General features: G+C 46.3%; 1 protein-coding gene and 1 long non-coding RNA gene across 2 annotated transcripts; one reads left to right on the forward strand and one right to left on the reverse strand.

The window, feature by feature from the left end:
- Positions 1 to 56,068: 56,068 nt before the first annotated feature.
- Positions 56,069 to 116,695, forward strand: ADRA1D (adrenoceptor alpha 1D). Its single transcript, XM_081876993.1, has 2 exons — positions 56,069 to 58,336; positions 112,598 to 116,695. The coding sequence occupies exons 1-2, from the start codon at positions 57,376 to 57,378 to the stop codon at positions 113,170 to 113,172; spliced, it is 1,536 nt and encodes a 511-aa protein (XP_081733119.1). The 5' UTR covers positions 56,069 to 57,375; the 3' UTR covers positions 113,173 to 116,695.
- A 12-nt stretch (positions 116,696 to 116,707) lies between these two features.
- On the reverse strand, positions 116,708 to 120,389 carry LOC309350428. The gene is made up of 2 exons (XR_014160358.1): positions 118,895 to 120,389; positions 116,708 to 118,516 (listed from the first exon to the last, which is right to left on the reverse strand). It is a non-coding gene; the product is annotated as an uncharacterized lncRNA (long non-coding RNA).
- Positions 120,390 to 121,896: the final 1,507 nt, after the last annotated feature.

The following is a 121,896-nucleotide window of genomic DNA, read 5'->3' on the forward strand; positions in this document are numbered from 1 at the left end:
AGAGGGAGACTGCTCAAGACCAGGTGTGACAGGTAGTCCTCCAGGTCAAAGCAACATTCCCCTGTGTCTCCATTCTAGGCAAACAGGAAATGTTGTATCTGACTTCTTATGTCACATCCCACAAGAGCCTTGCATGTGAAAGGTCCCAGGCTTAGATTCCTGGCACCTCCAGGAAGAGTTGTGGATGTTCCCTGCCTGAACTCCTGGAGAATGAACCAGCGTTCATTGTTTATGTGTAAGAATACTGTAAACAGGTTGACACATCGGCAGGATTTTAAGTAAATGCTTGCAACTAGTAGAAAGTTGGGGGGGGGGGAATAAGGGAAATAATAACTGGGAAAGTATAAGTATGGAAATGCAGAAGAATTTTGTTAATATAAGGAACCAGAAGAGGGTATGGGGGGAAATCCAGAGATTCAAAGAGAAGGTTCGTGAAAATGTATTTATATAAATCTAATCTGGTAGAAATGTGAAATGATTTTTGTTTTTAATTGTGAAAACGTAACTGTGGGAAATTAATTAAAAATTATTCACAAAGAAAAAAGAACTCCTGGAGAGCCACAGCCAGCCAGAGAAGACAATTCATAGCACTCGAGTGAGAGCCTGGGTGAGTTGCAGAATGAGGGCAAGGGGGGATTAAGTGGCTCAAAAGTCACAGAATGAGCTGGCCCAGGGTGGGGCCCTCTTTATGTAAGAGACAAAGAGGAAGTAAGCAGTCTGTCCTATAATGAAAATGGACTGCAAACTGTTGCAAAGACCACTGATTGGCGCATGCTTGCTTTTATCTGTGTATTTGGTGGAAATCTTCAATCTGTCCTCATTGCTGTTTGCCTTATGACAGAATTGTTAATTTGCTGTTTATTGGATTTGTTGATGTGATTTTGGAACCTTTGTATATTTACCCACACACCCCTCTGTTTATTTGTATTACTTTGTTCCCCACTCCAGGACTGAAAATATTCAATGAAGAACGGGCTATAAATACTGTAAGCAAATAAATATTTTTGCGTGGAGTGAGTCTTTATCAACAGAGTTGCTCAGATGAGAAGAATCTGGGAAGGGCAGTAGCTCAGAAGGAGAGCATCTGCCTTGCACACGGAAGGTCGCAAGTTCAATCTTTGGCATCTCTAGGTGTGGCTGGAGAGACTCCTGCCTGAAAACCTGGGGGGTTGCTGCCAGTCCGTGTAGACAATACTGAGCTGGATTGACCAATGGTCTGACTCAGTAGAAGTCAGCTCCCTATGTGCCTAGATGCTGAAAAGGGAGAAGTGTGTAAATGATGAAAGCTAGAGGTGGTTTCAGATGCTTCCGTGAGGAGATTACCCCACAAAGACTTTGGACAGTGATGGAGAATATCTCCATCACCATCATCCTCTTGAAATCCTTCTGCTTTTGCTATTCTTCCTTCCTTGTCATCTTCCAAGGATTTAGAGGCTTAAGTCTGTGATTCGTTTTCTAGTGCTATCTCAAACCCAGCTCTGTTATGTTCATCTTCTGTTCATTTTCCCACTGGTTTGTTGAGTTAAAATTCTTGGAGGGCCTGGTTGAAGGAACTGATGTCATGAATGAATTGACTGACGTCAGTGAGTCACTTTGCATTAGCTAATGAATTAGCTGAGCAGCACCGTAGATGATTCCAAAAAGAACAGCTCATGAGCTTAGCTGTAAACCGATTGAGACTGCAATCAAATGATTTCAAGGGGAATAAGTCCAAATGAAAACAGAGGGCTTTTACTCCCAAGGAAACTTGGTTAAGGTGGTTCTGCACAGTGTCTTAGTTCATAATTCTTTAATTGTATTCTTTGTCCGTGGAGGATGCCGTCATTTGTAGAACTTCTTCCAACCAAGAGGCAGCCCATATATGCAAAGAAACTTATTGTTTCCGTATCACTGGTGTCATAATCAAGAAAGTATATTGTGGCCTAACACGCAGAGGGCATCCTGGTAGCATCCAATAGAATATTTGCATTTCTTATGCAAAATATGGTCATTATTGTGATTCCTGCATTGCAGGGAGCCAGACTATATGACAATTCGGGTCCTTTCCAACTCTACAATTCTGTGATATTACTATTTTTTTTTTTTTTTTAAGAGCAGTTTCACTTTAATGTATCATTATCATTCCATTTCTTTTTATTTCTTTTAAAATAATTTTTATTAATTTTACAACATAAACAAAAAACAAACAAACATAACACGACTTCCCCATACCTCCCCTTCACTGCATCCTTGTTTTAAAATTTTTTAGCAATCCTTCATCCATTTTTATATTTAATTCTCTTTAAAATTTTCTTAAGCTTAAATTTTTTCAGCTGTAATTCTTTATATCAAATCCCTTGACATCTTAACATTCCGAAATTTTACAACAATTTTTAAGATAGATTTTAAATTTTTTCCAGTCCTCTTCCACTGTCTCTCTCCTCTGGTCACGAATTCTGCCGGTCATCTCTGCCAGTCCCATAAATTCAGTCACCTTGGTCTGCCATTCTTCCAGAGTAGGTAGTTCTTTAGTCTTCCAATACTTTGCCAAAAGAATTCTTGCTGCTGTTGTTGCGTACATAAAAAATGTTCTATCTTTCTTTGGAACCATTTGGCCTACCATGCCCAAGAGAAAAGCCTCCGGTTTCTTTGCAAATGTCCACTTAAGGATTTTTTTAATTTCATTATATATATATTTTTTATATAAATATTTATTAAGGTTTTTAAATATAAATGCACACATAATAAACGATCTTACTTCTTTTACAACAATTTCATCACTTCTTTGGACTCCCTCACGTCTCCCGCTCCCATTTACATCGTTAAAAATTTTTTCCAAACAAATTATCAACTTGTTTACAATCTCATGTCCACTCATTCAAATATAATCTAGCACTTCTTCCAAAAAAATTTTATATTTTCTTTAGTCTCACTTATCATCAAATTTAAATCTAGTTTAGTGGTGGCCAGTTTTTTATAATCTAGCATCCTTAATTTCATTATAGATCATTTCCCAGTAGGCCTTAATCTTCGGGCAGGTCCACCAAAGATGATAAAAAGTTCCTTCGCATTCATTACACTTCCAGCAGTTGTTATTGGGCAAATGATATATCTTTGCAAGCTTGACTGGGGTCATGTACCACCTATAGATCATTTTCATTATATTCTCTTTTAAGGCACTACATGCCGTAAATTTAATACCTGTGGTCCATAACTGCTCCCAGTCAGCAAACATAATATCATGACCAATATCTTGTGCCCACTTAATCATGGCTGATTTAACCGTTTCATCCTGTGTGTTCCATTTTAGCAGCAAATTATACATTCTAGACAAATTCTTAGTATTGGGTTCTAACAATTCTGTTTCTAACTTTGACCTCTCCTTCTGGAATCCTAGTTTCCTGTCCTGCTTAAAGGTCTCATTAATCTGGTAATAATGTAACCAGTCTCGGACTTTAGGTTTTAATTTCTCAAAACTCTGTAGTTTCAACTTTTCACCATCATATTCTATAATTTCACAATATTTTGGCCAGTCTGAATCCATGTTCAGTCTTTTTACCGCCTTAGCTTCCATTGGTGACAACCACCTGGGGGTTTTACTCTCTAACAAATCTTTATATCGGTTCCATACATTATACAGTGCTTTCCTGACAATATGGTTTTTAAAGTTTCTATGAACCTTTACCTTGTCATACCATAAGTATGCATGCCAACCAAAGTTGTTATCGTAGCCTTCCAGATCCAAGATATCTGTATTCTCAAGAAGTAGCCATTGTTTCAGCCAGCAAAAAGCTGCTGCTTCATAGTAAAGTCTTAAGTCCGGCAGGGCGAAGCCCCCTCTATCCTTTGCATCAGTCAAAATCTTAAATTTTATTCTGGGTTTTTTGCCCTGCCAGACAAATTTAGATATATCTTTCTGCCACTTCTTGAAACAGTCCATCTTGTCTAAAATTTGCAATGTCTGGAACAAAAATAACAATCTCAGCAATACATTCATCTTGATAACAGCAATTCGGCCTAACAAGGAAAGTCTCAGCCTAGACCATATATCAAAATCTTTCTTCACTTCCAACCAACATTTCTCATAATTATCTTTAAATAGGTTCACGTTCTTAGATGTTAAATTCACCCCCAGATATTTTACTCTTTTTGCAATTTCCAAACCGGTTTCTCTTTGGAAACTATCTTTTTCTCCCATCGTTAGATTTTTTTCCAACACCTTTGTCTTATGCTTATTTAATTTAAAACCTGCTACTTGACCAAATATTTCAATTAATTCCAGAACTCTTTTTGTACTGGCTTCTGGCTGTTGCAATGTCAAAACTAGGTCATCTGCAAATGCTCTTAACTTATAATGTTTAGTTCCGACCTGTATTCCTTTAACCAGCTGGTCCCTTCTAATCATATTCAGGAGAACCTCCAGTACCGATATAAACAATAGGGGGGATATTGGGCATCCCTGTCGTGTCCCTTTCTCTATTGGAATCTCGTCCATGACCATACCATTTACAATTAGTTTAGCCTTTTGCTCAGAATATATTGCACCTATACCGTTTTCAAAATTTTGGCCTACCCCCATCCCTTGGAGATTCCTCTTCATAAAACTCCAGCAAATATTGTCAAAGGCTTTCTCTGCATCCACAAAAATCAACACAGCTTTTCTATTTATGTCAGTTTCCAGAAGTTCCAAAATGTCTATAATGTTCCTCACATTGTCTGACATTTGTCTACCTGGTAGAAAGCCTGTTTGGTCCCTGTGAATCTCCTCTAACAAAACTTTTTTAAATCTTTTTGCTAAAATGTCTGCAAAAATTTTATAATCCACATTCAAAAGTGATATAGGGCGGTAGTTCTTAACTTGATGTTTCTCAGTTTCTGTCTTCGGTATAAGTGAGATGAATGCTTCCTTCCACGATTCGGGAGCCTTTTTCCCCTCCAAGATTTGGTTACAAACTTCTTTCAATGGTTGTACTAACCATTCCTTCAATGCTTTGTAGTATCTCGCGGTTAGCCCATCTGGTCCTGGTGATTTCCCTAGTTGCATATCCTGAATGGCACCCTCTATTTCTTGATCTGTAATTTTCTCATTCAAACTCCTTCTGTTTTTTTCCGAAATTTTTGGCAGGCCGTGTTTTTCAATAAATTCTTCTATCTCTTGTTCATTCTTTGGCCCTTGTTTATACAGTTTCTTGAAAAAACTTTGAAAACAATTACTTATCTCATTTGGTTTATTAATAAACTTCCCATCTACTTCGAGTGATGTCACCGTATTCAGCTTTTGTCTCTTTTTCAATTGCCATGACAGTAGCTTCCCACATTTATCTGCTGACTCGAAGGTCTTTTGCCTCATTTGTTTTATTTTCCATTCTATTTCCTGATTCATCAGTTCCATATATTGTGTTTGATGAAACTTTATTTCTCTTAAAATCTCATGAGACTTAGGTTTAGATCTCAGTTTCTTCTCCCCTTCTTTTATTAGGTTCCAAATTTTCTCTTTCCTCTCATTCTGTTTTTTCCTCTTTATTGAATTCTGTTGTATTAGGAAGCCACGCATCACGGCTTTGCTTGCGTCCCAAATTACTCTTTTTTCGACATCTGATCTCAGATTTATCTCGAAGTAGTCTTTAAGTGTCTTTTGGGCCTTTTTACAAATTTCTTCATCTCCAAAAAGGGTGTCATTCATTCTCCATCTAAAGGTTCCAGCTGTTGTCAGTCTCATTTCCATCTTCACAGCATTATGGTCGGAGCAGGTTTTTGGGCAAATTTCTGTTTTTTTAACCCTTGATGCCAGATTACTAGAAATCCATATTTGGTCGATTCTAGTCCATGTCATTTTTGCTTCAGAGAAAAAAGTCCCCTCCCTTTCCAGAGGGTTCCTAGTTCTCCAAATGTCAATCAAGTCCATAGTGTCAGTCAGTTCAAAGAAAGTCTTTGGTAGTCTTCCATCCTTAGATATTACTTGTCTTTGGGCCTTGTCCATGTTTGTGGAAACAACTCCATTCATATCGCCAATCATTATAATTTTAAGGTCCAAAAAGTCCATTAAAGTCTCATGCAACTTCTTGAAGAATTCAGCCTTCCCCTCATTTGGTGCATAAACTCCAACAATCAAAATCTTTTCTCCTTGAATTTGAATTTCCACTGCCAGGTATCTTCCTTGCTCGTCCTTAAAGATCATTTTTGGCTCCAATTTTTCCTTGACATAAATCACTACTCCTCTTTTCTTGACTCTATCTGATGAGATAAATTCTAATCCTAGTCTCTTGTTTGTTAGAAGTTTTCTATGTGTCCTGGCAATGTGGGTTTCTTGTAAGCAAATTACATCTAAGTGTTCTTTCTTTAATATATGAAACACTTGGCCCCTTTTTCGGGGATGGTTTAGACCATTACAATTCCAGCTCAGGAGTTGCAGAGACATTTTTATTGCTGGGTACCTCTTCCACCGACTGCACCAAGTTCTTGCTCCTCCTCGGTCGGTGCTTGGTTCAATCCAAATGATAGGTTTGAAATGTCCGGTATTTCCCTCTCACTAACAGTTCCTTTCTGAAGATCCTCTAAATTTCTTTCCAGAAAAAGTTCTTTATCCTGATTTGTTTTTATTTTAATTTTCTTCCCTTTAAAGTTGAAGGACAACCCTTGTGGGAATTCCCACCTGAATGGAATGTTGTTCTGTTTGAGTAAATCAACTAAGTCTTTAAATTGAATTCTGACCTCCAAAAAGTGTTTAGGAATATCCTTGAAGATCTGTATCTGGGAGTTTTTAATGACCAAGGCCTTCTGGAAATGTAAATTCAATATTTTATCTCTTTGTTCCTTTGATCTCAAAGTGATTAAGCAATCTCTTGGTTTCTTGCCTTGCTTCCTGCCAATCCGAAAGGCTGTAGTTATTACAAATTCATCTTCCTCTCCATCTAGCTCATCATTCCAAAAGTCTTGAAATTTATCTGTAAGGAATTCCCCAAGCTTGTCCTCTTCCTCTTCTGGTACCAATCTCAGTTTCAGATTCTTACTTTTCCTCTCCAATTCCAAAAGGGCTAAAGCTGCACCATGTTCATGTACTTTCTTTGCAATAGGCGCAAATTTTCCCTTGGTTTCTTCAGCAGTGCTCCTGGCGCTCTCAGCTATTTTCCTTGTTTCCATGCTCTCTTGAATTAAACGATTGATAGAGTCTGTATTAGATGATATTGTCGTTGTGTTCAAGTCTAATCTTGTTGTCAGCTCCGTCAGTTTCTTAGAGTTCTCTGTAGACTGTTTAGTAAGCTCTGCAGACTGCTTAGTAAGTACTTCTAAAGATTGATTTATTCTGAGTAGAGCCTGTGTCATAGAATCCATTGATGCTGCTGTTGTTTTCTCCTGTGCAGCTGCTGCTCCTGATATGGAACCTCTTTTTTGAGCTTGTTTTTGAGCCTGCTTTGTTTTACTTCTTGTTGAAATTTCTTCCAGCGGGTTGCTCATAACTCAAGGTCGTTCACACAGGAAAGTTGCAAGTGGAAAATCCCGCTGAATCCACCGTAATGCAACTGAAGCCCTCTAGAGGGAGAAATTGTATCCAAACAGAGGTAACAGATATACAAAGAAACGGAAAGTTCCAAAAGCACAAGTCCAACCAAAAGTCCGACCAAAGTCCCTACTTTGTAGCACTTTATGGTATTGAAACTTTAATCCACCAAAGTCCCGTTATTATGTTTCAAGTAGGTCTTATTTTGTAACCGCTATCTTTTGACAGCTCATTTGACAGTTCCTTCTCTAGGCGATCGCTGCTCCGGCAGTCTGGCCAGAGGTGTCGGCAGCGGAAGCTTCCCCGTTCATAACTCTTTCTTTCTTTTAGCAGGTTAAATTAATTCTGTTCCCCCCCCCTTCCCCTGCTCTACAGGGGGGAGATCCTTTCGATGTCTGGTCTGATAAAGTTTAAAGTAACTTTCCTTTTAAGTACAGCTCAGTCTTTTCATTGCTCCGTTACTCATGCAGTTCCGGGAGGCTGACTTCCTTAATTTTGCCTTTCCCGTTTTCAGCCAAATCTTCTAAATTTTTAAAGTCCCGTTTCCTTAATTTTCCGTTCTTACTCACGGGTATTGTTGTTGCCAATCAGTAGTTTCAGAAAGGAATCGGCGCTCTCCGTCAATGGCGACGCGGCTTCACTCCGCAAGCTGGGTAGCGATCCTCAGCACCGCGCTCACCCCGATGCCGCTCCGGAGCCTTTAAAAAGGCTCTTTCACGATACCGGGGGGCGCAAAGGTGCCCACCGAATCTCCTTGTTCACAGGCTTCAGCGCCTGTGATTTTAGGGGTCCCCCGCTTGCCGTAGCGGGTAAGACCCGAACTCGCGGAGCAGTCCTGCCTCGGAGCTCGAGGCAAGGACCGCCATTAAACGCTGGCGCCGACCGGAAGTCCCAATTCTGTGATATTACTAGTTGGTTGGACTGTCTGCCACTGACCTGACGATAGTCTATTTTCGGGTGCATTGCACAGTTTTATGAACAAGATACCAGTTAGCATCTGCATTGGATTTGAACTGATGTTATGCATGTGCTGCCATTGTTTCATAGACACCTAGGTAGGTAGGTAGGTAGGTAGATAGGAAGATAAACTGTTTTATACATATTGTTATCATACTGTAAATTGGTTTGGGTTGCCTCCTGAGAGGTTATGTATGAGGGAAATAAACAACAACAACAGCACAGGTGTTAAGTCCCCATGTGGAATTGTGCCTAACAATTTTCCCCCAACTATTCCTTGGGGATAGAAATTTCTCTGAAATTTTGAGAGGTTGCAACTTGCCGTCCTAAACTTTACAAGGTGGCTGGGGAAGCAGGGAGGGTTCCATTTGCTTTCTTGCTTTTTACCATTTGTGTTCACAAAGCCTCAGGCTGCAGAGTTCCCTCCACAGTTTCCTGCCATCCTTCCACATTTCCTGGGGAGCCTTGGGGCAACGCCACCTCATGCCATATTGCAGTGCTCCCAAAGCCTTCTGGGAAGTTTTTTTTTTCAATAGACTTTTATTGAGATTTTAAAGGTTACAAATAGAAAAAATAAAGAACATATTTAAACAGAAAATAAAAATACAGAACAATACAAGAACAAAGGGGAAAAAACAGAAAAAAGAGAAAAAGCAGATAATTAAAGGGGGGAAAAAACACAAATCAATCCTTTACATAACTTTCTTTCCTTTGCTTATTTCCTTGACCTCCTCACACCTCCCTTTTTTGTATCCTAATTCAATTAGATATTTCAGCAAATCCTTTCCATCTTTATTTCTATCCTAATGATTTATCTTAATATACTATAATTTTACATTCTGTTTTTTACCAATTAACAATCCATTTTTACTTAATCCTTTATATCATTTCTGCTAAAACCACATTACTTCATTCCAACATCCTTCTAACATTCCTTAATTTTACAATGTTTCTGTAGATAAACTTTAAATTTTTTCCAGTCTTCTTCCGCCACTCTTCTCCTTGGTCTCGGATTCTGCCAGTCATTTCCGCCAGTTCCATATAGTCCATCACCTTCATCTGCCATTCTTCCCGGGTGGGTAAATCTTGTGTCTTCCAGTACTTTGCAATAAGTATTCTTGCTGCTGTTGTGGCATACATAAAGAAAGTTCTATCCTTCTTTGACACCAATTGGCCGACCATGCCCAGGAGAAAGGCCTCTGGTTTCTTCTGAAAGGTATATTTAAATACCTTTTTCATTTCATTATAAATCATCTCCCAGAAAGTCTTAATCCTTGGGCATGTCCACCAAAGGTGAAAGAATGTACCTTCAATCTCTTTACACTTCCAACATTTATTATCGGGCAAATGATAAATTTTTGCAAGCTTGACTGGCGTCATGTACCACCTGTAGATCATTTTCATTATATTCTCTCTTAAGGCATTACATGCTGTAAACTTCATACCTGTGGTCCATAATTGTTCCCAGTCAGCCATCATAATGTTATGTCCAACATCTTGTGTCCATTTAATCATAGCAGATTTCACCGTTTCATCCTGTGTATTCCATTTCAACAGCAAGTTATACATTCTTGACAAATTCTTAGTTTTAGGGTCTAACAGTTCTATTTCCAATTTTGATTTTTCCACCTGAAAGCCAATTTTCTTATCCAAATTGTAAGCCTCCATTATTTGGTAATAATGAAGCCAATCTTGCACTTTGTTTTTTAGTTTTTCAAAACTCTGCAGTTTTAATCTGTCTCCTTCTTGTTCCAAAATTTCCCAATATTTCGGCCAGTTTGCCTCCATATTGAGCTTTTTCTGAGCCTTTGCTTCCATTGGTGACAACCACCTTGGAGTTTTGTTTTCAAGCAAATCCTTATATCTTATGCCTTCTGAGAAGTTTAGTCAACAAAGAAACAGCTCAAGGCTCTCTCTACCACTTCCCACGTTCCTGGCAAGACTCAGTACGGCAAGTGGTGAAGCGCTCAGGGGGGAAATATCCCACTCAGCAAAATACCAGAAAATTGGCTGCTGTTTATGCAGGACACAAATATTTGCAGGGTGTTTTGGCCCAGGCGTCGCCCCACCTAAGGCAACAATTATTATGTATTACCCTACTCCAGTAGTTCTCAAAGGGTGTGGCAGGAGACAATGGCAACTGTGGCAGGAAGATTCGATGATAATCAAAGAAACATTTAAACATTTCAGTTTAATATAGTACAGTATCATATTTATATTTGTTTGCAGAACATGGATAGATATCTTTTCAAAATGAAAGGAAGAGCATCAAGTGAGACTGAAGACAACTTTAGTTGTGTTTTCCAATGTATTTCTTACCAAATATATATATATGGTGTAGTGCAATAATTTTTTTATTCTGAAAGTGTGGCCTGGAAGAAAATATTTGAGAACCACTGTTCTATCCTTTCTTCCACACTGCTCAGAGCAGCATACAAGGTTCAACCTCTGAACATTGTCTGCTCATAACAACCCTATGAGACCCCAGACTTATAGCTCAGTTGGTAGAGCATGAGACTCTTAATCTCAGAGTCAGGGGTTCAAGCCCCACGTTTGGGCAAAAGATCGTTGCATCGCGGGAGGTTGGACTAGATGCCCCTTGTGGTCCCTTCTGACCCTACAGTTCTATGATTCTGTGATGTGGGTTACAATCAATTGAGGGAGATCGATTGGCTAAAGGCTATCCGGGGAGCTTTATAGCTAAGTCAGGATTCGAACCTGGGTCTCCTCAATTTGAACCCAACTCTCTGACCACAGCACTAGCTCTCTGGCAGAACTCTCCTGCTCCAGGCTAAAGTCATCCTACGATGCCTTTCGTTAAAACGTATAGCAAGGGATAAAAAAAAATTAAAAACCACAAGCAGCTTCTCTGCATCGTGGCTACGTTTGAAATTCAAGGAATTTCACTCCTCAAGTATTTAGGAAAACCTCATCCATATGCTGTTTCTTTTCTTAAAGAAAAGGGATGTCTAGCATGAGAAGAGAGCTCTTTCGCCCAACCAGCTATGCCTAGAATCGCAAGGATACAATTTTAAGCTGCAGCATACGGCCAGGAACCACCTGCTAAGTTTTCATGTATGCTGTTTACTGTTATTAGGAAGAAAGTGCTGCATTTTGCTACCATCCACACTCCTTAGAATTACCTCATCCTTCCTACAGCCTTCTGTTGCCTTTGCATTTCCAACACACACACACACACACACACACACACACACCCTACCATCAAGCTATAACACCTTCCCAAATACTGCTAGGCCTCAGAAACTCCAGGATCTTAAATTCTGCAGGCATCGCTGAACACCAGCCTTCCCCAGCTGAGTACCTTCCAGATGTTGGAGTAAATGTATAAGAAAACTCACGCCCCAAGGCTTAAAGCATAACACTGTGGCCGATCCCAACACCAGCCTGTAGAGAAGGGTGGCAGGAGGGTGCCCAAGAGAGCCTCTCACACAAAAACATTCCTTGCCCAACTGCTGCGCAATAGCCTTGCCATGTTGCCATTTGTGCCTTACCATCTGGTAGTTTTTATTATATTGTTATTATATATTTATTTTTACACACACACCACTCTTTTTTCCTGGTCAGAACTGAAGGTGGCTCACAGATCAAAATAAGAACAGCTAAAAACGGATAGCTAGCTAGGTAGGTAGGTACAGTGCTTTTTTCGGGGGGGGGGCGAAGGGGTACACATACCCCTAAACATTTTGTGAATCTTTGTACCTTTGTCCATTTACTGTATTTATTTTCCCTGATCTGAATTATAAAATTGTGATTTTCTTGAGTCAAAATGAGAGTACCCCTAACCTTTTTTTTAGGGGAAAAATACACTGGGTAGGTAGGTAGATTAGATAGATAGATAATTGATTGATTGATTGATTGATTGATTGATTGATTGATGATAGATAGATAGATAGATAGATAGATGATAGATATAGATAGATACATGATAGATAGATAGATAGATAGATAGATAGATAGATAGATAGATAGATGATAGATAGATGATAGATAGATAGATAGATAGATAGATAGAGATAGATGATAGAGATAGATAGATAGATAGATAAATAGATAGATAGATAGATAGATAGATAGATGATAGATAGATTTTTTTGGAGGGGTATGCTCAATACTTCTAATTCCTGGATCCATCACAGATTCTGGATTCATCACAGATTGCTGGAATAGCCAACCCAGACTGGTAAGCACCTGGGAGAGGAGCCATTAAGAAGACAAAAGGAAGGTAGCGACCCATTAAGAAACCTATGGAGAGGGCCTTTGTGCCAGATGGCAAGTGAGTAGGGTCTACCCAGAGTTAGTTAGAATAACAAAAGCCAGGGTTTAGGGTTTAGAGTTTGCAGGAATGTGAGCTTCATGGAGGAGGTTGCAGTCTGTTAAAGTCAGCAAGCTACAGAAAGTCAGAGCCATTGCTGGGGCCAGTTTGAATCCAGGGCTGCAGCTATGGGAGAAACAAGACCCTCTTGGGGTGACAATGCTGTGAAGCCGTCCACTGTAGGATCAGGTTGCATATATGTATAAATAAACTATATAGCATAAAGACACCAGAGTCTCTGATTCAGACCCTGAATAGAGATATTGGATTCTCGTCTCATTACATATGCTAAAGCTTTTTGGTCATCTGCATACTACCCCTTGCTTTTTCCTGTAGGACTAATTGCAGCCGTTAACTGTCATCAACAGGTTTACCATACCCATTGAGTCAATCACCCATCTCCAACTACCCTTCTGAGAAAATCCCCATCCCACCCTCCCGCTATAGAGTGACTAGTGGGATGCCACAGGGTTCTGTCTTGGGCCCGGTCTTATTCAACATCTTTATCAACGACTTGGATGATGGACTCAAGGGCATCCTGATCAAATTTGCAGATAACACCAAACTGGGAGGGGTGGCTAACACCCCAGAGGACAGGATCACACTTCAAAATGATATTGACAGATTAGAGAACTGGGCCAAAACAAACAAGATGAATTTTATCAGGGAGAAATGTAAAGTATTGTACTTGGGCAAAAAAAATGAGAGGCACAAATACAAGATGGGTGACACCTGGCTTGAGAGCAGTACATGTGAAAAGGATCTAGGAGTCTTGGTTGACCACAAACTTGACATGAGCCAACAGTGTGACGCGGCAGCTAAAAAAGCCAATGCAATTCTGGGCTGCATCAATAGGAGTATAGCATCTAGATCAAGGGAAGTAATAGTGCCACTGTATTCTGCTCTGGTCAGACCTCACCTGGAGTACTGTGTCCAGTTCTGGGCACCACAGTTCAAGAAGGACACTGAGAAACTGGAACGTGTCCAGAGGAGGGCAACCAAAATGGTCCAAGGCCTGGAAACGATGCCTTATGAGGAACGGCTAAGGGAGCTGGGCATGTTTAGCCTGGAGAAGAGGAGGTTAAGGGGTGATATGATAGCCATGTTCAAATATATAAAAGGATGTCACATAGAGGAGGGAGAAAGGTTGTTTTCTGCTGCTCCAGAGAAGCGGACACGGAGCAATGGTTCCATACTAGAAGAAAGAAGATTCCACCTAAACATTAGGAAGAACTTCCTGACAGTAAGAGCTGTTTGACAGTGGAATTTGCTGCCAAGGAGTGTGGTGGAGTCTCCTTCTTTGGAGGTCTTTAAGCAGAGGCTTGACAACCATATGTCAGGAGTGCTCTGATGGTGTTTCCTGCTTGGCAGGGGGTTGGACTCGATGGCCCTTGTGGTCTCTTCCAACTCTATGATTCTATGATTCTATATATAAGGGTCTGGTGACTTCTGTTTCAGTGTATCTGAAGAAGTGTGCATGCACACGAAAGCTTATGCCCAGAACAAACTTAGCTGATCTATAAGGTGCTACTGGACAATTTTTTATTTTATTTTTTATTTCAAGAAGAGATGACCATTCAAGGAGACTTTGCCTGTTTAATTGGCATTCGGGACACCCTGGGAGTGAAGAGGGCTTTCCTGCAAAGTCAATGGGAACAGAAGTCACACACACAGAGAGAGAGAGCCAACTTCCATTAGGGTAGCCACTGCCAAAAAGAGGACAAGAGGGAGATGTAGATTTACATAACATTTGAATGTGCTGATTTAGATGCATAGGTGTCAATTAAGGAATGAGTATGATGGTTTAAATAGAAACACAGTACATCTCACCATGGCAGAGACTGGGTGACCAGTGTAATGGTTTGATCTGCTGTCCAGGTGCTCACTGGGTCTGACTCTGAATCTGTGAGAGTCAGGGGAAGAGTCTGTGAGTTTTACACAGCAGCATGTGTAGAGGGGATCTGTATTTCCCCTTCCCATTGCAAGAGGGACAGTCTTGGCAGAAGCAAGCAGAGAAGGGATGGAATGAATCTTCTCAACCGAAGGCCAGGATAAAAATCCGGGACTATATAGAGCTCTTCTTCAGGGAAAGAGCCATGGTGGCAAATGTCTCTGCTTACTCCCCAGTCCCTGTTTATCTCCCAGCCCACATTTTAGGGACGTGGTGCCTTGTGATCTCTTGTGCTTTGCCTGGCTCTATCCCCCACCCGGCTCCAGCCTTTGCCAGCCCAAAGAACTTCAGAGGAGCAACAAGATGAAAACTCTCCTGCCGGGAGATGACGCTCAGAGGGATGAAAGGCTCCTAAATTGACACCTCTGAACATTAACAGTTAGTTGGACAATGGCGGATTTGCTTAAGCCAGGCAATGCACACTTGCGGGGTCTGACGTACTAAGGGGAAACTTTCAGTCACGTAAGAGCATAAGAACATAAGAAGAGCCTGATGGAGACACAGGCCACCCAGAGCCAGGAGACCCTGGTGGGCAGACAGAGCTTACCTGTCAGGGAACTGCCATCAGAGCCAGAGGTGGAGGGAAGGCTCCAGAGGGATGCCGGAGAGGGTCCCAGCAGGGAGAGAGGCAGCCCAGCTGCTGGGGAAGGAAATCAACGTAACACCAGGAGAGAAGGGGGGCAGATGGGGGAATCAGAGAAAAGGCTCCAGGACTCTTCAACAGAGACTAGGAGGACACCCTAGTCCGCTGCCCACACCCTCCCTGTGCAGAAGACTTCCGCGCAGGGAGAGTAGGAGGAGACTTGGCGTCAAAGAACTTTTTTGCTGGAAGAAGTTTAAGAGACGCCCACTGACGGATTCTGCCAGCGACTGAGACAGCCACGCAGTGAAGGGCTGTCCAGACAGAAAGGGTTCAACCAGACAACCAAGCCAAGAGTGGCGGCAACTTACGCATGAGCAACCCCCTAGAACCATTACATTACCCAACACAAGAAACAGAAGAAGCTGTCTTACACCTTGCGAGACCATTGATCCATCTAGCTCAGTATTGTCTACACGGACTGGTAGCAGATCTCCAGGGTTTTAGACAGGGGGCATTTCTGGGCCTACCAGGGGATGCTGGAGATTGAAGAAGGGATCTTCGTCATTATGGACTCAAAGCTGTCCATGGAGGCGCAGGTCAATTCTGTGTCCAGGGCAGCTGTCTGCCAGCTCCACCTGGTACACAGGCTGAGGCCCTTCCTGCCCGCAGACTGTCTCTCCAGAGTGGTGCATGCCCTGGCTATCTCCTGCTTAGACTACTGCAATGTACTCTACGTGGGGCTACCTCTGAAGGTGACCCAGAAACTACAATTAATCCAGAATGCGGCAGCTAGACTGGTGACTGGGAGCGGCCGCTGAGACTGAAAGTCCTACATTGGCTCAGAGTATGTTTTCAAGTGCAATTCAAAACATCGTTCCAAAACAAAATTATTGATATGCATAGACCAAGTTCATAAAGGAGTGGAAAAATTATTGTAAGATTGATCGGGGAAGGGCAAAGTAACTAATATATATAACACAATGACAAGTTCAAAATATATTAAAGGACGTCGCGTTGTGGTGTAGGGAAGCCACAAAAATAGAATGAGATAGACTCAGAATGGAAAACGGGAATTTTATCAATGTAATAATCTACACTGTATATTCTGTATACCTTAGAGCACATATTCCATGTTATAAAATTAAATGAAATAAAGATAAAAAAAGAAAATATAGTCCCATCAAACTTAGTACTCATGAATATGAATAATAGCTCTATACATCCTTATCCTATCCTAATACATTATAAATATTGTATTGCATATAGTCCGTTCTGTTTCCTAAAATTTTTAGTTCTTTTTACATACTCTCTTTAGCCTCCATTTTTCAGCTGCATCTACCTGTCTTTCTCTATCTTTGATCAGCACTGCTAAGTTTGCGTAATGAAAAAATTGCAAAAGCAATTCAGATGCAAATCATCACCATCAAGTTTATTTATACATTGCTTCCCCTCAAAATTATGTTCAAAGCAACACACAAGAATGGCAAGCAAATCATCAATATATGGGTACCAGAAAAGTTTCAGAATATCAAACACATTTCTTAAATATAAATTTTATACCCACATTAGTGAGCTAGAAAAAACAAAAACAAAAAAACCATTAATCCAGACCTTTGAAAATGCTTAAAACAGTGTTCTTTTCTGCTACAAACTACGTTTTAATACATTTTGGGGTACCAATGATGGTGCCTGCATCCCTAAATCAGTTTTTGTTTGGAAAAGCCATGGAGAAAATCTCTCTCCCCCCCCCCCCAGCATTTTACATTGGCAGAGACAAAAAGGCCCCCAAGGGCAGAAATCAATAGACAGAAACCTGCTTTCCTATCTGTATGTAGTGTTTCTTTATATTTAAGATTGAGGTTGATTCAACAAAAATTGATGTTCCAGGCATATTTGACTCCATGGTACTTTTAAAAGAGAGAATTGGCTAGATGCTGATAACATCTCCAAGAAGAGTATGATGTGACACGCCCTGCGGTGTTTTCTCTATGGTCAGAAACTGTTCACATTAACTTTGTTTTGGAAAAAGCTTTGTTGTCCGCAGATGTTCACGTACTTTTAAATTATATCCCTGCAGAGACTTGGATGGTGAAGGTGGATCCTGCAAGCTCTTAGGGCTGCAAACAGCCTTAAGGCTTTGGTCAACTAACTTTTGCTCAGAGTAGACCCCTAGAAATGAATGGCCATGGCGAATTTAGACCTATTAATTTCAGTGGGTCCACTGGGTAATTTCTCCTTCCCACCTCAAAATACACTCAGAGTAGACCCACTAACATTGTTACTAGCTCTTAATTCACACTCATTGCCTTGTCTATATTTGAATGTGGCACCATGGTTAAAACATCTGCAGTGGCTGCCCATTTGCTACCAAGCCTGGTTCAAGATCCTTGTATTACTTTACAAAACCCTGAACAACCTAGGCCCAGAGGACTTTAAGGACCACCTAAACCATTATACCCCAGCTCTATCACTGCGATCATCTGCAAGAGCATTGTTGATGGTCCCCTAAGTTGGCAAGGCTCTTCTGTGATTTAGTTGTGATTCCTGAATTGCAGGGGTTTGGACTGAATGGTCAACACTACAGTTCTATGATTCTATGATCTAACAGTAACAAGAAGCTGATTCTTTAGTGGCATCATCCTGCACCTACAGCAATAGAAATTCCGCAGCTGCCTTCTGCTTGAACCTTTAAATATCTGCTTTTTAAAAAATTATATGCCGGATGTCAGGGTTTTAGGGAGAGAGGAGACAGAGAGCGAGGGCGAGGAGGAAGAGGACGACAACGAGCCGAGGTTGTCCCAAAGTCCGTCTAGCGAATCAGAGGATTCCCAGAAGGGAGCCCCCCTGGTCAGGCCAAGGGGCAATAGAGAGGGAATCAGTCAGAAAGAGGGGAACGAAGAGGGAATCCCCAGTGGGAGTGGCAAAGCGGGACCAGCTCCCCCGTCGGAACGGAGTGGAGGGGGGGGAGTTGCCAGTGTGTCAGAAAGAGCAGGACAGGAAGGAGGAAGGGGGAGGAGTTCGGAGCAAGACGTCCTGCCTGAAAGGGAGGAGTGTAGTACCGAGAGCAGCGTAACTGTAGAAAGGAAGGTCAGAGGCAACGTACGCGCGCCAAGTTCAAATATAGAGGCGCGCGGAAATGAGGAGAGCTCTGAGGAGGAGCCTGGTGCCAAAGCACGAAGGAGGGGGGAGCAGGCGGGAGAAGACTCAGCCTCTGGGGAGTCCCGGAAAGAGGGAAGACAGGGGGGCAGGAAGACCCTGCGGAAAAGGAAAGAGAGGAAAAGGTGGAGCAGTACAAGCCTCTTAAATTGGTGCAGGGGAGGGACGGACTCAGAGGGGACTTCTAACATCTAAGGGTAACAGATGCGGAGCCACGGAGTTTGGATGTAATGACGACAATGATCTTCAATAAAACCTTTTGTATATAGCTTGGACTGGACTTTGGTCTCTTGTGAGCTGGGACCCAGGGTGGCTCTGACAGAAAGTCCCCTCCAAAGAACGCAAAATTTTTTTTTTGCAAAGCTCACGAACGGTGACAGCCATGACTGCGGAGGAGCAGTTGACAGCGCTGCGAACTACAGTTTCCGAACTCACTGCTGCAGTCCTTGCGTCTCAGAAGAAGCATGACGAAATGGAGAAGCGCTGCCAGGACCTGCAAACAAGGTGGGAACGTGCAAGCAGGGAAGGGTTCCCAGGGTCCAGATCAGAGGGGATTGGACTTGGACGGAGGGGGGGCAGCCTAGTCACCCACTTCGATGGGAACCTGAAGCACTACCCCAGTTTCAGAGCAGACGTTTTGTATGCATTGCACTTGCTTCGTCATGACTTTAAAGATGAGGAGGAGAAAGTGGGGTTTATTGTTTCTCACTTGCATGGGCCGGCCAGAGACTGGTTGCGCAATTTGTGGCGTGAAGATGGCCCTGCCCGCCGCGATGCAGATGAATTCATTAAAGCGATGGATGCCTGCTTCCAGTCTACTGTAGATGTGGATCTTGCACGCAGGGAAATTTTTGGATTGCGGCAAGGCAAAGCCACTGTGCGTCAGTACCATTCTAGATTTTTTGCTTTACTGACTGCGCTAAGCTGGGAGAAGGATTGTGCACCTGTGAGGGATTTGTTCTGGGAGGGGCTCAGCGGTCCCATTAAGGATGAACTTGCCAGGGGAGACAGACCCCAGACCCTGGAGGAGCTTGTGCAGAGGGCTTTGGCGATTGGGATACGGCACGAGGGACGTCCTTGGCACACTGAGGAAGAACGTCAGGTGCGTCCACCAGCGAGGACGTCTTCTTTCATCCCCAGGGAGTTCAGTCAGTCACATCCTTCGCCACTGGGAAGGCAGGGGGAGGAGCCCATGGAACTTGGTGGTGCTAAGGCTCAAGCAACAGCCAGAGCCCCAGCTTCCGGTGCAGTGAAGGCAAAGCCTCCTAGAGGGACCAGGAAGTGTTACATTTGCGACAGTGCACAGCACATGGCGAAAGAGTGTCCCCAGAGGCTGCAGAAACACACTGCAGCTTTAGCAACTGTTGCAGCAGAAATGATGCAAGCAGAGCAACCTCAGGGAAACGACAGTGCCTGGCTGGAAGCAGAGCTGCTGGGGCTCAGCCAGGCGAATCTGTAGAGCAGTCCCCAGCGCTTTTGCAACGCACAGACCCTTTACCACCCAAGCCAGCGGTGCAGCTCACTGCAACGCTTCAGTTGCCGAATGGAACCACCCTGGAAGTCCCCATCACGATTGATTCTGGGAGCAACGCAGATTTTGTGGGGACGCACTTTGTCAAGCAGCATCGCATAGCGCTTCTGCCAGCGACAACACCTCTGAACGTAGTCACGGTGGATGGCAGGAAATTGCTAGGAGGACAAGTTGTGCAACAGACGCCTCCCATGGTGATGAGGATTGGAAATCATCGAGAAGTCATCAGCTTCAATGTCACCCGCCTTTCAGACACGCCTATAGTATTAGGCATGAGTTGGCTGGAGAGACACAGTCCTGCTGTAGCGTGGTACCAACGGCAGATCACCTTTTGCTCATCGTACTGTGCTCAACATTGCATCCAGTCCAGCCAGGAGGAGGGAGCTGAGCAGCAGTTGCAACTTGGCATGGTGCAGGCAGTACCCCGCAAGTACGAGGGGTTCCTGGAGGTTTTCTGCGAGAAGGAAGCTGACCAGTTGCCGCCCCACAGGCCTTATGATTGTGCCATCGACCTGGTGCCAGGGGCGCAGTTGCCGACTGCAAAGCTGTATTCCATGTCTGAGGACGAGATGCAAGAACTCAGGGAGTTCATAGAGCACAATTTGAAGCGCGGATTCATCCGAGAATCGAAAGCGGTGGGGGGCAGTCCTGTTTTCTTTGTAAAGAAAAAGGACACGCCCCAAAAAAGACTCATTGTGGACTATCGATTCATAAACAGTAAGACCAAACCCAAGGCCTTCCCCATGCCCAAGATAGATGATCTCCTGGCAACCGTAAGGAAGGGGAAGATCTTCACCAAATTGGATCTGCGTGGAGCGTATAACCTCATACGCATCCGGGAGGGCGATGAGTGGAAGACGGCCATGTTCACGCCTCTGGGCACGTACGAATACAGAGTTATGCCATTTGGTCTCCAAAATGGATCTCACGTCTTCCAAGCATTTATGCATCACGTGCTAGCGGGACTTCTCTACAAGAAATGCGTGTGTTTCCTCGACGACATCCTGATCTTTTCGGAAACGGAGGAGGCCCATGAGAAGGACGTAAAGGAAGTCCTGCAAAGACTACGGGAGAACAGGCTCTACGCCAAGTTAGAGAAGTGCCAGTTTGATGTGACGGAGGTGGATTTCCTAGGCTACAAGCTGTCTGACAAGGGGCTGGCCATGGACAGCGCCAAGGTCCGCGCGGTGTTGGACTGGAAGAGCCCCCGCAATCGGAAGGAAGTCCAGAGATTCATCGGCTTCGCCAACTTCTACCGCAAATTCATCAGAGGTTTTGCAAAGGAGACGGCAGCGATCACGGACACTCTGAGTTCCAAGAAGAAGAGGTTCGTGTGGACGGAACAGGCAGAGCGCTCTTTTCGGAAGCTTAAAAGCCTTTTCGCCTCCGAGGAGCAGCTGCTGCACGTGAATCCAGGCAAGCCCATGCGAGTAGAGACCGACGCGTCAGACAGAGCAGTTGGAGCCGTACTCCTGCAAGAAGATCCACATGGAAACTGGAGACCCGGTGCCTTTTACTCCAGAAAGCTCAGCAAAGCGGAGCAAAACTACACCATATGGGACAGGGAGCTGTTAGCCATTCACGCAGCTTTCAAAGCGTGGCGACACTTCCTCATAGGAGCCAAGCACACAGTACAGGTCCGCACGGATCACAAGAACCTAGAGTATTGGCGCACGGCGAAGCTCCAAAGCCAGAGGCACATGCGCTGGGCGGAATTCTTCGCGGATTTCGACTTTCGGATAGAGTACGTCCCAGGAGATTCCAACGTTATAGCCGATGCGCTATCCAGGAAACCGCAATATCTCGATGAAGCGGCGCCTGTAGCAGCCAAGCACATTTTCGCACCGCAGGCGTGGTCGTGCGCTGCCGCCACAGTAGATCTGGACGCGGTGCGACGCGCGTTGCAAGTGGATCAGTTCGCACAGTCCAAGATGGAGGAATTGCACAGAGGTGTGCAGAGTGGCGAAGAGTTCCAACTACGCGACGGGCTGCTAACTCGCAAAGGTGCCCTCTACGTGCCAAGCGACGAGCTTCGCGCAAAGGTTCTGCAGCAGTTGCACGACGCCCCCAGTGCGGGCCACTTCGGTAAGGAGAAGACAATAGAACTGGTGGCAAGAGACTTTTGGTGGCCCCGGATGCGTGGAGAGGTAGCGGATTACGTCGCCAGGTGTGACACTTGTCAGAGGTTCAAGCCAGTACACCAGAAGCCAGCGGGGCTGTTGGAACCGCTGGAAACGCCACAGCAACCGTGGGAGAGGGTAGCTCTGGACTTCGTTACTGACCTGCCCAGCTCCAGGGGGAAGACGGCGGTACTGGTGGTTGTGGACCTGTTCACCAAGATGGCGCACTTCATTCCATGCGCAAAGGTGGCGACGGCGGAACAGACTGCCAAACTCTTCATCGATCACGTGTTCAAGGTGCATGGGCTGCCGCAGTCCATCCTGTCCGACAGGGGGCGCCAGTTTGTTTCCAATTTTTGGCAGAAGCTTTTAGGTATCCTGAACGTCAAGATCAACCTCACGTCGGCGAGACACCCACAAACCAATGGCCAAGCTGAGAGGGTCAACGCGATCATGCAGCAGTACCTGAGATGTTACGCCAACCAGCGACCAGCAGTTTGGGTGGACTACCTGCCGATGGCAGAGTTTGCCTATAACAACACGAAGCACGCGTCCACGGGGGTGACGCCGTTTTTCGCGAACAATGGTCGTCATCCCAGAACCTTCCCGGGGTTCGTGGCACCGGGAGAGGGGGTGCCGCAAGGAGCCGACCAGTTTGCAGCGGAGCTGCAGGAGGTGCACGAAGAGTTGCGGAGACATTTAGAGCTGGCCAAGCAAGCATATAAGGTGCAGGCTGACAAAAACAGGAGAGAGGGAGAGGAGATCCAGGTGGGGGACTGGGTGTGGTTAGCGGCCCAAGCGATGCCAGCCAAGTCGTTGGCCAAGAAGAAGCTGGGGCACAGGCAGTTAGGGCCGTACCAGGTGGAGGCTAAAATCAACCCTGTAGCCTTTCGACTAGCCCTCCCCGAAGGTTCCAGAGTGCACCCGGTCTTTCATAGATCGGTGCTCACTCCCTACAAGGCACCGCACAGGTTTCAGGAGTCTGACACAGTCACGCAACAACACACTAAGTCACAGGAGAGGGAGAGGGCGCCTAGGGCCGAACCACTCAACGAGGTCACAGAGATCCTGGACTCGAGATGGGGGCAAGAGGGAGTAGAATATTTTCTAGTCAGAGAGGGTGCCCCAGTCAGTGCCAATGGTTGGGTGCCGGGCTACGCCTTAGACGAACCTCTTTTAAAAGACGAGTTCCATGCCCTTTTCCCTCATAGACCCATGCCAGCCGAGTACTTTGATGACTGGCTCTTTACGCCCACATGTTCAGGCAGCACTTTCCACGGCTTTTCTTCAGCTGAAGAAAGGTCGCCGGACTCCAACTCGCCCAGGGGATCGTGTTCGGGGGTGGACACAGAACCCTCTTATTGGTGGGACGAGCAACCAGAGGAGGACTGGCGCAGGAAATGGCTGACGGGACCTTGGCAGGCAGCACCGGACCAGGTACCAATGGAGGAGGGAGAAGAGAACACCTTGGGTCAAGAACCCGAATTCGAACACTCGTACAACGAACTGCAAACAGAGGAGATGGAGGTGCAGAATCTGTATCCTGCGTCCGCCTCCGAAGAGCGGCAGCTTCCACAACCTGCACCCGATGAGCGGAAGGGGGGAAGGGGGGGCTTCGAGGGGGGGATGGATGTCAGGGTTTTAGGGAGAGAGGAGACAGAGAGCGAGGGCGAGGAGGAAGAGGACGACAACGAGCCGAGGTTGTCCCAAAGTCCGTCTAGCGAATCAGAGGATTCCCAGAAGGGAGCCCCCCTGGTCAGGCCAAGGGGCAATAGAGAGGGAATCAGTCAGAAAGAGGGGAACGAAGAGGGAATCCCCAGTGGGAGTGGCAAAGCGGGACCAGCTCCCCCGTCGGAACGGAGTGGAGGGGGGGGAGTTGCCAGTGTGTCAGAAAGAGCAGGACAGGAAGGAGGAAGGGGGAGGAGTTCGGAGCAAGACGTCCTGCCTGAAAGGGAGGAGTGTAGTACCGAGAGCAGCGTAACTGTAGAAAGGAAGGTCAGAGGCAACGTACGCGCGCCAAGTTCAAATATAGAGGCGCGCGGAAATGAGGAGAGCTCTGAGGAGGAGCCTGGTGCCAAAGCACGAAGGAGGGGGGAGCAGGCGGGAGAAGACTCAGCCTCTGGGGAGTCCCGGAAAGAGGGAAGACAGGGGGGCAGGAAGACCCTGCGGAAAAGGAAAGAGAGGAAAAGGTGGAGCAGTACAAGCCTCTTAAATTGGTGCAGGGGAGGGACGGACTCAGAGGGGACTTCTAACATCTAAGGGTAACAGATGCGGAGCCACGGAGTTTGGATGTAATGACGACAATGATCTTCAATAAAACCTTTTGTATATAGCTTGGACTGGACTTTGGTCTCTTGTGAGCTGGGACCCAGGGTGGCTCTGACACCACCAAACTTAGGCAGCAATTAAGAAAACCTATTTCCATATTCATTTATGATCTCTGAGTCTAAATTTTCTCATGGTCTTTATTGTATATACAGTGGTACCTCGGGTTACATACGCTTCAGGTTACATACGCTTCAGGTTACAGATTCTGCTAACCCAGAAATAGTACCTCGGGTTAAGAACTTTGCTTCAGGAAGAGAACAGAAATCGTGCTCTGGCTAAAGTGGTGCTTCAGGTTAAGAACAGTTTCAGGTTAAGTACAAACCTCCAGAATGAATTAAGTACTTAGCCTGAGGTACCACTGTAGATGCTGTTGTTAAAAAAAAATCATGAATAGCAGTATACAAATATTTTTAGAAATAAATAATAATTTGACCACAGGATAAGGTGAAATAAGACATATGAAATATAATGCACCATTTGATGTTGAAACCATCCATTTACACATCAGAGAAGTACTCTTGACAGGACTCAACTGAGGACATAGAGGACTTTTTCTCAGCAATCCGGGTGAGACACATTTTCTTTAGCAAAGCAGGATTTTCTTTGGAGACAAGTGATTATCCATAAAAGTTGGCCATGTGGAAATATCCTGACCTCAGAAGCTGGAGGTTAAGCTGTCCTCTCGGTCAGACTGACACAAGTTACTGGGGGGGAATTCAGACTCAGTGCTTTGCCTTGGGCAGCAGAAAATTCATCTCAGGTCTTGACAGACACTTAAATAAGTCTTGTTATCAACTGGAGACGCAGCTTGGGAGTAAAGGAAAGCTCACAGCCTACCTGCAGTTTCTCCTCTTCCCTCGCCCATTATTCCTTTTTAAAAACGCTTTATTCCCATCTAGAGATGGGCGCGTGTGGAGAGAGATAAGCTGAATCTCACTGAATGGACATGTCGTTCCAAGGGCTAGAGAAGACCAGGAGCCTTCATCAGCCTTGATCAGCTTTCAGTGGTTGCCGCCGTCAGCCCTTAGAAGAATCAGCAGGGCTGAAAATGGCCTTCACCTTTCCAGATGAGTGCAGATTAGACCACCTGGCCTCAAGCTTTCAAATATCTTCCTCTGCTTCTCAGTAAGCTTTTATACGCCCGTTTTGTCAAACAGTGTGTTAATCTGTACTCTTTTTCCACAAATGAAAAGAGGAGAGGACCAGGCAGGTCAAGCATTTTCATACATCAGGCAACACATGATCTGTATGGTTTGGCAACAGGATTTTCTCCTTTGGGGGGTGGGAACTAGACACAACCATTTTTCTCCCAGTTTCTTTTCTTCAGAAATTAAAGAAAGGATCAAGTGCATCCAGTTTATACACCAATTTTTGCAAAATAGGTAGGACAACAGGTGTCATCATTTGGGCGACCTCCCAAAGTTTTAACATCCATATTTCAATTATCAGCAGTGTGTGTGTGTGTGTGTGTGTGTGTGTGTGTAAGAGAGAGAGAGAGAGAGAGAGAAAGCACTTAGGAAACTTGCAGCTTCTTTTTTAAAAAACTTTTTTTATTCAAAATTAAAACAAAACATATTATCCAGAAACATATCATCCTTATTTTCCCCCTCCCCATTTTTCCTCCCTCCCCCCACCCTCCCACACAAAACCCACCCACCCCCCGGCTTCCCTCAGTTCCAATCTTTGATTTCTCTAAGAATGCTGTTTTCTGCATGTTACACAGTTGTATAGATCCTCAGACTATTTAGCTGATTATCATCAATAAAAAAGTTTGTGAAAGTTTATTCAAAGCCAGCCAAGGAGTCCAGTTCACTTTGTTGCGTCTTCAAATACTTTGTAAAGGGTTCCCGTTCATCTTTAAAGTCACAGGTATCCTTGTCCCATAGCTTATATGTCAGTTTTGCCAGTTCTGCATAGTCCATGAATCTTGCCATGATTCTTTAGTTGGGGTTTCTTCAGTCTTCCATCCTTGTGCTATTAGAACTGCAAGTTGGAAACTTGCAGCTTTTGATACATCTGGGGAACTATTTTATCGAAGAACTTCAATAAAACAATTGACACTCCTAAAGACAGCCCCACTCAAAGTATCAGCTTGAGTCTGGCTTGAACACCTTTCTAGAATTATTTCCTAGTTAGGCAAGACTATCCCATACAGTCACATGTCTCAAAGAACAGTTGCAGGTGCAAATAACTGTTTTATAATTTGTGTGTGTGTTGTGTGTGTGTCATCGTCCCTCAATAATCCTGGGAACTGTAGTTTGATGAGATTGCTGATCATTTTGCTAGAGTTCCCAGCCATCCTACAGTTCCCTTTAGGGAAGAAAGGGCAATAGCAAATACACCACTTTTGTTCTGCAGTGTGACTATGTCCATATACATCTAACTTTTTCATTTCTCTTTTCGCTGTGAGCATTTCATTCATGGTATGTGTGTGTGTGCCTTTAGCCATTCACAAAAAATCAGGCTCACAGGAAGGGCAAAGTCCCCAAGCACAACTTGAACTCATTTAGAATGCAAAGTTTCACTGTGCTTTCTCTCTCTCTTCCCTTTTTTTTTTTTTTTTTATCCCTCTGGACTTCCTTTCCCTCTGTCTTCCAGCTATTCATTACAATGGCTGACACAATTGCTTTCTTACTAGGATGCCTAGTGTGTGTAAATGAAATAAACAACTGTCGGCATGGCAGAGAACTCTCTCTTCAGCTTTTCTTTTCTTTTTTAAGCCGGAATAAAAACTTCCAAAGCTACAACCCAATTTTGGAATTTGCTAGGAAAAGAAAAGAGTTGGTGGGAGGCGAAGCAAGGATAAGACCAGGGCATTCTTTCAATCTCCCAGGTGGGCACCATTTCCATTATAAGGGAGCAAGGAAGGTGTTCATGGTGAGTTCCGGTACCTCTTTTTCTAGAAAAATAGCACAGGATAAGATCCGAAAAATGTCCTTATTTTATTTACAATAACTTGGGGTGGTTTACAAGAGTAACACTGCTACACACAGACACACACAGAGAGAGAGAGAGAGAGAGAGAGAGAGAGAGAGAGAGGAAAATATAAACCAGCAAAGAAAACCAATGTATTAAAAAAGACAAAATGAAAAACCTTGCCAGCAGCACCAGGAAATAATTTCAACAGAGTTTGGACATTAAATTTAAAACAGGCTTCCTCAACCTGGGCCCTCCAGATGTTTTTTTGGCCTACAACTCCCATGATCCCTAGCTAGCAGGACCAGTGGTCAGGGATGATGGGAATTGTAGTCTCAAAACATCTGGAGGGCCCAGGTTGAGGGAGCCTGGTTTGAAAGGTCTGGGAGGAGGAGGTTTTTACCTGACACTGCAAAGATCATATGTTGGGTAACTCTCTGTAGAGGATATTGTTAAACTGTGGAACTCTCTCCCACAGGAGGCAACCTAGATGGCTTCAGAAGAAGGTTAGACTACTCGCCACGAAGCCTGTGCTGTCTCTCTACACTTGGAGACAGCAGTGCTTCTGGATACCAGTTGCTGGAAACCACAGAAAGGGGAGAGGGCTCCTGTGAAAATAACTTACAAAAATGTATCATACTAAAAGGAACTAGTTGCCAAAATAAATGCAATATGTCAAAACAGCAAACAAACAAAAATGCATTTGGGGGGAGAAAATCACGCTAAAATGCTCACTAATTTTCATCCGTATTTCTTAAACGCAAATTTCTGCAGAAATGTGGAGAAGTGGATTTAGGATTTGAAAATAGAGAACCAAAATGGGCCTATGTATTTCAATAACTGACCTTCAGTTTCATTTTCTTCCCTGTCATCCTTAATTTTCCATCACTCCAAGTTGAAATCGGTACATAAGACTCCCCTAATTACTATTTGCAGTTCCCTCTCTTTTCTCTCTCTCGCTCTCTTTAATTATATCTCGTTGCTTCCTGGTTCCATCTTGGAAGCAGCAATGGGATTATCCAACCACCCTGGGAGAGAAAAGGCAGAGGGGAAACATGATTCTAACTGCCTTTGCCAGCTAATTTATGGACTTAAAAAAAGCAGAAGCAGCAAAAACTTTTGGACGCTTAACTAAATTGAAGCATTTCAGGTTCATTTAACCCTAATCCACCAGAAAAGAAAGCCAGACCTCTCAATTTTCCGCTGGGTAGTGGCTGTTAAGTGGTGTTTAGAGAATTTATTGCTGAACTAAGCATTTCTCCCAGGCTGTAACTCAGAGGGAAGCAGCATTAAAGGGTGCCCCAAAGGGCCCAAACCCCAACTCTTTGGGGCGGGGTCTGAGATCTTCAGAAAGTTCCATGTATATAGATACAGAGGCATTAATTTGTTCACATGAAGTTGGCAGGTAGTCTACAACTAACAGGACAATCCTGACCAGCATAGTGTAGGGTGCTGGACTAGGAAATAATAGGAGACCAGAATTCAAATTCCCACTTGGCCATGGGCTCTTCACTGTCTCTCAGCCTAACCTACCTCACAGGGTTGTTGCAAGGATTCAGGGAAAGAGCCATGCATGTCACCTCAAGATCTTCGGAGAAAAGGTGGGATCTAAATATAAATAATAATAATAATAATAATAATAATAATAATAATAATAATAATAATAGATTTTATTTATATCCCGCCCTCCCCAGCCGAAGCTGGGCTCAGGGCGGCTAACAACAATCAAAATAATCCAACGATTCTAAAAACATTTCATTATAAAAATTAATTAAAATCAAATTGATGGCAACCAATAAGCAAAATTCTGTGCAGATTGCCAGAGGAGGGGGGTCAGGCTGTGCCCTGACCAAAGGCCTGGTGGAACAGCTCTGTCTTGCAGGCCCTGTGGAAAGCTGTCAAGTCCCGCAGGGCCCTAGTCTCTTGTGACAGAGTGTTCCATCAGATTGGAGCTGTGGCCAAAAAGGCCCTGGCTCTAGTTGAGGCCAGCCTAACCTCTCTGTGGCCTGGGATCTTCAAGATGTTTTTATTTGCAAACAAGCATAAAAACAAATAAGCATAAATAAAACACTATAAATAAATAAAAAGGAAGTCTTATTGAATTCAGTGGGGCTTATTCCCAGTTTAGTGTTAGAATTGAAGCCTATATCATTCAGAGTAGACCCATTGAGATCCATGGGTTTGAGTTAGTCATCACCATGAATCCCAGTGGGTTGACTCTGATTTAGTTGGATACAGCCCCACGTTTATGCAAATTCATGTTGTAGGCTTCATATACCTATCAATGCCCCTGTCTGGGAGCACTGAATTCAATGTGACCTACTTCTGAGTAGACACTGCTACCCATGTGCTGTTCATCGGTTACCAATCCTGTCCTATCTTCCCTCAGGTCAAGACTGGGGCATGCAAAGTCTGCACAGAGGTGTTGGGTCTTGAAGAGCATGGGTCAAGCAAGATTAGTGCAGAAGTCCAGTCTAAGGGCTCGTCCACAGTTCTGTTTGTCCCATGGCTGGAAAGCCATGGGACTGAGAAGTTTTGCCTTTACCCTGCCACTTCCCCCATGGAAACCCATTTAATGCTAAATCAGAACAAACAGCAATTTGTGGAAAACCCAACTGCCATTTGTTCCGATTCCCTGGGGAAAAGCAGCTGGGTATTTGGAAGTGTGGATGAGCTCTAGGGTTATTCCAGAAGTCCCATCTAAATAGCGGTCAGCCTGGCAAAGGAGTGCTGAACAGGACCCTGGAGAGCTCCCTGTGAGCCAGATTAACCAAAACTCTCCAAACGACAGGTAGGGCCTCAACACATCTTTCTTCTTGGGTTTTGATAGCACCGCAAGGCCAAATGGAGAGGCCTCATCACTGCATACTACAATGTAATACTTCTCAATTACAATCATTCATAAAGTCCTGGGAGTACTTCCACAAAATGGACAGCATTTAACCCCTGAAAGACAGCCCCTCAAAGGCACAAGGCATTCAGTTTGTGGAATATATGTTCCTTCTCATCTGTGTATCTCAAACCACACCACATTATCAACTGCTACTTTCGCAACAAAGGCCCTCCTCTATCTGTCCAATCCATATTGAATGAATTACTCCAAAGAACACAGTGCCCCGTTAAATCTCAAAAAGATCAACTGCTTTCATCCATCCCTGCTCATGAAAAGTCTGGAAGTCTCTCAGAAAAATACTCAGGCTATGTATTAGATCCAACTAAATCCCGGATCCTGAACTGAATTGGGCTGGTGCCTGTTGACATATTATAATAATATATGTCTGTGGAAATGGGGTTATTGGTTTGTTTTGCTTTTGCTTTCTTTTATAACGTATTTTGTGTTTTCATTTTGTATCTTATGTTGTGAACCGCTTTGTGATTTTTGGATGAAGGGTGGTATACAAATTTAATACCTGATGGTGATGATTTGGCCAAATTAGGTTGAAGCAGCCCCTTCCGCCCCGCCCCCTTTACCTAAGAGTAAGCCCTGTTGCACTCAATGATCTTACTCAGTGCTATTTTTTCCTGGGGGTACTCAAGGGTACACAGTAATGGCACCCTTTTTCTAGAAGGAAAACACTGGTTAAAAGTGCGGCACACAGTGTAACAACTTCATGGTGAGTATCCGCACCCTTTTTTTCTAGAAAAAAGCACTGATCATACTTCTGAGTAGACCTGCACAGGATTGCTTTGTTTGCAAATGGGAGAGAGGACCACACTTTCTGCCCTTGCAATTGTTGAATAATTGGGAGACAGGAAGCCTTGCAGAATTACAAACCATCTGTGGCATTTGCTCATTCTTTGGGAATACGTTTATATTGGGGGAGGGAAAGTGTTAATAGATTGACCAATAAGAAAGCCCGGAGGCGGAGCCCACCTGATTTTAAGGCTCAGCCCAGAAGTTTTGACAGTTAGTTCAGTTGTTTCTTGTGTGGGGGGGAGATAGAGGAGTCAGAGTGAGTTAGAGACAGGGACAAGACTGAACAGAGTGACAGTGTTTTGAATATATTTTAAAACTTGTTTCTGTTTGAAATAAACTTTATCTTCATTGTTAACTCTACCTGACTAAGACTCAGTACTTCACTGAGGAGCCCTGGCTTTTCCCCCCACAAAATTGGTGGCAGCGGAAGAATAAAGTAGTGGTGTGCAAGTCAATAGTCTGTGAAACGACCGGGGGCTCTGTACGAACACCACACCATCCAACAATTTGACAATTTTTCAGTGGCTCCCTCCTCCCACCCACCCTCCTGCTTCATACCTGCATCAGGATGAGCCTTTTTGACAGCTCAGGTGCTTGCTTGAAATTCAGCTCTTTGCTTGGCAGACTCCTGTAAAAATCCCCAGCTAATCCCATTTCCCCTTCTGCCCTGATGCAGAAGTACCACATAGGAGGGCATGTCTTGGGGGTGGGATGAAGAGTAAATGGTCTCACGGCTCATTGACAGATACTATAAAAACATGGAAATTTCACCTGGAGACTTTAGAAAGGAAGACACCGTCTGATGAGAAAATAAAAGACGATTGTACAGCAGGTGCATTTTTTTAAAAAAGCAGGAAACTCTGTTTCTGTAGCCATGTCCAGATTTTGTCTCTGTCCATAATAATGAAATAAGTTTGCAAATACAATTTTTTTAAAGGCTCCGCGGGCGGCTTCTTTTTTTAATGCTTTTGTAAAGTATTATCAGAGGTCACTACAGTGGTACCTCGGGTTAAGAACTTAATTCATTCTGGAGGTCCGTTCTTAAGCTGAAACTGTTCTTAACCTGAGGTACCACTTTAGCTAATGGGGCCTCCTGCTGCTGCCGCGCCGCTGGAGCATGATTTCTGTTCTCATCCTGAAGCAAAGTTCTTAACCCGAGGTACTATTTCTGGGTTAGCAGAGTCTGTAACCAGAAGCATCTGTAACCCAAGGTACCACTGCACTGCTTTCCACTAGGAGCCTGTTCATGTATAGCTGGTGTGAGGGATTTCAGGCCTAGGGGATTAAGATGGACCTCCATGCCTCTCTGTCTGGCCCTCTGAACTCTTCCCAGACCAGCCCCTCCACTGCCCTTGCATTGCATTCTGAGTGTTTTTGCCAGGCTGGAAGGTGTCCTTGAGGTCATGGCTTTTGCTTCTTAGGATGGAGGGTGGTTAGAGGTGTGTGACAGTAGAAACTCACCCACTGTGCAAAGCCAACATTTGTACCTGTTGCTCTTCCCATGTTTGCTTCTGGCCCTGTGCACCACAGATAGGTGGACTTTGGAAAGCTGCCCAGAAGAGAATATGAACCTGCCCCTCCCTTTATGGGGGACAGGCAGAGAAACAGAAGTGCTGGCGAGTTTTGTTTTTTAAAATCCCCACTCCCAGAGCTGAAGTTTTCTGTGGATGTTCAGAAGACCCAAATGCCTTTTTTCTTGGGGGAGGGGATCCCCTAAGGATAATGTGTTTGAGTGTGTGCAATGTATTTTCCCTTTTCAAAGAAGACATTTAAATGTTCCAGAAAGTGCAGGGCCTCTGAGAATGGACTCTGCATTTCAAAACCCCAAGCCAGCATGACCAATGGTCAGGGATGATGGAAATTGTAGTCCAGCAATATCTGGCAAGCTCCACTTTGGCTCCACCCTGTTCTAACCACTACACCCCAGTACTACTCCAGGCAAGTCAACCGTATTCCTGCTTCCTGATGGCTGGGTTTCCTTACCCATGCAAGCAGCTACATAGAAATTAATATATGCCACTCATGTTGGCAGGATCCATTCCTTTGGCTTCCATGATCATTTGTTTTAATCCTGCATGGCGCTGTCTAGACGCCCTTGGCACAGGCCTGATTCCTTCCAGCGTGTGTTTGGTTTGGGTCACGCCAGTTAAAATAAAAGCGGTTACCTTATTATCCAAACAACTCTTAATTGTTAAAGTGCAGCGGTGATAGCAAGCCTGAAAAATATTGACTTGAATTCTTTTCCCTGTTTTTAAAAGGATTAAAAGGCTCAGATGAACTTGACCGCTCATCCATTTTAAGAATAAGAGACTTAGCACCAAGCTTAAACCTTATTTTCAAACCCTCCAGGTGGATTAGACAAACCCCCCAAACCAGGGCATCTGTTCGCCAACTCAGGACCCTGAAAACTGGCAGCTTTCCCCCATTGGCTAGGGGCTTTGTGGCCCGGTCAAAAAAACAAAAGCTGTGCTTCTAGATCTGACCAATCCCAAGGCTTTATACTGCAAACCAATCACAGGGGCTCAAGGAGGCCATCCCTCTTTTCTGCAGCAACTTCCATTAAACAAATGTCCCCCAACAGTGGCAGGGATGTGTTTCCTTTCCAAAACGCTGCCAAATATTCAAATGTCATTGGATGGCTCTGTGCCGAAACACCTGAGGGGAAAAGGTTTAACACGGCAAGCCCAGAATTTTGCATTATTGGTGCTAAGCTTTATGAGATGATGGACCTTCGGGCTGTGTAGCAACAGAGGCTGCTCTCCTTTAGTTCCTCCCCAGCTGCAACAAATGTCATAGCCTTAAAAAAAAACTCCAAATGAGGCTCCTTGTCACTGCAGGCTGCTGTTAAGTTCAAGGCCAAACTAAATTTTAGAGACTCTGCTAGTCCTGGCAGGCTTCTTTTTCATTGCATCTTTATCTATTGACTCCCAACCCACCCCCCGGGGCTTATTAGCTCATTAGTGGCTGTAAACTTTAACGGTTACCTATATTTGTTTTAGCGGAGTTCTAATGTAGTATACTGCCTTGGTGTTTTATGCTTTAGGGTAGATAAAAAGAAAGCACTTCTTCAATCAGTGCATAGTCAAGTTATGGATCTTGCTCCCACAGCAGACCATGATATCCACCCACTTGGAGGCTTTTAGAAGAGGGTTAGATAAATTTATGGGAGAGAGGGCCATCACTGGGTACTAGCCACAATGGCTCTGCTCTGCTCCACAGCTGGGGGAAGAAATGCTTCTGAATACCAGTTGCTGGAAAGCACAGTAGGAAAGAGGGCTCTGGTGCTCATGTTCTGCTTCTTGGGTTCCTGTGGGTATCTTGTTGGCCACTGTGAGAACAGGATGCTAGATATGTTTGTATATAAAATAAATATGTGCTCTGAGAGAGCATCTGCGAGAACAGGATGCTAGATTAGATGGGCCCTTGGCATGATCCAGCTGGTTATTCTATGATGGTATAGACATATGCTCATGAATAAAATAAATACAGTGGTACCTCGGGTTACAGACGCTTCAGGTTACAGACTCCGCTAACCCAGAAAGAGTACCTCAGGTAAAGAACTTTGCTTCAGGATGAGAACAGAAATCATGTGGTGGCAGCGGGAGGCCCCACTAGCTAAAGTGGTACCTCAGGTTAAGAACAGTTTCAGGATAAGAACGGACCTCCAGAACGAATTAAGTTCTTAACCCGAGGTACCACTGTATGTGCTCTGAGAGAAAATCACAGAGCCTCATTGGATCAAACCAAAGGTCTATCTAGTCCAGATTTCTGTTTCTGCTCGGCCAGTCAGGTGCCTCTGGGAAGTCCACAAGCAGCTCATGAGCACCACAGCCTTTTCCCACTATCATTCCCCAGCAACTGCTAATTCAGAGGTACATAGCCTTGGGGTGGCATACAGCCATCATAATTTGTAGCCAATGGAAGCCTTATCCGCCAGTTACTGAAGAGATCTGTCTGTTAAGCTCCAGGCTGACAGCCCCCTTCCAGGAGAGAGAACAACCATTATGCCTTGCTTCATGGCTGAATAGTTAAGAACATAAGAAGAGACTGCTGGGTCAGGCCAGTGGTCCATCTAGTCCGGCATCATCCTGTTCTCACAGTGGCTGACCAGATGCCTGTGGAGAAACCCACAAGCAGGATTCGACCACACGTGCATTCTCCCCTCCTGCAGTTTCAAGACACCAGCATTCAGAATCACTGTGGCATTTGTCTGAAGCCTCCAAGTTGGCGGGCATCACACTCCTGTGGAAGAGAGTTCCAGGGATTCTGAAGTTAGTCAAATTCCATAATTTAAATTAGGGGTGTGGAACCATTTCCAGGCTGAGGGCCCAATGTAACCCAGAAGCCTACCATCCAAAGACTTCAGCGCACCTCTAGCCTTTGTCATAGCAAGTTGCTGACACTGTGGGATCCTCTGCAAGACTGGAATAGGCCATCACCCATGACACTCACTGGGGGATCCTAGTTGAGGATGCTCCTAGCTTAGGATGGGAGGTGATTGCCATTGTGGGAATAAAACATAGGACCCTGTCTCCAGCAGAAGGGCAGAATAAAAAGGTAACCAAACAATAAAATCTGAGAGAGAAGGATCATTAAAAAGAAAGCACAGAAATCTCTTTTAAAAAAAGTCATATCCTGATTAAGATGGGTAGGCTTCCAGGGGACAGATGCAAGAACTTCTGGAGCCAGATCATCCAGGGACCATGATGCCTACTTTGGAAGAGAATGGCTTGGAGTTGGCCGCTGCTAGAACAAGGTACAGTGGTACCTCGGGTTAAGAACTTAATTCGTTCTGGAGGTCCATTCTTAACCTGAAACTGTTTTTAACCTGAGGTACCACTTTAGCTGAAGGAGCGTCTCCACCCCCATCGTTCTACCCGGACACTGAGGTCCAGCACTGAGGGCCTTCCGGCAGTTCCCTCCCTGCAAGAAGCCAAGTTACAGGGAACCAGGCAGAGGGCCTTCTCGGTAGTGGTACCTGCCCTGTGTAACACTCTCCCACCAGATGTCAAAGAGAACAACAACTACCTGACGTTTAGATGACATCTGAAGGCAGCCCTCTTTAGGGAAGTTTTTAATGTTTGATGCATTACTGTATTTTAATATTGTGTTGGAAGCTGCCCAGAGTGGCTGCGGAAATCCAGCCAGATGGGTGGGGTATAAATATATTATTATTATTATTATTATTATTATTATTATTATTATTATTATTGCTAATGGGGCCTCCCACTGCCATGCGATTTCTGTTCTCACCCTGAAACAAAGTTCTTAACCCAAGGTACTACTTCCAGGTTAGCGGAGTCTGTAACCTGAAGCGTCTGTAAACCCAAGGTACCACTGTATTGGATTAAGATGGACTGTTCTTATGCACTTAGTATTGTTGTGTTGATGTGAGCTTCTTGCAAGAGCTTTTGCTCGTACGGCTGAGCTCTTTTCTTCCTTTCCCTCCATCCTGCCAATGCTGTATGTTGTTACCTGTCTTCTTGCCAGTGCTTTCTATGACTCATTTGGAGGGTAAGGCTTTGTCAGGTTGACTCATTAGCTCTCAGGATCCTTATCGGTTGGAGATTAAAAAGATTGATTCAAATAACGGGTATGGTGGGGGGGGGATGACTCGCTAATGACTTCACACGTCAACTCGGGTAACGGATAGTAAACAACACAGGCAAGCAATTCCAGCCGCACACTTGGGTACAGAACATCTGCCAAAGCGCGCGTTTCTCCATCGATGCATTTTGGCTGGCAGAGTCCTGCCTCTCTTCTCTCTTGAATGGTGTATCGATCAATCAGATAACTTTGGAAAAAGCTTAAACATAAGAAGAACTTGCTGGATGGCAACTGGCATTCAGAAGCATTGTTGTCTCTAACTGGAGGCAGAGCACAGACATCCTGGCTAGTAGCCATCCATAGGAGGAGGAGGAGGAGGAGGAGGAGGAGGAGGAGGAGGAGGAGGAGGAGGAGGAGGAGTTTGGATTTGATATCCCGCCTTTCACTCCCCTTCAGGAGTCTCAAAGCGGCTAACATTCTTCTTTCCCTTCCTCCCCCACAACAAACACTCTGTGAGGTGAGTGGGGCTGAGAGATTTCAGAGAAGTGTGACTAGCCCAAGGTCACCCAGCAGCTGCATGTGGAGGAGCGGAGACGCGAACCCGGTTCCCCAGATTACGAGACTACCGCTCTTAACCACTATACCACACTGGCTCTTCTCCTTCCTTCTCCTCCTCCATGAATTTGTCTATTCCTCTTTTAAAGCCACCCAAGTTGATGGCCATCACAGCCACCTGTTGGAATGAGTTCATAGAGCAAATGGAGGATTCTTTTTTTACTATTACATTTTCTATTTTACAACTTAAAATACTCCTTTTACATCCTTAAGGGATCAAGGCAAGGACTTCCCTTCTTCTCTTTCCATGGTTCATTTTGCATATCACGAATCTGTGCATATTTTACAAAAACTATACCATTCAGTATTCCATTATTGCATCCATCAAAACCTATTTACACTGTTGAACTTATCTTAACGCTGCCAACATTTTCAACTGTACACAGTTATTTCCCATATATTCAATAAACGTTTTCCAGTCTTCTCTAAATGTATGTTCTTCTTGTTCTCTTATTCTATATGGGGTTTTTTTTTTTAAAAAAAATACAATTTATTAATTTTATAATGACAAAAAAAAAACAACCACAAACAAAAATTCAAATCATAAATCTTAACTCAATTGACTTCCCTCCACTCCCCCTCTTGGTTTCACTCTATGCTTATTCATGCTCGTCCATAAAACCTTATAATCTTAACAATCCCATTTTAAAGCCTTATTCATCTTAATACAAGTGACTTTTACAAGTTCTGCTAATGTAGAAGTCTATACACAACACTTGAAAAATAAGCATTAAACATTTCCATTTTAAAAAACACACACACATGCTCACGCATGGATTTTAGCCTGAGCAAGGCTCCGTGGGGAACAGCACATTCTGCCCCAAACCAGAGCTAGAGAGACCATGGCTTCCAGTCTGACAGGTCCTTTGGCATAGAGACCCTTTCTAACTTTGCACACTGTCGATTGACTATGTCTTTGCTGCCACGAAACCGACCCCTGGGTACCTGGCCTGCAGATGTAAACATGCCACCACCCTTGGCTTAAAATAATGAACAGAGTCTGCTGCCTTTGATCCTGCTGATTTTCGAAGCAAGCAGTTGGATTGGCATTCAGGCCCAATGATGCCTTTGAAACTGGGGCAATGAAGCCGCTGGGGAGAGGACTCCGCTGTCATGGGGGGCAGAGGTGGGCAGGCCTTGTTGATGCTGCCTCTCGCACCTGCAGGCACGTCTGGCTCTCATCGGAGCAAGCTGCCTGTCGGTGGGGCTGCCAGGCATGCTAGAGGAGAGGGCAGAATCTGAGCCCTGCCGGTGATTTTGAGTCAAACTGCCAGCAGCTGTGGGAGGCTGATTGCCAGCTGATACATTTGATTGCTCAGAAGGGGAAGAAAGCCACGGTTTGAAAGGAGACTGTAGCAGTGGACGAGCCCCTTGCTCCGCCATTCTGCCACTGTTTACCTTCATGTGGCGCTGTCCATTATTTCCCTTCAGGTGGCTAATCACTCTGATCAAGAAGCCGAGAGATTCTCTCTTCCCGATTTGTCAATTCCACTCTGCTGGAAGCGATGTGCGAGGCTTTTTAAACATTGTCTTGGCTCACAGGTTCTGTGCAGCTTCCCTTATCAGAGGGCCTCCAGCTGAGTGAGCTCTTCATCTGGGTAGGAACATCAGAAGAGCTCTAATGCCAGTGTGGTGTAGTGGTTAAGAGCGGTAGACTCGTAATCTGGGGAACCGGGTTCGCGTCTCCGCTCCTCCACATGCAGCTTCTGGGTGACCTTGGGCCAGTCACACTTCTTTGAAGTCTCTCAGCCCCACTCACCTCACAGAGTGTTTGTTGTGGGGGAGGAAGGGAAAGGAGAATGTTAGCTGCTTTGAGACTCCCTAGGGTAGTGATAAAGCGGGATATCAAATCCAAACTCTCCTTCTTCTTCTTCTAATGGTCCCTGGTCTAGGAAGGGCTATGGCTCAGTGGCAGAGCAGAAGGTCCCAGGTTCAATCCCCGAGGAATCTCCAGGTAGGACTGGGAAGATTCCCAGCCTGAAAAGCTGGAGAGATTCTGCCAGTCAGGGTGGACAACACTGAGTTAGTGTGATGGCCTGGGATTCCGATTCAGAGGATGAACCAGAGGAATCCCAGCCTGCACAGGAGTCCCCGCCTCCAGGGCCGGCTGAACTGGGGCAAGGCCTAGATGCTGAAGAGCCTGCACCTGTGACAGAGCATCAGGAGCTGGCCCCAGGTGAAGCCCTTCTGGCCCCAGAGGGGCTTGACGACTCAGTGGCCACAGGTGAGCCCCCTCCAGGGCCCAGTAACCCTTCGGCCTCTCCTGATCTGCAGAGGCTTAGGGCAGAGAGGCGAAGGGAACTGGTTGCCCCCAGGAGGAGTGCTCGCCTTAAGGCCAGAGGAGGCGGGGCTCCTGGGGGCCGGGACCGCCCCCGGCCTTAGAAGAGGATAAAAGCCCAGTCAGCCTGGCCCCAGGTTGCGGGAGCAACGTCGTTGTTGGCTTTGGACCTTCCTGTGTTCCTGATCCCTGCTTGGCCTCCTGTTCCTGACTATCCGGTGTTCCAGTTCCCAGCTCGGCCTCCTGTTCCAGCGTACCTGTTCCCCGCCCGGCTCCCCGTCTTGGACCTCGCCCCTCTTCGTGTGGACTCTGCTTACACCCACGGTACCTTCCCCCGGGACCAGCACAGTGTTGGTTCAGGGAGAGCCTGAGTATGAGGTGGAACGCATCCTGGACTCCCGATACCGCAGGGGAAAGCTGCAGTATCTCATTGACTGGAAGGGGTATGGACCGGAGGACCGTTCCTGGGAACCAGCGGCCAACGTCCACGCACCTGCCTGCCTCCGAGAGTTCCATGCGACGTACCCCGGCAAGCCGGGTCCGGACCCTCGGTTGAGGGGGGGGCCTGGGAGGGGGGATGGTGTGATGGCCTGGGATTCCGATTCAGAGGATGAACCAGAGGAATCCCAGCCTGCACAGGAGTCCCCGCCTCCAGGGCCGGCTGAACTGGGGCAAGGCCTAGATGCTGAAGAGCCTGCACCTGTGACAGAGCATCAGGAGCTGGCCCCAGGTGAAGCCCTTCTGGCCCCAGAGGGGCTTGACGACTCAGTGGCCACAGGTGAGCCCCCTCCAGGGCCCAGTAACCCTTCGGCCTCTCCTGATCTGCAGAGGCTTAGGGCAGAGAGGCGAAGGGAACTGGTTGCCCCCAGGAGGAGTGCTCGCCTTAAGGCCAGAGGAGGCGGGGCTCCTGGGGGCCGGGACCGCCCCCGGCCTTAGAAGAGGATAAAAGCCCAGTCAGCCTGGCCCCAGGTTGCGGGAGCAACGTCGTTGTTGGCTTTGGACCTTCCTGTGTTCCTGATCCCTGCTTGGCCTCCTGTTCCTGACTATCCGGTGTTCCAGTTCCCAGCTCGGCCTCCTGTTCCAGCGTACCTGTTCCCCGCCCGGCTCCCCGTCTTGGACCTCGCCCCTCTTCGTGTGGACTCTGCTTACACCCACGGTACCTTCCCCCGGGACCAGCACAGTTAGCTTCCTACTCCACCAACAGGAAAGGCACTTGTGAATCAAGGACCTACCACCTGCTTGGGGATAAATAAGACACAAGGACACATGTATTTTAGGTTAATGGGCTAAATGAGGCCACAACTTTATTGATTACAGCATGTGAGTGGTATTAGCTTAGGCATTAGATCATATGATCTATACATGACTCAACCCCGTCCAGCAGCAAGTCATTTTAAGGGTTAACGACCAGTGGGAGGAGCCTGTTGATGCAAATAAAACTGAAAGCTTCCCCCTGATGTCACCGGGGGACGTGCCATAGCCCTAGCCACCAGCAGGGCTTCGGACAGGATCCACGACCGCCAGATCCCTTTAATGGAATACCCAAAATGTGAGGGATAGGTTATGATCATGACCTGCCCTCCAACACAGCACACATATTCCAATGCCTAACTGCCAATACCCAAAAAGTTGTGGTGGTTTGCTACGAGGTAGGTGAAAAACCAAGGTCCATATAGTTAAAGGTATGGTTTTCCCAGTAGTGATGTATGGAAGTGAGAGCTGCACCATAAAGAAGGCTGATCGCCGAAGAATTTATGCTTTTGAATTATGGTGCTGGAGGAGACTCTTGAGAGTCTCATGGACTGCAAGAAGATCAAACCTACCCATTCTGAAGGAAATCAGCCCTGAGTGCTCACTGAAAGGACAGATCCTGAAGTTGAAGCTCAGAGCCTGATGTTGGGAAGGATGGAGGGCACAAGGAGAAGGGACGACAGAGGACGAGATGGTGGGACAGTGTTCTCGAAGCTACCAGCATGAGTTTCACTAAACTGTGGGAGGCAGTGGAAGACAGGAGTGCCTGGCGTGCTCTGGTCCATGGGGTCACGAAGAGTCGGACACGACTAAACGACTAAACAACAACAGGCGAAAAACCAAGAGGCCGAAGCCAATTAGCCAAATGTATAAAAATTCCTACCAGGCTCCTTGGACAACCAAGGCAACCAACCAAGGTCCATAGCAATGTCAACCATAACGATAAAGGGAGGGTTGGGTGGGTGCCCCAACAAAAATCCAGAGGAAAGTGAGGGCGCAGTGCTGCCATGGCCGCTTAGGTGTGGCTAAACCTCGCCCCCGAGCCAGGCCGATTGGCTGGCGGTGGGGGCACAGTGCGGTAGCTGGAATGGCTGGTGTAGGGGGCTAGGAATGCTCCCCTGCCAACACGGGATCCAGCTCCCACTCACAACGCTTCCCCTCTGGAAGGGGGAGAAGTCTTGATAAAACGAGAAGGAGCATCTCCACCCCTATTGTTCAGCCCGGACACTGAGGTCCAGCTCCGAGGGCCTTCTGATAGTTCCCTCATTGTGAGAAGTAAAGTTACAGGGAACCAGGCAGAGGGCCTTCTCAGTAGTGGCGCCCTCCCTGTGGAATGCCCTCCCATCAGATGTCAAGGAAATGAACAACTATCAGACTTTTAGAAGACAGTTTTAGGGAAGTTTTTAATGTTGGATGTTTTACTGTGCTTAATGTTTTTAGCTTGTTGGAAGCCACCCAGAGTGCCTGGAGCAACACATTCAGATGGGCGGCATATAAATATATTATTATCATAGAACTAGAGAGTGGGAAGGGACCTGGCGGTCATCTATTCCTACCCCCTACTGGTGGGATGGAGGATGTGTGTGTTGAAACTAGTCTACTGTACAAGGGTGAAACTCACACTCATTGAAGGATCAACATCAGAAATGCCTTATTTGGACTATTTATTATTTAAGAAATGCAGTAATTGTATTAAATCATCACTCCCCGAACTTCAGAGCATGGGAAGTCACCCAAGAGATATATAATTTGGCATTGAATAATTGGCTTTTTTTGATTGTATGATAATTTGGAATGTTTTCTTGTGGTTTTTATTGGATTGTTAAAATGGAAATTTAATTAAAAAATTATAGAAAAAGAAAAAGAAACTTACACTCATTGTTCCACCCACTTCTTTCTTCTGGTACTGCCCACTACTGGCCCCTGGCCCCTAGAAGGTTGCCCAGAAGGAAATGTGGCCCTCGGGCAGAATAAGTTCCCCCAGCCCTCCTGTAACCCTTTCCTCCCCATTGTTACCCTGACAAAAATCCCCTCCCGCAAAATGCCCATAGCCCAAAGAATGTGTTGGGACTAATAGCAGCTGGCAGGGAAGGGTTAAGCCCTCCCTCCTCGCTCGCTGTGATCCCAATGAGAATCTTCTCCCTGTAGCTGTTTGATTTTTATTTTATTGCGTGTATTGAAATTGCTCTCCCATCATTCAGGCCATACGCAGTATGGCCTTTCAAAATGCTAAGCTGGGTCTCTGCTGGCACATGGATTGGGGAACTGCTTTGCCCCAACCACACCATCTCCATGGCAAAGCTCCTTCTTTCACTCCCTGACACTCCCACATAGGGCTGGGAATGCACCTTGTCTGTCTGAAACTCTGGAGAGCTGCTGCCAGCCTGAGTTGACAGTACTGAGTTACATGGACCCAACAGTCTCACTTAGCAGAAGGCAACTGCCGATGTTCCACGGCTGCTTCATAGGCTCAGAAGGTGAAGACAGCAAATTGCAATCCAGTTAAAGCAGAAAACCTCAGATTTAAGCTGCTCTAATCCATTCCGCGGTGTTGGGAGAAGTAAATTCCTGAGCTGACATCATGTTTGATGGCGTTTGATGACAAAGTACAAATTGCCTAAAAAACAATCATTCCTGTTGACATCCCGCAGTTCTGTGTTCCGTTCCTTACATGAAGCATATGGAGACTTCAGATGGTGGCCATTTGATCAAATGCATATGAGATGCAAATACAAACATAAAGCAATGGGCTGGAAAAGGGAAGGAACAGACCCAGCCTAAAATTAAACCAAGCAATCACTCACTATACATTTGCACTTCCGTCTCAAGAGCAAAACAGGATGGAATACCCCAGAAATACTTTTAATGAAGGTAAACTAGAACATGTTTTTTTAAACAAAGAAGAAGAAAAATCCTGCATATGAATTTGTGCAAAAGATTGTTTCAAGGCTAGTCTTTTGAGGTGTCTAAAAATATAAATGCAAATTTACATAGGCAGGTGGTTTATAGCAAGTCTGACACCCGATCCATCTTTATGCCAAGTCAGACCTTGAGCCATCTTTAATCCAGGTTAGACCCCCTGCTCCATCTTGATGCTGAGTCAGACTAGCTGAAACTTTTCTGGGTGAGCTTGCGTCAGCACCTGGAGGCTGAGAGGGAGGGTGTGTCAGAAGGAAAATGAAATGATATTGATTCATATTTTTTAGTAACTTTGTATTAATGCAACTCTCAAGTTCCCCAGAGGGAGGGGGAGGCCTGGGAGTGGAAGATGTGGACGAGGTGCCCGAGGGGGAGGGAGGCAATGAGGAGAGAGCGGTTGGAGTAAGCGCAGAAAGGGCTGGGAAGATGGAAAGTTCACAGGGAACGCAGGGGTTAAGCTCAGGCTCAGAATCAGGGGGGAAATTCGAGAGGCGTGTGGTAAAGGGACGGCGCCATTTTATGAGCTGTTGAAGGGGCAAATGCAGGCCTCAGCAGAGATCTGAACTCAGTGACTCTGGTGGATGAACGATGTGCTAATGACCCATTGTAAATATTGTAAATAAAGACTATAAAAATTGCTCCCTTGGCATCTGTGGTGAAGACATCTGTGGTGAAGAGAGACGCCCACATCTCTGATAGGTACCTTGGCTGTCGAAAGGCTTGGCTCCCGAACAAATCAGCTCCTGAACGCTGCAAACCTGAAAGTGAGTGTTCTGGTTTGTGAACGTTTTTGGGAAGCCAAATGTCTGGTGTGGCTTCTGTGGCTTCCGACTGAGTGCAAGAAGCTCCTGCAGCCAATCGGAAGCCACGCCTTGGTTTTTGAACAGTTCCAGGAGTCAAACAGACTCCCAGAACGGATTAAGTTTGACAACCAAACTACCACTGTATTTTGTTTAAGTTGCCTGTTGTGGCTTCTTTTGCGTACTCCGCTTCGAGATTTGTAAAAATATATTTAGCGGTATAGAAATTCAGTCATCAGCCATCAATAATCAGGACCAATGAGGTTAAGGAATGCAGGTAATGGGTTAATTCCATTAGAGAAGAAAGAGCTGACTCATTCTGACTCATTCCTGAGATGCACCTGGCTGAATCTCATGACTTTCCTATCAGTCTTGCGGAGCAGATGAGGCAGGTAACTTTGGGTATAAAAGGGCTCAGATTACAGCATTGGTTGTGGGTTGTTGGAAGTGGGTCACTGGTCATTAGCAGGAAGGAGCTGATCATTGCAGAACTGTGGAGTTGCCTGAACACTTTGAGAAGAGCTCATCTTTGAAGAAGAATCCAAGAATTGCCAGCCTTCAGGACTCGGAGAATTCTAAGCTGCTGCCGGACTCCGTGCAAATTGACTTAAAACTTGTGTGTGGACTTTGTTCAGCAAGGACTCTGAAGTACAGAAATTCCTCTAGAACCTACATAAAGTGTGTAAATACAGTGGTACCTTGGGTTACGTACACTTCAGGTTACACACTTCGCTAACCTAGAAATAGTACTTCAGGTTAAGAACTTTGCTTCAGGATAAGAACAGAAATCAGGCTCTGGCGGCGTGGCAGCAGCAGGAGGCCCCATTAGCTAAAGTGGTGCTTCACATTAAGAACAGTTTCAGGTTAAGTACAGACCTCCGGAACGAATTAAGTACTTAACCCGAGGTACCACTGTATAGAGTTTGTGTTCTATATGTGCTAAGTAAAGCAACTCTGCTTTAAAAAACTGTTTCGTGTTGGTGAGCTTAACAGCTTTACTGATTTACAGGGTGAAGATTAACACACTCCCCAACAAATTATCCATTTAATTACTGAATTTGGAGGGGCCATCAGTCTACCTCTGCATAAAGCAATTTCCTACAGCAGGCGTAACCAATGTGGTGCCCTCCTGATGTTGCTGAACTCCTCCTCCTCAGCCCCAGCCAGCATGGCCATTAGTCAACAGCAAACACCTTCCTGCTTAGAAGGATCTAGTGGGCAGGGCAGGCCAAGAAGTTTCTTCACAGAGAAGCTGCCTGCAGTTCAGAGGCTCACCACACAGGGCAGCCATACACAGACCCCATACACATTATACTTTTGTTAAAAAAGGGTTCAGCACTGGCTGCTGTTGGAAGAACCTCTGCTGTCCTTAGGAGCTCTCCGTGGTCCTGCAGAACAAGTATCCACTGAACAAGCAAAAGGGAAGGTTCAATCCACAGCATTGCTGGGGAAGCCTCTCTATTGGAAGCCTCCCAATCAGTAATGGGAGGCAGTGGGTATGGATGAAAGTATGCAAATATAAAACTTTTTTTCTATTTTCATTGTCCTTTCTGTTAGAATAATATAGTTTCTGTTAAAGCTATTTAAAAAAAAAAGGTAAAGGACCCCTGACAGTTAAGTCCAGTTGCAGACGACTCTGGGGTTGTGGCACTCATCTTGCTTTACAGGCTGAGAGAACCGGCGTTTGTCCACAGTTTTTCCAGGTCACGTGCCCAGAATGACTGAGCCGCTTCTGGCAAAACCAGAGCAGCACACAGAAACGCTGTTTGCCTTCCCTCCAGAGCGGTACCTATTTATCTACTTGCACTTTGACAGGATTTCGAACTGCTAGGTGGGCAGGAGCAGGGACCGAGCAATGGGAGCTCACCCCGTCACGGGGATTCGAACCGCCAGCCTTCTGATCGGCACGCCCAAGAGGCTCAGTGGTTTAGCCCACAGCTATTAAAGCTATTGAGCCCCAAATATGATGTAGCTTAAGTCCCTTCAGTTGGTGTTTATCCAACCCAGGTTGACAACAACACCTGTAATCCTTAGCTATAAGCCATGATGATTGGGGCTCATAGGAATTTAACATCTGGGGGCCCACAGCTTCCCTACCCCTGCTAGAAGCCCCCAGGACAACTGTGTTCTGGGCTAGGTTATTCTCCCTCGCCTCTTTCCTTCCAGCAAGGCATCCCTTGAGGCATTTGTCACTCGGTGCTGACCAAGTCATTCGTCCTTCCCTGCCTCTCACCAGCTGGGGTTGAAAAGGCCCTTGGGAAAGCATTGCACTCCCAACATCCTGGTGTCAATGGTCCTCCGTGGCTTTTGGACCAGTTCCATTTGCATCCAGCTGGGCCAGGCACACCGCAGAGCCATCGCAGGCCGGGTGACTCTGACCTGGCATGCCATTCAGACTTCTGTTCTCCTGCCCCCTCAAAAATGTCACTTCTGCAAAAACCCAAGTTTCAGATTCTGAAATCCCACCACCACCCCACACACAAAGAAAACCCACAAAAGTTTATGCAAAGTAAATGTGCATAATTATTTTGGATTTGCATTGTGTCTTTTAGAGATGGCAGTCAAGAATATCTCGGCTCGCACACAAGGTTTAGCAGGGGCGCATGATTCATGGTGCGGGTACCCTCTGGCAAGAAGCATTAATATGAGTACTTAAAATTCTTTAAGTGGGCTGGTGCTAAATGCAACCCCAAGGGGACAGTCCTGGAGCCCCAGGCAAAAAAATAATAAAGATGCCGTAGAAGAAGAAGAAGAAGAAGAAGAAGAAGAAGAAGAAGAAGAAGAAGAAGAAGAAGAAGAAGGGGGAGCTCTGTTAGTTGGTTCAGCCTCAATCTGTGGGAAAAGCAGCTGTTTGTGTAAACAAGGCTCAAGATTAAATGCCTAGCCATTTTCATTGCAATCTGTTGTTATGAAGACTTGCAGCCAGATATAAACTGTCAGGGGCTTGAGATGCAAAAGAGACGGGAAGGTGGTGCCTGGTGTCTGAAGACAGAAGGCACTCCTAGAAACATGGAGATAGGCAGTGTGCAACACACACACACACACACACACACACACACATTAAAGGCTTCCCTTGATGTTGGATGGGTAAGGGATGGTGGCAAATTCTGCCCCACTTGGAATCTGGGTCAAACTGGGTCCCAATTGGGGGAGGGCAAAATGATTCCAAACCCAACTCTGAGATCAGACCTAGCACGGTTTGAGCATATCCCTTATATTTATAATATAAGGTCTTTAATGGTTGAGCTTGCACTCCCTCTGAAGGGCTTCTCTGGATAGAGCTGGACTATCTCTGAAGTGTGGGAGGAGGAGGAGGAGGAGTTTGGATTTGATCCCCACTTTATCACTACCCTAAGGAGTCTCAAAGCGGCTAACATTCTCCTTTCCCTTCCTCCCCCACAACAAACACTCTGTGAGGTGAGTGGGGCTGAGAGACTTCAGAGAAGTGTGACTGGCCCAAGGTCACCCAGCAGCTGCATGTGGAGGAGTGGAGACGCGAACCGGGTTCACCAGATTACGAGTCTACCACTCTTAACCACTACACCACACTGGGAATGTTCAGGGAGGCAGGAGAAGATATATTGTTTACTTATCCTTCCTAACTTGCGTTAGCAAGTTCTATGTCTTAGCAGAGTTTAAACATTCCCCTTTAAACGTACAGCGGTTTGCTTGTTGCAGGTTCATCTGAACCTCTCTATATAAGATTCCTGGTAAGATCCCTTCTTGTCCCTCTGAAAAAGAATATACACCACAACCTTATTCAAGTGAATATAAAAGTAGTGTACTCACATTCATTCAGTTCACAGTTAGATCACTGAAGGCAGACTTAGGTTACAAAAGTATATATACATGTGGAACTATCCCATAAGGGAGTTAGTCCCAAGTGACTTCAGACAGATAATAATAATAATAATAATAATAATAATAATAATAATAATTTATTATTTATACCCCGCCCATCTGGCTGGGCCTCCCCAGCCACTCTGGGCGGCTTCCATAAAAACCAAAAATACAGTAAAATATCACACGTTAAAAACTTCCCTAAACAGGGCTGCCTTAAGATGTCTTCTGAATGTCAGGTAGTTGTTTATCGCTTTGACATCTCCTGGAAGGGCGTTCCACAGGGCGGGCACCACTACCAAGAAGGCCCTCTGCCTGGTTCCCTGTAGCTTTGCTTCTCGCAATGAGGGAACCGCCAGAAGGCCCTCGGCGCTGGACCACCCCAAAGAAGTGACAGACAGTCACTTCTGCTCACACATAGAGAAAAACAAAATGGAGAAGAGAGGAGAGCAAAAGAACATGTGCTCGCCTACCAAGATCAGGCCACACCCACATCAAGTCACATGCAGAGTGAGTCTCTGTCCCAGCTCAGGAGGAGACAGGAAGTTCTCTCCTGGCTGCTACAAAGTATCCCCTAGCATGTCCATTTTGGGAATCTTGTACTTGACTGCTGTGTTTTACATCCCATGTGAAGGATCAGGAACATCACTTGGGGGTGCACCTGTTGCCCTCTTTGTCACTGGTGGCGCAAGTGGCTTCAGTGGTTAGGAGTCCCTTCTGGCAGTTGACATGACAGCTTTGGCCATTCCTGGATTGGGATAGTCTAGCTACAGCAGTCCAGGCATTAGTAATCTCCAGAACTGGATTACTACAATGTAGTCTAACTGTGGCTTCCCTGAACATTGGTTTGGGAGATGTAGCTAATGCAGAATGTCACAGTGATGCTTCTGAAGTGGACACCCTGTTGATAGGAGACAGCTAAAAGACCTGCACTGGCTGCTGATAAGCTACTGGGCCAAGTTTAAGGACTTGAATGAGACCTTGGGGTCATAGTGGATAGTTTGATGGGCATGCCATCCCAGTGTACAGCAAGTGTGAAAATAGCAAATTCGGAAAGGAATGGAAAACAAAACTGCCAACATCATACAGTAATGTCGTCGTACAAATCGATGGCACAACTGTATTCAGAGTACCCAGTTCTGGGTACCTCAGCTCAAAAAGGATATTGTCAAGTTGCAAAAGGTTCAATAAAAGGCAACCTTTTCTGATCATGGGAATGGACGAAAGGCTGCAGCATTTGGGACTTTTCCATATACAGAAAAGTTTTTTCCCCCTATAAGTCTAGGACTTGTGGATGTCCAATGAAGCTGAATGTTGGAAGATTCAAGACAGATAAGAGAAAGTACTTTTTCACACAGTGCATAGTTGAACTATGGAACTCACTTCTGCAGGAAGCAGTGATGGCCATCAACTTGGATGGCTTTTGTCAGGTGCTGATGGTGGTTGCTCATGAGTAACCAGGCAGCACTCCGACCTGTCTTTTACAGGTTTATTGGTGTAAACTATTTGCAGTGCAGAACCACAAAGTTCATGTCCATCTAGTCACTTGCAGAGTCCGGGAGTGGCCCCTTCTGGCTTTCCCCCCAACATAAGAACTTCAGCATCCCAAGCCTCCGCCTCCCATCTGCGTTTCACCCCTGTGCGCAAGGTGGGTGACGGAAGTGGCGTGGGTCCCTCCTGGCCAGCCTGGCTGGGTGAGGTGTTGGTGCTCTCCACAGCATCCTCGAGCCCTTTCCTCACTCGGCTGGTCCCTTCCCTCTCTTCTCCACTGGAGGTGTGGCTTTCCCCACCACTGGAAGAGGAACTGCTCCTCAGGATTTTTGGAGGCTCTCGCTATCCCAACGGCCTCCCTGCCTCCCTCCCCTGTTCTGATGGCAATCCCCTGACAGCTTTAAAAAAGGATTAGGCAAATTTGTGGAGGAGAAGACTATCAAGGGCTACTAGCCACACTGGCTGTTCTCTGCCTCCATCGTCAGAGGCAGCAGTGCTTCCAAATGCCAGTTGCTGGAAAACACAGAAGGGGAGAGGGCTCTTGTGCTTGGATCCTGCTTGCAGGTTCCCCCTGGGCATCTGGCTGTGAGAAAAGGATGCTGGACTAGATGGGCATGAGTCTGACCCATAAGGCTCTTCTTATGTTCTTATGCCCCTGACTTTGATCCATGTGGGAGACACTCCTTGTAGTGTCATATGTTCCTGAGGTCTGCCTTATGTCCACTGAGACCAGGGCCTTCAGTGTGGTGGCACCTGCCATGTGGAATATGTTCCAATGAACTTCAGATAGGTGCCTGCAGTATTTGCATTGTGGTGCCTGCTTAAAACTCACCCTTTGCATGAAGGGTGACCCAGCTATTGTTGTTGTTGTTGTTTAGTCGTTTAGTCATGTCCGACTCTTTGTGACCCCATGGACCAGAGCACACCAGGCACTCTTGTCTTCCACTGCCTCCTGCAGTTTGGTCAAACTCATGTTCTTAACTTCAAGAACACTGTCCAACCATCTCGTCCTCTGTCATCCCCTTCTCCCCAGCATCAGGGTCCTTTCCACCTTCTCATGAGGTGGCCAAAGTATTGCAGCCTCAGCTTCAGGATCTGTCCTTCCAGTGAGCACTCAGGGCTGATTTCCTTCAGAATGGAGAGGTTTGATCTTCTTGCAGTCCATTGGATTCTCAAGAGCCTCCTCCAGCACCAGAATTCAAAAGCATCAATTCTTCGGCGATCAGCCTTCTTTATGGTCCAGCTCTCACTTCCATACATCACTACTGGGGAAACCATAGCTTTAACTATACGGGCCTTTGTTGGCAAGGTGATGCCTCTGCTTTTTAAGATGCTGTCTAGGTTTGTCATTGCTTTCCTCCCAAGAAGCAGGGACCCAGCTATATTGATGTATAAATCCAATCTACTGATTTATGGTGTCTTTTGTACTTGTTTTATTAAGGAAATTTTATTATTGAATCTACACTATTCACAGCCATGATACTTTTTCTTAATCCTAGCACACCAGGCCCAGAGACCATTCCAAGTTCTGTTTCCACTGAAGCCCAGATTAGACTGTGGATCTTAGTCTGGAATTCAGGCTAAGTGGAATTAGTGTATTCTGGGATCCAAAAAGTCTTTCCAGAAGGGAACCCAGCAATACTTAGCATGGGGGCTCTGGGGAGAGAGAAGGATGGAGGTTTTGCTAGCTGGAAAGAAAAACCTCACTAGATGCCAGGGTTTAAAACTGAGGCTGTCTTGTTGCAAAACAGCATGTGCAAGCCACAATATTGTCATAAAATGCCAGGCCCAAGCCACAGCAAAGCTAAAACGCAACATGGAGGGTTGCTCACAGCAAAGCAGTATCAAATGTGGCTTTTAATATTTTGTTGACAAAAAAACATTCTGAAATGACAAAAAAACATTCTGAAATCCTCAACATTCTGAAAGTCACATGAATTCTTTGTCAGGGCTTAAAGCGACTGGAACAGTCCCAAGGGCTTTGTTCACCCCACCACTCCCACCCCCAGGGACGCGGACTTATAAAAAATATTGGGGGGGCCCGGGAAAGCTCATGAATAATAAATAAGCTCATGAATATGCAAATAAAGTGGCGCCGCCTCCTCGTGAGCGAATAGGGGAGAGCGTGCTGCGCCTATTAATCAGCTCCAAAGGAAATTGGGTGGAGCTTTTGCTCGGGAGGGAGGGCAGGAGGCATGCAGCCCGCCCCTCCCTGTGCATTTTGGGCTGGGGGAGGGGCGGCGATGGCGCTCTGCTGGAGGGGCGCCGGAGATTATTGGGGGGGCGGAGCCCCCCCAAACGAATTTTTGAGGGGGCTCGGGCCCCCTCAAGCCCCATGGAGTCGGCGCCTATGCCCACCCCACCCCAGCAGATTTGAAAAGAAAAGATACACAAATCATTAATCTACTTCTAAATGGTTTACAAGACATGCTGCAAAACCAGGCTTTTGAGTTTCCATGCAGCTTCCTTCTTAAGCAAAAACACACATAAACACACTATTTAAAAAACCACCCTGGTGTTTGATAGAACCAGCTCTCATCTCTTTGCCAGCGGGTGCCTATGAGAATTGACTTCAGGAAAGGGAGAATGGAGGCCACAGTCCCTTCTGGACTACCTTCCAAAGACCACATGACACTGGTGGGTGGGGCCAGGAGCAAAAGTGGGTGCAGCAATTGATGTATTGCAGGCTGATTTCTACACACACACACCCTCTGTATCAAAGGAAACAAGAAGCATTACCAGCATCCCAGGCAGCCAAAGCCTTCAGAGAGGCTGCAAAGCAGAGCCACTAGCTGATGTGGCTGGGGAGAGTCCCAAGAGCCAGGTGGTGAGGCTTGGGGGGCCACATTGATTTCCCCCAGGCTTAAGGTTTCCCACCACCATGTTGGAGCATGAAGACATCAGACACTGAAAGTTTGCAAAGTGCCCAAAATATTTAGATTGCTGGTTAGATTGGTCTAAACTAGGGCCAGGGCCTTTTCAGTACTGGCCCCAACTTGGTAGAACGCTCTGTCACAAGAGACCAGGGCCCTGCGGGACTTGACATCTTTCCGCAGGGCCTGCAAGACAGAGCTGTTCCGCCTGGCCTTTGGTTTGGACTCAGTCTGACTCTTATGTCTTCCCTCCCCTTACGGTTTTGATCTATGGGCTACCGTATTTTTCGCCCCATAGGACACACTTTTTCCCCTCCAAAAATGAAGGGGAAATGTGTGTGTGTCCTATGGGGCGAATGCAGGCTTTCGCTGAAGCGTGGAGAGCGAGAGGTATCGGTGCGCACCGACCCCTCTCGCTCTCCGGGCTTCAGGAAGCTATCTGCAAGCCTTGCAAGCCCGGCGAGAGTTCCCGCAGGCTCACAAGGCTTGCGGCAGCAGCCTGCAGCCCAAAGCACGGGGAGCCCTCCGGAGGGATCCCTGTGCTTTGGGCGGGTGTCCGCAAGCCTCGCGCGCCTGGCGGGAGGTCCCACCAGGCGCGCAAGGCTTGCGGACACCCACCCAAAGCACGGGGAGCGCGAGGCTTGGGGCGGCAGCCTGCAGCCCAAAGCACGGGGAGCCCTCCGGAGGGCGCCCCGTGCTTCGGGCAGGTGTGCGCAAGGGTTGGGGCGGCAGCCACGGCTGGGGGGGGAAATAATTTTTTTATTCATTTCCCCCCCCAAAAAAAAACGAGGTGCGTCCTATGGGCAGGTGCGCCCTATAGGACGAAAAATACGGTACTTTTAAAATGAAGCTGCATTTTAAATTGAATTTTAACCTGTATTTTAAATTGCGCCCCCCCCCCATTATGTTTCTATTGAAATTTTATTGGTGTTCGATGCCTTGAGCCTGGCTCTGGCTGGGGAGGGTGGGGTATAATAAAATTTATTATTATTTCATCACCTGCTGCAATATGTGGGCTATTAGGTACAGTGGTACCTCGGGTTAAGTACTTAATTTGTTCTGGAGGTCCATTCTTAACCTGAAACTGTTCTTAACCTGAAGCACCACTTTAGCTAATGGGGCCTCTTGCTGCCGCCGTGCAATTTCTGTTCTCATCCTGAAGCTAAGTTCTTAACCTGGGGTACTATTTCTGGGTTAGCGGAGTCTGTAACCTGAAGCGTATGTAACCTGAAGCATATGTAACCCGAGGTACCACTGTAATGTTAACAGTGCATAGAGGTGTAACGCTTAACTGGTTGTCCGAGTGCAAAACTGATGCTGGTGGTGACTGATGGGACTTGGGAGTCCAACAAGCGGAGAACCACAAATGTTCTCCAACCCTTCAGCAGTGAGAGAAGAGTGGGTGACCAGGCAGAGGAGTGCTCCCTTCCTTCCCATGAAATCTCGCAAGCAGTTGTCTGATCCATGGAAATGTATGTTGCACTGGTTCGTTGGTCGGCATCCGTCTGTCTTTGGAGGCAATGGAGGAGTGAAGTCAAACTGTTGGAAGGTTGCAGAGCCTGCCAAGGCTGCAGAGACCAATGCAGGAGAGACATGTTTTGTTGCAGCTGGGGCAGAGGAAGGCATCCGGTTGTGCTGCTGCAGGTGCACATGGTGTTTCTTCTCTCTGCGGTGTTCACAGCGGTCATTCCTCCTCCGGCCACTGCTATGGATGCACAACCTGACTGTCTGTCTCCAGGCACTGTGGTCGTCTGCAAGAGATTCCCACATGGTGGGGTTGATGCTGCCAGCCTTCATGTCATGTTCACAAACATCTTTGTAGCTGGTGTGCCACGATTTGATTCCCCACCCCACCCCCATATACAATTTAACATATGCTTTTCTAGCCTTTCCTGTGCAACTGCACTAATTATTGAGGGGGAATATTGCTTTCGTGCAGCGTCACAGCTGACATTAAGCATATGACAAAATTTATATCAATTAGCAAGAAAAAAAAAGAATGCCTTTTAGCAAAGCACAGCTCTCATTTGTTTAAATTTGCAGCACCAAACTGAGAGAGTGTTCCACCATTTGGTCTGATGCACAGAAAAACAAGTTGAGAAACTTATCAAACTGATGGGAACCTGGGTTCAAATCTCCACTTAAGCCATGGAACTCACTTGGGTGACCTCAGCCACATTCTCTCCCCCTAACCTACCTCACAGGGTTGGTGTGAGCATAAAATGGGGAGGAAGAAAACCACGTACACATACCACCTTCAGTTCCTTGGAGGAAAGGTGGGATCTAAATAAAATAAATAAAAGGAAGTGCCAAAAATTTGAAAAGTGTCTAGTTCTGAGGCATCCTTTGAGCTTGAGCCAAATGGCCCTTCTGGCCTCCCTAACCCAGAATGGTCTTGGGACTAGATGACTTGGGTCTCCAAGCACCCCATCCGACTCTAGGGATCCTTCAAGTGGAGGAAGGGCAAGATATAAATAAAATAAAATATGTTTACATGGAAATAAGATCCATTGATCACAGTCAGTGGCGTAGCGTGGGGGGTGCAGGGGGGGCCGGCCGCACCGGGCGCAACATCTGGGGTTAGGGCAAATCCACGGGTTAGGGGGCGCAAATCCACGGGTTGGGGGCGCAAATCCATAGGTTAGGGGGCGTAAATTACTTGCCTTGCCCCGGGTGCTGACAACCCACGCTACGCCACTGATCACAGTGAGTCATTGCACAGGGTAAAAGAAAATGTTGGGGCGATGTGGGGCGCAGACCTCTGTGTGGTCACCATCATACTGCAATCCTTTGTCACATTGAAATCTGAATTGCAGGCTGAAGTCAGTCGAAGGAGAGGATCAGAAACTCCTAGGTAAACAAGCAAACCAGCCGTTCGTGACTCTCCAGCGCATGTTCACACGACCATCTGGATGCCCCGGGAACAGCCTGCAATGGTGGGTTTGGCGTCAACCAGAACCCACGTACAAGATCTGCCTTTGGACATGCACTTACGCCTTTAAAAATATATATATATTGTAAGCACAGGAGCTGCAAGGCTTAAATCGGCCGGCTTCCTCCCTCGTAAAGCAAATCAAACAGGTTGCAGGGAGCCCCGCCGAGGTGATCATCCCAGAATAACGGCTTCTCTAATAAACACCGAGGGCTTTGCAAGGGACCAGAAGCGCATTAGCCTTAGCGGCAGCGCAGTCGACGACCAGCCCTTTGCTGCTCTCTAGCGTCTCTCGGTCGCCTCGCCCAGGAAATGGAAATCCTTCAATGAAGCTATTTTCGGTATATAAATATATATATATATCTTTAAGGGCCTCCCTCCCACCCACCCACCCCCACGACCCAGCGCGTTATCCCACCGCCCCCCGCGCGCTCCGTCCCTCTTTTTAAAAAATTAAGAGGAGTCTTTCCTTTGCCTCCCTCCCGCCTCTCCTGCGCGCGGTTGGCCACCCACCCTCGCTGCCAAACTTGCAGAGCCAAGCCCTCCGGCCACCCTACGCCGGCAGAAGGATGCCACAAGCCCTCTAGGAGGAGTTGAGGAAGGCGACTTGCTGGATTTCGCTGCTGCTGCTGTGCCGTAGATCTCGCTGCAGAGAGAGAGGGAGAGGGAGAGAGATTGACAACCCGGGAGACGCCGAGCGCGCAAAGCTCCCCAGCGCAAAGTTTGCGCGCCCGGACGCAGCCTACTTTTGCTCCTCTGGCTCCCCAACCGTCACTTCTCTCCCGCTCCGATTGGAGGGGGCTCGGATTTAGCTGCAGAGGCACCGGCGGCGTCTTCCCCGCCGTTCCCTTTTTCTCTCCCTCCGCGCTCCTGCGTCGCATCCTCTGGACCGACAAGCTGGAAGGATGTCCGGGAAACTGTCAAGCAGCCGGCTCTGGACACTGACGACGCGACGCTTGCGCCCAGCTCGGTCCTTCTTCCCGAAGCCTACACAGCCAACGCATCTTCCTGGATGAAGGACCCTCGATGGGGGAAACAAGCGGGGGGCCGAAAGGAGTTATTTAAAGGCGTGATTTGCTGCCTTCTCACCCCCGGTCCCAATTTTCTGTTTTATTTTTTATTCCCACCCCCGCAGCCCCGCGTACAGGGGTTGTTGCTGCTCAGCCTTTTTACAAGGGACTTTTGCAAACGCGCGCGCGCTTTGGAGAGGTGCAAGGAGCAACGTCAAATACTTTTTTATCTTATTACTGAGTGGAGGAGGTGGCTGAGGACGAAGGGGACAGCTCAGGGGCCACACACATACACAAACACACCTGATGGACAGAGAGGTGAGAGGGGGAAAGGAGGGAGGGAGGTGAAAGGGGTAGCCCGCGCAGCATTGCCGGGGGAGGAGAGAGAGAGAAAGCGGGTTCCTTGAGTTCCAGCACCTTTGCAAGATGATTTTGCTGCTCATGTGTGTGTGCAAGAAGTGAGAAGAGTAGGGACACAACAGCATCCCTGGTGGCGTGCAGTGACGTGGATAGAGGTCCACCTTTGCAGGAAACGATGGTGTAGAAAAAAAAAGGATTGCAGAGGAGGAGAGATATAAACGGGAGGAAACTCCTCGTGTGCAAAAAGAGAGACTTTTTTCTCTCTCTTGGGAGTGTGGAGTTCAAAATCATTATAGGTGATTCTGGGGATGGTACCAGGGAGAGAGTGAGCCATGCCTGTTGCTCATCTCCTAGGCACCTCCATCACGCTCAACTCATCTCCCATGGAGACCGGCCCCTTTTGAAAAAGAATGACTTTCCCTGACCGGATTAATGCCAGCTTGAATGGGAACCACACGGGAGAAGAAGCCGAGGGGGTCAACGGGTCCTGGGCAGGGGGGGATGTTGACCCCGACAACAGCACCTCCTTGGCACTGAGGTTGACCTTGCAGTCGGTGGGCGTGGGGGTCTTCCTCGCCCTCTTCATCCTCTCGGCCATTGTGGGCAATATCCTGGTCATCCTCTCGGTGGCCTGCAACCGTCAGTTGCAGACAGTGACCAACTACTTCATCATCAACTTGGCCATCGCTGACCTGCTGCTCAGCACCACTGTCCTGCCCTTCTCAGCCACCTTGGAAGTTCTGGACCTGTGGATCTTTGGCCGCATCTTCTGCGACATCTGGGCGGCGGTAGACGTCCTCTGCTGTACCGCCTCCATCATGAGCCTGTGCATCATCTCTGTGGATCGGTACATCGGGGTCAAATACTCGCTCAAGTACCCCACCATTATGACTGAGAAGAAGGCGGTCATCATCCTAGTGGTGGTCTGGCTCTCTTCCATGGTCATCTCCATTGGGCCCCTCTTGGGCTGGAAGGAGGAGCCGCCCGAAAACGACGAAACCTGCAGCATCACGATGGAGCCGGGCTACGCCATCTTCTCTTCGCTCTTCTCCTTCTACTTGCCACTCATGGTCATCCTGGTGATGTACTTCAACATCTACGTGGTGGCAAGGAGGACCACCAAGAGCTTGGAGGCCGGGGTCAAGAAAGAGCGTGGGAAGTCCATGGAAGTGGTGCTCAGGATCCACTGCCGCAGTGTCCTCGAGGACTCCCTGGCCGCCAGCACCAAGGGCAAAGGGCACACCTTCAGGAGCTCTCTCTCAGTGCGCCTCTTGAAGTTCTCCAGGGAGAAGAAAGCGGCCAAAACTCTTGCGATCGTTGTCGGGGTTTTCATCCTCTGCTGGCTGCCTTTCTTTTTCGTGCTGTCTTTCGGTAAGTCAGGCACCTTGACTTCTCTTGTGCGATGTTCACGTGATGCGAGTTCTCTTTTACATGACATCTGTCTTCACTTTTATATTTTTATATGTGGTGTGTTTCAATGGTCCTGACTTTATAGATTGATATTTTAAAGTATGTTGCTTACCATTATGTCTTAGTTATGATACTTTTTTTAAAAAATGTTTTATTGTACATTTCTCTGAGCTCCTTTAGAGGAAGGGTGATCCAGCAATGTGATTAATAAATTGTGATTTCTAGCTGCTCCTCAAGGGTGAACTTTACAACCTTTTTAGTCTATTTTTCTAGGTTCCCTTAGAAATAAAATAGGCTGGCAGTGGGGATAACTATCAGCCAATGTGGGCCATCCAGTAAACCTTGAATCCCATTAGATAGCTCTGGATAGCTTCTTATTATCATTAAGTTTTGGCCTTGCCACTCCACCTGTCCAATTAAGCCAGCAGCGGCCTCCCTTTCAGGGCTGTTGTTGTTTTGACCCCACAGAATATAGTTGCTCAGAGGCTAGATGAGAAGAGGACAATTCTTTATTTGATTTCCTTATTTGAAACGGTTCTGTCCACCTGCAAGTGAGAAAACACAATCATCACCAAGACCCAAATGCTTGTATATAAAAAAAGTATGTTGATATCCCAGAGTAACAATGTCCCACACGGACATAAATAATTGTACAAAGTTATATAGAATTTTCTCATGTTGCAATGAGCCATACAAGCAGAAAAGTACTACGGAATACTGGTACTTGTCAACTAATTGACTGAAAATGCAAATTTTAAACCATGCTTATCATATGACTTGAGTGCCGTCCAAACACTCACTGCCAATCTGCCAATCTCATCCTAGGCACTTTGTAGGAGAATCAGACCCATTAGTCCACTGAGCTCAGCAATGTCTATATTAGAAAGAAGAGGTTCTTTGGGGTTTCAGGTAGGCAGCCTTTGCCAGTCCTGCCTGGAGATGCCAGGGACTGAATCTGGCTCTGCCACTGAGCCACAGTCAGTCCCAAACGAAAGCAGCTGCCTTACCCCATGTCAGACCATTGGTACCCCTAGCTGGCTGGCAGTGGCTCCCCAAGGCTTCCCACCAGGAGATGCTGGGAACTGAACCAGGGACCTTCTGCATGCAAAGCACCGAACTACCACCCTTCCCCTAATCTGCATGGCAGGGTCATGCTACAGATAGGAGGTGGTCTCTTTTTCAAAGCACCGCTCAGCATCCAGTGATTCATGCTCATTTGGATGCAAGAAGCACCCATCAAATTTGCACGGGAGCTGAAGCCCCTTGATGTTGACTACTCCAAGGACTGTGGTGGAATGGGGAGTGGAGAATACCCAGCAGTTTGCTGTCCCATGTGGCTGCACTGCACATCGGAAGGCGCGTCTCCCAAGATCCTTTGCGGCCATGCAAAGGATGCCGGGACACCAGGCACTCAGCTGCATGGAAATCCAAGAGAGGTGCCCAGGTATCTTCTTTGCAAAGGCAGGCATCACTCAGATTGCAACCAGATTCCTGGTACCCTCAACCAATATCACTGCCTCCCCTCTGAAATATGACAATGAGACTTTCCCTCTTCGTTCTGACTCAGAGCAGTCTTTCCAAAGTCACCTGGTACAGACAGGCTGTTGATTTGTTAGTCTTACCCATGCTACACAGCTAAAACAGTTGGTTTTCACCATCAGGCGAATGCCTCCCCAAAGTGTGATGGGGAGCCACAGACCCTGCCAGGCAAAGCCTACCTATTACACCCCTGCCCCACCCAAGGCAGCCCATTGGTAGCTAAACGGAATCTCTCTGCTCAAAGTCAACAGTGGAAAACAACATTAGCCTTTGCTAATATGTTTCCCAGTGGCATTTGCCTGGGTTTGGACTCAGAACTCCTCCAAGCAACCTGCTTACTGAGCCATCATCCTTCATGCAGAGATGAGACTCTCTCTACTCTTTATTGCACATTGGTTCTGATATGTTAGTGGGGACGTTATATGACAAGTGTCCATTCTGTATTCATCCCACTTTGCTTTTGAAGTGGTGGTTTCTATTAATCATTTGTTTAGCTCACACATTTCCTTGTCTCTTTCCTCACTGCAAAAAAAGAAAAGTCTGCTTTTGTTTTGTTTTCAAAGTGGATTTCTTGAGCCAGGGTAACAGAGCACTTCAATCCAATCTACCAATTGAGAATTATTTTGCTCATAGAATTATGGCATTCTGAAGGCAGCCTAGATAGAGGACTGGACCAGAGAGAGAGACAAGGGACTTTCCCAAGGCCACGAAGTGAATGTGAGGCAAAGGTGGAGTCTGACTCAAACACAAGCAAATCTCCCCTTCAGAAAAGAGACATGCCTATCCCAATATTTTCTGTAATCGCACAGTATGACATGCTAAAAATGCTCCTCTTCTCTCCACCATCAGAAAGTCAATCACTGCAGATCCAAAAATAAATTTAGGAGGCTGGCAGGATCATTACCTTATTCCATCCCACTGACTGCTATGATGCTAATAGGGAGCTTCCATGCTTAGAAGCAGTCTACCCTAGAATGCTTTTATTTATCTCTTTGCTTTCAAGCATATACAACACCTTTTCATATCAGTTTCAAAAGGATCTTGCAAACTAAAGCTGTGTGCACACTCCTGTTTGCTTTGTATCCAGTATGCTGCCACTGCTGGTTTAGGAACAATAGCCACAATCCATATCTATTCTGTATATATCCTACTGTTTCTTAGGAAATGCTGTTCTTTGATGCATTTTTTTCTGTGCAAATGGAGGGAAAGAGCAAGCTAGCTGGGGAAGAGCTGTAGCTCAGTAGCTTTCTCTGTTGCAAGGAAACCTGTAAGAACTGTAGAAGCAGAATGCAAGAAACTCTCTCTTCATTTTTTTTCACTTTTTTGTATGCTAAATTCTAACCCTCGTGATTCATGGATAAGCAAAGAGGAAGCAATTATTCATCGTGTCCATAGATGATACAAAAATATGCAATGGTTTTAAAATTATAAAAAGGGGATGATTGGATTAAACTAGAGAGGAGACGACTGTCTAGCCCGTCAATCCACTGCTCCCTGTGTCCGGTTTGGCAGAGATGGATTTAGGACAGCGCAGCCGGTTCTGCCACGCTGGGCGCCAAGCCTAGGGGGCACTGCAGGAGATCACAACTATGACATAGTGAATGGAGCAGAACAGAAGGTGAGAGGCATGGAGGGGCTCCAAATTTTGGGCTTTTACAGGGCGCTGCTGAAATTTGAAGTCCAAAGTCCACCCCTCATGGGGAACCAATGGCTCTTCCCATGTTGCTCAACTCCAGCTCCCATCAACCCCAGCCAGCATGGCCAAGCATGATGGCAGCTGTAGTCCAACAGTATCGGGAGGACCACTGATTCCCCATCCCTGGTCTAGGCTGACCAGGGTCTCCTTACTGGAAGTCTTTCCAGTAAGCCCAGGATCAAACCTGTGACCTTCTACATGGAAAGCAGATGCACCGCCACAGAGCTATGGCCTCTCCCCGTTGTTGGTAGCAGTGGATAATTGCCTCCAATCTAAGCATGGTTTGCAAAATTTACCCACGGCTGCACTTTAGACATAGGAATCTGCTTCATACCAAGGAAGGTTGTTCGTTTATCTTGCCCAGTGTTAGCTGAACTGACTGGCAGCATCTTCCCAGGGTTCTCTTCCATGAATTTGTCCAATCCTCTTTTAAAAGCCATCTGGATTGGGGGTCATCACTACCTCCTGGAGAATTGGGTTCTATAGTTTAATTATGTGCTGCATAGCTGCGGTGCTCTGTCCTTTCCTGCTCAAGGTCTGTCCTGCAGCAAGTTGTTCCTGGGCACCAACCCAGCCTAGATGGCCATTGAGGTCCCTTCCACCTCTACAATTTTATGATTCGATGAATCCCAGCGTGCGGAGGAGCCACAGTGCGCAGCTCCCCCCACCTGATGAGTCCACCCGATGAGTTTCATGAGACCAGGGCCCTGCAGGATCTGATTTATTTCTGCAGGTCCTGTAACACAGAGTTGTTCCGCCTGGCCTTTGGTTTGGAATCAACTTGATCCCCTTCCCCTCTTTCCTTTTTCCTTTCTCTTTCTGTGATGGAACTCCTATTTGGGGACTTCCCTGGCTTTTTTCTGGCCCACGTAGGACCAGTCTGGATAGTTGGCCTTGGTGAAGATTTGACATTTTCATCCCCCAAAAGCTTTTGATTTGAGTTTCTACTGAAAGGAGGCTGCATTTTAATGTTGTCTTTAAATCAGTTGTTTTTATATCTGGTGTTAGCTGCCCTGAGCCCGGTCTTGGCTGGGAAGGACGGGGTAGAAATTATTATTATTATTATTATTATTATTATTATTATTATTATTATTATTATTACTGGCATGTGTTATCCCCAGGAAAGGAGCTGGCTTGCAAAATCTCCTACATATCACCGTCCTCGTCAACAACTAGGCTGAGCTATTTGGAGAGCTTGCAGAATCTTTTTCTGGTGCCTTCTGCGGAAAGTTTGAAATGCCACCTGTGAAGGTTGCTTTTTGCTTTGATGGGTATCTGTAACAGGAGCCGCTTCCCTCCCAACCCCACAGATTCTCTGCTCCCCAGAGTAATGATGCAGTCATCAAGAAGTACCTGTGCAATTAATCAAGACAAGTTTGCCTGGCTAATGAGGCAATTTGGAAAAGCTGTTTGTTCAACAAGGGAGAAATGGCTGATTAGTTGGTGGTCTCCTTTTCCTCCCTGCCTTGGGGGTTAAAGACTTCTGCCTTTGCACCGCCGTAAGGGGCACTCAGTATTCCTGTGAAATGACATACTGTATGCAAAAATTATCATTTAGATTTACCCTGATTTTAGTCCCATAATGAGCAGGTTGCCTATGCTTGTGGACTTTGTGCAGATCTCATTCTCACACTTCTGTCTGATTCCACTTATTGCTATCAACCTTCCAAGAAGTCTGCTAGCCTCTAAAAGGGGCATATTTTTAGCCCAGCTTCTTATAAGCTATTTGGAAAGGCTAAAGAAAGAGTGAATCTATACTTAACTCAGATGATGGGGGGATAGAATTTTGGAACATGCCATATCAAATGGCAGGTGGGTACTGATTGATTGATTGATTGATTGATTGATTGATTGATTGATTGATTTTTAAAGAACTTGGCTTCTAAAAAGCTAGCACCTAAACCTTTATCCTTGGTGTTCTAGTTGTCTGCATGCAGGGAGTTTTCTGCATTCAGAAATGGAACTCAGCTGCATTCTGAACTGGCATAGTCCACAGAATTCATCCACTTCAGTCGGCTACCTAATGTGAAGAAGGACCATGACTCAGTGGTGGAACCTGTACCATAAATGCAGAATGCACTGATTCAATCCCCAACATCACTCTCCTCTTTTCCAGGATAAACATACCCAGATCCTTCAACCACTCCTCATAAGGCTCGTTTTCCAGGCCCTCCTCTGCACACAACCCAGCTTGTCTACATCCTTCTTAAATTGTGGCGCCCAGATCTGGACACAGTATTCCAGGTGTGGTCTGATCAAAGCAGAATAGAGCTGGACTATTACTTCCTTGATCTGGACACTAGACTTTGGTTGATGCAGCCTAGAATAGCATGAGCTTTTTCTGCTGCTGCATTTGGTTCTTCCTGCCTAAGTGCAGAACTTCACATTTGTCCCTATGTATAATGTATAGTTAGGGATGGGGGTGGTGCTGTGGGCATAGGACTTGCCAATCAGAAGGTCAGCGGTTCGAATCCCCTTGACAGGGTGAGCTACCGTTGCTCAGTCCCTGCTGCTGCCAACCTAGTAGTTGGTCTGCAGCATCCATCTCTCCTGACACTCTGGCACTTGTCACGGCTCTGCTGCTATTCAAGATTAAAAATAACTACAACTTAATCGCTGCTGAGTTGGCGGTTCGAATCTCCATGATGAGGTGAGCTCCCGTTGCTCGGTCCCAGCTCCTGCCAACCTAGCAGTTCGAAACATGTCAAAGTGCAAGTAGATAAATAGGTACCGCTCCAGCGAGAAGGTAAACTGTGTTTCCGTGTGCTGCTCTGGTTCACCAGAAGCAGCTTAGTCATGCTGGCCACATGACCTGGAAGCTGTACACCGGCTCCCTCAGACAGTAAAGCGAGATGAGCGCCGCAACCCCAGAGTCGGCCACGACTGGACCTAATGGTCAGGGATCCCTTTACCTTTATAATGTATAGTTGACCTATTTTGTTGTTTAGTCGTTTAGTCGTGTCCGACTCTTCGTGACCCCATGGACTAGAGCACGCCAGGCACTCCTGTCTTCCACTGCCTCCTGCAGTTTGGTCAAACTCATGTTCGTAGCTTCGAGAACACTGTCCAACTGTCTTGTCCTCTGACGTCCCCTTCTCCTTGTGCCCTCCATCTGTCCCAACACCAGGGTCATTTCCAGGGGGTCTTCTCTTCTCATGAGATGGCCCAAATATTGGAGCCTCAGCTTCAGGATCTGTCCTTCCAGTGAGCACTCGGGGCTGATTTCCTTCAGAATGGATACGTTTGATCTTCTTGCAGTCCTATACGTTACAAAGAAAAGGTGGCAAAATGAGTTGCTCGAATTCTGGACTGTGTGATTTCAGAATGCAAAAGGGATGATGATGATGATACAGTGGTACCTCTGGTTACATACTTAATTCGTTCCGGAGCTCCGTTCTTAACGTGAAACTATTCTTAACCTGAAGCACCACTTTAGCTAATGGGGCCTCCTGCTGCCGCCGTGCCGCCAGAGCACGATTTCCATTTTCATCCTGAAGCAAATTTCTTAACCCAAGGTAATATTTCTGGGTTAGCAGAGTCTGTAACCTGAAGCATCTGTAACCTGAAGCGTCTGTAACCCAAGGTACCACTGTACTGCCCTATACCCGCAGGTCTCAGGGCAGTTCATAAGATAAAATGACACAGGATGGTTCATAATATTGCATCACCCGCTGCCTGTTGCACAGTTTTTCTAAATGCAAGGGAGCTTCTTTTTCCATTTGAGGAGTCAGGGGGTGGATGGAGGAGACAGATGACAACATTTATATGGCAGGCGCATCTTAAGCAGATGTCAGTGTCAATGGGATGCTCCTTAATTATGCAGATGGGCGTACTTAAATTCCTAGAAACCCTTGTAAATCTCTGATGAAGCCATAAGGTAGCCCGTTCCCTTCTCTCAAAAGGGGCAGAGTGTCCTATCAGGGCATGGACCAGGAGCGAGTGCAGCAAGCCAAACATCTGGTAACTTGCAAGCTTTTAATTGAAAAGGAAAGAAAGAAGCTGGGGAAGCAAGGTTGTCCGGAATCTTTATTGCTCCATTTCACGTTCCCTGGGATATATTTAACGGGGACATTTTTATCAGATAGAATAAGAGATAAAAAGTGACTAGGCTATTTTTATACAGTCCGGCAGAGCGGACATGACTCAGCGTTTACCTATCTGGAATAAGGATTAAAGGATCTGAGTAGGTGGAAATGAAGAGGCCACAGTTGGCTGGAAAACCAAACAGCGAGAGAATTGGAAGTGGTCCAGTCGCTTGTGCCCCAGGTTCTCTCGGGATTTTCTGTCTCTGCATCAGCCTGATAGCTGGATGGCCAGGAAATGCCAGCTCAGCAAGGATCAGATGATGCAAGCGGCCCAATAAGATTCTTCCTGGTCCTATAAAACATCTGGCATTGGCATGGTTGCTCTGATCTCTGGGTGCATGTGTGGAGGTTTAAATTAAGGCCAGCAGATATGGTCCCCGATCCATGTATTCTTCATGTGCCTTCTCCATGGGAGGTCTGGAGGGTGGCAATATGAGAATGGGGCCTTATCTGCAGTGGCTCCCCACTTGTGGAATGCTCTGCCCAGGGAGGTTCAGTTGGCGCCTTCATTATACACCTTTAGGCGCCAGGCGAAAACGTTCCTCTTTAACCAGATCTTTGGCAGATTGATATACAATGCCCTCAGAAGGCAGGGTTTCCTGGGTTGTTTTTGTTTTTATCATGTATTTTGTGATTTTATGCTGTAGCCAACTGGAGACCTTCAGGTTAGGGCTGTATACAAATTTAAATATAGTGGACCCTCGGCTTACCCGAGGGTAACATAAACTTCGGGTTGTGAAAGCGGCAAACCCGGAAGTATTTTTCCGGGTTTCGCCGCTCGTGCATGTGCAGGAGTGCTAAACCGCACCGTGCGCGTGCGCAGCAATGATCCTCCAGTTGCGAATTCCTCGGGATGCGGCCAGACCTCTGGAACGAATCCTCTTCACAACCGGAGGTACCACTGTAACAATAACAACAATAACAGCATTCAGTGAACATGTCAGCAAAAACATGGGTTTTTTTCTCATTCTCTCTCTCTCTCTCATTCACTCTCTCTGCAATGAACTAGCCAGGCCGTCAGCTTACTGTTCAGGATTAATGCTGCTTATCTTTTCTAATATTACTTGTGGATGGCTTAGAGAAGGGGTTAAGGGCCATGACTCAGCGACAGAACATCTGCCTTGCATGCAGAAGCCCCAGGGCCAATCTCTGGCATCCCCAAGCATGGCTGAGAGCGAACGCCGCCAGACACCATGGAGAGCTGCTGCTGGCCAGTGTTGACAATGCTAAGGTAGATGGACCTGTGATCTGACTTGCTGTGATGCAGCTTCTTGTGTTGCAGGAGATCTCACTGTCGTTGAGTGTTCTAGATGCATGTTAAGAAAAGATGCCTGATAGGGCATCGTAGGGGAGGGTGCAAGTTCTCCTCCCCACCCCAGATCACTGTACTAAGTGTCTTCCACGAGTCTTCTGTGCAGGGAGCCACCTGTACACATAGAAGCTTCAAAGCATGGGACTGCTTTGAAAGAGGGTTCGACAAGCTCTTGGAGGAGCTAATGGCTATTGACCCTGATCGATAAGTTCTGCCTCCACTGTCGGAAGTAGCTTCTTCTTCTTTAGCGATCACTCGTAGCTGAGGAAGATTGTCTTCCATGAACACAGTCTTAACAGTGATTCCGTAAGTGACTGTGGAGGCCAATTCTGGATCCACACGTCCTTCCACAGTGGGGACATAGGTTTCCGGGTGGGAGTTGATCACGGTGTGGATTTGCCAAGCATGCCTTCCTCTTAGTACGTTTCTCCCTTTTATCCTGAGTTCAAGTGTCTTCAAAGCCCATGACACCTTTGGTAAAGGCTGTTCTCCAACTGGAGCACTCGCAGGCCAGTGTTTCCCAGTTGTCGGTGTTTATACTACATGTTATGTACTGAAATTCTCACCCTGGGCCAGCAGGGGGATACTGTAGATAGTTTTCACTCAGGTCCACATGTGCAAATAAGGAATTGAAAGTGACGTTCAGTGATTGGATAGTTACAGAAAGTTGTTACTGTTGCCTTGTAGTTGAGCTCTATATAAGCAAGTTGGCTGAACCCTTCCAATTCAGTCCATTTCTGGCCTGTGAATAAACAAGAGCTGTCTGAAGAATCGCTGTGTCGTCTGATATGTTCACCCACAACTTAACACTTTGGGCTGTACCGGTCCACCCTGATTTCCTGATTTTTTTTTTAGATTTGCCTTGAGAGAGTCTTTAAACCTCTTTTGTTGACCACCAGCATTACACTTTCCAATTTTAAGTTTGGAATAGAGTAGTTGCTTTGGAAGACGATGATCCACACAACATGACCAGTCCAACGAAGTTGATGTTGAAGTTTGAGGTATCATGCTCCTGAGCACCAGTGGCTGGAAACTACAGGGGGCGGGAGAGCTTCTGTTGCAGTCGGGTCCTGTTTGCAGACTTCCCATAACAGGTATCTGGTTGGCCACTGTGAGAACAGAATGCTGGACTAGATGGGCTATTGGTCTGATCCAGCAGCTGTCGTCTTGTGCTCTGATTACGTCACCCCATGAAGCCAGGGAGCAAAGACTGTCTGTGCTTAAAACAACAAAAGCATCATGGCACTTTTGAAAATAAACAGAATTTATTTGTTGTTCTGCCGGCAGCTGAAGACCTCCTTATTGCAATAGACTTTGAGGAACTGACTGTTTTTAATGAAAGGGCTGGGGCTGTCCTTTTTTTATTGTAATTATCCGCAATATCGCATAGACTAATAGAATCATAGAGCTGGAAGTGACCACGAGGGTCATCTAGTCCAGCCCCCTGCAATGCAGGAATCTTTTTGCCCAATGCGGGGCTCCAGTGGCGTAGCGTGGGTTGTCAGCACCCGGGGCAAGGCAAGTAATTTGCGCCCCCTAACCTGTGGATTTGCGCCCCCTAACCCGTGGATTTGCCCTAACCCCAGATGTTGCGCCCGGTGCGGCCGGCACCCCTTGCACCCCCCACGCTACGCCACTGCGGGGCTCAAACCTGCAACCCTGGGGTTAAGAGTCTCCAGCTCTACCAACTGAACCATCCCTGATGCACTGACCCAACACAAGGTGGGTTAATGTTCTTTTAGGTGGGGAGGTGCAGCTGGTGAAATCCAGCTTCTGATTCCGCCATTGTTTACCTGTCCAGTATTCCCTTTGTGTGTGTTTTTAATTGACTCTGCTGGAACAAATAGAATTATCCAACACACTAATTTATTCCCACCACCTTCAGGAATGAAAAGAAAAGGGGCCGGGATGATAAACAGGAAAGCTTCTGAGCCACTCAAGTGATGGTGCCTGTAGAGTTTTAATTGTGAAGCTGTTCCCCGGAGTGGATATATATTCTCTCTCTTAAAGCCCAGCATTGTTGCAGAAATAGATGGACTCCGAAGGGCTAAGCAGCCTGAATTTACAGCCTGCCAGCTGAAAGGGGACTTTTATTTGATGGAGGTATTGTGCCCAAAGAAATATAGCTTGCCATCAAAGCCATTTGTTGTCCTGCGCTTTGGAAACGGAATGTCCCCCTTTAAAATGTTTTAACACTGAGCCATCCACTCTGGAAGGGAGTAATTAAATTAAATTTGGGGACTATTGCATGGTATATTAATTCCTGATTATACCCCGGCGAGCCGAGAAATAGCAAAAGTTGGTTGGAAAGCTTTGGAACAGAAGGAAGTTGCTTAAGGCACATATGATAAGGAAGGCTTATTTATACATGCCTTTTCCTAAGCATGGAAAGCTTCCCCAACCCAGTGCCCTCTGGTCTGAGACAGCACAGCCTCATTGCAGTCAAAAACATCTGGAGGGTACCTGATTAGAGATCTTTAGCCTTTTGGTTTAAATCATTGAGGATGCTCTAAGGCAGACTGGATTTTCTTGGTAAAGGTAAAGGGACCCCTGACCATTAGGTCCAGTCGTGACCAACTCTGGGGTTGCAGCGCTCATCTCGCTTTACTGGCCGAGGGAGCCGCGTACAGCTTCCAGGTCATGTGGCCAGCATAACTAAGCCACTTCTGGCGAACCAGAGCAGCACACAGAAACGCCGTTTACCTTCCCACTGGAGTGGTACCTATTTATCTACTTGCACTTTGACATGCTTTCGAACTGCTAGGTTGGCAGGAGCAGGGACTGAGCAACGGGAGTTCACCCCATCGCGGGGATTTGAACCATCAACCTTCTGATTGGCAAGTCCTAGGCTCTGTGGTTTAACCCACAGCACCACCCGTGTCCCAATATCTTCTTGGTATTTCCCCCCTTTTTCTCCCCCTTAAAATGACAACCACACAAACAGTCTTGTAAAAAGAAAAACAGGATAACATTTACTCAGAATACTTGCTGAAGAGAAACAGATACAGCACATTTGTTCAGGCAGCCTTAAAATGGTAATTCGGTTGCAAAGACATACTGTACTTAAGTCTAGTTAGAAATGGTGTCTGAGCTTGGAACTCAAATATGTAGATATTCTCATGTTGCTTGCAGAAGAGGAAGAGGGTGTTCCCAAGCAGGTTGGACCTAACAGGGCTGGATTTAGGTTTAATGAGGCCCTGAGCTACTGAAGGTAATGGGGCCCTTTATATGTCCAGTGCTGTCCTTTGTCAACAACAAATTGTCGCTGTTTTTTTGTGTTGAATATATGCTATATGGTAATTTATGGACCTAATAGGTATCTAAAGCCATTTGCACACGCAGAATGTAGACACCCTGTATATAGAAATGAGCAAACCAGTGATATTTTAGGGAGCAGGCTAGCAGGCGGGGCCCATGACTTACATCACAGGATCTTACAGGTAGGTAGGTAGGTTTTATTTTATTTGTTTTTTATCTTATATTTCGGAAATGTACATCCAGTTTTTTTCTCCTTTAAATTTTTTGGGGTTCCCCAAGAGAGTGAGGCCCTAAGCTATAGCTTGTTTAGCTTATACCTAAATCCGGCACTGGACCTACACCCTCCCTCTGTAAGGGCACAGCGGGAGTGTTTCTCACAGAAACTGTGAGTTTCAGTTCCTGTCATGTGTCTACCTAGCAATACATGAATTTGGCTGTGCTTTTAATATCCCGCAACTGTGACACTAGGATGTTGGATAGTTTGGGGCCCCTTTGGCTTGCTCCAGCAGCTGGGATCATCATCTGCTCTTGAATTCTTGATTATGGTGTGCGTGCACCTACTATTTTTTTGCAACCTTCCTGCAAAGGCCACCACACACACACAGTATGCAACAAATCTAAATGATTAAAATAGCATCATACAAACCAGGACCAGCCCAAGACATGTTATGGGCCTGGGGATCATTCAGATGGAAATCCCCAGGTGTCAAAAAAGGCTGTTTATATATGCCACTACTGCGGCCCGTGTTTTGTTAGCCCCAAAATGGAAAACGAGTGAGGTCCCAGCCAAAGAAGAATGGCAACTTAAACTGATGGAATATGTGCAGCTTGCTGATCTTTTTTATAGAATACAGTGGTGCCTCGCAAGACGAAATTAATCCGTTCCGTGAGGCTCTTCGTATAGCAGTTTTTTCGTCTTGCGAAGCAAGCCCATTGACAGCTTAGCGGATTAGCGCTATTAGCGGTTTAGCGGCTTTTAGCAGATCAGCTGATAAGCGGCTTAGGGCTTAGGAAAGAGGGGGGAGGGAAAAAACCCCGCAGGAACTCGCAAGACATTTTCGTCTTGCGAAGCAAGCCCATAGGGAAATTCGTTTTGTGAAGCACCTCCAAAACGGAAAACCCTTTCGTCTAGCGGGTTTTCCGTCTTGCGAGGCGTTCGTCTTGCGGGGCACCACTGTAAGAGGAAAAGGAGAGTATACGTTTAAAGAAGATTGGGAATACATGGGTGAAAATTGTGTACATTTGAAAACGTTGGCAGCTTTAAGATAAATTCAACAGTGTAAATAAGTTTTGATGGATGTAAAATGGAATACTGAATGATTTAGTTTATGTAAAATATGCAGGGATTTATGACATGCAAACTGAACCATGGAAAGGGAAGAAGGGAAGTCGCTGATATTTTTAGGTTGTTTAAATGAATATTCTAAATTGTAAAATAGAAAAACTTAATAAAAAATATGAGCTGAAAATGATGCTCGTTCCTTCCCCATTCCATGCAGTCCAGCTGACCAGACTAGCAGCTGCTCTGCATGTAGTAGATCCCAGTTTCGGTTCCTGGCATCTCCAGGTACAGCTAAAAGTGACCCTGCTCTAAAACCCTGGAGAGCCTCTGCCAGTCAGTGCAGACAATGCTTGGCTACAAGGAACAAGGCTCTGACTTGTACTAAGGCAGCTTTCTGCTTTCCAGTGCACCCGATTTCAATCCTGGTGACAGGACAGCATTTCCCACCACACCTGACGGCAAGTCGCTTGCTTAGAGGCCATGCAGTGCATGCAAAGCTCTGGCTCTCCAGTTCCTCCCTACCGTTTCCCCCCAGCATCTCCCACCTGAGGCAAGCATCTCATTCTGTCTAATGGTAGGGCCGGCCCTTCCAATGATTTTATGATTCTATGGTGCTTCCACGGGTAGGGAAGATTGAGGGCGGTCCACGGACACCAATAACATCCCCCTCATCCACATGCTCAGCCAAAACTTGGGAAAGAGGGAGATACACGATAATCATTTGCCGCACTTCCCAGTTGTTACAATTTTATTCCATCTTTCCTAATAAACGCCCTGTGAGAAAGGTCAGGTCGCAAAAGATGATGACCGCCTCATGAACATGCTTTAAGCTTTGTGGCTGAGTGCCGATTTAAATTTGGGGATAATCCGGCACTCTCCAACCGCCCCCAGCAGCTGGCAGCCCCCCTAGAAGGTTCCTGTCCTTTGCCCCCTGTTCCCCAGATCGCAGTTCTACCAATCCAAAGGCTGCCACTGCGAAACAGAGAAAGCTGCATTTCATAATGCCCAGTAATTTATTGGCACAGCAAAGGGCAGGCATGACTCGACTGGAGGAAACGGTTCTTTAATGCTAATCCTTATGGATAGCTCTCTCTGTTGATGCCGTCTTTCACTAATACGTTTGGTCGAAAGCCAGAGAGCTGTAGGCTCCAACAGTAACACCCACATGCCTGCGCACACAATATCCCGCTGGCAGGTAGCAAAATAGAAAAAGGCATTTCTTCTGTCTTCCGTGCCCTTCTCAGCTTTGCAACAGACACAAGCGGACTCTTGGAATAATGCATCTTGCAGAGCATTCTGATTATTAGGATGAGGAAATCCAGGGAGCCAGAAGGTTTCCTGGAATGGGACTTGGGAAGCCAAGATGGTTAATGACCCCATCTTCCTTTTCTCCACTGCAAGCGGGCGGAGACGTTGGTTCTCTTCACTGGGCCTCAGTTTTCCCCATCTGTAAAATGGCAAAAACGTTGCATGCTCCTTGGTGCACGGTGTAGGAATCCCGGTGAGAAAAATCCAAAGCTGGCACATTAGGGCCACCTCACCGCTATGCCCTCTCCCCACACCAATTCACATCGCTCACAGTGTGTTAGATGTGTGCCAGGTCAGACCTTTGGACTTGAGCACGGGGGAAACTTCGAGTCAAATGTCTCCTTCAGGCAACCTGCCCAAGATGGAGCTCTCCTTTTATTTCCTCCCTTCTTCCCAGTCTTTCTTCCTCCTCCTCCTTCCCAGCACAGCTTGCTCAAGACTTTCTTTTCCTGTCACCTGGCAACCTTCCAAATTCCCAGTCCCTGCCCACATCTCAGTACTCTCCCACTGCCAATGGCCCTCAATGTCCCTTTATTGTTTCTTAATAGCTTGGCCAAGTCATTTTGCATAGGCTATCTCAGGAATTCCTCTGCAGCTTGTATTTCACATCTCAAATGATCAAAATCCTACCATTTATTAATTTCTAGGGCTTGGGGGCAGGGGTTCCTCTTCAAATCTATAACATCATATATGCACACACATATACAAAGATTACACTGCCAACCGCCCTGTGATGCTCAGATGAAGGGCCAAATATAAAATTGATAAACCAAGTTTTAAAATAATACATATACACAGACAGGTGACAGTCACATATCCCTCTGTCTTTCTTTTATATATATATAATTTTTTATTAACAATTTCCACATAACAAATCAAATCATCTCCATTATTTCCCTGCTTTTTCCCTCCCCCCTCCCTGACGAACCCTCCCTCCCCCGCCCAAGACTTCCCTCAGCTCCTCTCTCTGATTTCTCAACTCATGTTGTTCTCTGCATACTGTAAAATTGTATACATCCTTTTATTATCTATCTACTATATTAACCCTTAATAAATGTGTGTACGTTTATTCGAAACCTGCCAAGGAGTCCAGTTCATTTTGTTGTCTTTTTAAATAATTTGTAAAAAGTTCCCATTCTTCTTTAAAGTCACAGTTGTCCTTATCTCGCAGTTTGTATGTCAGTTTCACCAGTTCTGCATAGTTCATCAATTTCTCTTGCCACTGTTCTTTTGGTGGGGTTTCCTCATTTTTCCATCCTTGAGCTATCAAGACTCTTGTTGCTGTCACAGCATACATAAATGAATTCTTTGTTTTCCTTGGCAGGTCTTGTCCTACAATCCCTAACAAAAATGATTCTGGTTTTTTTACAAATGTCATTTTAAACATTTTCTTCAATTCATTATATATCATTTCCCAGATTTTTTTTTAATTTTTCTGCTTTCTACCACATATGGTAAAAGGTCCCTTCCTTTTCTTTACCTTTCCAACATATGTTTGACCCGGTTTTATACATTCCTTCTATCTGTACTGGTGTTATATACCACCTGTACATCATTTTCATGTAGTTTTCTTTCAAAAGAGAAGAGTCTGTACATTTTAAATCTATTTTCCACATTTTTTCCCAATCTTCAAGCAAGCAAGAGCCATTATTGCAGTTTGGGGACATATTCCAGGCAGGCAAAAGCACCCAGGGATGTCACAGAGCAGGGCAGGGGGGTGGCAGAGGATGGCCTAGGGAGGCTCTGGGGGGTGTTGATAATGACCGCTCCCCACATTAAATGGGGGCACCCTTTGCGTGGCCACGCACAGCCCCCTGGACCCTGTGTGGCACCATTAGCACAGGCTTGGCTTCACCTTCCCCAGGTGGGATACCTGGAGGTCTCTGCCTACCTCAGCCAGTTGCCCAATTCCCGCCAAGGTGATCAGGCCAGGTAGGGGGAGGGACCATCCTGCCCACACAATAGGGGGAGGATCTCACCTGGGAATCGTCAGTTGGCCCCCACCCTACCCACCCTCAGTTAAGACTTCTTTTGCAGGTTAACCTCTTCTCCACAGGTACGTGGGCGCTGCTACGTCAAGGGCGCTGTTGAAGGGCCAGAAAGGAATTCTCCTGCATTGGCAGGTTTGCCTTTCCCGTAGCAAAACGTCACAACTTTGCCGGTATCAGGCCTTGGGTGGAATCCTTTAGTCTATCTTCCTTATATGGGGGTGGCTGTGTAGCGGTTACCCACACACCCCTCCTCTTTGTAGCGGTGATACCAGTGTTCCCCATTAAAGGGGTTGTTTTATGGAGAGGCTTTGGCCGTACGCCTAGAGGTTGTCATTGCTCTCCCCTGCAACGGCGGCAAAACGGGGGTGGGCTCTCTCTGATTGAACATATGTTCTCCAGAGCCAGCCCGTTCCCCACACACACTCTGGATAACCCTGATGTTCCTCAGATCCCCGGCGGGGAACTGGGAGGGATAAACGCCCAATGCCTGAGCCAAGGTCTACCCACATCTGAAACATTATACAGTCATACCTCATGTTACGTTTGCTTCAGGTTGTGCGTTTTCAGGTTGCGTCCCACGGCGACCCGGAAGTACCGGAAAGCGTTACCTCCGGGTTTCGCCGTGCACATGCGCAGACGTGCAAAATGACGTCACGCGCATGCGCAGATGCAGGTTGCCTTCTTTGCAGGTTGCAAATGGGCCTCCGGAACGGATCCCGTTCGCAACCAGAGGTACCACTGTAAAGTTGTGGCCAATTTTAATCCAATAGCCCGTTGTCTTGAGTTGTTATTCCACACGGGGGCCGCCCAGGGTTTTCGGGGACTCTGCCTGTCCACGCAAATAGGCCTGGAGAGCTGCATTTGGACCCGGGGTTCTGCTCCACTGCGCTGGGACAATCTGCTTTAGCCAGGTTCCCCGAGCTCTTTGGTATTTCTGCTCACGGGGTCTTTTTCCGAGAGAATTATCGTACAGCTTAAGAGGGTGGCTGGCAAGCGGTGCAGGCACAGCGCCAGCCCACTTCGATAACAAGACCGGACGGGATGTTTTGGAAAGTGCCTCCTTTGCATTACCGTTTTTAGCCTTTGATCTGCTTTCCCATTGGAAATATGATGCGGTTTCGGAGGGAGGGTTGCTGGCTTTGGGTCAGAATGCGGAGACAAAGGAGAGTCGTTCCTTTCAGCCGTATGGGGCATCGCTCGTCGTTCAAGAGTTGTGAGTCAGAAATAAGAATAGAAACGTCTTTAATTTTTGAAGGCTTTTCTAAAAAGAAAAAGGGATTGACCGACCCAATATGTTTTATTCAAGTGCACATCATGGGAGGTCAGCGTTTAATTGCACAGAGCAGCTAGTGGTTCTGAGCATGTGGAAAGAGCCATTCAGAACTAGGTGGGCACAGAGCAGGAACGGTGAAATGGATTGGACCACCTTATTACTGGTGCTTGCAAAGACCCCGCACTGTCTTTTGAAGCCCTGGCAATCACCAAAGAATCGGGGCTTCAAAGCACCTTTGCAGGCTCCACTTATCAGCTGATCTGCAAGGTCTGCAACTCCCTCTGGGGCCCAGCTGTGACTTTACTTGCCCCATATATGACATCAGGCATAGGGCAGGTGGGCGGGGCTGGGCCAAAATGGCCTGGTGACCCTGATTTGGCCAGAGGTTCCCCACCCCTGGCACAGCACAGCACAGATACTCTCCCCCAACCAATCACCCCACGAGCTATGGGGTGGCTCTAAAGGTTTGACTATACTGGGGTTGACATATTTCAAAAAGTAATAACCAGCACACCCCAAAAGTTGTTGAGCTTTTACATAAATGCCAAAAATCGCTTTGAAATCCCATATGGCAGCCCTAACTGTGCATGGCTTTCATGTTTGTGTGTGACCCCTTGGACTCATGTAAGATGATGGATTTCTGCATATTCTTTCTTGTACACGTTACTTAGCTAGAGAATCGCAAAATTTGTGCAGATTTCAAAGGGCGGCTGTGTTTCAGTTTGCATTTTCTTTTGAATTGTTACGTTCACCTTCAAACGTGAACTGCACCAAATTTTTCCTCCATCCTCCTGATCTGGGAATGGGCGAGGGTGTCGGTTTCATTTTCTCTGAGTTTCTCCTTTTTCCTGTCCGTATGCCACATTTCCATAACAGTTTGCAGGAGGCCTCTTCCATCAGCAACCCGATCCTTTCAGCTTAGGTTTTGAGTTAGATGCCTATAGTCTAGTTCTCATTTGGGCTGGTCTATCCTGCTTCAGACTGCAGCTGATGTGACTGGATGCTTGTGTGTGTGTGTGTGTGTGTGCTCACGTGCAAATAGAATTCTAGCATTTTACAGAAGAGAGTTCTAATCTCGCCTTCTCCTTGACCTGCTAGCTTTCTACTTGCAAGGAATTACAGAATCTACCATAAGCGCCACAAGTACACATGCACACTCAGGGCAAGAGATGTGCATGCATGTGCAAAGCCCCCATACAGTCTGACTGAGTTCAGAAACAGGAGATAGTGCAGTGCTTGATCCTGAGCCTTTCACAGTCCTGTGGAAGGGAGTAGAAGCAGCTGCTGACATTTGCAGACCAAACATGCCCAATTAGAGTGTCAAGGAAAGTTCTCAAAACTTGTAATTACAATTGCCCAGGTGCGACTGGCCCCAATCAAAATACGCTTTATGTTTTCCAACCTTTCAAATGTCAAGACCAGCGATCAAGGTCAAAAAATCTTCTGGTTTGGGGTTTTGAAATTGCTTCAGATTTTTTCTCAAAGATAGCATTCTCCCCGAAGCCCTTTCTTATGCCAGAATTGAGGAGAGGAAGAATGTGCCGATAGGAGACTCGTATCTAAGGATAACTGGCAGGCAAAAGTCAATCTTAGCCCACGGCTGTGTGCAATCCTTGCATAGCTAGGAGAGGTGAGATAAGCTGACTCAGTCTCTTAGACTGGTGTGGTCAGCTGTCCGGACTAGATGATAGCAGCAGAATCCAAAGCCCAGGTCTTAGCAAAAGAGGAGAGCTCTGAATCTTCTTAGAAAACGTAGCTTCGTTTGCTTTCGTAAGCAAACTTTGCTGGCCGTTTTTCTCCTGGGTCAAATTTCAGTTCCTCATTTGTTAAGTTCAATGTGCTCAATTTCTGCATCCGTTTGCAATGTTTTTATACGAGAAGAACTTTCACGAAAATGCGTGCATTTTCTTGTCTATTTCTCTCAACTGAAAATGCACTTTGGATACACTTTTGACCGGTGCTTTTTTTCCTGGGGGGGACACAGGGGGACGCATGCCCCTAAACATTTTGTGAATCTTCCTACTTTTGTCCATTTACTGTATTTATTTTTCCTGATTTGAACTATAAAATGGTGATTTTCTTGAGTCAAAATGAGAGTACCCCATAAGTGTTTGGTTTTTTTAGAAAAGAAAAGAAAAAGCACTGCTTTTGATTAACACATGTATTTTTGCACACTTTCTTTGGTTGGATAACTGCACCGCAAAATTCAGAGAAGGGTGAACTTCACATATTGATTTGGGAAGTGTGGGTCTTTCTCCCTAATTCTCCCTCTGCCCTGAGCCAACTTCAGAGGGGTGAAGGGAGTGCAGGAGAAGGAACAAAGCCTAAGGAAAGGAGCTGAAAATCTGATCTGATGACTCAAAATGGTTCCCTACCTGCTGTTCTAAGAACATAAGAAGAACACCACTGGTTGAGATACAAGGTCTACCTCAGGGGTCAGCAGACTTTTTCAGCAGTGGGCCAGTCCACTGTCCCTCAGACCTTGTCAGGGGCTGGACTATATTTTTTGGGGAGAGGAACGAATTCCAATGCCCCACAAATAACCCAGAGATGCATTCTAAATAAAAGGACACATTCTACTCATGTAAAAACATGCTGATTCCCAGTCCATCCACGGGCCGGATTTAGAAGGCGATTGGGCCAGATCTGGCCCCCGGGCCTTAGTTTGCCTGCCCATGAGATACAAGGTCTACCTCAGGAGTCAGCAAACCTTTTCAGCAGGGGGCCGGTCCACTGTCCCTCAGACCTTGTGGGGGGCCGGACTATATTTTGGGGGAAGAAATGAATGAATTCTTATGCCCCACAAATAACCCAGAGATGGATTTTAAATAAAAGCACACATTCTACTCATGTAAAAACATCCGCGGGCCAGATTTAGAAGGCGATTGGGCCAGATCCGGCCCCAGGGCCTTAGTTTGCCTACCCTTGTCTACCTAGTCCTGCATCCTGGATCAAGGCAGATGCCACCAGAAAGTTCACATGCAAGAAATGAAAAGAACAGAGACCTCACCATGAACCTCACCCTGGCTCTCTTAGAATGGCAATGGTGCCCAACAGAGATGTGCCAGAGCTGAGCTCCAGTGAGCTCCAGCTGAAAAAGGAAAAGCCCTGGGAGAGGGTATTCGACCCCCTGTGACCCCAGGCAACTACACTACAGGGTATATTGCATGCAAAGACAGATTGCACAGAACGGTGATCTACTCCCCCACCACAGATTTATCGAGTCATTTAAAAAGCTGCCCCCATAGCAAGCATCACAACATTTTGCAGCCTTGATGTCTACAAACTAAAGCTTAGTTGAATCGATAAGTGTCCTTGTAGAAACAGAGGAATTTGCATTAGACCGAGTCCATCTAGTTTCCCAAAAGTGAAAATCTGGACAGAGTTGTTGAGCTTTTTTTGGGGGGGGGACATCTTTTCATTTGATTTAATCTGTTTTATTTTTCCAGAAATATTATATAATAAAAAAATAGCCCTGCTTCTTGTTGTTCAGCAAAATCTGCCCGGACGCCATTTGTCTGAGTGATTCCAAGACGTATCTGGATATATGGCAGCCCTAATCTAGTTGAGCATTGCTTTCTACTAGTTGACCTTCAGGTGTTGTTGAACTGGACCATTGGGCTGGAGGGAGGATGTGGTGTCCACAGCATCTGGGGGGGGGGCAGGTTGCTGCAGGTTACATACCATGAGCTTCACCACAGCCTTCCCTAACCTTTATATGGTCCTTTGCACCACAACTCCCATCAGCCCCATCAAATCCAGCCATTGTAGCCCAAAGCAGCTGGAGAAGAAGGCTAATCCATGCTGAATGGCAGCTGTTCTGCAGGCACTTATTTATTTTTTGCATTATATATCCCATCTTTTCCTCCACGGAGTTCTAGGCAGCATACATGATATATTCCTCCACCCTCCTCATTTAATCACCACAGCAAACAATCCTGTGAGGTAGGTTAGGCTGAAAGGCAGTGAGCGGCTGAAGGACACCTAGTGAGCTTCTTTGCCGAGTGGGGATTTGAACCCTTGGCCTCCCAGGGTCCTAGCATGACACTCTAACCACTGTGCTTCTTAATGCTATACTTTCCTAGCAAAATGTGATGTGAGCAATGGCCCTCCCTTTGACTGTCCCGATTCGCTTTCCCGTCCTACTTTGTGGAGCAAATGGAATATTTCCTTTGAGCCACACTCTGCCCTGATTCACAGAGTGTGACCCCACACTTCTCTTTTCTTTACACTCCCCCCACCTCCAAATGCAAATCCCTTTTTGCCGTTCCCTATTAGGAAACGTGTACCAAAAGCTCTCTCTCCTTTCCTCTGCCCTTTCCGGAACCTCTTCCAACATCCTTTTTCGAGAGCCTTTTGCAACCAGAACTGCTCGTGGCATCCGCGTGTGGGCTGTGTCATAAATTTATATAATGGCATCAGATCTGCTGCTTCGCATTCAGTCCTTTTTGCTAACAATATGCTTGCCTTTTCCATTGCTGTAGCAGATGGCTTTGATGTCGTGCTCCCCCCCACCCACCCACCAGCCTCTTCAACCCTTTCCTTGGCAGCTATTCAGGAAAAGGACTTAGAATGGAAGCCCATTCTTACACTGGCGCTGCCCGCCGGATCCAACTGAAACGCTTAAGCTCTGCAGTTGGAGTTGATATTCCTCCACAGGCCCAAAGTTGCTTTCATACCCTCTTGGTGAATAGATCCCCTGGCCAGTTCTCCTGGCCCTTGATCACAAGCTCAACATGAGTCAACAGGGTGATGCAGCAGGAAAAGGAAATGCTATTCTAGGCTGCATCAACAGAAGTCTAGCGTCCAGATCAAGGGAAGTAATAACAGTCCCACTCTATTCTGCCTTGGTCAGAACACACCTGGAATACTTTGTCCAATTCTGGGTACCACAATTGCAGAAGTGTGCAGAGGAAGGTGATCAAGGTGATCAAGGGGCTGGAAGCCAAGCCATATGAGGAATGGTTGAAGGAGTTGTGTATGTTTAGCCTGGATAAGAGGAGACTCCCATGGACTGCAAGAAGATCAAACCTATCCATTCTTAAGGAAATCAGCCCTGAGTGATCACTGGAAGGACAGATCCTGAAGCTGAGGCTCCAATACTTGGGCCACCTCATGAGAAGAGAAGAATCCCTGGAAAAGACCCTGATGTTGGGAAAGATGGAGGGCACAAGGAGGAGGGGACGACAGAGGACGAGATGGTTGGACAGTGTTCCTGAAGCTACCAGCATGCGTTTGACCAAACTGCGGGAGGCAGTTGGACACGACTAAACGACTAAACAGCAAACAACAACAAGAGGAGACTGAGAGGAGATATGATAGCCATCTTCAAATATCTCAAGGGCTGTCACGAGGAAGACGGAATAAGCTTGTTTTTCCTGCTCTGGAAGGTAGGACTTGAACTCAAGTTACAAGAAAGGAGATTCCGTCTCAACATCAGGATTAATTTTCTGATGGTAAGAGCTGTTTGACAGTGGAATTCCGAGCGAAGAATCAGACCTGACTGGTGTCACAATTGACTGCCTAGTGTCCTGAGCTATGCTATTCTATTCTATTCTATTCTATTCTATTCTATTCTATTCTATTCTATTCTATTCTATTCTATTCTGAGCTACCGATTGACTATGAAATCAAGGAAGCTGTAGCTTCAGGGCCCCAATCCCACCTAGTCCACATTGCTTAAAAAAATTGGGTCTAGCCAATCTGATTTGAGTCAAATGGATCAATTTTTTCTCATCTTCATTTCTACTACCCCAACCTTAGAGCATCTGTTGCACAGCTGCTGCCAAGACTATCAGTTGGCCAGTCTGCAGAAGAGTGTCTAAATTCTTCCTGCACCTTGTCTCTTGGTAGGAAGTGAATAAGTCTCTGGAAATGAATAAGTTGCTCCAAAACCAGAAAAAAAATGGTATTGTGTAAAATTTTCTTTGTGCAGTATGTAGTAGCTTCTCATACAACTTACCTTCTTTGGGCATGAACTTCATTTGCTCAGAAGTGATGCCATTGTCCAGACAGACAATTTGTACCTTTAAGAATGATTGACAGTGATCTTCTTATGGGGAAAAAATGGAATTTTGGAACACATTGAAGTATAAAGCAATCTCCCCCCAACCTGGTGCCTGCTTTTGGATTTCATCTCCCATCAGCTTCCAGTCAGCACAGGGTTGGCATAGGCTTTCATGAACTAGAGTCAAATGAAGGCCACAAAAGCTTTTGCCATGATTAAAACACCAGTCTATTAGTATTAGTATTCGTATTTGTATTACAGTGGTACCTCGGGTTACAGACGCTTCAGGTTACAGACTCCGCTAACCCAAAAATAGTACCTCGGGTTAAGAACTTTGCTTCAGGATGAGAACAGAAATTGTGCTCCGGCGGTGCGGCAGCCGCAGGAGGCCCATTAGCTAAAGTGGTGCTTTAAGTTAAGAACAGTTTCAGGTTAAGAACAGACCTCCGGAACAAATTAAGTTCTTAACCCGAGGTACCACTGTATTATTAATTGGCTATCCATCTGACTGGGTTGCCTATTTTCACCAGAGAAAAGTTGGAGGGGATGGAATAGGGTGTCCCTATTTACACCAGAGAAATGTTGGAGGGTATGCAGTCTGCTATCTGGGAGTCCGCTGTTCAAAGGAACCTCTGTTTCAGAGCTTTCCGTTCCAAGTTGAGCTTAAAAATGAAGTAGGAGAGGAAGCGGAGACCTTGATGCTGCTTTTCAGCAGTTGGCAGGCGGAGACAGACTGCATGTCTATTTAAATTATAGTCATTATTGCACCTATACACATAAATGCAAATTTTAATCAAATCTGTGTTCTCATTTTGGATCATCTTCTTCTCTCTTGCATAACGCATTGGCCCATCCAATGTTCTGTGCGCTGGAAAAATTAGGACAGGTAAAAGAACGTGGGGCTTGTTTTGTTTTTTGCCCGCACATAGGATTTGCCATCATAAATGTAGCGGTGATCTCTTACTGGAACAGCTTTAAATTCTTGGAGCATGATTCACGCAACAAGCTTGCTGCTTGCTGGTGAATACCGGCACATTTTTCCTGGGGAAAAAAGGCACTGGGTATGGGAATTATGCCACACGGGCACACATACGCACATTTGCTGTTTACTTGAGGACCCCAAATTGCTCACTTTGTGTGGGTGCCTCATTCCTTTGAGTCAAGTTCCTTAATAGGGCCTAACGTTTTTTTCTGATGAGTGGCCTTCTCTGAGTTCAGCCTTATTAAAATAGCCCTGTCAATCAAGGGAAGAAATATGAAAACACAAGGCGCAGAGGCCTTTTAAAGCTGTCGACGTCTCCATAGGAAAACTCCCGATTTCTACTTTTGGGGGCAGACGGAAGATTTAAAGATCGCTCTGTTTTGATGTTGTGGCTCCAAGAAGCCATTTAGGGTGAGTCATCGCCTCGCCTTTCCCCAATGGATGCGATTGCCATGGTGACTGGGTCAAATGACACAGGGAAACAGTAATTGGGGAGAAAGTCCTATTTCATTCATTTGTGCCATTTGTGCCTTGCTAGGTGTCACTGTTGAGCGGACGTTGACAGAACTCTTCTCCTAAGGCGAGGGGTAGAAAATGTACTTGGTTGAAGGTGCCCTAAAGGTAGATTTGGGGGTGGAGGGAAACCCCAAACCTCCCATCTAAGACCTGTTTTATCATGCTACATAGTCTTATCTCTGCTGTGTTGTCCTAAGCCCTGGGGCTGACCTGCCTTAGGTGGCATCTACTCATGATGCAGCATGAGGTGGTATGGGCCTAACATGGATAACATGAACAGACAATCCTACATCAGATGGAGGTGGTTGCATTTGCACAAAGGCTTCCTCCAAGGAGAAAACTAGCAGACCCTCCTGATGTCCCTGTTATCCAGGGACAGTCCCGGATTTACAGAAGCCATCCCAGTTTCTGATTTGATCCCAGAATGTCCTGCTTTTCCTTAGAACAAAAGGAACACAGGGAACACAAGGAACACAACCTCAGAACACAACTGGCTTGTCTGCCCTGCGCCTGCGATGGCAATGGTTCGAAAGAAGCCATTAGCCACTTGGACCCATGTGGAATCCGCAGTTGCCCACACTTCCAATTGAGTGTGGCAGATAATATCAGCATGTCGGTGGGTGATTGCAAAGGAAAGTAAAGCCCCCATCCAATGGGCTGCCCAACTAAAGCTCTTTCAAGAAATGTTCTTGACAAGCAGTCCAACCTTAAACCTCTGCAACCGTTTCCCTCATTGTTATTTGAGGTTCTTCCAGATTTTCGGGATTGCGTTTCCCCTTTGTGTTAACCTGAAAATGCCAAACGGGGAACCTTTATCTCCCCTTTTAAAAATATTACTTTTCAAATTGCAGCCATTGTTCTACCTCCTTAGCGGCTGGCAGTCGCATGAAGGTTGTTCATTCAGTCTGTGAGTGTGTTTCAACTCCTTCTCTTTTTTTAAAGGAAAGGAAAAGGAAAGATAATTGCAGGTCCCTGCATTTTTCGAGGGGAAATATTTTACATTGTGCAGACGACCTGCATAACAGCCTGCAGAAAGATGGCGGACTGGAAATTAGTCTGTGTTTGCTAAGTTGCACTCTGTCTTAATTACAGACACCACACGAGACACGTAATGAGAAATTCAAGGGGAAATTCAAGGCTTAATCAAGCAGAGGACAACATGTCAAATAAGAGAACTGGGATCGGATTTGTTCTGTCAACCTTGCTTTGGTGACCTGGATGAGGAAATTTTCAGATTGCCAGGGCTGAGCAGGTTCTGCGGTTCCTCAGAAATGCAGAAAGAGTTCAGGATGTGATATTGAGCACGGAACTCAGCTTCGTGAGAATCTCAGCTTTCGATTAAAAAACCAATAATAGTCTAGCTCTTACGGATGCAAATATTGGCTTGAAGGTGTGTGGGCGACCTCAGCTGAAATCCCCAAAGCCAGGAGGTGGCCAGAGAAGATTTCAAATGACTGAAGAGGGATGGGTCTTCATTATTCACAGCCCATTCCTGGGATTAGCAAAAAGTAGTATAAATTATCAGGGCTCTCGCTCAATTGGAGACATCTCAGTTAATGAAGCAGATTAGTATTAATAGATTCATTAAGCGATGGCATTTGCATAAATTGGTTATGCAATTTATGCATAAACACTGGTTCTGAAGTGAGGGGGGTAAATTGCATAATATACTGATTCTGAAGCACAGGAGCAGACTTTGCTTCATGTACAGAGAGAGAGGGAGAGAGATATCATAGCACAAGCAGTTTTTACAAACACTTCTATATTAAAGAATTTCAATTTTTTAAAAAAATACATTGCCTGATTCAACGGCCAATTCAACGCGTTTCCTTAGTTGCTTGTTCTAGCAATGCAATCCCATACAAACTTACTCAGAAGTAAGTCCCACTGGGTCCCATGAGTTTTGTTCCCATATCAGTATCCACACCCACTTCCCTCTTCCCACAGGAACCAAGCCAGATGCTGCTTTTATCCCCTGAGTCCATTCTGCGTGTGCCCTCTCTGAGGGAGGTGGTGACACCAAATTGGGCCTTCTCAGTGGTGGCTCCCCATTTGTGGAATGCTCACCCCAGCGCAGCATGCCTGGCACCCTCATTGTCAGCTTTTAGGTGGCAGGCAAAAATGTGTATATTCACACAGGGCTTTGGTTTTTTTTAATTGGGAGGGTAGTTAGTTGTGTCAGCGGCCTTTGTTGCACTCATCCTTTAAGTAAGGTGGGTAGGATTTGTCTTCTGAATCATATTTTTGGACGTGTATTTTAGCTCCTGCTTCTTGCTGGTTTTGGATCTGCTTTTAATGTCTTTGTTATTTACGTGTTTAATTGTGAAAATCGCTTTGAAGCACCTTAGCACAAGAAGGCAACAAGTAAATATTTCTGATAAAAAGGTAAAGGGACCCCTGACTATTAGGTCCAGTCGTGGCCGACTCTGGGGTTGTGGCGCTCATCTCGCTTTACTGGGCGAGGGAGCCAGCATACAGCTTCCTGGTCATGTGGCCAGCATGACTAAGTTGCTTCTGACAAACCAGAGCAGCGCACGGAAATACTGTTTACCTTCCCGCTGGAGTGGTACCTATTTATCTACTTGCACTTTGACGTGCTTTCAAACTGCTAGGTGGGCAGGAGCAGGGACAGAGCAATGGGAGCTCACCCCATCATGGGGATTCGAACAGCTGACCTTCTGATTGGCAAGCCCTAGGCTCTGTGGTTTAACCCACAGCGCCACCCACATTAATATTTCTGATATTATTAATAAATAGTCCACACTGAACTCAAAGGGACTTTGTATGACTAGACACACATACAATTGTGGCCCTATAAAATATGCAAGATGGCATAAACCACAGAATTGTCTATTCAAAGGAAGATGCTATTGGGCATCTGTGTTCAGTGTGCTTAACACAAGCTGCACTGTGCAAACATGCTCAACTAATTCAACAGGGAGGCATCCAATACTAGGATCATTGCCTCTCGTTCATATTGCAGGAGCTCTTCCAGAATAAATGGAAAATGCATCATGAACCAGAGTTTTCCCACATTTGTTGTTAAGGCAAAATTTTGTGTCTGGAAGAGGGGAAAGTATATTGGAGACAGCAAAGAACGGCATCCAATAAGCTGTTTTAAATCCCAGCATAATGCATGTTAAGCTGCTCTGTGGAAATTTATTTTCCTTACCGTAACAAATGAAAATGGTTTCGTTTCAGAATAAGGAGCTATAATGGCCATTAGCTATTACAGAGCTTCCCATCTCAAAAATAAAATAAAATGATGTGTCTCTGCTAGATATTCTTGTCACAGTCAGCCAGGGGAAGGGAACCTCTGACATGTGGGTCAAATTAGACCTGACACACCCAATGTTGTATGTGAGGTTGTGTTGGACAGATATGTCAGTGTTTGAAAAAGGTCTGACCTCCTTTTTACTCCTTTGCCTAGTCCTCAGACCTTAGTTGGCACAAAAGAGTCTTTGAGAAAGAGTGTTCTTGCAGAGTATTGCTGCATTTATTCTTAAAAAGTCTTCTTCTTCAACCATGACCGACAGCTTTGTCCAGAGATCCAGTGTGGTGTAGTAGTTAAGAGCGGTAGACTCGTAATCTGGTGAACCGGGTTTGATTCCCCACTCCTCTACATGCAACTGCTGGGTGACCTTGCGCCAGTCACACTTCTCTGAAGTCTCTCAGCCCCACTCACCTCACAGAGTGGTTGTTGTGGGGGAGGAAGGGAAAGGAGATTGTTAGCTGCTTCGAGACTCCTTTGGGTACTGATAAAGCGGGATATCAAATCCAAACTCTTCTTCTTCTTCTTTATACATATCAAACGCAACCAGCTTTCTACCATCCAACCAACCCACACGCAACACTAACATTGACCACTCTATACATAAAGGTACTATTTGGTGAATGGTTGCATGAGTCATTGTAGGCCGCTGACTCATGCTTACTTAGTTCTTTCAGCATTAAAGAAACAGCGGCCATTTTTTAGCTGTGACGAGATAAGAGATACAGCTGCACAGGAGGCCTTGAAGTGTGATCAGCAAGCATGGCTTGCTGTCAGCACTGATCAGCTGATTCCACAGCAAGCCCTGGCGGAATCACAGAGTTATAGAATTGGAAGGGACCCAAGGATCATCCATTCCAATCCCCTGCAAGGCAGGAATCTCAGCTAAAGCGTCCATGCCAGATGGCCATTCATCCTCTGCTTAAAAACCTCAAATGAAGGAGAGGCCACAACCTCTGGAGGGAGACCGTTCCACTGTCAAACAGCTCTTACGGTCAGAAAGTTCTTCCTGATGTTGAGTCGCAATCTCCTGTCTTGCAACCAGGTCCCAGAATGAAGGTTTGCTAATAATAATAATAATAATAATAATAATAATAATAATAATAATACCCTGCCCATCTGACTGGGTTTCCCCAGCCACTGTGGGCGGCTTCCAACCAAATATTAAAAATAATACAGCGTCAGACATTAAAAACGTCCCTAAACAGGGCCACCTTCAGTTGTCTTTTAAAAGTAAAATAGTTCTTTATTGCCTTGACATCTGCTGGGAGGGTGTTCCACAGGGCAGGCACCACTACCGAGAAGGCCCTCTGCCTGGTTCCCTGTAACCTCACTTCTCACAGTGAGGGAACCGCCAGAAGGCCCTCAGCACTGGACCTCAGTGTCCGGGCTGAACAATGGGGGTGGAGACGCTCCTTCAGGTATACAGGTCTACACCAACACTTTGAATTGTGCTCGGAAACATACTGGGAGCTAATGAAGATCTTTCAGGACTGGTGTTATATCATCTCCCAATCACCAGTCTAGCTGCCGCATTCTGGACACTCTTCTGCTGGTTACCCACATTTTCAGAACTTATTTTCAACGGAACTGTTTGTAGGTTGTTCAAAGTGGCCAGATCCCAGGCTGAGAAGTTCAGCTTCCCACCCACCTCATCCCACATGAGGCATATTTGAAAAAGGAGCATGCCAAGCATCGCCATATGTCAGATGTGATGTTTGTTCAGGAGAGCAAAGTGGTGCTGAAGACCCGGGATGGATTAACCGCAGAACACACTAGAGGCAGCTCTCTCACCGAGCCTTCTGTATCCTTTATTTCCACTGATTTTGGTTGGTAGGGGCTGCTTCCCCATGACAGAATTATATAATCGTAGAATCTTAGAGTTGGAAGGGACCCTGGAGTCATCAAGTCCAACCCCCTGCGATGCAGGAATCTCAGCTAAAGCATCCTTAACAGATGGCCACCCAACCTCTGCTGAAAAACCTCCAAGGAAGGAGAGGCCACCTCCTTCCTAGGAAATCCGTTCCACTGTCATTTCTCAAAGGTCTTGCTTCTGAGAGCATTCTCACCATTTGCCGATGCTGGAATGCTATTTTTGTGCTTCTAATTACAAGGCTCCCTTTTCTGGGTATCAAATCCAGCCAATCAGCAATCGTGCAATAACTTGTTTTATGAGCTGAATTTATACGTCCGCCTCTGAGTTCGCTGTGTGGTTCACCAAGTAATTAAAATGCAATCTAAAACAATGAAAAAAAACCTATTAAAACTAAAAATACAGTTAAAACACAGATTTTAAAACGAAGAGGGCCATAAAACCTAACTTAAAGAGAAAAGAATCCACCAGCAATGTTTGCTTAAGAGAATAAGAGTCCTCTGGATCGTGGCCTGCCTGCTCAAGCATTCTGCTCTCACAGTGGCCAACCAGATGTTCAGGAACACCCTCCTCTCCTGCAGTTTCCAGAAACTGGTATTCAGAAGCATTACTGCCTCTGGTGGATTGAGCAGATGAGACTGAGCAGATGGTCCAATGGTCAAGAATGCAGCTTCTGCATGCACTATAGAGCACCCTTTCTCACCCTTAGGTCCCCAGGTTGTGTTTCGATTTCTGAGAATGGAGTTCAGAGATGACCTAGCCTGGGGAGAAAACAGCAAAGACCTGATGAAGAGAGCACAGCAGAGGTTATATTTTCTGAGAATCCTCCAGAAAAACAATCTCTCAAAGGACCTGTTGGTGGCATTTTACCATTGTACTGTGGAGAGTGTATTAATTTATGGTCTCTGTGTGTGGTTTGGGAGCTGCACAGCCAGGGGAAAAACAATGCTGTCCAGGGTTGTAAAGACTGCGGAGAGAATAATTGGCTGCACACTTCCCACCTTGGATCAAAAATAAGCTTCCAGGTGCCATAAGAAAGCTGCAGAGATAGCACAGCATAGTGCGCACCCCGGAAATGATCTCTTTCAGCTTCTGCCTTCTGGAAGAAGGTACAGGGTTATAAAGACTAGGACTAGCCACCTGAGAAACAGTTTCTATTCAAATGCGATTTTGGTTTTAAACACAGTGTAAGGTAGTCTCTATGGGAGTATATTGTATTTAATTGCTGGGTATCAGAGTTTTTAGGGGCTGGGGACATGGGTAGCACTGTGGGTTAAACCACAGAGCCTAGGACTTGCCGATCAGAAGGTTGGCGGTTCGAATCCCTGCGATGGGGTGAGCTCCCATTGCTCGGTCCCAGCTCCTGCCAACCTAGCAGTTCGAAAGCACGTCAAAGTGCAAGTAGATAAATAGGTACAGCTCCAGCAGGAAGGAAACAGCATTTCAGTGCGCTGCTCTGGTTCGCCAGAAGTGGCTTAGTCATGCTGGCCACATGACCTGGAAGCTGTCTGTGGACAAACGCTGGCTCCCTTGACGAATAAAGCGAGATGAGCGCCGCAACCCCAGAGTTGGTCACGACTAGACCTAATGGTCAGGGGTCCCTTTATCCTTTACCTTTTTAACCAGGCTGGGATAGCAGGCTTGTTGGTTTTTGAATGTCTGATGTAGATTTTTTCAATTTCATTGTTCTGTATGGGACAATGACAATAAAGATTATCGTATCGTGTCAGATGTTGAACTACAACTCCCATCACCCCTAGCTAGCAAGGTCAGAACTCAGGGATGATGGGAGTTGTAGTCCAACAACATCTGGGGACCCACAGGTTGTGGGAAGTGAGGGGCGATGGGGCTCATCAACCTGGGAAGGTAGCCCATCAAAGAGAAAGAAAACTCTGATCCTAAACCTCCTCTGCCTTGTTGGAGATCTTCCGGAGAAGAAACGGCTGAGGAGTAAACCCAACACAAATCTGAAGTGGAGCTCCTAAGACACTTGGATGGCTCCTTGTACGGCTCCTTCCAGCAACTCGTGCAGCCAAGCAGGTGCCAAATGTCATGCTCTACTTTCCTTTGGACCACATCAGCCAGACCAAGAGCGGGGTCTTGTTGTCTGGGCAGGCCAGGGCCTCCATACACACTGCCCAGGCTTGCACCTCGAGAAGGTTGCAGCAGAAGTGGGAGACACCCGTGACTCTTCACCAGCCAGACCCAGCTCTGCCTCTTGGCCTCCTTCATCTACTGCTTCATCTTCTGCCCCTGATCCTGGTCTTCTGTCTGCCACAGACTCTCCCAGCTCACTGAGCCCTGTTATCTCTTCAGCTTCTGACAACTCCTCTTCCCAGTCTTCTCCCACCGCAAAAACCCAGGCTCTTATGCTTCTTCCCTTGGTGGTTCCCCAGCTGGTTCCTCTCACCTTTCCTCTGTGTCCAGCCAGTCCATGACTCCTGGCTACTTACAGCAAATGCAAGTGCAAATAATAATAATAATAATAATAATAATAATAATAATAATAGTAATAATTTATTTCTACCCCGCCCATCTGGCTGTGTTTTCCCAGCTACTCTGGGCAACTTCCAACTGAATACTAAAAACAATACAGTGTCAGACATTAAAAACTTCCCTAAACAGGGCCACCTTCAGTTGTCTTTTAAAAGTAAAATAGTTGTTTATTGCCTTGACATCTGCTGGGAGGGCGTTCCACAGGGCAGGCGCCACTACCAAGAAGGCCTTCTGCCTGGTTCCCTGTAACCTCACTTCTCGCAGCGAGGGAACTGCCAGTAGGCCCACGGTGCTGGACCTCAGTGTCCAGGCTGGACGATGGGGGTGGAGACGCTCCTTCAGATATACCGGGCCGAGGCCATTTAGGGCTTTAAAGGTCAGCACCAACACTTTGAATTGTGCTCAGAAACATACTGAGAGCCAATGAAGATCTTTCAGGACCGGTGTTATGTGGTCTCGGTGGCCACTCCCAGCTCTGGCCTCACCTGTCACATTGCACTCGCTTAGGTGTTGCTTAGGTGTTGCTGTTTTCCTAACGTTGGAAGGATACCTGGCAGTCAAAGGTGAACATCAATAGCCACCACAAATAGCAGGTGCATTGGCAGGTGATATCCTTCAGGGCACTGGGACAGCAGATGGACTGGCCTGTAAAACCATTGATTTCAGCAACACTGATCTAGATTTCATGTGACAATGACAGCATTCAAACACTTCAGCCTACCAGGATACTCGCTTATTGACCTTCAGGTGCACCATGCCTCCCCACCTTGAAAAAGGAAATTTGAAGGAAAACTTGATGGTGAAACTGATTTGCAACTGCAAATCTACAGTCATACCTCAGGTTACAGACGCTGCAGGTTGTGTTTTGTTGGGTTACGAACCACCAAACCCCGGAAGTACCAGAACGGGTTACTTCTGGGTTTCGGCGGTCGTGCATGTGCAGAAGCGCTAAATCGTGCTTTGCGCATGTGCAGAAGCACCAAATGGCAACCCGCGCGTGCGCAGATGCACTGCTGCAGGTTGCGGGTGCTGCGGGTTGTGAACGCGCATCCCGCACGGATCACGTTCGCAACCTGAGCATCTACTGTAATGAGGTCAACTCTTTGCAAGGTTGTCTTAATGTCCCATCAATTTTGCCCAGGAAACTTTGGTGATTGAGCTGCTGGAAAGTGAGCCCAGAAGGTCGGCCCACTTTAGAGCCTATCGCCCAAAGTGTGATGGATGGGTTTTTTTCCCTAGGGCATTTTAGGGCCGTATCCTGCTAAGAAGTGGGCAGCATTGAATGCCAGCATCCTCTCCCCAAGACTGAACTCCCTCCTTTGGGCAGAGCTGCAGGCAGGAGATGTGTGTCTTGGCCCTCTTCCCATGCTCATGGAGAGCACACATCGGGGAGCCAGCCAGGAATGAGCTGATAGTGGCGGCGGCAGTGGTGACTGCGCAACGGGTCACTGGCTGCAACAGGGAACAGAGTGTTCCCTGTAGGGACTCAGCCCGGATTCCTCCAGCCTGAGCAACTGAGCAGCTTCCCAAAATGCCATTATTGGTCCCCGAGGGTCAACGGGACAGGACTTTTAAGCAAAGTTTTGTGGCAGTGATAAGTCCTGGTGCTCAAGAAGAGATGCTGGATACATTATTGGGGGGGGGGAGGTCATCTCCCTATTTTTTTAGACCTACATTTACCAGCTGCTACCCCTGTCTCCAACAACCTGTCCTTTTAGGACAAACTTAGGCTAGAAACTCAGACTGTGTACATACCATACTTTTAAAGCAGCCAACTGCCCCCAAAGAATTGTGGGAACTGCAGTTTTCTGGGAGCTGTAGTTTGGCAAGGGGCAAACTGCAGTTCCCAGGATGCTTTGGGGGAAGTCACACCCTTTAAATGCTGAAAAGGTCTTGTCCTCAGGAAATTCTTCGTAATGTTTAACCTGAATCTCCTTTCTGGTAACTTGAATCCATCGGTTCAGGTCCTACCCCCCAGAGCAGGAGAAAGCAAGCTTGCTCCATCTTCCATGTGACAGCCCTTGAGATATTTGAAGATGGCTATCATATCTGCTCTCATATCTTTTCCAGGCTAAACATACCCAGCTACTTCAATAGTTCCTCATAAGGCTTCATTTCCAGACTCTTGATCATCCTGGTTACCTTCCTCTGCACACGTTCCAGCTTGTTAGCATCCTTCTTAAATTGTGGTACCCAGAATTGGACACATTGTTCCAGATGTGGTCTGATCAAGGCTGAATAGAGTGGTACTATTATTTCCCTTGATCTGGACACTAGACTTCTGTTGAAGCAGCCTAGAATTGCATTAGCTGTTTGCTTGTTTGTTTGTTTGTTTGCTTGTTTGTTTGCTTGCTTGTTTGCTTCTTTGCTGCTGCATCACACTGGCAGTGGCGTAGCGTGGGGGTGCAGGGGGGCCGGCCGCACTGGGCGCAACATCTGGGGGGGCACACTCGCCACCTCCGGAGTCGCCGAAGAGCCTCGGGCGCAGGTTGTAGCAGAGCCCCATGGCAGCAGCCCAGGCAGCAGCAAAAAGAAGCTGGCAGCGGTGGCAGGTTAGGGGTTAGGGGGTGCAAATTACTTGCCTTGCCCCGGGTTAGGAGGTGCAAATTACTTGCCTTGCCCCGGGTTAGGGGGCGCAAATTACTTGCCTTGCCCCGGGTGCTGACAACCCACGCTACGCCGCTGCACACTGGTGACTTTTGTGAATGCCCTGGGAGCTACTGAGGGGCCACACTGATGCTCACGGGCACTGCCTTGGAGACCCTCTTCCAGGTCTCAGGCCCATGTCTTCCCTAGCCCTGCTTTGAACCGGAGGTTCCAGCAATAGAGCCTGAGTCCTTGTTGACTGCAAAGCATGTTCTCTGCTCCTGAGAGCTGACCTCCTTTACTGGCCCGGCCAACTTGCTGGCTGAGTTTGGCACTGGTCTGGGCCAAGGTTGCAAATGCATCAAAGAGCATCACATGAAACAAGGAGGCGCCAAACGAGAGGGAGACAAAGGGAGACATGGCCAAACAATCCCAGAGGAAGTTGTTCATTGTGTACGAAAGCAGAGATCCGTCTCATAGAAGTTTGAAAACAAAGCCCGTTCTGTCTCCCCCTTGGCAGACGGTAGCCAGCAGGACCATTCACGGCGTCCTGGTTTTACCCCCTCCCCACACTTTCTCCCCTCCCCACCAATGAAACAAAAATGGAGCAGCCCTTCTCAAGCTGCTAAACATCTCAGCTCAGATCTTTCCACGGGACACTTCCAAGGAAACTAGTTCGCCGGCCTGAGTTCTCTAGGTGGGAAGGAAGAGCAACCAAGGACATGGAGAGAAGGAGATGGCCCCTCCCCCTCCCGCCCTGTCATCAAAAATTATGGGAAATTATGTGCATTTTTTCACACGGAATCAGCTGGCGAAAAGCTGGGGACTTGGCAAGTCAAGTGTGTTCTTTTTGGCAAGCGCCCCAACCAAGCCTGAAAAGGGACAGTGTGGGAGCTGTCTCAGCTGGGAGCTGCAAAGAACTCCACCCTCTGGCCACATGGTTCCCTCTTTTGGGGGGCTTCTGTTTTTGCTTTGTGGATCTGGAAGAGGAAGGTTTGTCTTCTCCTGTCCTTGGTCCATTCCTTCTCTGACTTCCTTAGTGGGTTGGCTGGTTGTGGTTCTGCTGGGCCCGGGGGTAACCCAAGCAACGCGGTCCAGGTCCGGTCCCGAATCCAAGGGTTCTGCGAGGAGTCAGTCCGACAGGGCCAAGGCAGGACACCAGGCAGGAAACCAGGCAAGGTCAGGCACAGGATCACAGGCAGGTTCAGGCAAACAGCAACGTTGCTCCTGCAACCTGGGGCGGGGTCCAGCAGCCTTTTATCTCTGTTGGGGTAATGGCCAGTCCTGATCCCCCAGCAATTCACCTCCCTGTCTCACCCAAAGGCGAGCACTCCTCCTGTGAGTTCTCAGGTCTCTACTTCTCTCCGACCTGAGTCTCTGCAGCTTGGGTTACTAGACCCAGAGGCCGCCTCAGCCTCTCCTGACCCAACTGGTAGTGGAGCAGCTGTAAGCGATGGACCAGCTGGAGGCAACAATGTAATCCCCGCATCTGGAGCCAGGGCAGGCTCAGGCCCCTGACTCGGCCCAGCTGGTGCTTGTTGCAGGGGAACCTGTGCAGACTGGGGCTCTTCAGGATCAGGCCCCAGACTAGGTTTGGCTGCCGCCTGAGGCAAAGGATCTGGTGTGGACTCCTCTGGCTCCAAGTCCGCGCCCAAGTCCCAGGGCATCACACTGGTTCCTTGAGGGAGTAAGATGAAACCTGTAGCATCCGGCCAACGCTGCCTCTCGTCCAATGTCCTGCTCTCACAACTGTGGTCCAGCAGATGCCCTGGGGAAGACTGCAAGCAGAACTGAGTGCAACAACTCTCTTCCCACCTGCAGTTGCCAGCAGCTGGAGATTTGGAGGAATTTACTGCCTCCAGGGATGAATGCGCTGCCTCTGGCATGGTCTCCGGCCTCCAAAGCCACTTGCAACAACTCAGAACAGAAATAAAATGGGAATAAGCAGAATGTCATAAGTCAGATCAATGAAACAGACAGAAATATCAACGTAGAAAGGCTTTTGATTCTGCCACCTTAAGACATCCCGGGGGGCAGAGGATACATAGAATCATAGCACTGTAGAGTGGATGGGACCCTAATCTCCATCTTCCTTCCCTTTAGATATCTGAAGATGATTATCCTATCTCCTCTCATTCTCCTCTTTCCCTGGCTGAACATACTCAACTCCCTCAACCGTTCCTCATAAGGCTTGGTTTCCAGACCCTTGACCATCTTGGCGCATAGACTAAGGCATTTGTTCCCCAGGGGAGGACGCTGTTGTGCTATGAGGGCTTCCCAAAGGCAGCTGGTTGGCTGCTATGAGAACAGGCTGCTGGACCAAATGGGCTTTTATCCTCGAATCCCTAGCCGGAATTAAGATTGCCAGAAGAAATATCAACAAACTCCGATATGCAGATGACACAACATTGATGGCAGAAAGTGAGGAGGAATTAAAGAACCTTTTAATGAGGTTGAAAGAGGAGAGCACAAAATATGGTCTGAAGCTCAACATCAAAAAAACGAAGATCATGGCCACTGGTCCTATCACCTCCTGGCAAATAGAAGCGGAAGAAATGGAGGCAGTGAGACATTTTACTTTCTTGGGCTCCATGATCACTGCAGATGGTGACAGCAGTCACAAAATTAAAATACGCCTGCTTCTTGGGAGAAAAGCAATGACAAACCTAGACAGCATCTTAAAAAGCAGAGACATCACCTTGCCAACAAAGGTCCGTATAGTTAAAGCTATGGTTTTCCCAGTAGTGATGTACGGAAGTGAGAGCTGGACCATCAAGAAGGCTGATCGCCGAAGAATTGATGCTTTTGAATTCTGGTGCTGGAGGAGACTCTTGAGAGTCCCATGGACTGCAAGAAGATCAAACCTATTCATTCTTAAGGAAATCAGCCCTGAGTGCTCACTGGAAGGACAGATCCTGAAGCTGAGGCTCCAGTACTTTGGCCACCTCATGAGAAGAGAAGACTCCCTGGAAAAGACCCTGATGTTGGAAAGATTGAGGACACACGGAGAAGGGAACGACAGAGGACAAGATGGTTGGATAGTGTTCTCGAAGCTACCAGCATGAGTTTGACCAAAATGCTGGAGGCAGTGGAAGACAGGAGGGCCTGGTGTGCTCTGGTCCATGGGGTCACGAAGAGTCGGACACGACTAAACGACTAAACAACAAAATTCCAGGGCTCTTCCTTATGTTCATTCTTCCCAGAGAAATTTGGCTGAACGCTGCTGAAAATATGAATTTGATGTATCCTTGGTCTGATCTGGCAAGACTCTGCTCACAGCTTTATCAGGGCTTTGCTGAATTCTGCAAATATTTTGGGGTTGAAAGAGGAGGGGCTTCAGGAGACACAAAATGTTCCCTGAGAAATGGAGTTGCCATATCTACCTGTGCTTTTACTTTTTGCTGCTTTGAAACAGTGGGTTTTTGTTGCTGCTGCTACTGTATTACTTTTATTTTATTTTATTTTATTTTTATTTATTGAATTTATATACCACCCTATACCCGTGGGTCTCAGGGTCCAGCAAATCAAAAATAATACACAAGTTTGCTTCATACACCCAATTTCGCAAGCCATTCCTTCTCCCCTTGGTAGAGTTCTGTGCATTATTTTCACGAAGATGGGCATTTTTCTCGCCGTTTGGGGTTGGAGAACTGCATCATCGCAGAGGTGGGGAATTGTCAGTTTCAAAGGATAGCCAGCCGTGCTTCGGTTTGCATGCTGATTGAGAGAGGGCACATGCCGGATTAGTCTGTGTCAAAACCAATTGATTCATATTAATCGAACCAGAGAGTGTGCAGTTTCCCCCGCAAGCTTCTCTTTTCGCTGGGGATATAGAAAAACACTTCCTGCTAAAGAGCAAAAGGTGACCCTGGAAAAACTGATGGCAAATCATCCATCCAGACAACTCATAAAAGGGCAAATGCAACGGATGCTCAATCTGTTCACTTGGAGACTTGGAAAAATAGTTCCGTGATGGCCGAACCTCTCCCAAGACTATTCTGTGTTTGTTTTTCCAGCTTCCAAGTTCCTCCCCTCCCTCTGGTTTTCTAAGAATGTGAACTTGGAGGTTAACCCCTGGCCTGCACCAAGTTTCTTGAATTTTGCAGATCTGACTTGGCTGCAAAAAAAAAAAATGAGAGGAAGATTCGGCTCCAAGCTCCCGTATTATCATGGTCACTTCGGCGCTGTGCTAAAATCACCATTATTCATACCATGCCATCAGAGCATGAAGCAAACATCTGCATTATACATTTAAAGCACTATGGTGCTGCTTCAAACAGTCAAGGCTTCCCCCAAAGAATTCTGGGAGCTGTCATTTTTAAGGGTGAGGAGAGTTGTTAGATCCTCTGGTCTCCTGACAGAGCTACAGTTCCCAGAGCGCCCTGAGAAAAGGGATGGACTGGTAAACCCTAGCTCTGGAGGGGGAATGGGGTCTCTTTTTTATATATAATAATAATTTTTATTGAGTTTTCCATATTTAGTAACATTTTATTACATAAATCTATAACCTTAAACATTTCTCAAACAGAGCATCGACCTCCTTCCCTCCCTCTTTCTGACTTCCAAACATCTTTAAATAAATTCTTAGCATTTCTATAACCACTTTCTTACCTTCTATCTTCTTTAAACATTTCACCCTGTTATATGTAAAACAGCTCCTTATTTTCACATTACAAAACATTTCAACTCCAACCTACAAACGTTTTCAAATGTTTACAATTTTCTTCTGTGTAAAATATAAATTTGCTCCAGTCCTTCTGAAACATTTTGTTGCGCCGATTCCAGATCTTCCCTGACAGCTTTGCCAACTCTACGTATTCCACCATCTTTGTTTGCCATTCTTCCAATGTAGGAAGTTCCTGCTGCTTCCATTTCTGGGCCAGAAGTATCATTGCAGCCGTTGTGGCATACATAAACATATTTACATCTTCTTTTTTAAAAAAATTCCTCTCCAATTAAACCTATCAAAAAGGCCTCTGGTTTTTTGTTGAAATTATATTCAAAAACCTTTTTTTAATTCATTATACATTATATCCCAGAAGGCTTTGACCTTGGTACAAGTCCACCAGCAATGACAAACCTAGACAGCATCTTAAAAAATAGAGACATCACCTTGCCAACAAAGGTCCATAAAGTTAAAGCCATGGTTTTTCCAGTAGTGATGTATGGAAGTGAGAGCTGGACCATCAAGAAGGCTGATTGCCGAAGAATTGATGCTTTTGAATTATGGTGCTGGAGAAGACTCTTGAGAGTCCCATGGACTGCAAGGAGATCAAACATATTCATTCTGAAGGAAATCAGCCCTGAGTGCTCACTGGAAGGACAGATCCTGAAGCTGAGGCTCCAATACTTTGGCCACCTCATGAGAAGAGAAGACTCCCTGGAAAAGACCCTGATGTTGGAAAGATGGAGGACACAAGGAGAAGGGGATGACAGAGGACAAGGTGGTTGGACAGTGTTCTCGAAGCTACAAACATGAGTTTGACCAAACTGTGGGAGGCAGTGGAAGACAGGAGTGCCTGGCGTACTCTGGTCCAGGGGGTCATGAAGAGGCGGACACAACTAAACAACTAAACAACAACAACAAACAACAAGTCCACCACATATGAAGGAAATTCCCTGGAGGGGGAATAGGGTCTCTGAGTAACTCTTGGCACCTCGAATCCTGACACCTTCGCTCCACAACCTGCTCAGCCTTCTTGGCTGAAATGTAGGGAACATGGATCATGTAACAGCAGCAAGGTCTGAAGGTCAAGTCCTGACATGCTTTTGCTACGAGGGGTGGCAGCTGGCAGTACCCGACCTTCGATAAGCACCACCTGGTCTTGCAATTGCAATTTGCTGGAAACAGGTGGGGAAAAGAGAGGAAGAAAACCTGTTTCTCAGACCCAACACACGGCAAGTAACTGAGGGAGGCACAGCAAGGAGGGAACTTCACCACCAAGCTTTTTCATTTTTCTAATTTTGTTTTTATGCTGCCATTCTGGAGACTCAAAGCAGAAGGCAGAAAAGCAGAACGTAATCATTCTTTAAAAAAAAAAAATAAGAAAGAAAGCCAGCCATAAAATGTCACAATAAAAGCATCAAGAGCAGAAACGCAATTAACTAAAAGGAGAGGCATCAATCACGGGCAGCTTAGAGGCAGTCTAAACAAAACAAGGAAAGTCTCATGACCTGCAAGATGTGGCAGGCCAGGCCGAGACCGAAGCTGACTGAGAGGGGGAAAGGAGTCTGCTTGCTGAAGATGCTTCTATATGCATCATCCATGCTCACACGTACGCGCATGCTGACGCTGTCATAAAGTTTGGTCTCTGTGGCATTTCAGCTGGGCTGGATCGTTCGCACATGCCAGCTCAGGGATCACCCACACTTCCTTTCCACCAGCTGCCTTCAAATGCTCTTTAGAATCACAGAATCGTAGAGCTGCAAGGGACCACGAGGGTTATCTAGTCCAGCCCCCTGCCATGCAGGAATCTGAGATTAAGAGTCTCATGCTCTGCTGGCTGAGCCATAGCGCTCAGGTTTCATCCAGATTGTTTTCTCCTGCTCTGGAGAATAGGATTCAAACCAATGGCTTCAAGTTACAAGAAAGAAGGTTTTTCTTTTCTCTTCTTTTTTAATTTTTTATTAGGAATTTCAACATAAAAATTTATCAAAAAACATATCATTCTCATTCCCCCCCCCATTTTTCCCTCCCCCTCCCCAAAAAAGAAAAACACCAACCCAACCCAGACTACCCTTGGCTTCTCTCTCTGGTTTTTCAGCACATGTTATTCTCTGCATATTATAAAATTGTAAAGATCCTTAATTTATCTATCTATATGTTGCCAATAATAAATTTGTGTATGTTTATTCAAAACCTGCCAGGGAGTCCAATTCAGTTTGCTGTTTCTTTAAGTACTTTGTAAAAGGTTCCCATTCTTCTTTAAAGTCACAGTTGTCCTTATCACACAGTTTATGTGTCAATTCCACCAATTCCGCATAGTCCATCAGTTTCCCTTGCCACAGTTCTTTTGTCAGGATTTCTTTGTTCTTCCATCCTTGTGCTATTAAAACTCTTGCCGCCGTTGTCGCATACATGAAAATGTTTTTCAATTTCCTTGGCAGGTCTTTTCCTACAATCCATAACAAAAATGCTTCAGGCTTTTTTACAAATGTTAACTGGAACATCTTCTTCAACTCATTGTATATCATTTCCCAGAATTTTTTAAACTTTACTACAATCCTACCACATATGGTAAAAAGTCCCTTCTTTTTCCTTGCATTTCCAACATATATTTGAACAAGTTTTATACATTCTTCCTATCTGCACTGGTGTTATATACCATCTACACATCATTTTCATGTAGTTTTCTTTCAACAAAGAGCAGTCTGCAAATTTTAAATCCGTTTTCCACAATCTTTCCCAATCTTCAAACATTATATTATGACCTATATCTTGTGCCCTCAAGAAAGGAGGTTATGACTAAACATCAGGAAGGTTTTCCTGACAGTAAGAGCTGTTCAACAGTGGAACAGGCTCCCTCGGAAGGTTGTAGACTCCCATTCCTTGGAGGTTTTTAAACAGATGTTGGATAGCCATCTTTGAGGGATGTTCTTGCTGAGATTCCTGCATTGCAGGGGGTTAGAATAGAGGACCTTTGGGGTCCCTTCCAACTCTACAATTCTATGATTCTGCGATTCTATTATCAAATGCTCTACTCCTGAGCTGTGCTTTGCATTTCATATTGCAAGGGGCGGATGTCTCTGAAGGACAGGGGCTTGTGAGGTTATGCTGGGGCCAAACCACAAGCCCCAGAGAGCTTGACTGAGCCCCTGCTCATCCACCTCGTAAGCCCCTCACGACCAGCATGAGACTGTCCTGTATGTGACCAGGCCTTTCAGCTCATCTCACTTAGCAGATAATAAATATCACCGGCCCCTGTTTTGCCAAAAGACATTTTAATCTGCGGAAGAGCTTAACGGCTCTCTCGGGCCTATGCAGGAGAAGGGCCAATTTCTCCTCCGGCGCAAATTCATTTACTGCTGTGGATGGGAGCTGGGGGTTGCTTTAAGGATGAACGTGGCCCCAGGGATGAATGGAGCCAAGAATAGCCGCTCGCATCTCTAAGCCTGCGGTGTTCAGCTGGGAAGCCGATCGGTGCATTTCGTCACACGCTAGTAATTCATCAACCAGCAGCCCGATTCAGGGACAGCGAGGCGAACACACGTCCCTGCACAACCAAACTTCCTTCTCCAGCCACGTCAGGGAGGTAGAGAATGAATCAATCTCAGTTTGGTCACGTACCAGGAACGTTGAGCAGAACGCTAGGAAGACTCGTTGTAAGTTACTTCCGGTGGCTAAGAGTAGAGGAAGCCAAAGGGGAGTTTTGAAGCAGAGAACCCCATTCATTGTTTCATAAAATCATAAAATCGTTGTAGAATTGCAGAGTTGGAAGGGGCCACGAGGGTCTTCTAGTACAGCCCCCTGCAATGCATGGATCTTTTGCCCAATGTGAGGCTTAAACATACAACCCTGAAATTGAGGGTCTACCAAGTGAGCTACTCTCAAGCCCTGGGGTCTCCAGGTTTGCTTGGCTCCCTCCAAGTGGTAGGTGCAGGGTTCAAATCTCCAGTCATCTGGATAACTCAGTAGACTCGTAATCTGGTGAACCGGGTTCGCATCCCCGCTCCTCCATATGCAGCTGCTGGGTGACCTTGGGCTAGTCCATGGGTAGGCAAACTATCTGGCCCAATCGCCTTCTAAATCTGGCCCGTGGATGGTCCGGGAATCAGTGTGTTTTTACATGAGTAGAATGTGTCCTTTTATTTAAAATGCATCTCGGGTTATTTGGGGGGCATAGGAATTCGTTCATCCCTCCCCCCAAATATATATATATATATATATAGTCCATCCCCCCACAAGGTCTGAGGGACATTGGACCAGCCCCCTGCTGAAAAAGTTTGCTGACCCCTGGGCTTGTCACACTTCTCTGAAGTCTCTCAGCCTCACCCACCTCACAGAGTGTTTGTTGTGGGGGAGGAAGGGAAAAGGAGAATGTTAGCTGCTTTGAGACTCCTTAGGGTAGTGATAAAGCGGGGTATCAAATCCAAACTCTTCTTCTTCTTCTAACTATATGCTGTATTTGATGTTTATGGTCTGTAGAATCGTAGATTTGGAAGGGACCACGAGGGTCATCTAGTTCAACCCTCTGTCATGCAGGAATATTTTGCCCGACATGGGACTCAAATCCAGGACCCTGACATTAAGAGTCTCATACTTCACTGACTCAGCTATCCAGGGAGACTTAAAAGGCAAACAACAAAGCTAGGACCATTTCCTAATACTGGAAAGAAGGGAGACATTAACACGTCATTCATTTTTTGCTTTTATAACCCACTTTTTCCTCACGTGCACACACAAAGACACACCTACCTTCCTCTCGATGCAGTCAAGCAGTATTCATGGGAACATCCCAGTCAAGCATCTCAGGGCAACACCACAGCATAGGTACCAACTCCCCGGGGCCTTGGGTGCCCAAGCACCCACAAAATTCCCCATGAAGAGGCCTGTCACCCACAAATTTTGGTGCCAGGGCCATGCACGCTGTAATGCACCCACAACCCCAGACATCTTCCGTCGTGGGGCCCAGATGGCACTCCTGCTTCCCAGACAGGCCAACGAGTTCAAGGAGGGCACAGGGCTGGGTAAGGGTGGCTGCAGGCTGGGTAGGGTCCCCAGAGGCAGGCAGAGAGCCCTGGAGCTGTGCACCCGTCAATCTTTTCTGTGTCAAACTCAGACGGCTGCCTGCGTTCCTAACTCTGGTGCAGGTGCCATTCAAGCAGGTACCAAAAAGGGAGAGAGAGGAGGGCTATATTGGGCACACATTTGCATCGTATTTGCATGCCCAATTTATATGCACAGAGGCAAAAGAGTTAGAAACAGTTGCTGAAATTGCGGTCGAAGTGCAATCGCTCTGCTGCCCAGGTGTTAAAGTCTTGGTGGGCACCTCTTCTCGGGTCCCCGAACTCTCTGGTCTTTGACAAGGCAGCCCCTTAAAGAGAGGACCCTGTTGAACAGAGGAATGCCCTCCATAAAGCAGGAACACCCAAATGAAAATGAATGTTGTGGATAAGCACAGTTGCTGCTATCGGCCTGAGGATGAATTGCATATATCATAGCCTCTATCTCTTCCCTCCTTCCGAGCCGAGGTCTAGAAAATCTGGCCGGCTTGTCTGTTTTCCAAATGCTTCTCCCCACCAAAGGGGCAGAGGAAGCCATGTAGAATCAAGCTACTCTCCTGCTGGAATAAACCACTGCTGATTGGGAAATCAGGGTGGACCGGTACAGCCCAAAGTGTTAAGTTGTGGGTAAACATATCAGACGACACAGCGATTCTTCAGACAGCTCTTGTTTATTCACAGGCCAGAACAGAACTGAACTGAAGCATTCAGCCAACCTACTTATATAGAGCTCAATTACAAAGCAACAGTAACAACTTTCTTTAACTATCCAATCACTGAATGTCACTTTCAATTCCTTATTTGCATATGCGGACCTGTGTGAAAACTATCTACAGTATCCCCCTGCTGACCCAGGGTGAGAACTTCAGTACATAACACAAAGCATGTAATTTGGTCAATAAAGACCACAACTGTCCATCCCCGCTCCACAAATATTGGTATTTTTTTTAATGTCTCCCAGGGAAATAGCTCTCTGGTGGTCCACCTCTTATATCTGTGGGACCCCAACCGTGGACTTGCTCGACGATGGCAGGGATCAGCTGCGAGCCACCATTTTTACCTTTCCCATAATGCTCTGGAGTGGTGTTACCTCAGGGGCATTGTGGGAAATCCAAAAGGGTGGCTCGCAGACCCGGGGCAGGTGTCAGTGCCGGTGGGCCTTGCCTGAGGATGTTAGACCTGCTTTGCGGGATAAAAAATAAATAGTAATTATTTTTAAATACTATACTATTTTTAAATAGTATAGAGCTGGAAGGGCCTATGAGGGCCATCTAGCCCAACGCCTTGCAATGCAGGAATCTTTTGCCCAGCGTGGCGCTTGAACACAGGGATTATGAGTCTCTACTGACAGAGCTATCATTGCCCAGAGGAACTTTCAGTCTTAAATTTGCCACACCGCAGGGGCAATGAGGGGAAGGGAAGAAGGTTAATGGGGGGTGTTTATTTCACAGAACGGTTGGCTTTTGAGGAGGGAGTTGAAGGGGGAGAGCGAAAAAAGAGCATCACCAAAGTATTTTGGGAGTCGGTTCCAGGCTGCTCCAGAATGCAAGTCTGGTGATAAACAAATGCCCTTCCAAAAGGGACTCCAGGCTTGCCAACTGCGGCACAAGAAACCTCTCAAAGATTCTGGCTGCATCCCTGCCTGGGATTCCAGAATAATAGCTCGGCTGTTTTGTTTAAAAGTGAGAGAGAGAGAGAGAGCATTACACGTGACCTCCTCTTTTGGGGAGATGTGTGAAATAGCATGACAATTTAACAAACAACACAGACTCATCATAGAATCCTAGAGTTGGAAGGGACCCAGTGGTCATCTAGTCCAACCCCCTGAAATGCAGGAATCTCAAGCAGATCATCCATGACAGATGGCCATCCAACCTCTGCTTAAAAAGGAGAGTCCACCACCACTCCTGGGAGTCTGTTCCACTGCCGAAAAGCTCTTACTGTCAGAAAGTTTTTTGCCAAACTTTTGGTCGGAATCTCCTTTCTTGCAACTTAAAGCCCTTGATTCGAGTCCTACCCTCCGGAGCAGGAAAAAGCAAACATGCCACTGAGATATTTGAAGATGGCTCTCAAATCTCCTCTCAGACTCCCTTTTTTCCAGGCTAAACATCTTTCCAAGCTAAAATCTCTTGTAAGAAGGGGCGTCCATCTTCAATGTTTCTTTCTTTCTGGTACAGTAAACAACATACCAGCTCCAAAACAGCTGCAACTTTTAAGCAAGGGTGCACTTTTACTCACAGCCTTACTGGTTAATATTTGCTGATTAAAATCAGCAAATCATGAAGCTCCCGGGTCTATCACGCAGCAGTGACTACATTATTACCCTGAGCACTGGTCCACAGAGTTTGATATTTTCGTTTACATACATTCAAAATATGATGGGTTTATGAAGCAATTCTATATCTTCCCACCACGCTGATGAAGAATTCTACGAAACAGTAGTCTATATCCGGAACCACTGTTCAGTGTTGGACATCATATTTGCTGAATACACAAAGCTTCACAGCTTGTCTTTCATCGTACAAAGTCTGGTACCTCGCTTCATTTAAAGATTTTCAGAGACTTTGAGACTAAAGATTTCATTTTGGACTTGTTATGGTTTGAAGGAATTCTATAAAAGATTGCTTATTGCGCATGTGCATGGTCATCATGTTGCCTAGACAATCCCTGAAGGGAGCAGGCTTGAAGTCACCACCCTATCACCTGGGATAGCTCAGTGGGTGGAGCATGAGACTCTCAATCTCAGGGATGTGGATTCGAATCCCACATTGGGCGTAAAGATTCCTGCATTGCAAGGGACTGGATGGTCCTCGTGGTCCCAACTATGCAATTCTGTGATTCAGTGACTTCAAGCCTGCTGAACCGGTGCTTTGAAGTCCTGAGGACCGTTGCCTGATGTCACTGTGATGGCAGATGCTTGGCCAGAGAGTTTCCCCATCAACCTTTCATTTGGCCAGCAAGGTGTAAGGAAGTTAAGGATTTGGCTCACCCACCAGATCCTGTTCATTTCTGGCACGTAGACAACCCTGAGCTGGAGAGCCAAAAGGTCTGACTCTGTATACATCATTTTCCTGTGTTTGGTTTGTCAATGCAACTCACGAGAGCTTGAAGCCTGTATTCAGGGTCTACTTATGTTCTTGTGAATGAATACAGTCTATCACTTGCCCTGCAATCTTGCAGCTTCTGAAAGTGAAACCCACAGTTCAGACTCCGCAGATTCAGGAGCCCCACAATGTTGCTGGGTGTTTTTTTCTCTCCCCTCTGCAAACAGGTCCTGGAAGCTCCTTTTCTCAGCCAGCAAACTATGGGTCTGTATTGTGAGATGGTGTTTTCTGTTCTCGCTTTCAGGATTCCGATGTTTCCTTGCCCGCGATGCCAAGCGCTCCCCTCGGAGCTGTTTTGACACCGGGGTTTAGCACCAGTGCCTTGGAAGTGCATGCTATTTACCCATAATACAAATTAACACCGCAGTCACGCAGCGTCATGATTCATCTAAAATTAAAAAACAGTCAGGCTGAGTCAGAGAGTTATTCTTAGAGTTCCCTGGGCAATAGCCACAGAGCCCGGGCAGAGTGCAGGAGAGCCATCTGCTGGACAGAGATGGGAAACGCCACGTGCCGGAACTCCGAGAGGGTTAATGGAGGATTAATGGGGACAAATGGGGATTAATAGACAAGAGAGGATTTGATGCTTGCACAAGAAAGCCTCTTCCAATTATCCAAGAACATCATGCCACAATCAAAGGACTGGCCCTGCTGGCTTCTCAGCCGTTCCGCTTTCTATTTCTGAAGGCAAAACTCCAGAAATGGATAATGGCATTAGGGCGAGCTCTCATTATCGCTTTGGGGAGAAGAATCTCGCCTTTAGGTTTCGGCCAAGGCTGGGTTGACACACGAACACCCAGACACAATCCATTCCCAGTAATAACCTAGACCAGGCTTCCCCAACCTGGTGCCCACCAGATGCGTCAGACTTCCTGCATTTCAGGGGGGCTGGACTAGATGGCCCTTGGCATCCCTTCCAACTCTACATTAGCTTTGTTTCTTTTTGTTTTTCACATGTATTTTGTATGTTTTATATTGTGATTTTATGTTGTAACCGCCCTGAGACCTGCGGGTATAGGATGGGATACAAATTGTTGTTGTTGTTTTCTGTGACTCTACAGACCCAATCTACCCCAGCCTGGGGCCATGCTAAAGTGTACTGATATGATACGATACGATACGAATCTTTATTGTCATTGTCCCATACAGAACAACGAAATTGAAAAATCTACATCAGACATTCAAAAACCAACAAGCTTGCTATCCCTGCTATCCCAGCCTGGTTAGCCCCCTAAAAACTCTGATACCCCATAATTAAATACAATATGTTCCCATAGAAACTACCTTACAATGCGTTTAAAACCAAAATCGCATTTGGATAGAAACTGTTTCTCAGGCGGCTAGTCCTAGTCTTTATAACCCTGTACCTTCTTCCAGAAGGCAGAAGCTGAAAGAGATCATTTCCAGGGTGTGCACTATCCTGCGCTATCTCTGCAACTTTCTTATGGCACCTGGAAGCATAGATTTGATCCATGAGGTTTGGAGACACCAGTCTAGAGTCAACAAATTTAGGCTGCAATCCTAATCTCGCTTATTCCGAAGTAAACCCTACTGAAATTTTGCATGGGGTTGAACCCTGGGCATCCTGTCCAACAGTTCTATGAACCCAAGTGGGACTTAATTCTGAGTAGGGATGCTTAGGGTTGCCCTGTAATTTATTAGATCTCCTTTAGACTCTGGGACAGGTGAAAAAAATCAGGCCCTGGTTTGACATCCCTGACGTGAATCAGGGCCTGGAGATTTCGGTCTCTGCATCCCTGGAGATGGAGTCCTCTTGGTTCCCTGCATATAACAACAACAACAACAACAACAACAACAACAACGATTTATTTATACCCTGCCCATCTGGCTGGGCTTCCCCAGCCACTCTGGGCGGCTTCCAACAAAATATTAAAATACCATAATGCATCAAAACATTCAAAGCTTCCCTAAACAGGGCTGCCTTTAGATGTCTTCTAAAAGTTATTTTTCTCTTTGACATCTGGTGGGAGGGCGTTCCACAGGGCAGGTGCCACTACCGAGAAGGCCCTCTGCCTGGTTCCCTGTAACTTGGCTTCTCACAGTGAGGGAACCGCCAGAAGGCTCTCAGCGCTGGACCTCAGTGTACAGGTAGAACGATGGGGGTGGAGATGCTCCTTCAGATGACATTATGATCTAGAGGTGAGGGGAAGGGCTTGGAGGGGGCTCCATTTCTGGTGAAGAAGCAGGGGCTGGCCCCCATGGGTGCCATTACATGAGCAATCCCTCCAGAAACATTAAAAGTCACAGGAATGCAGTACCGGATATATGTATAAGCTAAAAAAGCTATAGCTTAGGGCCCCACTCTCTTGGGGACCCCCCCAAAAAATTAAAGGGGGGGAACTGGATGCACATTTCAAAAATATAAGATAAGAAACAAATAAAATAAAACCTACCTACAGCAACAGTGTTTTGTTTTGTGTTGTGTAGGCTCCTATGATATAAGTAATAGGCCCCGCCTGCTAGCCTGCTCCCTAGAATATCATTTCTATATATAGGGTGCCTACATTCTACATGTCAGGACGCTGGTGGTGCTGCGGTCTAAACCACTGAGCCTAGGGCTTGCCGATCAGAAGGTCAGCGGTTTGAATCCCCGCGACGGGGTGAGCTCCTGTTGCTCGGTCCCTGCTCCTGCCAGCCTAGCAGTTCGAAAGCACGTCAAAGTGCAAGTAGATAAATAGGTACCACTCCAGCAGGAAGGTAAACGGTGTTTCCATGCACTGCTCTGGTTCACCAGAAGCGGCTTAGTCATGCTGGCCACATGACCAGGAAGCTGTCTGCGGACAAATATCAGCTCCCTCGGCTAGTAAAGCAAAATGAGCTCCACAACCCCAGAGTATTTAACTCAAAGTAGGTTTGCTAAGATGTATAAGACTGAATCAGATCAAGTGCTAGAGATGCAAAGAGATGGAGGGAACCTTCTTTCCGATGTAGTGGACTTGTAAAAGGGTAAAAGAGTATTGGGAAATGATCCATAATGAATTGAAAAAAATGTTTAAATGTACTTTCTCAAAAAAGTTCAGAGTCCTTTCTGTTGGGGATAATTCAGACTGAAATTCCCAGGTGTCAAAAAAGGTTATTTATGTGTGCTATTACTGCAGCCTGTGTTTTGTTAGCTCCAAAATGGAAAACGAGCGAGGTCCCAACCAAAGAAGAATGGCAACTTAAGTTGACAGAATAGGCACAACTCACAAACTTAACATATAGAATAAGAGAACAAGAAGAACATATGTTTTAAAAAGATTGGAAAGTTTTTATAGAATATGTGGGAAATAATTGTGTACAGCTGAAAACGCTGGCAGCGTTAAGATGAATTCAACAGTGTAAATAAGTTTTGAGGGTTGCAATAAGTTAGATTCAGTGTTTGATGTGTAGGGGAGAGGGTTCAAACCCTTTCTGAACCATGCAGCACACTGTTTGGCCATCGGCCCCCAGAAGACCAGACCAGGTGCTCTCACACAGTGACAGGTGAAACAGATTTTGCTGCAGCATGGATCGCTCTAGTTTAGGGTCCTAGCCACCCAGCCATGCCCTCTTGCAGGATATTCCATTTTCTTCAGACACGCTTCCATTTTCCAGCGTCCCCGTCCCCTACAGTCAGCACTCCATAGTCACTGAGCATGTGCAGTCTGCAAAGGGATGCAATGTGATCCTTCTGTAAACTTTGGGTTTTCCTGAGCCAGGTGAAACCTTCCACTTCTGCATGAACTGTTCTGGCTCTGCAGGGTCAGCAATTACCCTTCAGACATGACTGTTGGTTGGATGTAGTAATAATAATTATAATAGGGAATAATACTGTTTAGGGAAGCTTTTAATGCTTAACAGACTATTGTATTTTAATATTTTGTTGGAAGCCGCCCAGAGTGGCTGGGGAAACCTAGCCAGATGGGCGGGGTATAAATAATAATAGATTATTATTATTATTATTATTATTATTATTATTATGCCCATCTGATTGGGTTGCCACTCAGGGCGGCTCCCAACAAAATACTAAAAACACAATAAAACATCAAACATTAAAAACATCTGTCACAGCCACCCAGGTGGGTCCCAGCTCACGAGAGACCTTACTCCATTATAGTTTACTTACAGGAAAAGTTTATTGATGATAGTTGCTTCTTTCACAGTTCAGCATTGTGGCTGTACGTCTGTCACGTTAGACCGCTGAAGTCCCCCTCTGACTCCTCCCCTCCTCCACACCAACTTAATAGCCTGGCTCTAGACCACCTCTTCCTCTCCTTTCTTTTCCGCAGGGTCTTTCTGCCCCCCTGGGTTCTCTCCTTCCGGGATTCGCCTGAGGCTGAATCCTCTGCCGCCTCCTGCCCCCTCCTTCTGGCTTTGGGGCCGGGCTCCTCCTCTGAGCTTTCCCCACTTCCGCGCGCCTCTATGCTTGAACTTGGCGCGCGTACGTTGCTTTTGACCTTTCCTTCGTCCTCTATACTGCCCCCTGTTCCACTCTCTACCCTTTCCGGCTGAACACCTTGCTCCAACCCCCTCTCTCTGTTTTCTCCTGTTCCTCCTCCCTCCGAGAGGCTGACAACTCCACCCCCTTTACTCCGTTCCGGCTGAGACCCCTCTGACAGCGTCTGTGCTTCACTGGGCTTTCTCCCCTCCTTTCCTGACTTTTCACAGCTTCTCTCTTCTCCTGCTTTTCGCCTGATCATGCTAGCTCCCTTTTGGGAATCCTCTGACTCACTGCTTAGGCTCATAGATTCCCTTCGAATTCCGTCATCTTCTTCCTCGTCTCTCTCTCCCTCCTCCCACTCGCTTTCCGTCTCCTCTGCCATCTCCTCACTTCTCCCAGAAACCCTGACAACATCCCTACACAGGGCTGCCTTCAGATGTCTAGAAGGGATATTTAGATTCCAGCATTGCTGGGGTTGGACTAGAGGACCATTGGGGTCCCTTCCAACACTACAATTCTACAATTGTATAATTCTAAGATTCTGTGATGCTAAGAGGGATAGAACTACCTAAACCGCATAGAAATTTATTCATGTGTGCGACTATAGTGGCAAGAATGTTACTTCCCCCAAAATGGAAAGAAGACGTCTTAGCAAAGGAAGAATGGATACAAAAACTTATAGAATATGCAGAAATAGCGAAACTTGCCAGAAGAATAAGAAATCAAGAGAACAAACTTTTTATAAAAGAATGGAAATGGCTTATTGAATATTTACAGATAAATTGTAAACAGATAAAAACACTGACAGGATTACTGTAATAACCTGCAGCTACATAAGATTATTCCTGCCGACCTAGCAGTTCGAAAGCATGTCAAAGTGCAAGTAGATAAATAGGTACCGCTCTGGCGGGAAGGTAAACGGCGTTTCTGTGCACTGCTCTGGTTCTCCAGAAGTGGCTTAGTCATGCTGGCCACATGACCGAAAAACTGTCTGTGGACGAACATCGGCTCCCTCAGCCAGTAAAGCGAGATGAGCACCGCAACCCCAGAGTCGTCCGCGACTGGACCCAATGGTCAGGGGTACCTTTACCTTTACATAAGATTATATATTTAAAGAAGATAAGTAAATGAGTAAGTTAATTTAGGTAATCCAGAAGATATTAAAAATAAATTTAAGGAACCACAGAAAGAGGGGGAAGGAAGTCAGGTTTTAAAATGTCAAAATGTCTAACGACCATTTCTATTTTGCTTTATTGTTTTGTAATTAATATTGTGTTTATCAATATTTTCATTTGTATTTTTGTTTTTGTTTTGTTTTTTGGTGTATCAATTAAAAAAATGCCAAAATGATTGTAAAATCAGTGAAAAGTATAAATCTGAAAAGCATAATTAAAATTTAAACGAAAAAAAGATTCTATGATGCTAAGGTCCTTGGTCTGACACTGCAAAAGCCATTCTTATGTTCTTGCCTTGTTTTCTCTCTCATCTCCCGCCCAGGTTCCTTCTTCCCTTCCCTGAAGCCCTCAGGGATGCTCTTCAAAGTCATCTTCTGGTTGGGCTACTTCAACAGCTGCGTCAACCCCATCATCTACCCTTGCTCGAGCAAAGAGTTCAAGAGGGCTTTCACCCGCCTCCTCAAGTGCCAGTGCCGGAGGAGGAGGAGGCCCATTTGGAGGGTCTACGACAACCACTGGCGAGGGGCCTCCATGAACGGGTCGGGCCAAGACTCCGAGAGGGAGCCCAGGTCCAGGATCTCCACACTCAACGGCTCCTTCATGTTGAACTCGGGCAGCTTGGAAAGAGCCAGCAAAAGGAGGACTCTGAACTTCAAGAGGTGGAGACTCTTTTCCCCTTTCCAGAAGCCCTCCACCCAGCTGAAGGAAAAAATGAACAGCCTCTCGCAGAAAATCCGGGGCAGCTCCCTCAAAGGGGGCAGCGTGGCCTCATACAAGACGGAGGTGGAGTCGGTCTCCATTGGGATCCCCAATGAGTTCATGGAGTGCGTTGAGTACCAAATGTACGACGATTTGACGGACTCAGAGTCCTGCGGGCTTAAGGAGACGGATATTTAATTGCCAGCAGGGATCTCTGCCCTTTGGGGTTCTGTTTTCTTTTGTTGGTGCCTCTCACGTGGTGGTTGGCTGTCCAAAGGGGGGCAGGTAGACTCAAGTGGGTGCCCTGGGAGCCGAGTGCAGGAGCCCAAGTTTTGAGTACAAAAGGCCCCATGCTCTGTCCCAGGCCATCTCCCGTCCAATAAGGGTCTCAGGTAGCAAAAACTGAGGAAGAAAATGTCTCCTCCACCAGATACCTTGGAGAGCCTCTGCCTGGCCGTGTAGGCTATACTGATTCAGTTGTGTCTGACTCAGGATAAGGCAGATTATAAACTGTTTAATTTGAACCCGGTCCTTTCCCTCAGCCGTCATCAAACTTGGAATCAGTGAGGGTAGAAGTTGCCACCCGTTCCTTCCACCAGGCAAAGTCCACCGGAATGAAAGGTGGTTGGCAAATGGCCAATTTTAAGCCCAGGTGTGGGGTGCCCCATTTTGTACTGGTGCTCAGAATATTGCGATCGAATCCACCATGGATCTGGATGGGACCCTTCGAGGTCTACATGGGCAGGTCCAGCTCAACGGACTCCCGTCAGTGTTAGGGTAGTCCATGGAAGAAGTGTTTGTCAGCACAGGAGACAGAGCAGTGAGAAGTATCTGTTTCTCTTATAGGCAAGGGGGTGGTCTTGGTAGGGTTGGGAAACCCTTTTTGATCTGTGCCCCCCCAATACTTGGCACCAGGGAAACCCCAAGTATTTGCCTAGAAACCCCAAAATGCATAAATTAATGGCACAAGTCAATAGACGGGTTTGGGGGTTTTTTACATAAAATTGCCCAGCTGATACTCTTTATTCTGAGCTCTTGGTTGCAGAAAACTGCAATTTTGGGCCATGTGGAGTGAAATATACTCAGAGTCGAGAGTGGATTTCATGCTCTTTATTCAGCTCATAGTGGTGAGGAGGAATGGAAGTTCCCCCAGGATGTCTGCTTTACATACATTATTTACACAATGGGCCCAACGTGATTGGCTAATTCCGGGATTCACCTGTAGGCCAATCAGGCTGCGGATTCACTTCCACCTGGAGCTGGATTGGGTGGCTCCTATGGACCAATCAGACTGCTGCATTCTGGATCCTATTGTTCTAGGACCAATCGGACTGCTGCATTCTGAATCCTATTGTTCTAATGCCAATCAGACTGCTGCATTCTGAATCCTATTGTTCTAGGACCAATCAGACTGCTGCATTTTGGATCCTATTCAACTCAGTACATAACATGGAAGCAGGAGAGGTGAGGGCTTGTGACCTCAGGCAAGAGGGGGAAAGAGGGTAGCCAATCAGAGAGCTCACAGAAGCTCCACCCCTTGATCCAGAGGGGAGGAGGAACAGAGTCTTAACACAAAATATCTCTTATATGTCATTGTTGTTTCGAGGGAGAAAGCAAGACAGAGGGAATATCTGCTTGGAGTGCAACTTTCTGAGGGACACAAATGCGGCCCCCAAGGCCTCCCTATCAGGCCCTTGGAACACTCTCCTGGCCATGCCCTCTCCTCAGGCCACACCCTTCACTGTCCCTGCTTTGCATCCCAAGTGTTTCTGCTTGGCTCAAGTGTGCCCTTGAATTCTGACGATGCCTTTTGCTTCTCTGGATGGAAGATGGAGAGCAATGTGTGTGTGTGAATGTGCGGAAACATGCCTACTGTACAAAGGTAGCATTTGCATTCATTGCTCCACCCATGTCTGCCTCTGACTCTGCCCACTGCCAGCGTGCAGCCCTCAGAAAGCTACCCAGCTGGGAAGGCAGCCCTCTGTATGAAAAAGGTTGTCCACCCCTGGTTTAGAGAACAGGAGATGTCCCCATTTTCAAAATTTATTCCTGCAACAAAGTGGTCTAGAAGCTTGCTTTCTAATTGGAGTTTTGAAGAACCCAAATCTGATGTTCTTTAGATTTAAAAGAAATGCCGAAAACAGCAGAAATCCTAAAAGCAGATCAAATGTAACTTAGCTATGAAGTGAGGTCAAGTCAGTACAGTGGTACCTTGGCTTATAAACACCTTGGGTTACAAACACTTCAGGTTACAGACTCCGCTAACCCGAAAGTAGTACCTCAGGTTAAGAACTTTACCTCAGGATTAGAACAGAAATTGTGCTCCGGCGGTGCAGTGGCAGCGGGAGGCCCCATTAGCTAAAGTAGTACCTCAGGTTAAGAATAGTTTCAGGTTAAGAACAGACCTCCGGAACAAATTAAGTTCGCAACCAGAGGTACCACTGTATTACAACAGGGATCTTTTTTAAAAAAAAACAAGGATAGAGACCAGGTCTCCTTAATCCGTTTGGAGAGATTGTCAGCTTCACCAGTGGACTCATTCACACGGCAAGGAGAATTTAACCACCTTCCCTGGATCCCACAATTTGCAAACTACCCAGTATTTCCAATTTGGTTAGGGGAATGTGATAAAATTCACTTTGCCACAATGACTGGGTGTGGCAGACAACCAGCCCTCCACATGAGTCCACATTGCTATGATTGTCTGTTTGTATGGAGGCCAAATGACTATGAGTTGATGACAGTCACTCAACGGTGAGGGGAAATCACTCTGCATATGCTCATGCGTGGAAAGCAATCCCCACCCCACCCGACTGCCAGAAATCTTATTTAGCCAGCTTGGCGCCTCTCATTGTCAGCATGCTTTCAAGTGAATCTTTGTGGTCATAAGGACTAGAAACCTGAAGCAAGAATGAAAGCACAGGTTCAGTGGAAGCACAAGTTCATGCCTAGCACCCAGAATTCTGAGAGTGTTTAGATTTGCACAAAACAGAAGCATTGACCAAAGAAGGAAAAACTGGTAGGACTTGCAAAGGTTTCCAGCTTGATTTAACCTCTAAAGTGAGGTTTACAGTTGCGTTTCAAGGGTAGCAACTGTGATTTTACAGTGAGAAAAGGGAAGGAAGGAAGGAAGGAAGGAAGGAAGGAAGGAAGGAACTGAAGGTGTATGGTGGGACAGCGAGAAAGAGCTGTATGTACATTTTTCTATTCCCTTTTCTCTGCGCTGTCACAGCACACGCCGACTGGATGAATTTCAGGCGGCCATTCTGGTGTTTGTCAAAATATTTCCCCCAAGGCAGCCAATAATGTCAGGCAAAAACTGGCCCTGATTGAGCTGACACAACTCCATCTGGTCTGCATGTGTTTCTGAGATAACATTTGCCAAAATTAATGCTTGGAAAGAACCGGCGACTGCATGTAGACCCTCTGAACCCCCAGATTTCTTAAATCACTGGCAAAATTCCCAATAGGACATCTTGGATTGATTCCTCCCCCCCCCCCAACCCCTTTCATTTTTTATTTGGACCTGGGTGGCAGCCAGCAAATCAGGGCCCATAGCAACTGTGAATCAAACCCAAACGCTGAAAATAGCATCATAGCCATTGAACGCCGCCTGTAGTTGTTTTCATAAGGAAACAACTTTGACTGGCCATCAAAACCCCGTTGGCGCAGAGTCAAAATTCCACTTGAGGTCAATGGGAAGGCTTGAATGTAGAATTTTCTTTTTTTAAAAAAAAAACCAGTTAATGTGGAGTACTACTAAAATCTGTGGATTTCTGTTGATTTGGGATCAAAAGGGACAGCATCCATGCAATGCACAGATTTCTGCGCATGATGCTTCACAAACATTGAGGTAATAGTCAGGATGCAATGAATATTCTCTAGTTTTGCTTTTTTTTTCCCCACCAAACTAAAGATAGACATTTTGGTCGGTTGGAAAGATGTATTTAAAAACATTGGAAATTACCGGACATTTACTCATTCCTGCCCAAAGATACCATGCTGTGAGCATGATGATGTCACGCTGCTATATAGCCAATGGTATTTGGCCGTGTGAGGACATGCCCGAGGGCAACTGAGGGCAATTATTGGGTGCTGTGAGGGCAGTGCTTCCTGGATTACTCTCTACTACGAGAGCTTCCTGCGAAGCTTTTGCAGGCAACCATTCTTTTCCCATGACATGAAAAGCTGCTGTAAGATGGGCTTTGCTGTGACTCAAGCTTTCCTAGGCAGGGATATATATATGGCGGATGTTGCACAGTGAGTGGAGAAGATAAATCAGGTTCTTAACAAGAATACTAAACATATGCTCTCTCCTGGAGCACTGACTGCTGTGATTGCAATGCATACACAATTGGGGAAGCAGTTCTTTTCTAGTAACAACGAACTGTTTGCAGCTTTGCTAAGCCCCGATGAAACACTTACAATTTGTTAACGGAATCCCACCCTGCCATCTGTTGCCACAATTGTACTTACATGCCACTCTCTTTTAAGCACAGAAAGTGTAAAAGAGAGATGATATAAAGTGGTCTGCTTGTATCTGGAGAACTGTGTCCAATCCTAGGTGCAGAATTGTAGCGTTGGAAGGGACCCAACAGATCATCTAGTCCAACCCCCGACAACGACGAAAGGGAAATAAAACAAAATAAACATAAAGATATAAAACCTGGTCAGCTCATATTAAAAATGCAATTAAAATCCAACTGAAAATAAACATGCATACAAGTTGATGTAAGCCCTCCAGAGGCCCAAATTGGTATCCACCCAAAACTGGAGTTCATAGAAAATATGTTTTCAAATTTAGCCAGGGTGTGGTGAGGTCCTCAGACTGTTGCTTAATAGATGGTGGGTATTTATTCTTTCAGGCACAATGTTAAGGTCATTAAGTGACCGTAGCAGCTCAGAAAATCCACTTTAGTTGTCCTGATACATACTACAGGAATATGATTGAAAAGTACACGAACATCTGCAAATATCAAAGGTTCTGCCAGTACAAAATTGATACGGACAGCAACTTCAGACCCAAAAGGAGTATACTGTATCTGGTGACATTTTCTGTATCACAACTCCAGCATCTTTCTGTATCAGACAATACTTCTTATAAAGAAATTGTGGAGCCCAATACACCCCAAACATCCATTTTTGCTGGCTCAGTCTCAATTTCGGATCGAGGGAAACATTCTGCATAGATCCGAAAGCAATTTTCCATTGTTTAGCTTGTGCAGCACATTCTAATTCTCTATTCCACGCCGCTGCATGTCCAGATGAGGAGAGCCAGAATGGTAAATAAAGTCCTATAAGGTCCAGTAGAAAGAGATGGGAATGTTTAGCCTGGAGATAGGGAAGATGGGGAAGGGGAGGCAGAACAGCTGTCTCCAAACATCTGAAGGGCTGCCATGCAGATATGCTGATATGCTGTTGGGCATCTCTCTTGTCCCAGAGTGCAAGACAGGAGCCTAATGTTAGAAATGGCAGGTGAGCAGATTTTGATTAAACTTTGGGAGACATCCTGATGGTAAGGTTTTGCAGTGTGGTAGACTACCTTGCGGGACGCGGGTGGCACTGTGGGTAAAACCTCAGCGCCTAGGACTTGCCGATCGCATGGTTGGCGGTTCAAATCCCTGCAGCGGGGTGAGCTCCCGTCTTTGGTCCCAGCTCCTGTCCACCTAGCAGTTCGATAGCACCCTTAAGTGCAAGTAGATAAATAGGTACCGCTTTACAGCGGGAAGGTAAACGGCGTTTCCGTGTGCTGCGCTGGTGCTGGTTCGCCAGAGCAGCTTCGTCACGCTGGCCACGTGACCCAGAAGTGTCTGCGGAAAGCGCTGGCCCCCGGCCTCTAGAGTGAGATGAGCGCACAACCCTAGAGTCTGTCAAGACTGGTTCGTACGGGCAGGGGTACCTTTACCTTTACTTAGACTACCTTGGGGCATGGGGGCTCTCCTTTACTTGAGGTGTTTTGGCAGGCTGGCTATTGGTCAGAAATAGTATACCCACATCTTGAGGTCAGGTTGGATGGCCTCAAGGTGGCTTCCGATGCTGTGGAGTCTGTGAAAATGCTCTCTTGCTAGTTGCTCTGCAGTCTCTTATACGAGAAGGTTCATCACTAGCTGGCACTCCTTCCCACGGAAAGTAGGAGCAAAGTATCTGCATGCGTCCAGATATTTTGTAGGTTCAGAACCAGGTTTCCCTAAAGATCCCCCACATTGAGCGAGAAAGATTCCTGCATTTCAGGGGGCTGGAATAGATGGCCTTTGTGGTCCCTTCCAAGTCCTCAACCCCACCCTTGGATTGTGTTAGCAACCAAACATTTCCATTGCCTCGAGTGACCAAACATATATGCAGTCATTACGGCCTCAAGAGGATCACGTGGATTACCTACGAATGGGAGATCACAAGAGTCAGTGCCCAGGTTAGGACTAATAAATAGAACTGTTTCTGCTTGCTTGTTATTTACGTGTCAGGTCAACTTCTCGTAAAATGCTGGTGTGTTAAGCCAAGTTTGTGAATACTAAAAAAAAAAAAAAAAAAGGAAAATGAAGTATCCAGATCACATTGGCCTGCATCCAGAAAAAAAAAATAATATTGCAAAGTGGCTGTAGCGAACCTCAGTCTGGCAGGGCGTTGAAGGGATCACATGCCCAGACCTTCTGAGAAAATCCACTCTAGTCCACTTTAACAGTTTAACAATAAAAAGAATTTGCCCATGAATCCAGGGATAGATGCATAAGCACATTAATCTGTGAATGCATATTCAGTGAGTGGTCCAAATAAGGGTCATGCAGACGTAGGACAGAGCCATGCACACGACCAGCGTTGCTCTTGGTCCTTTTGCTGCGGAAAATTCCCACCGCTGAAGAGGCAAGCCTCTGTTTCGTTGTTCAGAAGGCTTGCCTCTTCTGCAGCGGGAAGGAAAACAGCAGCAGCAGCAACGAACAAATGCAGAGCCCTATGTTGGACAATGGATGTAACATATGGATTGTGTATGTCAGATCTATCTGATCCCCAGATTTCCCTCGTCTGCTCAGCACAGTTGACTGAATTCCGTACATCAGCAAAAATCTCACCAGTGATACGAAAGAAGGAAGAAAGCTTCATCCACTGTAATGCTGGACTGATGTTTTATAATCTTTCTATTTTATTGTTTACAGATGTGTACATAGGTGTACATTTCCTTTAATGAATCTTTGGATATTTCATGTCTCGTTCCTCTTTTCTCTCTCCCTTTTAACAATCTGCAAGTGTATTTATTAGCCAGAGTGGGTTTTTCCTTTCTGTCATTTGATGCAAACTCTGCTGGGTTGATTTATGTATACCTTTGCAAAACCAGAATGCACATTATTATTATTTTGTTTATTTGTACCAAATACACGCACAACTCTGCCTAAAAAAGAAAAAAAGTGCATTGTTTAAGACGTGACGTGTTCCCCTTTATTTATCAGTTCCCAGAAGAGCCTACTGAGTTGCCCTTGAAATGCAAAGCCAACTCTTCATACAAAACAGCTTCAGAAATATCAAGGGAAGCCCAAAGAGTTATCAGAATGCTAATGACATTTCATTACAGGGCCCAATCGCTTTTTGCAGCTCTGGACAGTTCCATCAGATTGCAAGTGGCAGGGCCATATTTTTAAAGTTCTTTGCAAACAAATGCACTGCTTGATATAATAAAAAATCTCCAGGCAGTTTACATAAAAACAAACAAACAAAATCCTAGCATTTTTTTAACGCTGTCCCACCTAAAATTCTCCCTGCATATAGGAAAAAAGCACATCAATGAAAGGTCTGCACTAAATATTTCTCCCAGGTGATGTGTTAGTTTATTACATGCAAGGAGAGTTGCTTTTAATTTACATGGGTGAACACCAGTAAACAGAACCACAACCCAACACATACACACACAAGCAGCAACGGAGTCCTGATCCAATGGCTCTTCTGGGTCACATAACCTCCAACATTTCTCCGATGAGCATAGGGATGTCCAGGGCTATTTTTCCAGAAAAAGAGGTACCGAAACTCATCATGAACATCTTCCTTGTTCTCTTATAATGGCAATGGCTGGGGGCCTGGGAACGTCATATTCCATACTCTCCAACATTTCTCTGATGAAAATGGGGGTGTCCCAAGGAAAAACAGGACATTCGAGGATTAAATCTGAAACCGGGACAGCTTCTGTAAATCCAGGACTGTCCTTTGAAAATAGGGACAATTGGAGGATCTGGCTTCATCAACCTCAGTCTGCCTCGCAGCCAATCCCCAGCTGTCTTCCAGCGTACAACCAGTTCTGGGCGTGGGGGTGCCTGTCGGCTTCCTCTTCCTTCCTTCCCTCATCTCATTTTTTCCCTTGCAGAACCCAGCTGGGAAGAGAATGGGAGCATAACTAGAATTAGAGGGAAAGAGGCTCGTCATCGGGGCAAGAAAACTATGCAGCACTTTCTCTAAGAAGCTGCTCAAACATCTGATCAGCGTTCTCTACTCTAAACAGAAGCTAATAAAGGAGGAACTCCTTGTATTGGACAACTCTATCAGGAACCACCAAGCTTGGCAAGAGTTCCAAAAGGAAAAACAAAACATTTACCACTCTCAACTGGAGCTACTGAAAGAGTCGTCAACAGGCTCATCACAGCTATCTGCCAATCACCCATTCCCACCACCCTTCTGAGCAATACCCCTCCCCACCTTCTCACTATATAGAAGGGTCTGGTGACTTCTGTTTCAGTGTATCTGAAGAAGTGTGCATGCACACGAAAGCTCATACCTAGAACTAACTTAGTTGGTCTTTAAGGTGCTACTGGAAGGAATTTTTTGTTTTGACTATGGCAGACCAACACGGCTACCTATCTGTAACTAGAATTAGAGGGCTCTGCCTATCATTTGCTCTGGCGCCCCCTGCTGTTGGGCTCCCTTGTTAGGATCGTCCTACTCAGG

The sequence above is a fragment of the Podarcis erhardii genome (assembly GCF_964252035.2).
Source record: "Podarcis erhardii genome assembly, chromosome: 9".
Taxonomy (NCBI): Eukaryota; Metazoa; Chordata; class Lepidosauria; order Squamata; family Lacertidae; genus Podarcis; species Podarcis erhardii.

Excerpts from the sequence above, each read along its gene's own strand:
- ADRA1D (XM_081876993.1), top strand. The coding sequence starts at position 57,376 with ATGACTTTCCCTGACCGGATTAATGCCAGCTTGAATGGGAACCACACG. Across the intron at positions 58,337-112,597 it reads CTTTTTCGTGCTGTCTTTCG|GTTCCTTCTTCCCTTCCCTG; the intron begins GTAAGTCAGGCA and ends TCTCCCGCCCAG.